The sequence below is a fragment of the Bos taurus genome, chromosome 13 (genome assembly GCF_002263795.3).
Source record: "Bos taurus isolate L1 Dominette 01449 registration number 42190680 breed Hereford chromosome 13, ARS-UCD2.0, whole genome shotgun sequence".
NCBI classification, from domain to species: Eukaryota; Metazoa; Chordata; class Mammalia; order Artiodactyla; family Bovidae; genus Bos; species Bos taurus.
Window position 1 is genome coordinate 62,810,564 of NC_037340.1, and position 109,494 is coordinate 62,920,057.

The following is a 109,494-nucleotide window of genomic DNA, read 5'->3' on the forward strand; positions in this document are numbered from 1 at the left end:
AAGAAGAGAGGGACCACAGGAGACAGATGTTTGGGAGGCCCTGAGCAGAGAGGGAAGCAGGCAGACCCCCACGCAAGTGAGTGCTTGTGAGACAGCCACACCTCAGAGCTCCCCTGGCCTCAAAGGTGTAGTGAGCAGCAGAGTGATTTTCATGTGCCCAAGAGCAGGGCCTTCAAGGGAGAGATCCAGAAGCATCGTCACCACCAACCTGCCAGCCCCATATGGCCCAGGCAGAGCAAAGCAGCGAGCAGAGAAAAGCCAGGCACCAGAGGGCTTTGCAGTCTGAACTGTAAATAGCACCATAGTTGCCAAGGATGGAGGGATGGCCAAGCAGAGGGACGCCCCCTCCCACACCTGGGCACCTGTCTAAGCCCACAGCAGGTTGGGCCCTGCCCCAGAAAAAGGCAGATGGGGGGAAACTTCAGACTCATAGAGACTCATAGCAGGCTCTGTCTTGGAATGAATAGGTAGTCAGCTGCCCAGGAACCCCAGCTGGCCTGTGAAACTGGAGAAATTGCTGGGGAGGCCGTCCTAGGGGCTGATTCTCTACCATACAGCCCAAATTATGGGAGGAACTCACCAGTCTGCTGCAGGGTCCCTGATGGTAGGAAGAGGTGGGAGCCCAGAGCAGACCACTTGTGAGTTCTTTACCTGACTCCTCAACCTGTTTTACAAGCCTCACCTTGAAGGAAAAAAGTCCCCCACAGGAGCCCCCAGTGCAGGAGCCATCAAGAGGACTTCAGGCAGGAGGGCAGGACCGTCCTGGTCTTGGACCTCACCCTTGATGTGTATATGACACACCTAAGATAAGGTGGAGGCTGGAACACGCTTTCCCAGAGGAGACGCGCATCTTTACCCCCAGCCCAGAATTTTCCCACCTGTGTGTGATCACATCGCCCGGCGCAAGGTAGATACTAAGTGCAAAATGATTGAATGGAGACTTCCTCAGGACCCTGGCTTGCTCGTCAGCAGGAATGACCTGTCCAAGTAGGAGAGAGCCTCTCCCTCGAGCCTTAGAAGATCCTCATTCCTCTCCTATGGCTTTACCAGATGCATGTCACTCTGCAGTCTGCAGACACTGTTATCCCATTAAACCTCGTGATAACACTGGGTGCTCCCTGATAGACTGTGAGATCACTCCCATCTGCCAGCAGGGCAACACCACTTCTGATGCTAGAAGTCAAGACAGGGGCTCCAAAGACCACCCTCCTGCTCCCTCCACCCCTATGGTCCCTCCCGCTGCCACCACCATCCCAGGCCTCGAAGCTCAGCTAAGGAGCAAATAGCCCAAAACACCTCCTCTGCTCACCTGCTCTGGTGACCTAAGATCTTCCCCAAAAAGATCCCCCCTGAAGGTCTTCTTAAGAAATACATCTTTTTAAGAAGTGATTTTCAAGGCTCATGATCCATGTCTTCAAAGAAAAGCTTAAAAGAAATCTGATACATAAAACAGATGACAAGGGACCTCCTCTGATAGAATGAGACAGGGGGCTGGATCTCTGCCCTCTCTCGTTCCACTTTCTAATCCCCAAAGTGGGCACCTCTGAGAAGCCTCTATGCTCCATGGAGTGAAGTCACTGAGTCACCCAGGAGGGAGGCCATCGAGAACCAAGAGTGTTGAGGGACATGACACAGGATGGACGTGTTTTGACCAACTGGGATAGTAGCCTAAAGAATGGGGAGAGATTTATTGGAAGAAAGAAAGGGGCCCAGAAGGAAGAACACGGAAGGCACTGACTCTTCCCCACCCCGACCACAACTCCCCAGGTAAGGGCTCTGATTCCTCCACACCCAGTCCAATGCCTGGTCCAATCCTGTGGTCCTATTTTCTAAATAGTTCTCAGATCCATCAACAGTACCACACTGAACAAGGCTTCCACCATCTCTCACCTGGATTATTCCAGCTGCCTTCCCCCTGGACTCCAAGTAGCAGCCAGAATAGACTTTTCAAAACATAAACTGAATCATGTCACTTCCTGGTTAAAACCCTCTAATGGTTTCCAACTCAGAAGAAAATCCATGGTCTTCACCACGGCCCACGAGGCTCCTCCTGACTGGCCCCAGGTCAGCCCTCCATCCTCCTCAGTTTCACTGGCCTGTGAGCTGCTCAAACACACCAGATCTTCCCTATAGCAGGCTGACCCAAGCTGTTCCCTCTCCCTCAGCCCCTCACCCTGTCTTGGGTGGTTTCTTCTCATCCTTTAAATCAACTTAGGACCCATCTCCTCTGAGAGGTCCTCAACTACTGCCATCACAGGCTTCATTTCTTTCAAAACTCTTAACACAACTTCTCCTTTATTTCACTGAATTTTATTGGTCTGTTTACTTGGCCTGTGTCTGTCTCTCTGACTATAAGTAATGAGGGGAGAGACCATGGCTCATTAATGCATTCATGGTGCCTGGTACATAGCTAGTGCTTAATAAATGTCTGAGGAATACATAAATTGATGAACTGATGGATGGATGGATGGCTGAACTCTCCTTGCCTCACATAAGGTTGTCACTTTACACACTCAGAGCCACCGTGTCATCTGACTCCCATAATGCCCCATAAGAGAAGCAGGCAAGGAACTGGTAGCTGATTTGACAGTCAGGGAGAGAAAGTGAGGCTCTGAGAAGTCGATCCATTCATTCATTCGACCATTACTTCGTTTGTTCCATGTTTACTGCACACCGAGTGGAGACAGGGATGTACAAGGTGAGTGAGACATGCCCCAGCCCCCAAGAATCTCACAGACCAGGGGCACGAGAAGACAAACGGCACATCCTAGGTCAAGGCTTTGGTTTCAGGCACATCTGTGCTTGAATCCCAGCCCTGCCACTTTTGTAGAGGAATAGCAGCTTCTCTGAGCCCCGGTCTCTTCATCTCTAAATGGGGATGTGGGTGATGGTAATGTGCTGCCGCTGCTGCTGAATGCAGGTTGTTGTAAGGATGGAAAGCATTTTTTGAGTGCTTATTAACAGGGGTTTGGTGGTTGTGGTTGCAATCTTGTATCTTTTCAGTGTGATTTCCATGACATGATCCTCTCTCCATCTCAGGCAAAGCTAGATCCATCTACCCACCCCAACCCCTACACCCGTAAAACCCAAGCTGGCTGATACGTAAAATGCCATTAGAGAAACACCTATAGCTATATAGGGAGCCAACTTGTTGCACTTTCAAGCAGCAAAATGTAGCCCATGGATGGTAAAGTCACTCAGAGAGAAAGCAGCAAAAACAATGTGTAGCCCCTCAGGGAATGAATGAAAAACTCCTCTAGGCATAGACACATTCAGCTTTGACCTATTAACAAAGCAGAGACCATAGGCCTAACACATTGACATCTGTGGGGCAATTGGGTGGAAAAGAAACAGAGTCAAAACAAAGACATCTGCAAACATGTCTTAAATATTTAACCTTTTGAAACCACTCATGCATCTGTGACAAGATATATTCACATGTATCATTGTGGTAGGATGTGTCAACAGAACTCTGTCCTCCCATTGAAAGCAAAAACTCTAGTGACATTAAAATGTCTCTATGCCTGCCTTAATTCTGGTAAAAGCATTATAAAGAATCCAATATTTCAGTTAAAAAAAAAACCCAAATCCATATTTTCTTATAGCAAATAAACTATAAATAGTTCCCAAAGGCTAGGAAAACGGTATAAAATCTAAGAGAAAGGTAGACCAAAAAAAAAAAAAATTCTGAAAAAAACGATGCAAAATTATATGATGATGATGACGGTAGTAAATTATGGAATACTTATATATGCCAAGGGGCTTCCCTGGTAGCTCAGATGGTAAAGAATCCACCTGCAATGCAGGAGACTCATGTTCCATCCCTAGGTCGGGAAGATCCCCTGGAGAAGGGCATAGCAACCCACTTCAGTATTCATGCCTGGGAAACCCCATGGACAGAGGAGCCTGGTGGGCTACGGTCCATAGGGTCGCAGAGTCAGACACGACTGAAGTGATTTAGCACGCCCACACGCACATATGCCAAGCATGGTGCTAACTGTTTGACTTATTCACCTCATTTGATCCACAAGGCACCCCTATGAAAGGGACAATATTATCCCTACTTTATGGATGAGGAAACGAAGGCACAAAAAAAGTTGGATGACAGCCCAAGGCCACAGAAGAGTAAGTAGCTGAACCAGGATTCACAGACAGGCCTGTCTGGCCCCAGAGCCTGTGCACAGAAATTTTGCCTCTTCCTAAAACACTAACCTTTCACCTTTGATAAATCACAAAGCTCACTGAAAATCTCATGAAAGATATGTACCCTACAAATGAAAATTAACCCAAATTTTACAAGCAACCGAAGAGTTCAGGGAGGTAAGTTCCCTACAGGAGGCCTCTGTGAATTCCCATTGCTGGCAAAGATCTGAGAGCAAGTGCACAAGAGAAGGAAACTGGGGAAGGAAAGCCACACATGACTGACAAGTCCAGGGGACTAGATGACACAGACAAGCATATATTCAGACAAACATACAAGCATGCACACGGCTCTATGCAGGTCACTAAAAAACACCTATGGGACTTCAGTGGTTAAGAATCTGCCTGCCATCGCAGGGGACATGGGTTCAATCCCTGGTCCAGGAAAATACCACACGCTACAAGGTAATTAAGCCAGTGCACAACTACTGAGCCCGCAAGCCACAACCACGGGAAGCCCATGTGCCCTAGTGCCCCTGCTGTGCAACAAGACACACCGCAATGAGACGCCCAGACATCGCAACTAGAGAGCACCCGCGCTTGCCACAACTAGAGAAAAACCACGCACAGCAATGAAGACACAGCACAGCCATAAGAAATGAACACATTAAAAAAAAATACCTCTGAAAGGTCAAAACTCTGATGCCAACCATGGCTCAGCCAGTCCTATTAAGACATCTTCACACAAAGGTCATTAAGAATCGGTCTCTGCCTTATCTTCTGGAACTGTGATCCAGCCAAGACTTGGCCGGACTTGAAAGGGCCCTGCTCTTCAAGAATCAGCAGGTCAAATCACTTAGAGCTTGGGAACAAACATGTCCTTGTGTGAAGCCTGATAAACCATACCTGCCTGAAACACTTTCCCATGAATCCTGGATTAGCAGAATTCAAAGGCTGCCCCACCTCCGAAAGTTCAAGGAGGGAGCGAGACAAAGACCTGGGAGGCCCCCAGGGCCTTCAGAGACTGCATTCCGGATATGCCCCTTCCAGACCATGGAGTTGGATTCATTCCTTGGCACCAAAGAATCAATGGAAGCACCGATATCAAAGTTCACACCCACCAACAGGCATGACAAATTTCACCGAAAAGATGATTCCGTTTCCCTCAAAGGTCCAAGAAAAATAAGAGCCAGGACAGTCGGCTTTGTCTTCTGCTATCACCAGCTACACGTTCTGCCCTCTGAGAAAAGGTCAGCTGTCACTTGTTCAAGGCATCCGACATTTCAGCAAAGACGAAAACGGGACCTTTGGCAACTGGAACTGGAGCTGAGGTTCACAGTATGAGAACAGGAAGGTTGGAGGGCCCTGCAGCAAAATGCTGAGCCTGCCTGAAATCAGGGCCCAGCCCAACCCCCACCCCAGCTCCCACTCCCCACTTAAGACATTAACCACCCCATGAGTCCAAATCACCCCCTCTCCCCGACTCTTACATTGTAAAGCTGTGGGAACACCACAGCATGATCATGCCAGGACGGCACCCCATCACAGAACATGGAGTGCTAGGAACCTAACAGATGACTGGGGCTTCTCTAAAATACAGAAAAAGCCTGAGGCCCACAGGATAGGCTTTAGAATTGAGGGAGCCATTAAATGAGATAATAAGTGAGAAGTCTGGGCTAGAGACTGGAAAATCCTGAATACAGATGAGCTCTACAGCAATCTCCTGATACCCTTTAAGCCTCATTCCTGCATGCTAAGTCACTCAGTTGTGTCTGACTCTTTGCCACCTCCAGGCTCCTCTGTCCATGGGATTCTCCAGACAAGAATTCTGGAGTGGGTTGCCATGCACTCCTCCAGGGGATCTTCCCAACCCAGTGATCAAACCCACATCTCTTAGGTCTCTTGCATTGGCAGGCGGATTCTTTACCACTAGCGCCACCTGGGAAGCCCTCAAGCCTCATTCTGGGGCAATTAGGGAAAGAAAAGGGGGCTGAGCAAATCATGTAACAAGCATGTTTAAAGCCCCCAGGCCTGCTTTCATGCTCTTGCTCACTTAAGACACAGTGTACTTTCATCCTGCACCCATCCTTCTCTCCCAAATCTCTGCATGTTTGGATCCTTCATGTCACACATTTCTGATACAATAATGTCAACTGACGTGGAGGCCATCCCTGAACGCCTTGCCTAAAGGGACCCCACACCCTCTCCCTCAGATCCCCCACTGTAGTGAAGGTCACTCAATGCTGAGTGCCAACTATGACCAAGGCATGGCACTGGCACCATGGAGTGACTCTCCCAGACTTCAGCCGTAACACCTAAAAGCCTGCCAGGGCTCGATAATGTATTCATTTCCATTAAGTCTAATGTACAATCCCTGTGAGGCATTATGGCAATGCCATTTCCTGACCAGTAGGACATGCCCAGCACATGTCCAGACACTCAACAGACAATACCTAGGAAAACAAAAGTGCTGACTCATCCCCCACCCGTCTCAACCAGCAGGGAATGCAAACCTAGACCATGAGGGGCACTGAAGAGAGGCGAGGTTTTGGGCCCACTTCTGAGAATCCGTCTGTCCTAATCATCCTAAGAATAGATATATTAAAGCACGCGATGAAATACAGATACTAATGAAGTGGAAAGAAAAAAAAATACTAGAAAAAAATAAAAAGGAAATATTCGAGCCAAGTATGAGATCATTAGGGGTTTCCCCAGTGGCTCAGTGGTAAAGAATCTATCTGCAATACAGGAGACTCGGATTCAATCCCTGGGTTGGGAAGATCCCCTGGAGGAGGGCATGGCAACCCACTCCAATATTCTTGCCTGGAGAATCCTATGGACAGAGGAGCCTGACAGGCTACAGTCCAAGGGGTCACAACAAATCAAACACGACTGAAGCAACTTGGCACACGCACTCGTGAGATCATTAGAAAGTTTTCCAAAATTGTAACGATATACAAAAAATGCTTTTGATGGTACTGCTAATTTTTCAAAAGCAAAATAAAAATTATATTCGGTATGCAAAAAAAAGAAATACCAATGCTGTCACTCAGAATCTCTTTTCCCTTCTTCATATTTCTCTGAACTTTCAAATTTCCTGCCATGTGCTATTTGCATCTTATAAGTAGAGAACACAATGCATATGATAGGAAGAGAAGTTATTCAATGGAGGCCAGAATAGATAACTAGTGGGAAGTTGCTATAATAGCCCTGTGCTCTGTGATAATCTAGAGGAGTGGGATGGGGGTGAAAGGGAGGGAGGCTTAAGAGGGAGGGGATATATATAGTTATGACTGATTCACGTTGTTATATGGCAGTAACCAACACAACAGTGTAAAGCAATTATCCTCCAATTAAACGTAAATAAAATGTTTTTTTAAACTTTAATGTTGAGATCCTGGAGAGAACATCACAGGGTTGTGATGTTGAATTTTGAGAGTTCTTTACATGTCCTGGACACAAGCCCAACTTCAGATTTTCTCCCAATCTGTGCCCACCCCCACCCCATGTGGCCCTGTTTTTCATTCTTTTGCCAAATAAAACTTTGTTCTTCTTTTTCAGAATTGTTCTGGTTATTCTAGTGCTTTGGGTTTTCAATATTAATGATAGAATCAGACTGTCAATTTCTAAGAAAAAGTCTACTGGAATTTTTCTTGGGATTGCAATTTGTAAGGAATGCATTTCTTAACAATATTGCACCTTCCAACCCATGAACACGTGTCTCTCCATTTTTTTTTTAAGGTCTGCTTTGATTTATGTCATCAACTCTGTAGTTTTTGACACAAAGACTATTCAGGAACAGGTTTTGAGGGATTTATACCTAAGTAGCTTATTTTTTGTGCTACTGTAAAATATAGTCTTCATTTTAATATACAGCTCTTAATTGTCAATATACAAATGCAATTGATGTTTGTAGTTTCACCTTCTATCCTATTGTCGACTTAAAAAAAATGCACAACATGAGAGTTGCAAGTTAAGTTTTATTTGGGGCAATATGAGAACTGCAGCCCAGGAGACAGCACCTCAGATAACTCTGAGAGACTGTTCCAAACAGGGTAGAGGGGAAGGACAATATATATGTGATTTTGGTAAAGGGGGACTACATGAAATCAAGCACGTCTATTTCTTAGAAAGCTTCTTGTGGCCACCTGTTGCAAAGAGCCAACTCTTTGGAGAAGACCCTGATGCTGGGAAAGACTGAGGGCAGGTGGAGAAGGGGGCGACAGAGGATGAGATGGTTGGATGGCATCACCTACTCAATGGACATGAGTTTGAGCAAATTCTGGTAGATAGTGAAGGACAAGGCAGCCTGGCGTGCTGCAGTCCACGGGGCCACAAAGAGTTGGACACGACTTAGCAACTGAACAACAACAGTAATCAAAGAATATACTTTGATTTTTTTAAGTTTGTTTTATGGACCAGAATATAGTCTGTTGGTGAATGCTTCATACAATCTTGGAAACACTGCATTCTACTGTTGCTGGGTAGATTGTCCTGTACAGGTCAGTTGGTTCAAATCAGTTGGAAGTGTTGTTCAGCTTCTCTATGTGTTTGATTTTTCTGTGTACTTTTTCCATCAACTGAAAGAAGAATGTTGGTTAATCATTGGTTAACTTGTTAGTTAATCAAAGAAATCTCCAAATGTAATTGTGGGTTTCTCTATTTCTCTTTTCATTTCTGTCAGATTTTCCTTCATGTGATCTGTTGTTAGATATAGACATGTTTAGGATTACTATGGCTTCTAGGTAAACTGACTCTTCTATTATTATATAATGTCTCTCTTGATCCCTGATACAATATCTTGTTCTAAAATTTACATTGGTTTGATATTAAGATAGCCCCTATAGCCATACATATATATTTCCTAATCTTTCAAATTTTTCTTTTTAATCACACTTATACATGCCCACAGTTTAATGTCCTTCAGACACTGGTTGCATCCCCAAGCTGTTATCTGTGCTTCTGACCAACCAGCTACAAACTGAAGGTTCCCATGACCCCCTTCCTTAGGTTTGATTAACCGGCTAGCACAGCTCACTGAATTTAAAGTAACTCAGTTCATAAACTCAGTTTACAAAAGGATATGATAAAGGATACAGATGAACAGCCAGATGAAGAGATGCAGGGCAAAGTCTGGGATGGTCCCAAGCCCAGGAGCTTCTGTTCCTGTGGATCTGGGGTGCATCAGCCTCCTGATGTAAATCTGTTCACCAACCTAGAAGCTCTCCAAATCCTGTACTTCTGGGATTGTATAGGAGGCTCCTCAATTTGGCATGATCAATCATTAACTTCATTTCCAGTCCATCTCCCTTCTCTCGAGGATGGAAGGTGAGGCTGAAATTTCCAACCTTCTAATCACGGCTTGGTCTTTCTGGTGGCCAACTCCTATCCAGAAACCACCCAGGAGCCACCATCCAGTGTCACTTCATTAGAACAAAAGACGCTCTTATCGCATTTATCACTTAGGAATTTACAAGGGTTTTAGGAGCTCTGTGCCAGGAATTGGAGGCAGAGACCAATATACCTATTTTATATTATCTCATGAGCTCAAATGAAGCCCATTTATCCAGTCCTCTAGCCAGAATAATGGAGAAGGGAATGGCCACCCACTTCAGTATTCTTGCCTGAAGAATCTCATGGACTGAGGAGCCTGATGGGCTACAATCCATGGGGTCACAAAGAGTTGGACACGACTGAGTGACTAACCCTTTCACTTTCACATGACTTGGCTTCCATGGTGGCTCAGACAGTAAAGTATCTGCCTGCAATGTGGGCGACTAGGTTTGATCCCTGGGTTGGGAAGATCCCCTAGAGAAGGAAATGGCAACCCACTCTAGTATTCTTGCCTGGAGAATTCTATGGACAGTACAGTCCATGGGGTCGCAAAGAGTCAAACACAACTGGGCAACTAACACTTTCACTTTCAGCCAGAATATAGAGGAAATCTTACGGAGATTTTGTAGTCCAATGTGCTGCACACTTTCAGCACAGGGGCTCCCCAGGAATCAAAGAAGAAAACCTAAGGGAAAAAAGGAAGTTTATGCCTGAAAAACTTTACCTCCTTCCCTTACCTATTATTATTTACTCTCAGAGCTTTGGGGTATTTTCCTTTTATATTCTGTTCAGAGATTTAAATTGTGATTAGTGGGCAATATAGCAGGTGGTTGGCTTACATCATCTTGGCTCATGCATAGCCAAAGAGCTCATGAGTTCTTCGTCAAGACAGACCACATGCTGTGACATAAAACAATACTCAATGAATGCAAAAAGTTTAAATACATAACCACAATATCATTAGTTAAAAATCAGTAACAGATCGATACATTAGGAGACATGAGGATGATTCTAAATTAGACTACAAACCTCTAAGTAACTCAAGGGACAATGAAAGCAAAAGGAGAATTGGAAATGTTTAATTTTTTAATTGTTTTATTAATTTATTTTTGGCTGCACTGGGTCTTCGTTGCAGCATCCACGGGCTTCTCTTGTTGCAATGCACAGGCTCAGTAGTTGCAGCACACAGGCTTAGCTGTCCCGAGGCATGTGGGATCTCAGTTTTCTGACCATTGGAAGGTGGATTCTTAACACTGGACCACCAGGGAAATCCCTGGAAATTTTTATAACAGAGTAGTAATGAAAAGACAACATACCAAGAATCAAAGGTAACACTTGCCAATATAGTCCTCCCTTACAGTCATTCTACCCCTCTTCTCTCCTCTAGGACTAGGACTTCTGGGATCCAATAGAGAAAACAGAGGGAGGTGGCAGCATTTGCATCAGAACTGGGGTCTAAAAAACATTAAATCCAGTGTCATAAGTGAAAACCCCAGAAAAAATAACTCATACAAAAATGAATTTAGAGAGAGAGAGAGACAATTGGAAACAGGATGCCCCCAAGTTGACCTGGTTCATTGTGACATCATCATATAGAAGCCGTCAAGGGCTGGCACTTACCCAGCCTCCTGTGGGGCTAAGTCTCAGCCAGACTGGAAAGGGCCTACCCTCCAAGAGTCAGCAGGTCAAATCACTGAGAGCTTGAGAACAACCGCATCCTTGTGTCCCGCCTGATAAACCTCATCTGAGTGAAACACCTCCCATGGATCCTGGATTAGCAGAATTCAAAGACTGCCACATCTCCTAAAGTTCAAGGAGAGAGAGACAAGGAGCAGGAGGCCCCATCAGAGGTTGCATTCCGGATATGCCCCTTCCAGAACATGGGGTTGGGTTCATTCTTTGGCTCCAAAGAATCACTGGAAACACTGAAATCAAAGTTCACACCCACCAACAGATGTCACAGATTTTCACGTAAAAGGTGGTTCCATTTCCCTCAAAGGTCCAAGAAAAATAAGAGCCAGGACAGTCGGTTCTGTCTTCTGCTATCATCGGGTACACCTTCTGCCCTCTGAGAAAAGGTCAGCTGTCATTTGTTCTAGGCATCGACATTTCAGCGAAGACGAAAATGGGATCTTTGGCAACTGGAACTGGAGCTGAGGTTCACAGTTCGAGAACATACTATGGAGGTTGGAGGGGCCCTGCAGCAAAATGCTGAGCCTGCCTGAAAGCAGGGCCCCAGCCCAATCCCCACCCCAGCCCCCACTCTCCACTTCAGGCATTGAGTCCAAATCAGCCCCCATCCCATGAGTCCAAATCACCCCCTCTCCCCGACTCTTACATTGTAAAGCTGTGGGAACACCATGGCATGATCATGTCAGGATGCACTCAATCAATCACAGAACATGGAGTGCTAGGAACCTAACAGATGACTGGGGCTTCTCTAAAATACAGAAGAAGCCTGACACCCACGGCATAGGCATAGAATTGAGGGAGCCATTAAATGAGATAATAAGTGAGAAGAAGTCTGGGCTGCTGCTGCTGCTGCTGCTGCTAGAGACTGGAAAATCCTGAATACAGACGAGCACTAGAGCAGGCTCTTGACACCCTTCAAGCCTCATTCCTGGGGTAATTAGGGAAAGGAAAGGGAGCTGAGCAAATCAGGTAATGACCCTGCTTGAAGTTCTCCTGAAAAAGCAGTTCTAGCTCAGGGTAGCACGGAGCACGCCTCTGGGCCGAGGCTCATATTTGTTTCCCTTCACTGGTGTCCAGCGCAGGAGTAAAACCTATACTTGTCTCCCGGGGCAGTTTTCTCTGCCTTCAGCCAGGAATCTTTCCTCCCACCTCTTGAACTAGTCAAGTTCTTACCCATGTCAGGTTCTTTGTACTTTTCCAAGCCCCAGACCTCTGCAGGCCTGGACCCCTCATATTTCCCCCATCAGGGATAAAATGTCACTCATCACCTGACACCCTGTCCAAAGAGAACTCACTCCCTCTCTCCATCTTTTTTTTTTTTAATATCACTATCAGAAGTCAACCTATTAACAGTGTCCCCCACTAAGGTGTGAGCTCCGTGAAGGAGAACCTGTGTGTCTGGCCCACGACCTAGTCCCCACAGCCTACCGCAGTACATGGCAAAGAGAAAGTACTCAGTGATATCCACCGAATGAACGCAGGCATGAACACAGGCCAAGGGTCACTGAGAGCATCACACTTTTCTTCAGGGACAGGAAAGAACTCACTGACGATCCCATCTCCCTGGCTCACAGCAGAAAGTAACAGTGGGTTTGGGGGGAGATTTGATATCTATTAATAGCAAGAAGATTTGAGTTCAGATCCTAAATCAGCTGGACTTCTTGGTGTCCTGAGGCACATACATAACCTCCTCTCTAGAACTCAGTGTTCCATCTGCAAAAAAAAAAAACAAAAAACAAGGGCATGGAATGGGCTAGACCAGTGGTTCTCAAACCTGGGCCACTCGCCTGGACCATTTGTGGAGGCTTTTTCAACAAATTTCTTCAACTCAACCCTGACTTATTAAAGTATTTAAGAGTTAGGGAAGGGAGGATCCAAGAATTAAAACTTTTAACAATGACCCCCACCCCCAGATGATAATGATCCCTGCAGGGACAGCCGGTTTTCTCCACTAGGAAAAGAGGGCAGGGCCAGGCCCACACCTGCCCTGAAGACTCCCAGAGAACCTTCCAGATGCTCTGCCCAATGCAATCCCAACTAGTGAAGCTTCCAGAACCAGCTTCATTTGCTTCAGACCCTGATCCATGATCATCCACTCATCTGTGGGTAGGTTGGCGAGTGTCAGTCTCTCTCACTTGGACCATCAGCTCCATTAGGGCTGGGACCCTGTGAGTTGTACACCCTTCTACCGCCTCCAGGAAGAGTGTATATGTGTTAGTCGCTCAGTCGTGTTTGATTCTTTGCAACCCCATGGACTGTAACAGCCTTCCAGGCTCCTCTGACCATGGAATTCTCCAGGCAAGAATACTGGAATGGGTAGCCATTCCCTTCTCCAGGATCTTCCTGACCCAGGGATCGAACCCAGATCTCCCGCATTGCAGACAGACTCTTTACTGTCTGAGCCACCAGGGAAGCCCCCAGGAACAGTGCCTGGTACAATATATATTTGTGGCAATATAGGAATGAGTGAGCACACAGGTCCTTTATGGTAGACAGCTGAGAGGCCTAGAGAGGCAAATATACTCAGAGAATCTCCAGGAGAGGGCTCACCATGATGTTACTACCCAGCTCAGTTGGACTCAGAGCCCTTTATCATGAAGCAGCAGATAATTAGCATGTTACAGGGGACAAAGACTGCCCAGTGAGGGGCACGTAAGAGGCAGACAATACTAGATGAGTGCAGGGGAATTTCATGTGGCTGGAGAGCTGCTTAAACCCAAGAGAGAGGGACCGTCTAATCCCTTTGAACTGAATTCTTAACCCAGACTCTTTTTTTTTTAATTAAAAAATTTTTTATTTATTTCTTGGTTGTGCTGGGTCTTCACTGCTGCATGTGGGCTTTCAATAGTTGTGGTGAGCAGGGGCCACTCCCTACTTGTGGCGCACAGCCTTCTCTGAGGGGGCTCTCTTGTTGAGGAGCACAGGCTCTAGAGTGCAGGCTCAGTAGCTGTGGCCCACGGGCGGGGTTGCGCCGAGGCATGTGATACCTTCTGGGACCAGGGATCAAACCCAAGCTCCCTAGAGCCCCTGCTCCGCAGCAAGAGATGCTACAGCAATGAGCATCCCATGCACTGCCACTAAAGAGTAGCTCCCACTTGCTGCAACCAGAGAAAAGCCCAGACAAAAAAAGATAATTAAATGTAAAAAAATTTTTAAAGCTAACAGGCCTGTGAAGATTAAAAAGAAGGGAACAGTTACTTGGCCTGCAGAACATCTCAGAAAGACACAGACATCAAAACCATTAGCAGGTGCTGATCTTGGAAGTCAGCCTGTATCACATCACCCTTATCAGTAGGCTTGGATGGTGTCCCTACATGTCCAAAGACTTTTCCGAGAGACACTGGTCTATAAAAATGGGATGGCGCTTTTCCTCTGACAGATCGGAGGCAGAAGCAGGAGTAAGGCACCTCCTGAAAACTTGTGCCCACCAACACCAACCGATCGGCACCGGACGAGGTAAGAACTCTCAATAAACAATACACAAGAGAAAAGGTCAAAACTCCAGGAGGGAAACAAGCATAGGCCAGCTCGTCAAAGGATAGATGACTTGGGTTCTGTGTTTTGAATCTCTTTCGCCATACCACTTTCCGGCTAAAACGTACATTACTCTGCCTAGCGCAGTAGGTGTTAACAGGGGCCTGTTAGGCAACTGCTTTTAAAAAAATGGGAGATTTATTACTAGAATTATCAGCAGGCTCCTCTCAAGACAATGTCTAACAATACTGCCATCAACTCAGTCACAGGCACAGAATTTCTTATTTTTCCCTCACAAGACACTTACATGTTTCCTGAGACACTAATTCTAACTCCTCACTGATGAGGATAAAATTAAAAAATAATGAAGAGGTGAGTTTTTTCAAAAGCCAAACTTATCCAATGTGAAAGATTGTCAGTGGATTCCGAAATGTCCTTCCCAACATTTCTGCAATAGCAGTTCTTCCTATGGTGTTAGTAAATAACAGGCAGCTTGACTTGGGCAATGCCAGCACATGGCGAAAATTGACAAGCCCAATTTTACAAAACTTGACTGATTAGGAAATCCAAACAGAGAGGAGCTCAGAGTCTACTTGCTTCACTGAGGGGAAAGGCCCCAAGACACAAACCTCCATGTTACCTAAAACATGAGCAAAGGAAAAGACAATAGACTCCTGGGAACAGAGGAATCTGACCAGCAGGGGAGGGAAGTAATCTCCACTGGGTCACACAGCTGAGCTCAGAGTCAAAAAGGGCTCTCCTGCCTGGGTCTAGACCCTGCCTTCTCATTAGCACTGAGGCTCCTCCGCTGCAGAGGATGATAATAATATTGTCTGGTGCCAGATTCGCTGGGAGAATTGTTGCAGATGAAGGGCTTAACACAACTGACCAGTATGAACATGAACCAATACTCACTAAGGAAATACCTATGGACACATCCCAAGAAGTAGAGTGGAGACTTACGCAGCTTACACATTCACAGTCACTAAGGCTGCTCAACGTCAGCCAAGAGGAAGATGCCCCACAGCCAATGGTCAGCGGGAACATCCAGTGCCCTGCCCACAGGAGGGCCCCAAGAAGTGGATGAATAGGTTAACTTAGTCATTCAATACACACAGGTGAGCTTCCTACATTATGGCTGCCACCAATATCATAGTGTGGACTGACCAGTGCCACCATCAGACAAAGCCAGCGGCTCTCCCAGAACAAGGGAATGGGCTTTAAAAAGAGAGAAGCCCCGAAATGGTCTCACTCATAGGGAGATGACTCCGGCCTTGGTACACTGAGCTAACACGCTAGGATAGCCCAGTGACCAAGTGAGTGGAGGCTGCCAAGCCGAGGGCTGATTCCTGGGGTGGTTTAGTCCTGATCAGGCAAAACTACCAGCTGGGGGCAGACAGTGGGTAAAGGTGAGCATACTGGCCACTCTGTAAACACGAGTTTCACCAAGTAAAAAATAAGAACACAGGCCTTCCATCTCAGCACTGTGCGGAGTTTAGAGCAACTGACATCCATTCACACTCCACAAAGGGACTGGCATGTGATAAGCTCACATCAACAAGGACACTGCTATACATTAGCTGCCTGAAAACAAGGAGAGACCTTGACTACCACAGGAGTGACAACACTCGCAGCTTGATCATTCAAAACACTTGAGTTCCCCAGCTGGTGACTCAGATCACTGAAAGGCTATTTGAATCCGGAAGACTGGTAGGAGAATGTGGGACCGTACAGTTAAGATCTGGGCAGGGCATGGCCTGTACTTAAAGGGTGCCACCAGCCCATAGACACCTCTGCGCAAAGTTAAATAAGCTGTAGAAAAAGGGGCCCTTCCTCAAGATACTGACTGTCATGGGCTAAAACGCCATCCCTCGAATACGGTATACTGATCAGAATATTGACAATGTGAGTGGCACCTTCCTATAAGAGCTAGGACCCTGGCATGTGCACAACCAATACAAATATACTGGCAGCCCTGTGGTCCACTGGGAATGTGGTGTCTGACTAAGCCTTCCTTTGCAGGTATCGGCCACAAGATGCTGACCCTGTGGGCCTTGGCCATCATGCTAGCCATCCAGGCAGGAGCGCTTGACCTATCGACCTCACCTTCACAGGTGGGAGCCCCTCCTGACAAAATAACCTCTAGGCTTCCCGTTCATTTCCCGATCAGTGTGCCTGACCCACAAGTCCCCAGAATTTCCTCAATCAGAAAAGGCTCTCTACCTCCAAGACGTGCAGCTGGGACCTCAGGAGCCAGATGTTCACCCGTGGCCAAATACCTTGTGTCTAGCAGCAAACTCAATGACTGTAAGTAAGATTCGTTTTACCTGCACAGCTTTGACTTTCTACCCCTTCACACATGCTTTTCATCTCCAAGCCCAAAGGCTAGTTACACCTTCTGGACAGGTGATTCTGAAATAAGAGGTGATAGCCGTATCACCTTTGGGGCTTATTACCAATCAGCTGCCTGGACCCCACTCACAGACATTCTGGTGCAGCAGTACCGCCGCGGGCCGGAGGGCAGTTCAGACAGTGCTACACGTGACAGTTGTAACCCATCAAACAGCGACTTGGTGGTAGAGGCTGTTAATTTCACTGTCAGACATAAAAAAAAAAACCTTAAAAGATATGAATATAGAATTAACACCCTTGTGGGGGCTTCCCTGGTAGCTCAGTGGTAAAGAATCTGCCAGCCAATGCAGGAGATGTGGGTTGGATTCCTGGGTCAGGAAGATCCCCTGGAGAAGGAAACAGCAACCCACTCCAGTATTCTTGAGTCGGAAATCCCATGGACAGAGAAGCCTGCCAGGGTTACATTCCAAGGGGCCTCAAAAGAGTCAGAGAAGACTTAGTGACTAAACAACAGCAACACGCTTGTACCCACCACTGAGACGGAGGAATAAAACGGGCCATAGGACTGAAGACCCCTAGGCTCCTACTGGGGCTGCACTGCTCCACCCTCCATCTCCTCTCCTGAGAAGGCCTCTGGCCTGATTCTTTTCCTCCTGCCATTTCTTTATATTTTATGACGTGGATATTCCTTCTCAAGATAAATACTTGCACTAAGTGCTATAAAGTTTTCTAAAGGTGACCTGCTTGCACTGTCTCTCAAACCTAAACGTTTCTGAGGTAGTTCATTCGTGCTGTAATGAGAAATTCTGGTCCGTTCACTTTTGCTGCAGTATTGTACCCAGTGAATCCTCCATGATTCATGCAGCTAGTCGATTTCCTTTTAAAAACAAAATTGCAGTATAGTTGATACAATGTTTTAGGTGTACAGAAAAATGATTCAGTTTCTTATATATATATTTTTCATATTCTTTGCTATTATGGTTTATCATAAGGTTTATCATAAGATATTGGCTTCCCTGGTGGCTCAGATGGTAAAGACTCTGTCCGCAATGCAGGAGACCTGGGTTCAATCCCTGGGTTGGAAAGATCCCCCGGAGAAGGAAACAGCTACCCACTCCAGTATTCTGGCCTGGAGAATTCCATGGTCTGTACAGTGCATGCGGTCGCGAAGAATTGGACACAACTGAGCCACGATCATTTTCACTTTCATAAGACACTGAATATAGTTCCCTGTTGTATACAACAAGCCCATGTTGTCTGTCCTTTCCCCCACCCACTTGGTAACCATAGGTTTGTTTTCTAAGCCTGTAAGTCCAGTTCTTTTTTGTAAATATTAAGTATGTTCACTTGTATCATTTTTTTAGATTCCACATATAAGTGATATCATGCATTTGTCTTTGTCTTACTTCAGTTAGTTTGATAATCTCTAGATCCATCTGTGTTGCTGCAAGTGGCATTATTTCATTCTTTTTTATGGCTAAGATTCCATTGTGTGTGTGTGTGTGTGTGTGCATGTGTGTACCACATCTTCTTTATTCATCTGTCAATGGACATTAGGGTCACTTCCATGTCTTAGCTATTATAAATATTGCTGCTATGAACATTGGGGTGCCATGTGTCTTTTTGGTTTTTTGTTCGCTTGCTTGTTTTAATTTCCATTTCTTATTTATTTGGTTGTGCCAGGCCTTAGCTGTGGCACACGGGATCTTCAGTCTTCACTGCACCATGCACAATCTTTAGTTGCAGCGTGTGACCTCTTAGACACAGCATGTGGGATTTAGTTCCCCAACCAAGGATCAAACCTGGGCCCCCTGCATTGGGACTGGGGAGTCTTAGCCACTGGACCACAGGGAAGTCCCAGCATGTATCTTTTTCTTTTTTCTTTTTTCTTCTTTCTCCCAAATCTTCCCACCCTCTCCCTCTCCCACAGAGTCCATAAGCCTGTTCTATACATCAGTGTCTCTTTTGCTGTCTCGTATACAGGGTTATCGTTACCATCTTTCTAAATTCCATATATATGCATTAGTATACTGTATTGGTGTTTTTCCTTCTGGCTTACTTCACTCTGTATAATAGGCTCCAGTTTCATCCACCTCATCAGAACTGATTCAAATGTATTCTTTTTAATGGCTGAGTAATACTCCATTGTGTATATGTACCACAGCTTTCTTATCCATTCATCTGCTGATGGACATCTAGGTTGCTTCCATGTCCTGGCTATTATAAACAGTGCTGCGATGAACACTGGGGTACACGTGTCTCTTTCCCTTCTGGTTTCCTCAGTGTGTATGCCCAGCAGTGGGATTGCTGGATCATAAGGCAGTTCTCTTTCCAGTTTTTTAAGGAATCTCCACACTGTTCTCCATAGTGGCTGTACTAGTTTGCATTCCCACCAACAGTGTAAGAGGGTTCCCTTTTCTCCACACCCTCTCCAGCATTTATTGCTTGTAGACTTTTGGATCGCAGCCATTCTGACTGGTGTGAAATGGTATCTCATAGTGGTTTTGATTTGCATTTCTCTGATAATGAGTGATGTTGAGCATCTTTTCATGTGTTTGTTAGCCATCTGTATGTCTTCTTTGGAGAAATGTCTATTTAGATCTTTGGCCCATTTTTTGATTGGGTCATTTATTTTTCTGGAGTTGAGCTGTAGGAGTTGCTTGTATATTTTTGAGATTAGTTGTTTGTCAGTTGCTTCATTTGCTATTATTTTCTCCCATTCTGAAGGCTGTCTTTTCACCTTGCTAATAGTTTCCTTTGATGTGCAGAAGCTTTTAAGTTTAATTAGGTCCCATTTGTTTATTTTTGCTTTTATTTCAGCATGTATCTTTTTTAATTAGTGTTTCTGTCTTTTCTGGATATATGCCCAGGAGTAGAACCGATGGGTGAAATGGTAACTCTATTTTTAGTTTCTTAAAGAAACTCCATACTGCTCTCCACAGTGGCTGCATCAATTTACATTCCCACCAACAGTGGAGGAGGATTCCCTTTTCTCTACACCCTCTCCAGCATTTATTATTAAATGTAAAAGTCTACATTTATAAATGTAGACTTTTTGATGCTGGCCATTCTGATTGGTGTGAGGTGCAGAACCACACGGATGGAGAACAGGAGATCCAGATCAGCGAGCTCCATTACCTCCCTAGCCACCTCCTGCCCTACACAGCACTTAAAATCAGTGCTCGCTCACTTGGCCTGCCCCCAGGGAATCGTGCTGCAGGTTCCATCATATACCCCTGGTACCCCTGAGGCAAAACTGGGCCTCAGAAAAGAGAAGAGCCTGCCCCAGGCCACTTGGCCTTCAAGGGGCAGAACCTAGACTATATGTATATACTCTGGACTGCTAGGCTCAAAAGCTAAACTAGGTCCTTTCATGCCATGCTCAAATTGCTTTAGAGTAACATACTCAATACCAGGTTGGTCTCAGGTAGGTGCTGCTGCTGCTGCTAAGTCGCTTCAGTCGTGTCTGACTCTGTGTGACCCCATAGATGGCAGCCCACCAGGCTTCCCCATCCCTGGGATTCTCCAGGAAGAAACACTGGAGTGGGTTGCCATTTCCTTCTCCAATGCATGAAAGTGAAAAGTGAAAGTGAGGCCACTCAGTCATGTCTGACTCGTAGCGACCCCATGGACTGCAACCCACCAGGCTCCTCCATCCATGGGATTTTTCAGGCAAGAGTACTGGAGTGTGCTGCCATTGCCTTCTCTGCAGGTAGGTGCTAGTAGAGGCTAACTCCTAAGAGGGGACAGGTATGTTTCTGGAACACCAGGCTGTCCTTGTGGGGAGCAGTGGCAGGAATTGATATTTCGGGGAGGCATGATATTAAATGCCTATGGGTCCCACAACTCAATGGTGCTGGCTCTCCAGCTGGAAAGCTTCCTCTGGCTGAACCGGCTGGGCAGCTAGCAGCAGGATCATTTCTCTCGACCCTTTTCAGATCTGAATGCCACCCTGACCCCGAAGATAGAGAACATGCTGAAGTGCGAGGAGATAAATCTGGCCGGTGTGTTGGGAGAAGTGATATCCACAGTGTCCAACTCTGGCCTGCTGTCTGTGTTAGATCTTACTTCATCCCTTGATATCCTTGGAGGTGGTGGCCTTGGTGGTATTCTGGGAAGGGGGAGCAGCAACAAGTCCCCAAAGCATCCCCAGTCATTGCTCTCAGAAGCCACTGGTGCTGTCAGTGACCTCGGCCAGGGGGCTCTGGGCAGTCTGCCACTCCTTGGTGGAGAGAATGCTGTCAAAGAACTTGTTGACAGCACTGGTCTCTTGACTGGTGACAAACTCAAAGAAACCACTGAGGGCATACTGAACAGTGTGGTGCCAAAAGACATCAACAGTGCGCTCACTGGCCTGCTGGGAAATATCGACTTGGAAGATCTCTTGTTAGGGTAAGTGCTTCCTTGACCCTAATGTCTGGCACAAGACAAAAGCTACTGTTTGGAGATACCAATGTTCAGCCCCCAAAAGGGCAACCACGTTTTCATGAAGCAATATTTTAACTCGGTGCTGAAAGGCTATCCTTTTGGGGGGAAATATGATCAAGATTTGTTGACCTTAAAGAACTGGGCCACCTTTTTTTTGAGAGTGGCAGTGATGTCTGTGGAACTGCCCCCAAGAGCCAGAGCTATTATGTTTAAAAAAAAAAAAAAAAGGAAGGAGGAAAGAACCAAGTGGGTAAGGGGGCTGGGGAGTCCCAGAGATAGATGGGTGGGTAGGTTGTTAACTGCCTGCTTCAAAGGTGTTTCTCTTGTTACCCAGACTGATTCCTTGAGCCAGGACTGACACTTATACTTGATGCTGTCACTTTACAGATTAGAGGTTGAAAAAGTGACTGTGGAGAACATGACGTCAACCATGACAGGCAATGGGATCCTTGTCCACGCCGTGACTACTGCCTTCATAGGTGGAAACGGGTGAGCCTATTTCCAAATCAGTCAGCTGGGACAGGCTGGACTAGTGACTTAAGATCTAGTGTCCAAGAGCCAAGCAGAGACAACAACGAGTAAGGCAGGATGGTTGAGGATGGAGCGAAAGGGGCACCAGGCCCAGCTGCCTCTCTCCTCCGGCCCCGAGGAGCAAGGTGGCAACATAACACCACAGCACCCCACTCTCAAATAGTACTAAAATAAAAGCCAGAAATCCAGATCTCCATGTGAAATCTGCATAATTTGATAGATGAGCAATGAAGACAGAAACCATGGAGAACTCATTTCATATCAACATGTACACTGGTCTTAGGGGAAATTCAGTTCAGTTCAGTCGCTCAGTCGTGTCCAACTCCTTGTGACGCCATGAACTGCAGCACGCCAGGCCTCCCTGTCCATCACCAACTCCCAGAGTTCACTCAAACTCACGTCCATCGAGTCGGTGATGCCATCCAGCCATCTCATTCTCTGTCGTCCCCTTCTCCTCCTGCCCCCAATCCCTCCCAGCATCAGAGTCTTTTCCAATGAGTCAACTCTTCACATGAAGTAGCCAAAGTACTGGAGTTTCAGCTTTAGCATCACTCCTTCCAAAGAACACCCAGGACTGATCTCCTTTAGAATGGACTGGTTGGATCTCCAAATATGCCTTCCAAATAACCTTGACCCTCCAAGGAGAGTCAACTCACTCTACAAACACTTTGCTAGGAAGCTGAGAGGAAACAGAGATGGTTAAAATGCCCTCAGGAAACTAGAGATTTAAACACGCATGCGTATACACATTCGCTCATCCACCTAATGGGTAGTTAATAACCGCTGCTCTGTACCAGATGCTGTGTTGGGAGAGGGAAGACTAAAGGCAGGCGGTCCCTGCCTTCAGTGGATGTCAACATTTGGGGGAGGGACAGGTTAACAGAGGAGGCCCAGGGCACCCAGGAAGATGTGAGAGGGGCAAGGGAATCCACACTGGGAAGGAGATTTCTTGGACTAATATATTCATATCCCTGATACTTATCACTGATTAAGCTCCAGCCAGGCCCTTAACTGAGGTAGTCTGAACTCATGAAGCCTCTTGACAACCTCATCAGGAAAGCAGTCCTGTTTCTAAACTAGAAAACCAGTTTAAACTAGGAAAACCAGTTATAAACCTTGCTCAAAGTCCCTCAACCAAACGACGGCAGTGACAGGATTTGAGCCCAGGTGTTCAGCTTCCAGAGTCCATATCTGTGACCACTACAGTTAACAGTGTCAGGGAGAACCATCTATCTTCTCCAAAATATCTGACTCAAAGAAGACCAGGCTCTGGAAAACTGTGGGTTTTTCCTGTCCGTTGTCACCCACACAACAGACAAGTGGGAGTGCTGGGCACAAAAGTGAACTTGTAATGGGCATCTTGTTACCAGTCAGCCTGGTGCCACCCAACAAAAAAAGACCCTTGAAGCCTGGTTAGGAGGGTGATTTTGACAATGTTTATTGAATACCTTTGAACCAAGCTCTGAATTCTATGCACAGGAGATTGGTCAACGATGGGGCATACTTATTGGAAAGCACCGAACTTACCCTCACTCAAATAACCTGGTGATTCCCAAAATGCCTATCGCTTGGCTGAGTGACATCTTGCAATGGGACCTGGGTTCACCTGCGTCTTGTTCTCCACAGCCTAGCAGGACCTGTAGTCAGCATACTGGGATTTCAAGTGCATGCAGATGTAACTCTGGAAATTGGAATTTCCAGCAACAACACACAATGTGTCAGCCTCCTAGTCCAGGAGAAGAACATCGAAGTCAAGAACGTCAACCTGCAGATAGCAGAGGTGTATGTGAGACCATTTTTTCTCATTTTCTGGATCAAGTGGTCTGTATGTCAGGATATCCTTGCTTGTACCACACCTAGAGACCAGCTCAGCCAACCCAGTGGTTTGAACCATCAATAAAGGAGGCCCAGAGAAGGGCCTCTGCTTGCAAATGGCCCACTGGGCCTGAGCACAGCCTTCTCTCACTCTGCCTGTGTTCTCTTTGCTAAGCATGCTTTTGTACTCAGTTCTATTTTCCTGCATAAGCAATCCATTCACCTAGATCAAAATTCAAATGACTCAAAAGCCATGCAGTACACGTCTCCCTCTCACCCATATACACCGGCTAATTATCCTTCCTGGAAGCAACCAATGGATCCAATTTTTCCATTGGCTTTCAGAGATATTATTTGCTATGCAACAAACGTGCATGTGTATACACACACAGAAATGGGCTGGTTTATTATATACAATTTTCTGGCCTCTGCTGATATTTTTTAAAATTGCTTGGAATTGGTCATCAGAATATAAATAGCTTCTTGATATTTTATGGCTGTCTAGTACTCCATTATGAAGATACACTATCCCTTACTTAACAGATCCTTATCAAGGAATAATTGGTTTTTTTTCCAGCTACTAACTTTTGTACTCAACCGGTGAATAAGTTCCCAGACAAGTCTGTTTACCACTGTCATGGTATCTGAAGGATAAATTCCTCCCTGTGAGATTGCTGGGTCAGCCCTCTGGCTTTGGTAGTTTTCTTAGGTATTCTTCCATCTTCCTTAGTGACTAAAACTGAAGGCAAAAGAGCTTAGGGAACAAAGTAAATAGCAGGACATCACTGCCATTGGTTCGTCAATGGATGTTGGGCAAATGTTAAGGATCACACAGGTATACATGCGTGATACATGTTCTCCACGTGTATCTTCCCCAGGGTCACAGGTGTCTTGCCTCTGCCTCTGCCCTTGGATGATACCATCTCTCAATTGCTGACAGTAACTATGAACGAGAATGTAAGTCGTGGGACGGGGAGGGCACTGCCTCGGAGGTCTATGTTGCTGGGGGACACAGGAAGAGGCCCTTACCTCAGATACAGTCTGGTGCTAGAGGGACATCAGGCCTCAAGAGGCCTGTTTCTACGGAAGCATCCCCTGCCCCACCCCCAGCCCCAAATACCCCAGTAGCAGGATAGGATAATGCTCCAGGTTGGGGCAGGAGTAGGGGAGGATGAGCTCTGGCAAAAAGGAAACCAGGAAGTAGGACAGGGAGAAGAGGAGGACAGACGGAAGGGGACAGGAGGACAGGACTGCTGCTCTCCCTTGGCAAAGCTAACGATGAGCCCTTTAACAGATTGAAGGATCAAAATCATGTGGCATTGAGCTCAGTGACATCAACGAATGCAAGAACTGTGAGTACAAACACCAGACCCCCGCCCTCCCCAGCGGGGCTGCCCAGGTCAATGGAGGGAGGTGGCCCAGGCTCCTTTGGATCCTATGGTGATAGGAAAGGACGGAGCTGTAAGCTGCATCCCCAAGCACCCAGGCTGGGAATGTGGCAACTTAGCAGCTTCGCTGAACCACAGTGACTCATTCTCCAGGACACAGAGCCCCTCTGGAGTCTCTGGTAGCTCCTCAGTCCCAGTGGTGTGCAAAGTACACAGTGTGGAGCTTGAGCAAGGAGCACCCTCACACCAAGGAAGCTGGGAAGCAGAAATTCCCTCTCACGTCTCCTAACATCCAGGAGACCAAGATAACAGGACGCAGTAGGATGGCAGTTGCCAAGACAGTTCAGGCAGGAACCTGTCGACATTTCCCAGGACCCAGAGCAGATGAAATATGGGGCCTGGGCAGCGAGGCTCTTTTAGTTGTCACATCACCTTCCTCTCCATAGTCTCCTCCTAGACACATGTGAAAAGCTAGTGAGGCAGCAGGTTTCTGCCTGGGACCAAGGGAGAGGGAGGCGCCCAGGGCACAGCCTCCAGGGGACTGCGGCGCCTCCACAGGCTCTCTTTCCCTCTCACCTGCAGCTACTGGCTTGTTCAACTACCAAGTCAAAAGTCCCAGGACTTCTGCAGAAGGTCTTTCAATCCTCTACTGTGTAAGTGTTCTTTGTGGTTATGAATGGGTTCTGTAAGAGGGCTGGAGACATCCCTGAACTCACCAAATAAACTCCAAATCATGACAAACCAGTCTTCCTCCCTTCTCTGATCCCCAGACCTCCACCTGGGGCGATCTCCAGGCTTCTACCGTAACAGCTGAGTGCCTGCTACAGGGGCCAGCCGTGTTTTCCCTTCCAGTTACGTCTAATGCACAGTGCCTGAGATGCATACCCAACAACGACAACTTTTTCTTGACCAGTAGGATGTACCCAGCAGCGGTTAGATATTCAACAGACTATATTTAAGGAAAGAAGTGCAGACTCTCCCACCCACCCTCTCAACCACTGAAGGAATGGAAAACTAGGCCATGAGGAGTACTGAAGACAGGCAAGGTTTTGGGCCCACTTACTCTACTCGTGGGATCCATCTGCACAGACATCCCAAGTACAGATATATTTAAGCACAAAGAAATACAAGTATTAATGACAAGGGGGGAAAAAACTGGAAATGAACTAGAAGGAAATAACTAAGCTAACTACGAGATTATTAGAAATGTTTACAAAGTATGAAGGTACGGTTAATTTTTTAAAGCAAAATACAAGTGATATTATGTACAGGCAAAGAAAGACAATAAGGTGAAATATTAGTGATATCCACTTAAAATCTTTTCCCTTCTTCGTACTTCTCTGGACTTGTCAAACTTCCTGCCATGTGCAATCTGCATTTTATAAACAGGGCACAATGTATACAAAAGGAAGAGGAATCATTCAAAGGAGGCAGAATTCCATAGATAAGATGAGCCTTGAGTGTGCTTGACAAGACAGTCATTGTAAGCTTGGGAGAACTGTGAGTTAGGTACAAACACGCATATACACACACATATTACCTGAGGCAACATTTAAATGGAGGAATTCGCTGGAAAATGAAGACATGTAGCTTCTCTTGGAAAATCGGAGGTCTGGGGGACCGAGGGGCACTGTTTCAGGGCTAATCGGCTGGAGACGGCAGTGCTTCCTCCTCTGTAAGGGGCTCCTCTCTCCCACGACTCCCCTACAGTCCCGCAACAAGGGGGCAGGGAGGTCACCTGTGCTTTGTCTTCATGCTCGTCCACTGTGGGGTTCACACGGGGCCACCTCACTCCTCAGCATCACAGACGGGCCTTCAAAGACCCTGAAATTGATGGCAGTCTCACACGATAACAGGGATGTTTCTCTTGTTCTCTCTCTAGGCCTACTTTAACCAAAATAAATCCCCTGTGCCTGGAAGCCATCTTCCTCCAGATCCTAAAAATGTCAACACTGCCGTGATTTTGTCCCAAATGATGCTCAGGGAGATTGTCACTAAAAGCGCCAAGGAGAGCTCTGTCAAGGTGAGCCTCATCCACATGGCCCTTCGACCTTCCTGTTTGCTTAAGTCTAGCCTATCAACCTCTAAGTGTGAAAAGGTAGAAATGCCAAGTGGGTTCTGGAATGCTCTTCCAGAGATAAAGACGAGGAACGCTATGGTATACAGATTTTCCCTTAATGATCGTCTAGTTGGGTCTTGTATATAATGCACTAGGGGAGAGGAGAGAGCAGGGCACAGGGGGAGCAGGAGCTCTGGGAGGCAGAGCTGCTTCTCTCCATTTTACAGGCAACCAAAGTGAGGGAAGCAACTTAACCAACACTCACAGCATGTGCAAGGGAGTGGGTTTATCTACATAGGAGGTATTCACTTGCTTCCTACCCAGAAAGTGGTAGAAGGTAGGTAGTTATAACAAAATCATAATCTTCAGTACTCTCTATGTGCCAGGCTCTATTTCAATGCTTCCTTAACACAGTCTCCCAAAATCATCAAGTGCAGAGCTATCTGCTACAAGAGCACAGAAAGAAATGGGCTCTAAAATGGATGAGGAGTAATAGAAACACGCTTCTGTGTCATGGGCCCCACTGTCTTTTCGAGAAAGGAAATAAAATAAAGGGAGATGTCTGGAATGAGATGGTGTCTGTGTGCTCATATCAGCTGTGGCAGCACCCAGCAAGGTGACCAATGCATACCACAGGATCCATAAACATCTGAATGATGGAATCGAGCAATGCATGGATATCTCACCATACAACATCCTGCAGCCCTCTCCCTCTCCATACTCTATAAACGATGACTTCTTTACCACAGATAAACAACCTGGAAGCGGCGATCACCAAAATCGTTTACCACCACCTGCCAAACAACAAAATCAATGCTGCCTACGGGGTCACTATAGTGAAGGATGGTGAGAACATAGCCACTGGGCAGACGGTGAGTGCTGAGTAACAAATCGGGAATGGCTGTGAGGAGGAACAAATAGGAGCAGAGGTCCCATGGAAAGAAGAGTGCTCTGGGGGGGAACTACTACCAAAACTCTGGGGGTCAGAGTGCCTGGGTGTCCCTAGGAGGAGGAGGCCAACCAGGCTGGTGGGCTGTCTCCTAAGACCTGGTCGCCTCCACGCCAGGCCTCACTTGTCACCTTGCTGGTCATATCACACCATGACACGTTTGCTGAGTAGCCTGGTGAAGGTATTTTCAACTCATGTTTGTTTTATATTCATGTAGGAAGTCACCATCTCCCATGCAAGTGAGATTTCAAACAACAAAATCAAAACAACCATCAAGACCGACAGGTACGGTCTATAACTACAAACTCCTCTTGCCATTCATCAGCATAGGATGCAATATCAAGAAACCAATTCAGAAACTACTGTATAGGCACAGGGAGCTCAAGCCGGTGCTCCGTGACAACCCAGAGGGGTGGGATGGGGCGAGGGTGGGGGTGGCTCAAGAGGGAGGGGACATACGTATACTTATGACTCATTCATGTTGTTGTACGGCAGAAGCCAACACAATATTGTAAAGCAATTATCCTCCAATTAAGAAAAAAGGAAGAACCCAATTCAAATCACATGCAAAGAATAATGGACAAGGCCTTTGAGAAATACTTGGATTATTACAGGGAAATCAGAAAGTTTTACTCACATGCTGTTATGCACCTTAAATCTGCTCTTTCTCCTCTGTATTTATTACAACATTTTATAAGTGACTTCAAGAAGGAACTGAGCTAATACCTAAACTCTACTTTAGAATTGGTTAATAATTGTTATTTGGAAATAATTTTTCCTTGTCTTTCCTGACAGTGCTAAACACAGTGTGATACCCCCTGAGGCTGTAAGTCAATCTGATTTTTCAAAATATTTATCTATGATAGGTGAGAAATTATTTTCAAGCCAGGCACTCAGTAAAACAGGACTCTACAAAAAAAAAAAAAGTCACGCAGATTGGATCACAGACGCAATGTGGAGCAGGACTGCAGGTTCCAAACCTAGGTTCTCTCTGGGAAGCTCTTAAAACCCGGTTCCCCAAGCTCATTCAGTGACCTCAGTCAATGACCTAAAGGCAGGCCTAGAATCTGTGCTCTTTGTGTTGGGTGATTCGGATACACCAGGAAGTCTTGAGGGTCCACAGAAAGGAAGAAAAGATGATGTGGATTCTAATTACGCCTTGGCTCACCAGAGCATCTCACTACCCCCACCTTTATGACACTTGATCTTCCACACACATAATTATACTTTCATTCAACAAACATTTAGTGAGCGTCACTACATGCTGCTGCTGCTGCTGCTGCTAAGTCGCTTCAGTCGTATCCGACTCTGTGCGACCCCATAGACAGCAGCCCACCAGGCTCCCCGTCCCTGGGATTCTCCAGGCAAGAACACTGGAGTGGGTTGCCATTTCCTTCTCCAATGCATGAAAGTGAAAAGTGAAAGTGAAGTCGCTCAGTCGTGTCCGACTCCTAGCGACCCCATGGACTGCAGCCCACCAGGCTCCTCCATCCATGGGATTTTCCAGGCAAGAGTACTGGAGTGGGGTGCCAACATGTGTGACCCTAAATCTGTAACATGAAACAATGGTGAGGTCCCAGATTCCGGGAGTGATGCTCTAGTTTAAGCAGGAGGACAGGGACAGATTAAAACCATATATAAATCAAGCCCCATCATTAAGAGTCTGGTAACCACACACTGGCTGGAGGCACACAATATGCACTCAGAGGCGAACAGCCTTATGCCTGTGTCCCAGGTGTCAGCCCTGAGACAGGGGGATGTCAGCTGAGAGGTAGACTTTGGGAGTCAGCGTAAGCCTGGGTTGCTTCACCTTATCTGTACTGGGCCAAGCTCTGTGCAGGGGAAGGATCACAGAAGGCATGAACCCTGACCTCACGTAACTACCCACCTAACAGGGAACAGAGACTGATGCAATAGCTATCAACTGACCATGAAAAAGACAGAGGGCAGAAAGCATGAACTGGTAGGCAGACCGTGGGTTCACTGAGAAAATGATGCCTGGACTCAGCCCTGAAGAAGGAGCAGGGGTTTACCAGGGAGCAAAGGTGTAAACCAGATAGAGGAAACAGGACGTTCAAAGGGTAGGCAGCGTGGACTCCTAGGCCTGTTGAGGGGAATGCAAAAGAAGGGAGGTAAACAGAGCACCAGATCCAAGGGGACTCAGAACGGATCCCGAAGAGTACAGTCCATCCTCCGAAATACTCAAACGGCATTTGGCCTGAGGGCACACAGCTGCATCTCAGTGCCTACAGCAATGTCTGGAACATGACAGGAACCCAAGAAACACTGGCCAAGGAGCCACCCAAGGCATCAAAAACCTACTTGAAAGGCCTTTGAAAATCCCCAAAGAATTAGAGGCCTGAGGGATAGATTGAGATCCACCTCCCCACATAGCCTTGTCGAGTACCAGGAAAAAAAAGAGCCCACATGTCCAGAGGAACCCAAGACCACTTTCCACTATGTGAGGACGAGCTGGGAGGCTAGCAGATGTACTAACAAAAACACTCCACCCATCTCTTTCAGGAGGAGGAAGAAAGAGATGTGCTACGTGAAGTTCTGAAGAAACTTCTATTTGCTGTTACCAGTACGTGGAACTAGTAACATGAACACCAGAAAAGTCAGTGTCACTGAAAGGCAGGGACGGGACAGCACCCTGCAGCCTGTGCCGCAGCAGCGAGCAGAGTATCATCTGGTCATTGCGGGACTGAAGAGCACGTTTTTATTTTCAGATAGGGACCGCAGCATCTTGAGATGGCAAAACGTGAAAACCAAATCAAAATGTTTCTTCTCCCGGTCCAAATGAAATCCAGCCCACTGGGTGTCTTCAGAACAGCATTATGCCACTTAGAGGAAAGAAACATGGGCCTCGTCACCTAGTCACATAGATAACAGAGTTTGAGAAATTTAGGAGTATGAGTTCATAACCCTGATGATCATCAAGAGATAGAGCACAAAATGCCATCTAAGCATATTAATGATGAACTCTAGAGGGGTTGATGTATTGCAAATGAAATCAAAAGAGCAAGGATTAATTCTTCTGGTTTCTTAAGAGAAAGAGGGCAGACATGCCAGCATCTCTCTTGGTATCGATTATACCCATCAGATTTCCAGTTAGCTCTAGGGTCCTTGAGAACTCACCGTCACACACACACAAGACTGGGAGAAACTGTGTCTTAACTCAGATCCCTCTGCTGAAGGGACGGGGGAGAGATTTCCCCTAGAGCCACACTCTGCCCAGAGATATTCTCCAGTTGACTGTGGCTAAAACAACCCACCCTAGCCATTGTTTCTTTCAACTCACATCATAAGATGTGCCTTCTTTTTTTCAGGAAATGTAAATCAATGGAATATTCCACTAGGAGTAATCCCAAATTCTATAAACAGTGCCAAGCTTCAAGTGCTTAAATCGGTAAGAGAAAGAAATACAAACATTTTCCTTTCACATTAAAGTCCACTCTGCACCTCAGTCTTCAGAGTAATGAATAAGGCCAGTGGGCCCTGGCATCAACGTCTGTCTGGGCTGCCTTACCAGCTCCATCCAGTCTCCCTAGTCTCTCCTAAGCAGATTCATTGCCTACTGTCCCTTTCGTTATCATGTAAGTTCTAACCCTGAGACTGGAAACACGTGCACACATGCCCAGTCATGTCCAACTCTTTGCAACCCCATGGACTGTAGCCCACCAAGCTCCTCCGTCCATGGGATTTTCCAGGCAAGAGTACTGGAATGTGTTGTCATTTCCTCCTCCAACGGATCTTTCCAAGCCAGGTATCGAACCCATGTCTTCTGCATCGGGAGGCAGATTCTTTACCACTGGGCCATCGGGGAAGCCCTGCATCCCCACTACACATTCCCGATTCCTCCACACCGCCGCCTTGTGACTGTAAAGCCTCTTGTTCTTTACCACCCTGACTCAGACTTCCCCTTCTTCCCATCTATCTAACCTCACACTTAGGGAAAAGTGAAAAGAGAACTTGCTTTCTGAAAAATAGTTAAAAGGATGGAAACTTTATGTAAATTTGCCACCAGGAAAACAGTGAAAGAGGGATGGAACTAGAGAAGATATACCAGAGAGTAAAGAAGTTTAGAATCTCCATCACCCTTACAATGTTCCATTCTTGATTAACATGTCTAATGAGTATGCCATCTGACTGGGAAAACATTAATTTCTTTCATGTTGGCTCAAATTTCAGAAGCCTTACATTCCAATTTTTACTCAATCCCCCAAAGTCCATGAATCTGTGACCAAATCAATTACTACAGTGTAGAGGCTGGTAAAATCAGCACTTGCCTCAATGTTAGCTTTCTACCTCCTACTCTTATGCTCCATAACTATGAGGGGCCCGCGTGTGTCACTTTGCCTCCCGCATTCCGCCTGAGTTAAGGGACTGGATCAGATGAATGCCAACTGTGTTTCAGCTGCAAGTGACAGGAAGCTCAACCAAAACTGGTTCAAGCAACAACACAGAGTTATTGGTCCTAACATCCAAGGATGGTGCCAACTTCAGAGGTGGCCCAAATGTGACACCAGAATCCATCTCTGGACTCTAAGTGCTTTGGGGTGGGCTCTATTTTGGCTCCGCGCTGGGGGTCCCTCACTATCAGGAACTTCACCCTATTTCTGGAATAACAAATGAAAGTCATCCAGAAGTAACATCTGGGGCTCCCATTGGCCTGAACTGTTCCACGTCCCCATCCTTAAAGCCAGTGCTGTGGTCAGGGAGATGGAGTCCACTGGCTGGCTCAGCCTGTGCCTGCACCAGCTTATGTATTTAAGAGTATAACTAGCTGTCTTTTGTCTCCCCACAGAATGATTTTCAAGCCACAAACTAAACCCAGCACCGGAAGCCAGGGAATGTTTCAGAATGAAAGCAAAGACACTCTGTAATCCCTCTCTATGAAACACTGTGGAAAAGACATCCTTTGGACTAAGGAATTAAGTAGAATTAGTGTTCTCAACATGTCCAGCTATGCTTTGGAATTTCACCAACAATACCCTGAATTAACAAGTGTAAGAAAGGCAGGAATCCAGGGATAGGGGGGGACTTTTCTAATTATCTCACCAATAAATAACCTGTTTTCATGCAGAAAAAAAAAAAGTGACATGTCTTTAATTCTTACAAACAGGAGTTCCATTGTGTGTTTATGACTAGTAAAAGCACTTCTTATTGGGGACAAAAAATTAGTAATATGAGTGATGAGGCCACAAAACTCAGGATTACTTTACAGAGTGCTCTAGGGAACAATCCTGACAATGATTAAGACTTTTCTTCCCATAGCTCAGGCCTCCCCTCCCCAAACACCAAACGTTCTCTTCTGCCCATTGGCCCAAGATGAAAATCACACAGGGGCTAGGCTACAACTTCCCCATCGTCAAGTTAAAAACTGAAGGGCACAGTCCAAATGCTAAAAGCTGGGTGGAACAGAGCAGATAAGAGTCCGATAATACCATAAACAGGGCAGCAAAGGATCTAGATCCCAGCTCAGGGACTACAGGCCAGGCCAAGTGGCTGAGAGGAAAGCCAATCAATGTTAGGTCAGTAAATGCAGAGAAACCCAGAAAAATACACAACAGGGATAATGAGAAACACAACTCTGAACTCTATACCAGGCAGAGACTCTCTGCCCTATGCCAGTGTCTTGCACAACTGTGTGCTCCAGAACCAAAACAGCTCAGGTTGTAGACACAAAAGATCAGAAAGCGAAGCAAGGCCAGAGACTGGGCGTGCCTTACAGCAAGGACAGCACCGCACAAGACAAAGACCCAATCACACTCTTAATGGGTATGGGGTTCTATTCTGGAGTGATGGTTTGGAACCAGACAGAGGTTGTAGTTGAACACTGTGCCACTAAACTATCTCCTTTACCTTAGTTAATTTTATGTTATGTGAATTCCACTTCCATTTAAAAACAAAAATGGGACTTCCCTTAGAAGGTGAGGGTTTGATCCCTGGTCAAAGAGCTAAGCTCCCACATGCCACACCAAAAAACCAAAACATGAAACAGAAGCAATACTGTAACGATTTCAATAAAGACTTAAAAAAAAAGGTACACATAAAAAAAATTTTAATAAATAAAAAACAAGAAGCCTTCCAAATCACATTAGCAACGAGTATATCAAGTACCCAGATGTTGATTTCTATACCATTCTTTATCAAAGGAACCTAATCAGTCCCCTTGGAGAAATGGCTAATTCTAAGACTAGAAACAAAATATGAAAAATGACCCAGAACAGCTCAGATGCAAGGAAGAAGGCACTCATACAAAGGCGGAAGTGTGTCAAAGGGATAGAGGGCCAAAAGAAAGAGCTTCCAGAGCTGAAACAATTTGGCCAATGAAATATATAAAGGAGTATTGGATTATTGATCCTGAATATTCATTAGAAAGGATGCGGAAGCTGAAGCTCTGATACTTTGGCCATCTGATGTGAAGAGCCAACTCACTGGAAAAGACCCTGATGCTAGGAAAGACTGAAAGCAAAAGGAGAAGGGGGAGGCAGAGGATAAGATGGTTAGAGAGCATTACCAACTCAATGGACATGAATCTGAGCAAACTCTGGGAGATAGTGGAGGACAGAGGAGCCTGACATGCTGCAGTCCATGGGGTCACAGAGAATCACATGACTGAACAACTGGATTATAACCCATAGAATAAAAAAAATATCTAGCAGCCTATACTAATATAAATAAATGATTCAGTAAATATACAGGTGAGAACAGGCAAATCTCCTGTGCAGAAGAAGCCAAAATGATTTACACAGCTACTGCACCCTTGAGGAGGGAGGGCATAGCTTCCATTCACTAAGCTTCAGCTGCACATGGCGACTTTTCTGCAAAGTATAGAAAGGGGCAAAAAGAGCAACTGTACAATGAAAAAATCTGACAAACACTACCTGAAGCCAGGTGATCAAGGTTAGTATAAACAGTGATAAATCATATTACTAGTATGTACCCTTATGGTGGAATGAGAATGGTATTTTACCGTTGTGGTCTTCCTTCCCAAAACACGTAATTCCAATCTAAACATGAGAAAAACATAACAAATCCCAACAAAGGGACACTGCAAAATATCTGACCAGTTCTCCTCAAAACTATCAATGTCATCAAAATTACAAGTCTGAGTCAAGAGGAACCTAAAGAGACATGATTGTAATGTGGCCTCCCAGATGGGATTCCGGAAAAATAAAAAGAGATTAGGGAAAAACTGAAGCTGTCTGAATACGGTATGGCCTTCAGTAAATAATGCATCACTACTGATTTATTAATTGTTAACAAATGAACCATAATAAAGTATTAGAATAGGGAAAACTGGGTACAGTGTATAGAGAAACTCTGCACCATTTCTGCAATAATTCTATAAAACTATTTAAAAATTTAAAGTTTATTTAAAAACATGAAACAAAACATTAACAAAAACTAAGAAAAATCAAAGGGCACAGGAGCAACCTGAAAGAGCTCCCAATGCCCAAACTGGGATCAATTTGAGCAAAATTAAATATCAGAGTACAAACCAAAATATAAACACCCATGAGTCCATTCTGACATAAACGATGGAATAAATACATAAATAGGGGGAAAGAGGCATTTTTCCTATAGAATTCCAAATAATACATATAAATAACCCCCCACTTTGGAGTTTGGGCTTAATCCCCACCATCTAGTAGGTGACAAAAGATTAACTTCAACAATGATGTTATATCATGTACACTCTGGTATGATTTGATAATAAAGGCACTAATCATAAGAAAATAGCAGAAAAATCCAAACAGAACTTGTGACTAGTACTTTCAGAAGCGTCAGTGACGAAAAACAAGGGAAGACTGAGTAACTTTCCCAAATCACAAGAGACTAAGGAGACATGACAACTAAATGCAATGTGGTATCTTGAATTGGATACTGGAATAAAAAGGTACATTCATCAGAGGAAAAGCTGGTGAAATCTCAATGAAGTTTTGCTCTTAGTGAATAGCAATGTGCCAATATTAATTTCCTAGCTCTGACAAATGAACACTATGCTGTGTGATGACTTAGGAGAATGCTCTATGAACTCACTTTGCAACTTCTCTGAAAGTCAAAAATACTTAAAAATTAAAAACATTAAAAACCATCCAATGCCTCCCCACTGTATTTAAATAAAACCCATCAGGCCTCAAAGGTTCTGGACAATGCACCTCAAGCCAACCATTCCCATCTCATCTCATACTAGACCAGTCTGTCCCTCCCTGACAATATTTCATCAGCACTAAGCTCCCAGTTTTTTTCAACTCTCCCAACTCACCACCAAACTCTTAAAGATGACACCAAGACCTGCCATCCCACATACTCTTCAGGAACCCAGCCACTTCCTATTAAGAGGAGGAACCTAATTTTCCTTTATTTAAATCTGAGTGCAAATGTGAGTTTCTGAAAATCAATAGTAACTCCTCTTTCTTTACCCTGTAAGATTCAGAAGTGAATTAAGTAAAACAAGAATTATAAATCTATGTTAAGGGGTACACAGTGCATTAAGATGTATTTTAGAACAATAACAACAAAAAGGGATGGGATGGTACCCTTCAATGTTTTTGAATCCTACTGAAACTAAATTAATATTAATTGGGCTATTAATAAATTAAGATTTATTTATATATATATATATATATATATTATATATAATTTATTTATATAATAAATAAATTATAATCCTCAAAGCAACCATTAAGGGCTTCCCAGGTGACACAGTGGTAAAGAATTCGCCGCAGGAGATGCAAGAGATGCAGGTTCAATCCTTGGGTAAGGAAGATACCCTGGAGCAGGAAAGGGCAACCCACTCCAGTATTCTTGCCTGCAAAACTGCAGGGACAGAGGAGCCTGGTGGGCTACAGTCCATGGGGTCCCAGAGAGTTGGACACGACTGAGTAATTAGCACTTTCACTTCTCACTTTCACCTACTATACATTAGGCACCATTCTTTTTTCAATGATTGTCTGTTTATTTATTATTTATTTTGGCTGTACTGGGTTTTAGTTGTGACATGGGAGACTTCTTAGTTACAGCAGGCATGCAGGATCTAGTTCCCCAACCAGGGATCCAATCCAGGCCCTCTGCATTGTGACTGCAGAGTCTTACCCACTGGACCAGAGAAGTCCCAAATGCTGGCCTTTTCCGATCCAGGAAAAAAGTAAAATACAGATACCTGTTGTATTGTTTGAATTATTTACCACATGTATGACTTACTTTTTCATAAAAAGTAAAATAAAATTTCCAAAAGTTTTTCATGTCTTCTGAATAAAGACTGAGGTGAAGAGCCATAACAAATATTTCTTGAGTAGAAGACGGATTTTTTTTTTATATTTATTTATTTTTATTTGGCTGCGACAAATCTTAGTTGCAGCATGCAGGATCTTCAACCTTCACTGTGGCATGTGGGATCTAGTTCCCTGACCAGGGATCGAACCTGGGCCCCCTGCATTGGGAGCTCAGAGTCTTAGCCACTGGACCACCAGGGAAGTCCCAGAAGATGGATCTTGAGGACAGAAATCAACTCCCTCAACCATGCCAACAGATACGGAACAGGTTCCCAGCCTGGGATTCCCAAAGGTTGCCATGCAGGTCAGTGGGAAGGTGTAAAAAGGAGATCATAGCCAGACACACAATAAAAGCCTCAGCATATCCTAATATACACAGTGTGTTTTAGAAGCAAAATCTTTCAATGATCACTCTTCATCTGTTAAGATTTTACTGTGTTCCACAGACAGTGCTAAGCTCCTCCCAAGTACAATCTCACTGAACTCCAGATGAGATAAGCATTGTATTATTATCCCCATGTCACATGAGAAAATCAAGGCACAGATAAATAATAAAATAACTACTCAAGTTCACACAACTCTGAAGCAATGGAGCGGGAACTTAGACCAAAGTCCTTCTGACTCCAAATATTCTATACCACCATCTTTTGGATTTTTTTACATGATCCCCACAGAATGACATAATCTTGGCAGATTAAGGAGCCAAGAATGACTCCTCAGAGCCTACTAGAAGGTAATGATGTTTTCTAAACTCCAAATGCTGTCAGACCTGAAGGCAAAGAATACTCTGACAAGCTTTAAAAAAAAAAAAAAAGGGTCCATGAGGGAATTTCTCAGGTAAAATAGTGAGGAGATAGGTAGCTGAGTCAATGTTATCAGACCAAAATGTTAGAAAGATCTAGAGCAGGTTTTCCTAAGCAAATGGTTCTCTCCACCTTCCCTGCCCCTTTTGTCTCCAATTCCTAGGGTACATGAGAGAAAACCAGAGAAGTGTTACAGTCCACAATAGAAACTGGGTTGGAAAACTAGGGAATATCTCAGAGACACTCACCAAGGCAAAAATGAAGTAAAAGTAGATAAAAATGAACTACTTTAGGTAAATTTAATGACTGTAAAAGCTGTTCACAAAGCAGCAAAGAAATGCATTTTCCATTTCATAGAAAGTTACTTCACCACTTGAGGCTTGGCTCCAAAGCTTCGTCTTTCATTAGTGACCACTCATATTTCTCTTCCTGCCAGAAAGGACTGACATCAACCACTCAGGTCAGCAATATGCTGTAGAGTCCTTCAGAGTGGTCTTGCAGAGAACATGTCCTTTAAGTGTCTGAGAACTGGCTGAGGTGATCTGAAAGAAAACCAATCAGAAGAAGGCAAGGTAACTGGGACTGAACTACAGGGACTTAATGTGAATGGTCTAAAGGAGAGGTCACCAAATGGAATCTAATGGGAGATGACAGGCCAGCATCTCGAGACTGCACAGTTCCTCTCTGCCCCCAGAGACGTCTGATACAATACTAATGTATATAATTTAAGACACAGCATGGTTCCTCTCTGCCCCCAGAGACGACTGATACAACACTAATGTATATAATTTAAGAAGTCCAAAATAGGTCAGTCCCAAACAGCCACTACTCCCTTTTCTCTTGGGAGATGGTCTTCCCCGGAGGCAACCATAAGGTTCATATACGAGCTGCCTAACACAGACATGCATGCATGGTAAGTCACTTCAGTCATGTCTGACTCTGCGACCCTATGGACTGCCAAAGTCCTCTGTCCATGGGATCCTCCAGGCAAGAATACTGGAGTGGATTCTCATGTACTCCTCCAGGGAATCTTCCAGACCCAGGGATCAAACCCGAGTCTCTTGCATGTCCTGCATTGGCAGGCAGGTTCTTTACCACTAGTGCCACCTAGGAAGCCTACCACAGACGCTGCCCTCCCAACCCAAGGCAGCTGTGATCCAGGCTGTATCAATCAAACACCTTCCTAAGACATTTATTGTGTCAAGATGCATTACTACGAACAAAGTTAGTGTACATGATGGAATTCCAGTTGAGCTATTTCAAATCCTAAAAGATGATGCTGTTAAAAAGTGCTGCACTCAATATGCCAGCAAATTTGGAAAACTCAGTAACGGCCACAGAACTGGAAAAGGTCAGTTTTCATTCCAATCCCAAAGACGTGCAATGCCAAAGAATGTTCAAACTACTGTACAATTGCACTCATTTCACATGCTAGCAAGGTAATGCTTAAAATTCCTCAAGCTAGGCTTCAGTAGTATATGAACCGTGAACTTCCAGAAGTTCAAGCTAGATTTAGAAAAGGAACCAGAGGAAGAGGGATCCAGAGATCAAATTGCCAACATCTGCTGGATCACTGAAAAAGCAAGGGAGTTCCAGAAAAACATCTATTTCTGCTTTATTGACTATGCCAAAGCCTTTGTGTGGATCACAATAAACTGGAAAATTCTGAAAGAGATGGGAATACCAGACCACCTGACCTACCTCCTGAGAAATCTGTACAAAGGTCAGGAAGCAACAGTTAGAACTGGACATGAAACAACAGACTGGTTCCAAATAGAGAAAGGAGTATGTCAAGACTATATATTGTCACCCTGCTTATTTAACTTATATGCAGAGTACATCATGAGAAATGCTGGGCTGGATGAAGCACAGCTAGAATCAAGATTGCCGGGAATAACCTCAGATATGCAGATGACACCACCTATATGGCAGAAAGTGAAGAAGAACTAAAGAGCCTCTTGATGAAAGTGAAAGAGGAAAGTGAAAAAGTTGGCTTAACGCTCAACATTCAGAAAACAAAGATCATGGCTTCCAGTCCCATCACTTCATGGCAAACAGAAGGGGAAACCATGGAAACAGTGACAGACTTCTTTTTTTTGGTCTCCAAAATCACTGCAGATGGTGACTGCAGCCATGAAATTAAAAGATGCTTATTCCTTGGGAGAAAAGTTATGACCAACCTAGACAGCATATTAAAAAGCAGAGATGTTACTTTGCCAACAAAGGTCTGTCTAGTCAAGGCTACGGTTTTTCCAGTAGTCATGTATGGATGTGAGAGTTGGACTATGAAGAAAGCTGAATGCCAAAGAACTGATGCTTTTGAACTGTGGTGTTGGGAGAAGACTCTTGAGAGTCATGGACTTCAAGGAGATCCAACCAGTCCATCCTAAAGGAAATCAGTCCTGAATATTCATTGGAAGGACTGATGTTGAAGCGGAAACTCCAATACTTTGGGCACCTGATGCAAAGAACTGACTCATTTGAAATGACCCTGATGCTGGGAAAGATTGAAGGTGGGAGGAGAAGGGGAAGACAGAGGGCCAGATGGTTGGATGCCGTCACTGACTCAATGGACATGAGTTTGAGTAAACTCCTGGAGTTGGTGATGGACAAGGAGGCCTCGTGTGCTGCAGTCCATGGGGTCACAAAGAGTCGGACACAACTGAGTGACTGAACTGAATTGATGAAGATAAAATGGTTAAGGCCCAAACAGTGACAAGAGCAAGGCCGAGGGAAGTTGCTTTCAGCACTAGTGAGCTTTTCAAGGAGGTGACCTTTAAGAGAACTTGGAAGGTTTAAAAGAAGGCAGCCAGGCAAAAATCAAGACCCTCCTAAGTGACACAGCATTTTCAAAGTCCCTAACACTAGAACTAAGTCTGAGAGGCAAAAAAAGAGGCCACCAAGACTAGAGGAAAGAGAATAAAAAGAGGACAGAGGACATGAGGTTGGAAAGGTAGCTGGGAAAGACCATAAAAGGCCCTGGATACCCTGTGGCTCCAATGAGAAACCACTGGAGGGCTTACGCAAATGAGTGAGTGATCTGATTTAGAAAGATCAAACTGACTGCTATGGGGCAGGAAGACTGGAGGAGGGCAAGAATGAAAGCAGGAATACGAAGCCTTTGAAATACTCAGGTACTGTTGGTGGGAGTGCAAAACGGTATAATCATTTTGGCTCTTTCTATTATATATACCCAGTTTCCCAGCAATTTCAAACCATATACCCTATAGAAATGCACTATAACGCATACATAGCAGCTCTATTCATAATAGCTCCAAACTGGAAAACAACCAAAATGGCCATCAAAAGTACAATATATAAATTGTGGTATACTCATATAATATGGATAAATACTATCATAGATGAACTGCACAATATCCGTGTTATCAAAAATCTACACTGTATGATTCAATTTTATATAAAAAATAAGCAAAACTGAACTATGGTATTAAAAATTAGGATGGAGGGAAGAAGAGTACGGTAGGAACATGAAGGGGGTTTGGAGGTTCTGAAAATATTGTTTTTTGATTCAGGAGCCAGTCACATGGATAGGGTCACTTTGTGATGATTCATCAAGTATTAAGTACACTTTGGAGTAATTTTCTACATTTATGATATGCTTCAATAAAATAATTCACTTTCAAAATACAGAAACAAGAAAACGTGTGAAAAGGCTGCTCTAATCTAAGCTAACCAAGAAGACAGCTTAGAGAAAGAAAGAGACCCAAGATACATTCCATAGGTAGAGCTGAAACAGATGAACTACTGAAGGGGAGTACAAGAAAATAAATATCTAGAATGATTCCTATATATTTGGTTTTAGCAACTGAGTGGTGCTATTTGCTGAGATGGAAGAGGCTTCAAAAGAAGAAAATTGCAGGAAAGTGGGAAGAATTCATTCTATTTTGGCCACATTAAGTTTAGGACACAAGAGAGAGAGAAGAAAAATGCAAATCTGGAGAGGATGTGAAGGCATGGAAGCAAAAAGCACAAGCAGCAGTGTGACAGAAGACGCAGACACTTCCTACACAGCCCACACGAGCAGACCGCAGGGACAGGCGGAGACGCGCCGGAGTGGGTGCAAACAGCAACGAGACGGTGAGACGTCACGCGACTGCATCTATTTTCTCTACACAAGATGAGACAAAGACATAGCTGCGACTAGGATTTAAAGACATGAGTGAAGACTTAGGGAGAATGAAGAGTTCAGATCAGTTCAGTTGCTCAGTCGTGTCCGACTCTTTGTGACCCCATGAACGTAGCACACAGGCCTCCCTGTCCATCACCAACTCCCAGAGTCCACCAAAACCCATGTCCATTGAGTCGGTGATGCCATCCAACCATCTCATCCTCTGTTGTCCCCTTCTCCTCCTACCCTCAATCTTTCCCAGCATCAGGGTCTTTTCAAATAAGTCAGCTCTTCGCATCAGGTGGCCAAAGTATTAGAGTTTCAGCTTCAAAATCAGTCCTAGCAATGAACACCCAATGATCTCCTTTAGAATGGACTGGTTGGATCTCCTTGCAGTCCAAGGGACTCTCAAGAGTCTTCTCCAACACCACAGTTGAAAAGCATCAATTCTTTGGCGCTCAGCTTTCTTCACAGTCCAACTCTCACATCCATACGTGACCCCTGGAAAAACCATAGCCTTGACTAGACGGACCTTTGTTGGCAAAGTATTGTCTCTGCTTTTTAATATGCTGTCTAAGTTGGTCACAACTTTCCTTCCAAGGAGTAAGCGTCTTTTAATTTCATGGCTACAATCACCATCTGCAGTGATTTACTGGGAAAATACTGTAAAATTAGGATTTCAGGGCCATGCTGAGCGTTCAACTAGAACTTCATGGCATAAATGTGAACTGAGTGCAGTTGGTTTCTGTGAAGAGACCGTTTCTTGTCCCCCAACAGTTCTCCTCTTCCTCCTCAGTAACAGAATTACCCATTTTTAACTGGGCATGAGGTCATTCAGAATGAAGACCATACTTCCCAACTTCTTTGCAGCCTTTTTGTGCAACTTCTGCAAAGTGTCTTGAAAGGAAGAGGGCAAGCCCTTCACCTCTCTTCTTCCTGCTTCCTACAAGCTAGGATATGGACATGGTTGCTCCAACAGCCATCTTGAATCCTAAGATGACCATGAGAATGGAGGCCACACAGAGAAGAGCAAAGGATAGAAGCAGTTGAGACCCTTGGTGATCATGGAGCCATCACAATCACCAGTCCTGGACCTTCATATATCTAGATTTTTATGAGAAAGAGAACTTCTGCTTATTTAAACCAGTGTATTCTGAGTTTTTCAGTCACCATCATCTGACTTAACCTATGTCATACAGATTAACTGGGTGCTCTTGCCCAGCAATATTCAGCTGTTTTCACGCAGATACAAAGTAAGCAGATAATCATTTTCACCAAGGTTGGAGACTAGCCAAATAAGCACCACAGAAGAAAGGGCAACAAGAAAACGGAATTTATGAGGAAATGGTTCTAGTACAGCCCAGAGACTTTCTCAGTGGAGAGAGATGAGAAGAGCAGACACGAGTGACAAAAACAGCCAACAGAGCCCTGGTTCCAGTTCCTCCTTTATCTTGCTCCCTCCACTAAATCTTACTTGTCGGGTTTATTATGTCACTTTGGAACAACAACAAGAGTCCCAAGTATCACCTTTCTGTCTTTCTTGACAAATGCAATTTTTCCATTTTACAGAAGAATATCATCATTCTAACATTATAACCCAACCCACTAATGTCATCCCTTTTATCAAGTAACCTTTATCTATAGTAGAAAGAGAATAGGAAGAGGCATGAAAAATCAACTTGAAAATCAAAGAAGCAAAATTCAGAAGATGAAGAAGAAAATAAGACACTGTCAAAAAGAAAGAAAGAACAAGTGGAAAAGCCTATGAGAGACTTTCCACATCAATCAGGTGGCTACCTAGTAGGAATTCCTCTCCTGAGGAAACCTCTAGGCAATGCTGAAAGTAAGACAATCCCCTGTCCGAACAAGGCCAGAAAGGAATGAGATCACAGAAGTCCCCCACCTACAAAATCACTGATTTTATCAGATGGACAGAACAGAAAAGTTCTGAGCGCTGGTAAAATTTCCAGGCCAATCTACAGAAGTTACACACCAAGGAAATGAGACTCCGTCTGCTGCATACCATGAGCCATGGCTCCTATGATGATTCAAGCGGGAGGTGAAGTAACAAGGACAGAAGAGTAGAGGGTGAGGCACCAAGGAACAGGGCAGAGAATATAACTCTGAATGACATCAGTAGAAGAATCACCCTCTTGCCACCTCTCTTTTGCAGATGCCTCAGAGATCAGTGTTGGAAAAGTACTTGTGCTCCTGCCCACTTCATCAGCACATGTCCTGCCAGCCTGGACACATCAGCCACATGTCCTGGCACTGGGGCAAAGTGGACATGAGGAAAACAAAGGAAGATGGCAGTGGCAGACCTGCGGTAGTAAGAGAAGGAAGAGAAGAGAGAAGAAACTCAGGAAGGGGTAATGTCTTCAGTGAAATGAGAGGAAAAAATCCCACAGCCATTCAACTAGACCTATAGTCCAGGGAAGGGAGGCAGGAAACTTGTAAGTTAGGAATGTCTGGGGCATCAGAGACCTCGAAGGGAATGCTCTTCTCTGCCAGAGAGAACTATCAACTCACATAAGAACTTACTCTTCCTGGCCTCTCTCCAGCAGAAAACTACTGGCTACTGTTATTCCAACCTCACTAAATTCCCAGAAATAATCCTTTCAGGGCAGGAGAGAAGAGAATAAAACAGAAGGCCTAGTCAGGAGTAGTCTAAAATTTAATTCAAGTGCCCTTGCATTGGTGGGGTTGAGAAGAGATTTTTATCTTACTAAAGAATTTCTCCAGAAAAAAAAAAACTTCATTCCCTCAAATTATCCAATCCAACTCCCATTTCAAAGTGCAAGTCAAAAGCACAAAAAGAACCCCTTACCTTCACTAGCACATAGTCCCCAGGTTGAGCTCGGACCCTGAGCCTAGAGTCAGTGGCATCCTCCATCTCTGCGTCAGCAAAGATCACCTTAAGGTTTCCATCATTCCGGCCACACAGGTCAGCAGCAGAGCGTTTACTGGGCTGCAAAAGGACAGAGGAGAGGTTACGAATTTGTCAGTCATCAGTTGTTGGTCTGTCTCAGATCCCCAAGGGTCTGAGCCATAGAGCACTTTTTAACCAAGGAACCACCTAAGACTAAGTGCTTCACCGCTGCTTTACCAACGAGGTCAGTAAATGGCACATGACAGAAACTCAATAAAGTTTTGCTGACAATATGTCCATTTAATAAATGACTCGATCAATGAGTCTTTGATTACAGAATTACCTTTCACAGGAATGAACCTCCAACAGGCTTGATGCCAATGGCTTTTGGGTGATATATTCGGTAAAATGACTCTCACGTCACAGAGTCTCATAGCAATCACTCGGGAATGTTCTCGGGTTGTCTGGCCTGGGTTACAGGTCTCAGTGAATAGAAGACTGGAAGCCAGAGCCTCCATTATAACATGTAAACGACTGGCCCAGGAAAATAATAAAATCAGTATACAGTATGCAGTTCTGGGTATTAATCCCCAGAACATACACAAGCCTTTCTCTTCCAGTCATGAGAAAGTGACAAGAACGAAATTCATCCTCAGGCCTTAAATAACCAGGAAATTGGACAAAATACATGAAGAACCTATTTTCTGATATTGGACAACAGACTGTGTAAAACTATGATCCCCAAGAGAAGGAAAACAAACGGAGAGAATCACCCCTGCGTTCTACCAGAAGACATGTGCCAGACCAGAGAACACAAAGCTAGGAGGGAGACCTCAGGCAGAACATGGTGGTTCTCTCTGAACTGAGGAAAAATGGATCAAAGTCCAGGGAACCTGCAATAGCTAGAAACTGCAGAGCAAGTTCTAGAGAAGAGGGGGTGAAAAGCCATGAAGTCAGACAAAGAATTGGTTGGCTGAGAACTGTTTAGCTCCCAGATCTCACACTGGGCTGGGAATCATTTGATCTAGCAACAGATAGTCCTCATTGATTCTTTGGGACATGCAGCAGGAACTCTAGAATCTACAGCCACATCTAGTACTAAGGCCAAACTTTTCCTAGAATAAAAAAACTTTTCTAGCAAAGATTAAAAACAAACCTTAAAAGGATCAGACAAAACCACGAGTAATGAAACTGCTTTTTCAAACAAAGCCCAACACAAATCCCAGACATTCAAAAATAATGTCCAACAATACACTGTCTAACATCCAATCAAAAGTCACTAGATACGCCCAGAAGCAGAAAAATGCGACTCATAATCAAGAAAAAAGTCAATGAAGCAGACCAAGAAATGATGGCAATGATGGGATTATCACAAAGATATTAAACCAGCTATTATAATTAAGTTCAAATACTAAGTTTCAAAAGAAAACAAGAACGCAGGAGAGAAATACTAGATGTTTTTAGAAAAACCAAATGTAACTTATACAGATGAAATATACATCTGAATGTATTAATTCAATACATAATAGCAAATGAGACACTGTCAAAGAATAACAAAACTGAAGACAGAGTAATAGAAACTGAATTATTCAAAGTGAAGCACAGATATTAAAAAAAAAAAAAAAAAGATAGGGAAAAAAAAACCTGAACAGCCTCAGTGACCTACGACACAATATCAAGTGGCTGGACACATGGGCGATTGGAGGAGAGAAGAAAGGGGAGGCGGTGGGAGAAAGCAGGAGGGGTACAGAAAAATATCTGAAGAGTAATAAACGAAAGTTTTCCAAATCTGATGAAAAGTATAAACCCACAAATTATGTAGCCTTGATATATTCCAAACAAAACACAAACAAAGCCATGCCAAAACACATTAAATTTCAACAAAGTGATACAATGACAACACATGTGATACTGAACTGAATCTTTTTCTTATAAATGACGGGTTCTTAGATACGTGGAGAAACTTAAGTGAGGTCTAAGGACTGGATGGTAATCATCTAACAAGCTTAATTTTCTGACTCTGATGGTTGTACTATAGTTATTTAGAAGAATGCTCCTGTTCGCACAAAACAAACACTTTAATGTTTGGGGAGTTGGGACCGTGGAGAAACTTAAGTGAGGTCTAAGGACTGGATGGTAATCATCTAACAAGCTTAATTTTCTGACTCTGATGGTTGTACTATAGTTATTTAGAAGAATGCTCCTGTTCGCACAAAACAAACACTTTAATGTTTGGGGAGTTGGGACCATCAGAGCAACTTATTCTCAAATGCTTCAAAGAAAAAAGTTCTTTGTACTATACTGCTACTTTTCTGCAATGTTTGTGACGGCTTTACAATAAATTTTTTTAAAGAGACAGCATTCATGTTCCATGATTTGAACAAACCAACCACGAACATTTATAAGACAAAGAGGGAAACTAGAACATTGACTAGATATTTGAAAATAATAAGAAACTACTGCTGGGACTTCCCTGGTGGTCCAGGAGCTAAGACTCTGCACTTACAATGCAGGGGGTCCAGCTTCAATCCCTGGCCAGGGAACTAGATCCCATACGCTGCAACTAAGAGTTCACATGTCACAACAAAGATCGAAGAGTCCTGTACTGCCACTAAAAATCCCGCATGCCACTAAAAAAAGACCCTGCATGCCAGAACAAAGACTGAAGATCCCAACTGAGTCTCCACACAGCCAAATTAATTAATTAAATAAAATTTAATTTAATTTAATTATAAATAAAATAAAGACCAAAAAAAAAAACTTGTTTTGATTGAAATAATTACCATGTGCTCTCCATGGGGCCAATGACGTCATGGACAAAGATTAGTAACCTGAGGACTTATTCATTCAATCAAATGGCAAGTACACTATTCTGTACCAGATCTTGTATGAGGAGAACTGGGGTTACAGTAAGACCTAATTCCTATTGGACAAAATGAGGACTGCTAATAGACACGTTCATGTACGGAGATCTTCAGAATCATAGCTGATACCCTAAATAGCAAAGCACTTATTAAGGCAAACACTTTGGGGATATTTCACCAGCTCAGTATCATCAACCAACAGCAACTGCTGGACCAGACCATAGGAAGATTCCTAGCCCAAGCTGAGCGGATGAGACTCCCTCTCCTGGAAATTTGAATTGGAGCTGAAAAACACAACGTTGGTCTGTGACTAGCTGGAACTATATACCATGAAACACAGAACTATAGGGCTGCTGTACTCTGCCACACAGATGAAGAATCAGGAAAAGCTGACCTGAGGAGAGAAGAAGTCTGAGCCTCGGGGCTTCCCAGATTGGGTACGGACGGTACCCTCCAGACACCTGGCAGTATTCTTGCCATTGGGCTCCACAATATCCTCCTGAAGTCTTACACAAAGCAGAATTACTTTTGGCTTGAACAAATTTTCCACAGTTACTCATTACTGGAGAGCCTTAACAAACACAAATAAGCAACTGGTGATTCTGAAGCTGCCATATCCTAAGGCATGGAGCAGGACTCGCTCAACTCAGGACTTGTGAGGAGTCACAGAAAGGGCGCTGCCTCTCTCCTTCCCCTTCTCTTCAAGAGCTGAAACATGCAGCTTCACAGAAGGTCAGGTTCTCTAACACCCCTTCTTATCCTAACTGTTTAGTGCACCAAATGATGGCTAGATTCCCAAGCTTGACCATGGAAGACTACAGAAGCCCAAACTTTCTGAAACGCAGTATATTTCTAAGACAGTGTGATTTTTTTAAAGGACTGAAAACAGACAATAAAATTGGTTCTCAAAATACACACAATACTGCTTCCAGAAAGATGCAGCAGAAAAACTTTTCCCCAATCCTTCCACTAAATACAAAAATATCCTTCAGGAATGAAGAAGAAATCAACATTCTAAGATGAAGGAAAACACAGAGAATCTACTACCAGAATGTCTAAAGGAAGTTCTCTAAGCAAAAGGAAACAATAAAAGAAGGAACCTGGAACAACAGGAAGAAACAAAAAACAAATAATAATATGATAACTTGCTAAGAAAATCCCAAGGAACCTACCCAAAAAACTCCTAGGACTATTGAGTTCAGCAAGATCATGGGCTACAATATAAAAATTATTTTTAAAAAATCAATTATTTCTACATACTAACAGTGAATACATAGTCACCCAAAATGAAAAATACAATAGCAATTACAATAGCTAAAAAAAAAAATGTATAAATCTAACAAAACATGTACAGGACCTATATGCTGAAAACTTCAAAAACTGATAAGATAAATCAAAGATCTAAATAAAGGCAGATATACTGTGCTCTAAAAAACAAAAAGACAAACAAACAAAAAATATACATATACACATAGCCTCACCCCCTCCACCAGCACCAGCTGCGTACAACCCACAAAGGATTTGTTGGCTTTTGTTGCTTCTTCTCTGAAGACAGTGATAAGTTCCTCCAAACGCCTTAATTTTACCTCTTCTGGAATATCATCCTTCAACCTGTGATACGCCCGTGTTTTCTATTTGAAAAAAGAGAGATGGAGGTCACCAAGGACTTGTAGAGTCCATTTTTAAGGCAGACATGCTCATCCAATCTGCAATTTACAGACACATCTACAGGAACTCAAGCCACACCATGACGGTTCTCTAGTTCAGAGGCCTTCTAAGAGAAAAAGGTAACAGTGCAATAGTCATATTTTTATAAGGGTTAAACTCTAAATTTAGCATATGAAAACCATAGACTCAAAAATTGTTCTTGATACTTTTATAGCACACATATATTAAATAATTCATGTACCAGGTTTCTGAGCAGCAGTTTTATAAAGACACAAGATGCAAAGCAAGTAAATGTTTATCAATAAGTAACCTGTGAAATAAATTATGGTTTATCTACACAATGGAATATTACACAGCTGTGAAAAAGAATGAGATAGCTCTGTATATATAGTTATGATTGCTCTCCAAAATATACTCTGAACAGAAATAAGCAAGGTACAGATCATCATGTATAGCGAGTTTGCTGTAGAAACAATACATATAAATATACTTATAAATACACGAAATATCTCCAGAAGGTTACACAGTAAGTTGCTAAGAGCAGTTGCCTTCAGAGAAGGAACTGAAAAACCAGGCAATCTAGGAAGAAAAAACAACTACTTTGCGCTGCACACTACTTTGATGTTTTGAATTCTATACCATGCACATGTATTACCTAGTCAAAAGATAAAAGAAAAGTTATCCTTGAAAAACTTTTAAATCATCCAAAATCATAGTGTACATACATCTTTATATATAAATATATACATACACACGTTTACACGTATCTTTATTAACACAAGCTCATAATAGAGCTGGAGAACCACAGAACTAAACAAGAGGGAAGTCTATACACCAGAGTCTGGACATTCAAACCAATCTGCCTAACTCTAATGCTCTAAGAGAACTACCAAATCCAGAGGGAAATGCAGAACTGGTAGACAATTCTAAAACAGAATTATTTCACAGAGCTTACTCTAATTCTGTCTTATTATTAACAATAATAATTTACCTCTGTTGTGCACTCAACTACTATATAGCACTATTTTAAGTGCTTTATATATATTTAATTGAGCTAATATATTGCTTCAAAATAATCTGATCAGGTTGGTATTAACATTATTCCCTTTCACAGATGAAGAAAGCAAAGACTTTTTCCAAGGTCACATAGCCATTAAATGGTAGAGGCACAATTTGACTGTTTGTTCTTACCCACTATGCTACTTGATGAAGTCTCTATGACTTTCACTCTAATCTAGGAATTATTAAACAGATTCCTAAATCAACATTTATAAGCAATGCCTGTAGGACATGCTTCTACCACACACTGAAAACTCATCTCCAACTCTAGAGTTAAAGAGAAATCTCTCTTGCATATTTGTGACTTCTGATATGAAGCAAATTGGAAGCCAACAGCTCCTCTGATGCTTTATCCTGAAACAATCTGTAAGAGGCATCAATACACACACTGGCCCACGTACACTGTCTATAGAAACCTTGGCAGTGGGCTTTAAAAGACATGAATTCGCTTGGCTGATGAGAGACAGCTGAGTGACATTCACAGCTCAATCATTCATCAGACAGCTTTTCCCTGGCCATGGAAGTCCGTCAGTCTCCAGCCCGAACACAAATCAAGTGACCCCTGAGGTGACTGGGAAGATGATAAGAGACCCAAGCAATTCATTCCTGCTATCAAGAAAATAGCAGGCAACCAAGACTACTCCTCTCTGCAAGAAATACACATTACTCGCCCCTTTCTTTCTCATCTCCTTCTGCTTTGTTTTCCTGGGAATTGTTTTATAAGAGAAACTCTGAAGCAGATATCAGTGGGTTCACTTGGCCTAGAAAAATGGAAATTAAAAATGGCTGAGGATGAGACTTCCCTGGTGGTCCAGTGGTTAAGAATCCTCCCTGCAATGCAAGGGACATAGGTTCAATTCCTGGTCAGAGAACTAAGATCCCACACGCCGAAGAGCAACTAAGCCTGAGTGCCACAACTACTGAGCATGTGAGCCACAACGAGAGAGTTCATGTTCCGCAACAAAGATCCCATGTGCCACAACCAAGACCTAACGCAACCAAGTATATAAACACTAATAAATATCTTTTTTAATGGTTGAGTATGGCTGGGAGGGCAACACGGAGCTTCCATAAAACAAATCACATCTGTAGGCCAAAAAAGTTCTGCATGTTAGTAAAGGATTTGCAGTTTCTTTTAAAGAGAACAGTGTCCCTCCTTGCACTTTCAAATTCTAAACAATACTTCTAAATATTCTAATAAAGGGTGGACTCAGTGATAAAAAATTGCCTGCCAATAAAACAGACACAGGTTCAATCCCTGATCCAAAAGATCCCACATGACACGAGACAACTAAGCCCATGTGTCACAACTACTGAGCCTGTGCTCTGGAACCCGGGGTCTGCAACTCCAGACACTCTAAGAGTCCATGCTATACAGTGAGAAGCCTGTGCAAGTCAACCAGGGGGTAGACTCTGCTCACCACAACTACAGAAAAGCCCGTGCAGCAACAAAGACCCAGCACAGCCAAAAGTTAATTAACCAATTAATTTTTTTAAATATTCTAATAAAGAGGAATACTAGCAGAAGAAGTTGTTTTTCATCTCAAATTGCTGAACTGTGTAAAAGAGTAAATAGGTTTATTAGAAAAAAAATAATGAATGTAAGATCCCTGTGGTTTCTCAAGCAAAGCCTTGCTGTCACTTTCTTTTCTTCCAGCAGTTCACAATCAATCAGAAACTGGTCAGGAATGATGTCTCATAATTAGAATGAGCTCTTCCCCCAAGTCCAGGACTCACCTGTCTCATGCTATAGGCAAAGAGGAAGCCTATGTTGTACTGAACTTCCCGAAGCAAGGACACTGTCTGAAGGTGATCTTCCTCCGTCTCACCACAAAAGCCAGCAATGAAATCACTGCTGAGGCTCACACCTGTGACACACGACAAATGACAGCATGTCACTGTCACAGCTTACCTTCGAGAGAGGCCGTGGCACTCGGAGATTTCAGAGGGAGGGCTAGTGACTATACAGCCTTCCCGGAGCTATTTAACCCACGTGGCAAGTGAAACAGAACAATCAATACAGAGCCAGGAGGGACATGACTGCTCATCGACAAGATTCCCAAGCCAAAGCCTGGCTTCTCAGTCTACATTCCCCTCAGCTTCATATCAGAAAAGGTATTTTTCACTTCAAACATTGGATTGAGGGACAGAGACACAGTAGGAGTCCATATTTTCAAATCTGTCCTGCTTTTACTTTTTTTAATCTTTTATATTGGGGTATAGCTGATTTACAATGTTGTCAGCTTTAGGTGTAGAGCAAAGTGATTCAGTTATGCACATACATATTTCTACTCTTGTTCAGACTGTTTTCCAATATGGGTTATTACACAATATTGAGATCACTGTGCTATAGAGTGGGTCCTTGTTGCTATCTGTTTTATATACAGTAGTGTGTATATGTTAATCCCAAACTCAGTATAACTCTCCCCACCACTTTTCCTCTTTGGTAAACGTACGTTTGTTTTCAAAGCCTGTGAATCTGTTTCTGTTTCATGAGTTCATCTGTGTCACCTTTTTAGATTCCGTATATAAGTGATACCATATATTTGTCTTTGTCTCTCTGACTTACTTTAGCATGGTAATCTCTCAGACTATCCACGTTGCTGCAAATGGCATTATTTCATTATTTTTATGGCAGAGTAATATTCCAGTATGTGTGTGTGTGCGTTTGTGTGTGTGTGTGTATACACACCACATCTTCAGCCATTCCTCCATCAAGGAATGAGACATTTAGGGTGCTTCCATGTCTTGACTATTATAAATAGTGCTGCAATGAACACTGGGATGCACTTATCTTTTTGGATTATGTTTTTTTTTCCAGATACATGCCCACAAGTAGGATTGCTGGATCATATGATAGTTCTATTGGAGAAGGCAATGGCACCCCACTCCAGTACTCTTGCCTGGAAAACCCCATGGGCGGAGGAGCCTGGTAGGCCGCAGTCCATGGGGTCACAAAGAGTCGGACACGACTGAGCGACTTCACTTTCACTTTTCATTTTCATGCATTGGAGAAGGAAATGGCAACCCACTCCAGTGTTCTTGCCTGGAGAATCCCAGGGATGGGGGAGCCTGGTAGGCTGCCGTCATGGGATCACACAGAGTCGGACACAACTGAAGCAACTTAATACCTAGTTTTTTAAGGAACCTCCATACTGTTCTCCATAGTAGTTACACCAATTTCCATTCCCATCAACAGTTCAGGAGGGTTCCCTATTCTCCACACTCTCTTGAAGATTCACTGTTTGAAGACTTTTTGATGATGGCCATTCTGACTAGTGTAAGGAGATACCTCATTGTAGTTTCCCTCTGCATTTCTCTAATAATTAGCGATGTTTGAGCACCTTTTTATATGCTTTCTGGCCATTTGTATGTCCTCTTTGGAGAAATGTCTATTTATGTATTCTGCCCATTTTCTGACTAGGCTGTTTGTTTTTTGATACTGAGCTGCACAAGCTGTTTGTCCATTTTGGAGATTAATCCCCTCTTGGCCACTTCATTTGCAAATATTTTCTTCCATCCTGTGGGTTGCCTTTTTGTTTTGTTTATGGTTTCCTTTGCTGTGCAAAGGCTTTTAAGTTTAACTAGGTCTCATCTGTTTATTTTTTATTTTCATTACTCTAGGAGGTAGATCCAAAAAGTAATGCTGTGGGAATTCCCTGGCAGTCCAGTGGTTAGAACTTGGTGCTTTCACTGCAACAGCCCAGGTTCAACCCCTGACTGAGAAACTAAGATCCTGCAGGCCAAGCAGTATGCAAAAAAATATATATATATTGCTATAATTTATATCACAGAGTGTTCTGCCTATGTTTCCCTCTACAAGTTTTATAGTATCTGGTCTTACATTTAGATCTTTAATCCATTTTTGGTTTATTTTTATGGATGGTGTCAGAGAATGTTCTAATTTCATTTTTTTATATTAGTTGGTACAAAAGTAACTGCAGTTTTTGAATTTGCTGTCTGACATGAATACATTCTATATAAATGTGGACGTTACAAATAATTCTAATGTGCATTTCTTGCTTTATGTTTTTTGGGCTAATGACTTATTACTTTATATTTTTTATTTTTATTTTTTTTTAGACTTAAAAAAGTTTATATTTATATAAAAGTTTATATATAAAAATTTTATATTTTAAAAATATAAAAATATATTTTAAAATAAATTTTTAAATTTAAATAAATTTTAAATAAATTTAATTTTTTAATATATTTTTATTTTAAATTTTTATATTATATAAAAATTTTATTTATATAAAAGTTTATATTTATTTTAGACTATGGAAATGATGTTAGACCAAAAAACAAATTCAAGCAATTTTCTTATTTGAGTTCAAAATGGCTCATAAAGCAGCAGAGGCAACTCACAACATCAACAACACATTTGGCACAGGAACTGCTACCAAATGTACAAAGGAGTGGTGGTTATGAAGTTCTGCAGAGGAGACGAGAGCCTTGAAGATGAGAAGCATGGTGGATGGCTATCAGAAGTTGACAACGACAACTTAGAGTAATCATCGAAGCTGATCCTCTTACAACTTCATGAGAAGTTGCTGAGGAACTCAACACTGACCAGTCTATGGTTATTCAGGATTTGAAGCAAATTGGAAAGGTGAAAAAGTTCGACAGGTGGGTGCTTCATGAGCTGACCTGAAATTAAAAAACCATTGTTCTGAAGTGTTGTCTTCTCTTATTCTACACAACAATGCCGAACCATTTCTTGATCAGACTGTGATATGTGACAAAAAGTGGATCGTATACAAAAGATGACCAGCTCAGTGGCTGGATCAAAAGGAAGCTCCAAAGCACTTCCCCAAGCCAAACTTGTACCCAAAAAAGTCATGGTCACTGTTTGGTGGTCTGCTGCCAGTCTGATTCACTACAACTTTCTGAAGCCCAGCAAAATCATTACATCTGAGAAGTATGCTCAGCAAACTGATGAGATGCACCAAAAACTGCAATGCCTACAGCCAGTATTGGTCAACAGAATGGGCCTGATTCTTCTCCACAAGAAAACCTAACTGCATATGAGACAACTAACACTTCAAAAGTTGTGCTACAAAGTTTTGCCTAATCTGCCATATTCATGTGACCTCTCGCCAACCAACTACCACTTCTTCAAGCATCTTGACAACTTTGCAGAGAAAACATTTCCAAAACCAACAGGAGGCAGAAAATGCTTTCCAAGAGTTCATCGAATCCTAAAGCATGGATTTTTATGCTATAGGAACAAAGAAACACCTTGTTGGCAAGAATGTGTTGACTGTAATGGTTCCTAATAAATATGTGTCTGAGCGTAGCTATGATTTAAAATTCAGTTTATATACTAACTTAACATATAGTTGTCCAATATTCCCAGAACCATTTATTGAAGAAATTGTCTTTTCTCCACTGTATATTCTTGCCTCCTTTGTCATACATTAACTGACGAAAGGTGTGTGGGTCTATTTTGGAGTTTTCTGTTCTGTTCCATTGATCTATTATTTCTGTTTCTGTGCCAGAACCATACTGTTTTGGTGACTATAGCTTTGTAGTATGGTCTAAAGCCAGGGAGCCTGATTCCTCCAGCTCTGTTTTTCTTTCTCAGGATTGCTTTGGCTATTCGGGGTCTTTCTGTTTCCAAATAAATTTAAAACTATTTGTTCTGGTTCTGTGAAAAATGTCATTGGTAATTTGATAGATTGCACTTTTGATAAGGATTGCACTGAATCGGTAGATCGCCTTGGGTAGTACAGTTGTTTTGACAATACTATTCTTCCAATCTAAGAACATGGTGTATCTTTCCAACTGTTAGTATCACTTCAACTTCTTTCATCAATGTTTTATGCTTTTCAGAGTACAGGTCTTTTGCCTCCTTATGTAGGAGTATTTTCCTGGGTATTTTCCTCTTTTCAATACAGTGATAAATGAAATTGTTTCATTTCTCTTTCTGATCTTTTTGTTCTTAGTGTATAGAAATGCAAGAGATTTCTGTATATTAATTCTGTATCCTGAAACTTCACTGAATTCATTGATAAGCTCTAGTAGTTTTCTGGTAGCATCTTTAGGATTTTTATATATAGTATCATGTCATCTGCAAACAGTGACAGTTTTACTTCTTCTTTTCCAATCTGGATTTCTTCTTTTTCCATCTCTGATTGCCACAGCTAGGACTTTCAAAACTATGTCGAATAAAAGTGTTTTGTTCCTGATCTTAGAGGAAATGCTTTCAGCTTTTCACTCTTGAGTATGTTAGTTCTGGGTTTGTCATATAGGCCTTTGTTATGTTGAGGAAGGTTCTCTCTATGCCCACTTTCTGGAGAGTTTTTATAGTAATAGTTGTTTCAGTTTTGTCAAAAGCTTTTTTTCCACATCTATTGACATAATATGGTTTTTACTCTTCAATTTGTGTGGTGTTTCACACTGATTTGCAGATACTGAAAAATCCTTGCATCCCTGGGATAAATCCGATTTGATCATGGTATATGATCCTTTCGATGTATTACTGGATTCAGTTTGCTCTTATTTTATTGATGATTTCTGCATCTATGTTTGTCAGTGATACTGGCCTATAATTTTCTTTTCTGGTGGTGTCTTTTCTTCTCTGGTTTTGATATCAGGGTGATGGTGCCTCATAGAATGAGTTTGGGCACATTCCTTCCTCTGCAATTTTTGTACTAGTTTCAGGATAGGTGTTAATTCTTCTCTTAAATGTGTGATAAAATTCATCTGTGGAGCCATCTGGTCCTGGACTTTAGTTGGAAGTTTTTTAATCTCAGTTCAATTTCACTACTTATGACTGGTCTGTTTATATTTTCTTTCTTTCTGGTTCAGTCTTGGAAGATTTTACCTTTCTAAGAATGTGTCCATTTCTTCTAGGCTGTCCATTTTACTGGTATACAGTTGCTTAAAGAAATCTCATGATCCTTTCTATCTCTGTGGTGTCAGCTGTAACTTCTCCTTTTCATTTCTAATTTTTTTTAATGAGCTCTTTCCCTTTTTTCTTTGATAAGTCTGGTTAAAGGTTTATTTTTGTTTATCTTTTCAAAGAATCAGCTTTTAGTTTCGTTGGTCCTTTCTATTGCTTTCTTTGTCTCTATTTATTTCTGCTCTGATCTTTATGATTTCTTTCTTTCTAACTTTGGGTTTTGTTTGTTCTTCTTTTTCTAGCTGCTTTTGATATAAGGTTAGGTTATTTCATTGAGATTTTTCTTATTTCTTGAGATAAGATTGTATTGCTACAAACTCCCCTCTTAGAATTGCTTTCACTGCGTCCCACAGATTTTGGATCATCATGTTTTCATTTTCATTTGTCTCTAGGAATTTTCTGATTTCCTCTTTGATTTCTTTGGTGATCCACTGGTTGTTTAGTAACATTGTTTAGCCTCCACATGTTTGGGTTTTTTACAATTTTTTTCTTGTAGCTGATTTCTAATTTCATAGAGTTGTGGCTGAAAAAGATGCTTGATATGATTTAAATTTTCTTAAATTTACTGAGGTTTGCTTTGTGGCCCAGCATGTGATCTATCATGCAGAATGTTTTGAGTACCTCATACAAACATAAACTTTTGAAATGAAACACAACATTCCAACACACTTTAATTATCCTAATAATCCAATAAGGTGAGTACTATTAGTTCCACATTATAGAAGAGGAAACTACAGCCCAGAGAACGTCCACACTATCCTGTCCCATCCAAATGGAAGTTTTAGTGAAGAACACATTACAGTAATTAGAAATTTGTAAAACAATGTAGACACCGTCAACAGATCTAAAAAACTACAGAGTAAAGGGGTATCCAACAAGGACCTACTGTAGAGCACATAGAACTCTGTTCAATGTCCTTGGCAGCCTAGATGGGATGGGTTCGAGGGAGAACACATATATATATACACATACGGCTGAATCCTTCACTGTTCACCAGAAACTACCACAACACTGTTAACTGGCCCCAGTACAAAACAGAAGTTTAAAAAAAAAGATATCAATTGTTCCAAAATCAGAACTAATTTAGACCATAACTTTGCTGCTAACGAGCAGAAACAAGGTCTCTCTCATGTTCAGAAACATAAAAACTCTAGAAAAGGAATCTCTTTAGATTGAGGCCACAAGCTAATTCATATCTCTGAGTATTTCTAGCAAGACCAAGATATTTGGTCAGAAAGAAGTAAGAGAAAGAGAGAAATGAAGAACAGTAAAAGAAGTGTTGAAGGCGACACCATGTACTTCCATAAGTGTTGCCTGTATCCAACCAAAAAGACTGGGGGTCACTGGTGAAGTAACATGCCCAGCAAAATATGTTTCTTAAATGTACCTGGGATAGATTCTCTGATATGATGAATTAATTCCACATAAGCTTCTCTTGAATACCTGCAATAAAAAAACAAAAAGAAAAAGCTCAAATGAACCAATCTTCTTTAAATGAATGCTATAAGAAGATAATACTATGAATTACTTCACATAATCACTTTACATTCACACAGGACAGTACAAGAATAAGTTAAAATATTCTAAAGAGCCCTTCAGATCCAAATCCTGTACTGTAACCTAATCCAGAGCCTATAAAATTTTAATTCAAGAATGTAATTTTAAATAGCTATTTTTATGTAACTAAGAAATGAAGACAAATTAATACTTAATATTTCTAAGATTCTTTGCCAATGTGGAATATAAGTGGAATATAAGGTAAATCACTAGTTCTATACAGTGTCATCTGTCACTTTCTCCTTTCAGTCTTATCTTTGCTATACTATTTCCAGAGTAAGTAAACACACAGAAGCTATAAAGATTAAAAGTCTCAGTGTGCCACACAGTAGGTGCTTAATGAGACACATGCTAAACAAATGAGTGATCCAATCCTCAGTCTATACTTATAGAATGAACAAAGCAAGTTATAAAGTCCATCAGTTTACTCATGTGATAAATCTTTACTGATCAGCTACCATGTGCCACACACTATCCTAGGTTCTTAGACATTGCTTGGTCCTTAAACATGGATTGGTATGGAACGCCCCTCCCCAAGCAAATCTGACCCCCTCCGCATGGCCTCCAATACACGGCTGCTTCCACTCTGGGCTGGTAGGTGGATCTGTTTACAGATGTTGTCCCTCTCACGAATCAGTTGCAGAACCTGGTCAAATATAACACATTAAAGGTCATCAAAATCTCACCAAAGAATCACAGAAAGGAATACCACTCCCACTGTTTCTCCACCAAGGTTAATTTTTAAGAATTAAGAGGCTGACAAAACCAAATATATAAACCACCCAAATTCTTTACTTTAGCTCAAGCCATGTTCCGTCTGTCCCAGACATTTCACCTGATGGTATCTCTCTACTTTTACTACTTTTAAAGAGTGAAGAAAGCAAGCAGAGGTCAGATTCAGGTCACGAGGCTATACAAGGACAGTGCCAACACAGACCAGAAAGGAAAAGCAGCATTTGTCTCACCTAGCTTATAAACTAATTAGCCCCTTTAAAAGATACAATCAAGAAACTAAAACTAGGAGAAAATACTTGAAAAAATGTATTGACAAATGATTCTTACCAAGAGTACATAAAGAATGTTCACAACTCAATAAGACAAATATTTCAGAGGGGAAAAAGTAGGGGTGGGGCCAAAAGACAGACATTTCCCCAAAACAAAAAACTTTCCCAACAATGCAAAGCAGGCAGTGATTATTAACTATTTTACAAATGAAGATGACAAGTTGAAAAGGTCATCTCTACTGGTAAAGAGTTAGTGACAGACAGGGAAGCCTGGCGTGCTGCCGTCCATGGGGCTGCAAAGACTCGGACAAGACTGAGCAACTGAACTGAACTGGTAAAGCAGTGGAAGAGCCAGGACTGAACTCAGCTCTGTCTGAGGCCAAAGTCTAAACTGTTTGCTGCTGCATCACATTGCCTCCCTACCTGCCCTCCCCATACCATCTTGTAATAAAACCTCTCTGCACAGCCCTCACGGTCCACTGATGGCCTCACTATCAATCCTACACCTTCCTCCACCTTGGTGGACTTCAAATCTTTCCATAAGGGGGTAGATTCAGAGGGCAATACAGTAACACACCTCAGGATCCCCCGACTTCTGAGGACAGATGCCTCTGCCACACCCTACTGGCTCCAACCTTTGGCATTCTTAGGGACACTGATGTCAATCTGGCACAGTAAACTATCAATACTCACCTCATCAGGGAAGTCCTTAGGGTGGGGAGAGGTGAAACGAATCCTCATTTCGGGATCTATTCTGGACACCTGATCCAGAAGGTGAGCAAAACGAAGGCCTCCCTGCTTGGCTTTATAGTTGGTGGAAAAGCCACGGCTGAGGTTGGTGGACACTGCATTGTTGAACTGGACCTCTGAATTGTCCCTAAAACTATTAACATTCTGACCAAGGAGTGTCACTTCTTTCAGCCCCTGAAAAAGAAAATATAAATATATTGGAAGCAATTTTAAAACTTGTTTGGCAGCGTTATGCCAAATCTCCAACTAAAATTAGCTAAACCTGCCAAGAGTCATCCATAAATATACTCCCTCTTTAACTCAATAATTTCATCTTGGGCATCATGTCCAAAGAACTGAACTTCAGGATAAAACCATATGTAAAAATCTTCAAAGCATTTTTAAAAATAGCAAAAAAGCTGGATGCAAACCCAATATTCAAAAATAACAGCTAATTTAAAACACCAAAAATCAAATTATGATACCATTCTGTCCTTTGAATGTTATATAATCATTATCTATGCAGTATTGTTGCCAAAAATATTTAGTCTAAATCCAATCAAGCTTTTACACCTAACTTTCAGTTTACCACAATTCAGGGGAATATTTTAAATAACAACATGAGGAAACAAACAAATGGAGATATGTCTAATGCATCGTTTAAGACAAAAAACAAAAAAGTGAAAGGACTGTTTTAGGTTAAGAGAGATTGAAGAAATATTATATACAATCAAATGAAACTATATAAATCTTAATGGGATTTTGGCTTAAAAATAGAACAGTAATAAAACATTTTTGGATAATTAAGATATTCTGAATATGGGCTACATGTTAGAATATACTAGTTAACTGTTTCCTACTTATGATAATGGTATTATGGTTATGAAGGGAAAAATTCTTCCTTCTGAGAAGATGCATACTGACAGATGCAGGGCAAAAGGGCCTGATGACTACTACTTACTCTCAAATGGTTCAGAAAAAAGTATATTTATATATCTGCAGAGATAGGCAGATAAAAAACATACGACAAAATGTCAATAATCATGTTTATTAATCTTTCAACTTGTCTGTGTTTGAAAATCTACACTGTAAAATTTCAGAAAGTAAAAGAAAAATGGTGGCTATAAAGACTATTTTTTATTATTTTATTTTGACATAATTTCAAACTTACAGAAAAACTGAGATGGTATAAAAAACTCCCATAAACTACTTGCCCAGACTCAGTAATTGTTAACACTGTGCCTCATTTCTTTATCATTCACATTCACACATCTGTTCTCTCTACACACACATCAAGCCAGAGAATGGTGGAGCCCGAATTCAAAATCACTTCATTCATGCTCTCTCCATTCTACTGTACTCCCTCCTAAGGAAACCTCTCTGTGGATCTGCCTAAACTTTGTGGGCAGCAACCCAAGATGTACACCCAGGAATTTCTTTCTGGTCAGGTATGGTTCTAAACATGTACAGCTGAGAGACAGCACAGGCTGTAAAACTACAGAAAAGTTGTCCTCATCCTCCAACAAACACACTCACAGCCAGAAGGGCTGGAAGACTTCTCACCTGCTCAGAAAGCTTCCTCACTTCCTCCAGAATGGAGGCAACAGGCCGACTCCTCTCCCGGCCACGTGTGAAAGGAACGATGCAGTAGCTGCACATGTTGTCACAGCCTCGCATGATCGACCTGGGGAGGAAAGCGCCAGAACTCAGTAAAGGAGCAGGACGATCTGGTCCAACCCAAAGAGAAGGTCACAGCTCCCTTGGCATTTATCCTTTAGCTCTGAATTCTCTTGGCAACATGCTCACACAGGACCAATCTGAGATCTAAGAAGCAACAAAGCAGACATTTTTATCTTTAAAAACTATTAGTTGGGAGTTCCCTGGTGGCCTAGTGGTTAGGATTACAGGCTTTCACTGCCATGGCCTGGGTTCAATCCCTGCTCAGGGAACTGAGATCCCACAAGAAACATGACATGGCCAAAAAAAAAATTATTATCTGATAATCACAGGATGTAAACCAAACTGTAACTGTACTGTGGTTACCCCAGGGAAGCACAGCAGTGGAGGAGGGGTACAGAGCTTGCACATTTGGACTTTCTACTGTTCATATTTACATATTTTTGAATTCCTTAAATCCAGATCAGAAAAAATAAATATTACCAAAGAGTACATAACGAGTAGAGACCTGGATTTAAAATGTAAGGTTCTGCATCTCTCACTCATTCCTGATCCAAATGCCAAGTATCTAAGCTACATCACTCTCTTTCATTTGTGTCCTATATATGAAAGCCTCAACTTATCTTAGGGAAACAATTATGGATAGCTATGTATTGAAGATGTTCACTGAAGAACTCGAATAAATATTAGCTATTAATTTTTTTATTAAGCATTCCAACAACAGAGTATTGGATAGCCATTAAAATGAGAGGTTGCAAACTTTTTCTGTAAAAAATCCAGATAGTTAATATTTTAGGTTTTATAAACCATACTAATACTGTAGTGGCAAAAGCAGTCACAGGCAATACGTAAACAAATGAGCATGACTGTATTACAATAAAACTTTATTTACAAGAACAGGCTATAAGCCTATTCGCCAATCTGTTACAAAAAATTTCCTAACAAATGTTCATCATTTTAAATAAGAAAACGTATAAAACCAAGTATATCAAGAGCCAATTTTTATGAATAAATACATACAAAGCATACACACGCAAACACAGAGGAAAGAATAGAATGATATACACCAAAATGATAATAGTGTTTATCATTAGGTGGTAAAACGTGTAAATAATTCTTACTCACTTCTCTATGTTTTTCTATCTTTCCACATATTCTTCAACAAATATGAACTATTTTGTCATCAGATCTTTTAAGTTAAAAGATTAAGGGATGGACAAAAGGATCAGTTAAGCCCAAAACATTTTCTTAAGTAGAAAAAGTAAGAGACGGGAGGGTAGAAAAGAGTCCATATAATATATATGAATGCATGTGCAAAGAATACTTCTGAAAGGATTATATAAGGAACTGCAAACACGGCTGCCTCAGAGTTAGTCTAGAAGACTGAGGATGAGAGTTCTGAGGAGTCTTACTATACCATTTTTTGTCTTTAGTTTTACTATGTGCATTATTTTTTAATGTAATAAAGGTAAGATGTTACTTTAAAAGTAAGGAAAGAGAAGCTGACTCCCCATCTCCTGGTCAGTGACTCACACGAAGGCAGAGGTAGCACTGGGGCTCGTCTGGACTGGCATGACGTCAGCATAGGTCTCATCCAGAGACAGCAGCACATTGGCAGCTTGCTGGCCTGACTCAGCAACAGCCAGCAATTGAGGAAGGTCCCTGTAGGCATCTGGGCCAGCCAAAATATCTACCATTTTCTCCCTGTTGAGGATCTCCTCCTTCAGTCTCTCAGCCATGCAGCCTGGGAGGGAAAACAAATACGCTGAGACCTGTTCCCAAATTCATCTGGTCTCACAACTTCTTTCCAGTACACATTCTCTCCAGGTGGATCAAAGGTGAAAGCATAGAAACTTCTCCAGGAATTTAGCATCACTCCTTAAATTTGCCCAACACTCTATACCTCTGGAACCTGCGTATTTCTATATAAGAAAACCAGGAAAAGGGCTCTACAGCAATTCAATTACGTGCCCGACAAAAATTAAACCACCATCCAAAAACATTTCTGGACATGAACCATCTCTTTTTTCAATTGAAAATTACTTGGTACTATAAATAAAAACTATTTTGTGTCCAAAACTTATTTTTTTAAATAAAATTCACCTATATACAACTGCCCTTACACTCTTTTTCTTTCTTGTTGCCCATGTGTACGTGTGTGCTCAGTCGCTCAGTCGTGTTCAACTCAGTGACTCCATGGACTGTAGCCCACCAAGCTCCTCTGTCCATGGGGTTCTCCAGGCAAGAATACTAGAGTGGGTTGTGATGCCCTCCTTCAGGGAATCCTCCCAACCCAGGGATCAAACCCACACCTCTTGTATCTCCTACATTGGTAGGTGAGTGCTTTACCCACCTGGGAACTCCTCCTATCACCCATAATACTTATCAAAACCTGTAAAAAATGAGTTATCATCTATGCTGGCATCTTCCATAACCAAGAAAACCATCGCCATTAGTAAAAAAATAGAATTTGAAAGTCCATTTTCTTAATAATACCCTTTAAAAACATTTAAGAACAATTCTTGATTGTATAATCATGTTTATAGCAGCATCATTCACAATAGCCAAAGAGTGAAAGCAACCTATGTCCATAAACAGATGTCATACATACAATGGAATATTACTCAGCCTTAAAAAGGAAGGAAATTCTGATACATACTACCACCTGGATGAACTTTGAGGACATTGTGCTAAGCCAGTTACAAAAATACCGTATGATTCCATTTCTATGAAGTACCCAGAGCACTAAAATTCATCAAGGCAGAGAGCAGAATGGCAGCTGCCAGCAACTGAACTGAGGGAGGAACGGGAGAGTCATTACCTAATTGGTATGGAGTTTCAGCTTGGGAAGAAGAAAAAGTTCTGGAAAGGGATGGTGGTAATGTGTGCACAACCATGTGACTATACTGTATACCACTGAACTAACTGTGCCTCTGGAAGAGGTTCAAAAGGTAAACCTTTTTATGTTACATATACTTTACTACAATTTAAAAAACAAACTATTTTGGAGATTTCTAACACTCCAAACAGATATATGTAAGTCCTATGATGAAGGAATTGAAATGGAACAAAACATCCTAGCTAATCCGTCCATCTTTCTGCTTCACTTAGTACATTAATCTGTGTAAAAGAATAAGCTCCAACCTTTGTTTTGATCCATCATCAAGAGGACTTAACTATTCCACAATGGACACAATCTATTTTTAAGGTTAAATACATTGACTAAATTCTGGGACCACAAAGGTACCGAATATTTATTTTTGAAATATGCCTCCCAGCTCTCTAGATCAGAGCTGCCCAATAGAACTGTCTAAAGATGAAGGAAATGTGCTTTATCTATGCTGTTCAAACTGGCAGCTACTAGTCAAGTGTGACTAATAAGCAGTCAATATGTGGCTAGTGAGACTGAAGAAATGCATTTTTAATATTATTTAAGTGTAATTAAATTTAAATGACCACATGTGACTAGTGGCTATCATATTGGTCAGTGCATAGCTGGATCTTCACTTGGGCATGTTTTAGGAGTCAAGATGAAAGAGATCTACCTGATAAATTCAAACTGTCCCTTCAGACTCCAAACTCTCTCCTATCCATTACTCTGTGCTACCACAAGCCACATTAGACTAGGAAGGACAGATCACTTGCTGAGTACCTGTTATTTTCCAGGCACTAAGAAAAGCCCTTTTATGAGCTTCATCTCATTTAATTCTATAGCTTCTGACATTAAGTACAAGGGCTGAATGGGATGTATAAGACTGAGAATCTAGCATCTAAGGGAAACTCTAGCGTATGAAGCTACACAGTGCCCAAGTCTCAAAAAGCTCACAAAACCTGCAAATTACCAGATACCTAGAATCCCAATCCTCAGAGGCACTCGGGAGCGGAGACGTTTGGACTTCAGGGATTTGAGTTGATGTAAACGATTCCAGATGGTCTGTTCAGCCTTCTCCCTACAAAGATCAAAAAAGGTAGACCTGAACCTGAAAATCAACTACAGAGCAACCTAAAACAGCATGACAACGGGGGGAATGGGAATTCCCTGGTGGTCCAGGGGCCAGGACTCCAAGCTTTCACTGCCGAGGGCACAGGTTTGATCCCTGGTCAGGAGCTAACATTTCACAAACAGTGCAGCCAAATCCATTCCTAAGATGAGTCCTCCCTACACATCTGCAAATCCTGACGAGCCTTTAAGCCAAACTTAAAAACAACCTATTTCACAAAGACTTCCCGAACTCTCCTTGGTTGGAGAGTTTGTTCTCCTATCACTTTAACTATTCTTTTCCCTGTACTCAGCAATTTCTCCTTTTTACTGTTTTTTTTAACTAGTGCTTTCTGCCAGATGTTAGAGCTATTTGCGTATGTCTTAGTTCCCATATCAGACTAAGTTCCGTAAAGTCGGGCTCCATGGAGGAAAGGTTCATTTCTGAATCTCCCAAAGCGCCTAGTTCAATGTCCTGCAAGACCCTCAGAACAAAAATGCTGGATTGACTGATAATACAGCCAGCTGAGGAAACAACACTAACATGCCATGTACACAGGAACAAAGTAATAAGCAGGGTATGTTCACTTGTGATGGATGCCACCCATCTCTGTCAGAAGAACTCTGTCCCTAGCCACTGACTGGACCTAGCCCTTATGATGTGAGGTACAGCATAAACATGTGCAAGAAAAACCCCAGGAAATGTTGGGCGACTCAGCACACTCTCGGTTTCCTCATCGATAAAATGAGTTCAATAACAGCACCTACCTCAGAGGGTTGTCATGAGAATCAGTCAGTGCACATACAGTGCTCAGCACAGGACCTGACGCAAGGTATATGCTCAGCAAATGCTGACATTCTATCAGTACTATATTTACTTGGAAAACTGCAAACCTGCTGCCTCATCTCCACGGGTTGGGTCACCCTGGCACTGCTGGCTCTGGCATTTTACACAAAATTTATTCACTCTCTAGGTAAAGAATAAATTCCCACCTGATCGAACATGTGACGAGGAGAATCACATCAGCCTGGGTAGAGAGCAAGGAAAAAAGGAAAATTATGATCTTTAAAATCAGCCTTGTAGAATCACTGCCCACAGTCCATTATTTTCCCCCAGATTATGGTGAAACACACATAACATAAAATTCACCATTTTAACCATTTTTAAGTATACAGTTCAGTAGCATTATGTACACTCACACTGTTGTTCAACCATCACTACCATCAACCTCCAGAACTATTTCACCTTCCCCAACTAAAACCAATAGGCATTAAACACTAACTCCCCATTTGCCTTCTCCTCGCAGCCCATTTTCAACCTAGTTCCTTGCCTGAGGTGAGCACCACCATAAAAGTTTCAAAAATAACTGCAACAGAAGTACACCTCAGTCCCATACTCCTCACTTCCCTCAAAGGAACTCATTCTCACAAGGCCACAGCCTGTTCCTGAAACTCCACCTAAGAACCAGCACAAATGCAGAATCTCGCCCAGGCCCAGGAAACAGGGAAAGAGGGAAATGTGTATACCTCCTGAAGGTTACTGGTCCGCAGGTAGCCACTCTTCTGTAAGATGGACCAGGCTATCTCTGTGTCGTTCACATTCATCTGGCAGCCATAGGTCTCAAGGTAGACTGCAACGAGAGGGCAATTCCACAGGTAAGAAGACAAAAAGGGACCACATGTCTCAAAAGGTTGCCTCCCCAAACACCCCAGAAACACCTGAGGCACCTGGTTAGTCGCTTAAGTCCCCTGATGCCTCAATTCAGAGATACCATTAATTGCCAGATGTACCCCCAAACTATTAATAATGAAGCCTTTCAGAACAAAAGAAATACTTCATTATATACACACACCAACTATAAGTCAGATCATTTAAAAGTGGGGAAAACATGCTCCTAAGACTCAGGAAATATAGTTATACAGAATGAGGTTCTCTAGCCTCTAGAGATAACAGCTGTGGCTAGAGGGTCAATAAAGCCACAAAATAAAAATGAGGCAACTTCCTAAAGTAACTCCAAACATATCAAAGGAAAGTAAGTATGGCTAACATGACATAAAACACATCTGCACAAAGTTTTAAGAACATCAATTTCACACCCAAGCAAACCCTTTCAAACTAAATCCCTCTATCAATCCCTATCCCACCAACACACTTAATCCACAAACCCAAATAAATTCTAAATGGAGCTAAGAGCTGAAGGACAATCACATGAAAACCAATAGAAAATAGCAGTAATTTTTTAAAAAATAAACAATCAGGAAATTTTCTAAACATTCCTTGGCTTCCTTTCTTTGTCTAAAAAGAGAAAACACCAAACTTATGTCAGCGAGAGACAGAAGGGAATAACAAATTTTAAAGGACTACAAAAATCTGAGAAGTCGTGAGGTATACAGGCTCCTCGATTTACCAATTCAATGCCTAGACATTTACTCTAGAAAAAAAATTTTGAAGAAGCAAAACTATCTCTATACGTGTGAATATGTGTATCTGTGTGTGTATACATACAAAAGCACTTTTAATCGTGTTATTTATAATAGAAAAATTTGTGAAACAACCCAATGTCCCAACAATTGGAAAACATCATGGTACAGCATGTGGTATTTTGCAACAACTTTTTAATTTAATTATGAAGACTGGTATTTGGAGGAATATTAAATGAAAATAGCATATTACAAATAATTTGCACCATATGAATGCAACCAAATCATTAAGAGTTATAAACGGAAGCTTTTTTTTGAAACAGTGCAAAAGGGGAGAGGTCTGGTTGTCTCTTGATGTCTTTTCAAATTTTAACACATTTTAACTGAGTGCATTATGTTTTCTAAGAAAACCTCTGCATAAGCATAATGATTTTCTATAGTACCAATTGCAAAACCTGCCTTGTAACTTAGGATGATCTAAAACTCAGAACAGAGATTGCAGGGTTTCCAAAGGTAACCAAAGAGAGGACTCCCCAGGACTTCCACCAGCAATTTGCGTGTATCAGAACTGTTAAGTTTCTTTATATTATTGCTGCTTGGTAGAGGCTGATGATTCCATAACTTAGCAGCCTTTCTACTCTGTTAACCCAACCTTCTACTGAGTTAACCCCGTTAACTCCAAAGCCAGGTCTATAAAAGATCGGTTAAGAATCAGGCCATGAGCACTGAAAGGGAGTAAAGCAGGAAGTCCAAAGAGAAGTAAAGTTAAACCAACCTCTTCTCTGCCTCCCTAAAAGTTCATCCACGGTGAGATACGGGGGTGGGTCCTCCACTTCTGAAGAGGACGGTTGCTCTGGAGGAACTGAAGCACTTCTTAAAAAATCCTGAAAAGTCGGTCCAGTGGCCAGCCTGGAGCTGAAATCCTTCCAAACTCCATCCTCCTGCTGCCTCTGTGGACTGGGACATGCAGAGCTGGGGACACTGCTGTGTGCCCTGCAGGTCCTGAGCAGCAGCCAGGACACAGAGGCCAAGGGCCCCCGCCTCAGACACCTCCGGGCTCGGAGAACACACTGAAAAGGATGCATGGCACTGAAGGAGCCCACAGTCTGCAAGAGGATGACAGACATCACTAAAATTATTGAGCACTATTCACAGGGCACTGCTCTAAGCATTTGACACATATTAATACATTTAATCTCATAAAAACCCAAGAACATACTCTTAATAATACTGTCCTCTTAATAATATTTTAAAGGTGGAAAAACTGAAGCAACTTGACAAATATCATAAAAAGTGCTAGAGATGAGATGCAAATTCAGGCGGTCTATTTTCAAAAATAGACTCACTCAATACTCTGTAATGATCTATATGGGAAAAGAATTTTAAAAAGAGAGCATATATGTACATGTATAACTGATTCACTTTGCTCTATACCTGAAACTAACACAACATTGTAAATCAACTATATTCTAATAAAAATTAAGAGGAGTGACAGAGATGAAATGAGAAGCCTTGACAAAATAACAAAGTAGCACCTTGAGCCAGGAACAGTTCCAAGGACTTGAAGTGATTAATTCTTTAAATCCTTACAGCAATCTTGAGTAACACAGGCAACAGACACTATTATTATCCCCATTCAGAGAGGAGGAAATAGACACAGAGAGGGTGAAGGACTTACCTAAGCTCCCACAGCCAATAAGCAGCAGGGTGGGGATCCAAATAAAGGTCTGAATTAACATAAAGCTGAAGCTGAAGCTCCAGTATTTTGGTCATCTGATGAGAACAGACAACTCATTGCAAAAAGTCTCTGATGCTGGGAAGGACCAAGGGAAGAAGGAGAAAAGGGTGTCAGAGGATGAGATGGCTGGATGGCACCACCAATCCAATGAACATGAACTTGGGCAAACTCCAGGAGCTGGTGAGGGACAGGGAGGCCTGGCATGCTGTAGTCCGTGTGGTCGCAAAGAGTCTGACATAAATGCCACTGAACAACGACAATTACTACAAAGACTGTGCCCCTAACCACCCTGATACACTGCCTCCCCACACTGTGAAAACTACTTAGCATCTTCCTGTCTTCCTTCAAAAGGAAAGTATCTGACATGGGGGCACCATAGGCCTGATCAGTGATTCCTTCTACCCTCCAAGAGTTTCACATTACTGCCTTCAAACTTCCCACCCAGACCCTCTCACACATGGCTGGGAGGCATAGAAGATGGCACAACCTTTACAGTGACCATTTTGCCACGTTCCATCAAAATCACAAACATAACAATTCCTAGATAATTAATAAGGACCTACTGTATAGCACAGGGAACTCCACTCAATACTCTGTAATGATCTATATGGGAAAAGAAATTTAAAAAGAGAGCATATATGTACATGTATAACTGATTCACTTTGCTCTATACCTGAAACTAACACAACATTGTAAATCAACTATATTCCAGTAAAAATTAAGAAAACACACACACAAACCTTTGACCAAGCAGTTCCATTCCTAGGTATTTATCCTACAGATAGACTCTTGCGTATACAAAATAACCTATGCCTAAGGATACTTGATGCAGCAGTGTTTCTAACAGCAAAGAAGTGGAAAAGATCTAAACGTCATCAACAGGGGACTGTTATATAAGTCATACCACATCCATACAATGGAATAAGATGCAACTGTTAGAAAGCGAGGTTGAATGACAAAAGCAGGGAAGTAAAGTGCTATACTAGATACAGTAGGCCATCCACAGATCCGTGTAGGAAAGAAAGCATGAAAATTCAGGTACATATTTGTAATGCACACAGTATTTCGAGAAAGAGTGAGAAACAGTGGGTGCCTGATCTTCACTAGCTTCTAAGCTTTTACACGTGCTGTCTTCTCTGGATGTTACATCTTATCTCGACTGACTTAATCAACTCCTACACTACTTTTAGTTTACTTCCTCTTGGACGCCTTTTCAGGCCATCACAGCCAAAGTCTAGAGGTCCTCCTCTGGGTTCCCAAACACTTCTCACTATCACAAGACTCATCACACCTTGCTGTTAATTGCTGCTTATCCCTTATAAGCCAGAGGTCCCTGAAAGCAGGAAACAAATCTCATTCATTTCTACATCCTTGGTATCTCCCATTCTAGTAACATGGCAGGTGCTGTACATGTAAAATGAGACAGATGGGGCTTGTTAATTCTCCAATCTGATCACCTAATGTACATGCTACCAGCACTTAGGAGCAATGCCAACCTACTTTCAAGTGACAGAGAACAGCAGACTTTCAGTGTGAGCTTTAAAGTTACCTGTTTCTGCCCCTTACTTGTGTGACCCTGGGCAAGTCAAATACCTATCTGAGTCACCAATTCCACTCTGTTGAGAATTAATGGTATCAAAACCTAACTTTGCATACAGTAAGTCTTCAGTAACCACACCTTTTGCTGCCCACACCTCCTTTGTTGGTGATATTGTTGTTGTTTTTCAGTGTCTGACTCTTTGAGATACCATGGACTGCAGCAAGGCCACTTCCCTGATGGCGGATACAGAACATTGTGATTAAGGTCTTAAGAGTAAGCGTCTGACCCAACTGCTTCACCAGGTAACTTCGGGCACCTGGAATCAAAGTTTTGGGACCTTCCATTTCCTCATATGTAAATGGGAATAATAGTACCTATTACAGCATCTATCTCCATGTCTTTTGTGAGGATGCAATGTGGTGATACAAATAAAATGCTTACATAGCACAATGTAGGCGCCTCTGTGCGGCGCTACATTAATTTGTAGTTGACAAAAACGATGTCGACGATTTCGATAGCCTCTTGTCAACATAAGCTAACAATCAAGCATCCCAAACCTTTTACTGGGTGATTACAACGTGATAGGCGGTGCTAGGCGCTTTCCACGGATTACCGTATTCGATCTTCACAGCAAATGTGAGGCAGGTTCTATCACCCCCACTTTTTCACAGGTGACAAAGCTAAGGTTCAAGGGGAAGAGAGGTGACTTGTCCAAGGTCACAAACGAATAGGCAGCGAAGCTAGGGTGAGAATACTCAGAGTCTGACTCTAGGATCCGCGCCATAACCACCGCCCCATTCTCCCCTTGGACACTGCGCATTCCCGGGGCACCGTGGTCCCTCTAGCCCCAATCATGGGCCACAGCCGAGGGCGCAGGCCACCTTATACGCACGCCGCTCACCTTCCGCAGCCCAACAACCCAGCTTCCAGCCGCGGATTGTCCTCTTGATCAGCAAGCTCCCGGCTCGTCCGTCTGCGGCTGCGCGCGCATACACGCAACTTCCGTTCCGCCGCAATTTCGGTCCAGAGTGTTCCGTCCGGCAGAAGTGCGTCGTCTACAGCGTCCGGGTTGGGCCTTTTCTGGCTTTGAAAATCCTCCGCTGCTTCCCTGAACCAAGTGGTAACCCCTAACCGGCATATGGCAACGGAGCGCTTGAAACGTAGCGAGTGCGAGTTAGCTATGCTCTAAGTGTAAAACACACTGAATGTCGAAGAAAGAAGGCCAACTGTCTAATCGATAATTTTTATTTTGATTCAATTCAGTTCAGTCGCTCAGTCATACCCGACTCTTTGCGACCCCATGAATTGCGTGCTGAGATAATATTTAGGACCTATTGGGCTAAGTAAGTATATTATTTAAGTTAGTTTCAACTGTTTATTTTTCCTTTTTTTTTTTTTTTAACTGTGGCTACTGAGAAATTTTTAATTATTTACGTGGCTCACTTTTTTTTTCTGTTGGACAGTGCTGCGCTAAAGACTTCGCAATTCACGTTTCCAGCATAGACCACCCCCTCTTGCCGCCCCTGCTGGAGTCACAGACCCAGAGTTCCACTGTCTATGGGGCACCTCCCCTTTGGGTACGTATCGACCGCCTCTAACTTAATAGAATTCGTCATTTCTACACACACATCCTCACCCAAAACCTGTGTCTTCCCAGTCTTGCCCATCTCAGACCCAAGCATCCTCCCAGTTGCACTAAGAGAAACTCATTTTTGTTTCTTCCCCCTCAGTCTCTACAGAAAGTTCTGTCAGCTCTAACTCCAAAATGTCTCAAATCTGTCACTTTCTATTCTCCCGTTCTACCCCTGTTGCAACTTGTCTCAGGCAACCATTATCTCATCAGAACCGGCTGTAATAGCCTAACTGGTCTCCTTGCTTCTGCCTTTAACCTAGTCTCCTACTGACTTCCCTGGTGGCTCAGATGGTAAAGCGTCTGTCTACAATGAGGGAGACCTGGGTTTGGTCCCTGGGTCGGGAAGATTTCCTGGAGAAGGAAATGGCAACCCACTCCAGTACTCTTGCCTAGAAAACCCCATGGACGGAGGAGCCTGGTGCAGGCTACTGCCCATGGGGTCACAAAGAGTCGGACACGACTGAGCAACTTCACTTTCTTTCTTTCCTACTGACTTATCTCCCACACAGGGCCTAAGGGAATGTATTTGTTTTTATCCTGAGGTCACAGGAATTCGCTGGCAAAAAAAAAAAAAAAGGAATTCGCTGGCAGTCCAGTGATTAGGGCTCTGCCCTTTCACTGCAATGGGCTAGAGTTTGATCTGGATCCCTGGTAGGGAACTAAGATCCCGAAAGCTGCCCAGCCCCACAGGAAAAAAAAAAAGAAAAGTCAGATCACATCACTCCTCTGCTGAAAATTCCCGGTGGCTTGTCATTGCCTTTGCAATAAAATCCAAATTTCCTACTGTGTCCTAGGACCTGCAAGATCCAGCTACTGCTTTCTTTTACTTCTCCAACCCATTTATTTCTTTCTTTTCCTAGCATGATCTCTCTAGTTGAATATACTTCAACTACATAATTTTATTTTGCTGCTTCAATACCCCAAGCACCTATTTATCTCAGAGCCTTTGTATTTAACTAGCTTCTTTCTGGAATGTTCCCCCAGAATGTTTCAAGGTTGGTGCCTTCTCGTCCTTCATGTCTCAGCTTAAATGCCAGCTCTCCAGAGAGACCCTTTCTGACCATCCCATTTAAAATGCTCCCATTATTATCACATCATTTTCTTTTTTTTTTAATCACATCATTTTCTTCACAATACTTGTCACTATCCATAATGATAGCATTATTTGCTTACTCAGCATTGCCTAGTTCCTAGACGTTCAGCTCCCTGAGAGCAGAAACACAATCTGTCTTGTTCATTGCAATATCCCCAGGATCTAGCACAAATCCTGACTCATTGTATGGCTTAATAAGTATGCGTTGAATGAATAAATGACTGCTTTATGTATTAGTTTGAGTTCCCCAGAAGCAGACCTTGTGTATTTGAGTGCATGCAGGTGATCTCAGAAGACACTGATAAGGTAGTCAGAAAATGAGACAGAGAAGGGGAGACATCCAATAAAGAATGTGTTACCAAGCCAGTTACTGAAGTGGGCATCTGGGTCTTAATTCTGTTGCAGAGATCTAGGAAACAGTAAAACACAGATCTCAGAATTATTTCACCCAAAGGGGTAGTTATATACTAGCAGCCATGGTGGAAGTATACTCCTACATATGTTAATGGGGAGGCTGTGGTTTGGGAGAAAGCCCTCTGACTATAAGATGCAGACAATGGCTCCAGCCACTCTGAATTACTGAGACTCTGGGGGCCCTGACAACCCCTGTTACAACTAATCTCTTTGATACCTGATTAGAAGTCTATGAGACTTGTTGGTCCATTTTTAAGGTGAGAAAACTGAAAAGACAAACAGTCATGTGCTGAAGCTCACACAACTAGTATATGGTGGACTGGAATCCACCCACAGGCCAGTCTGATCCAAAAGCACTGTCATCAGCTGACTAGTTCCAAGTCAGACGGCTGAGTTCATATTAAGGCTCCAATGCTTATGATAGCCATGGCCAAGTGAGTCATCCCTGCTGACTTTCACTTTCTTTGCATATAAAGTGGCTGCTGTGTGGGAAATATGCTGCACTGCAGGAAGGAGGGTTCGGAAACAAATAAGTAGATCATTTAGGAGCTGTGGCAGCTGTCCAGGGATTGTGGAGTCCTGGGCCAGTGTGGTGTCTGGGGGCAGTGAGGAAAAAACAAACCCGGATTTTAGAAGTTTGAAACATACCATAATAAATTTCAGGGGCTTCCCAGGTGGCATTAGTAATAAAGAACCCTCCTGCCAATGCAGGAGATGTAAGAGATGCAGGTTTGATCCCTGGGTTGGGAAGATCCCCAGGAGAAGGGTATGGCAACCCACTCCAGTATTCTGGCCTGGAGAATCCCATGGACAGAGAAGCCTGGCAGGCTACAGTCCATAGGATCACAAAGAGTTTGAAACAACTGAAGTGACTACGCACGCACGCATGCATAACAAATTTCATACTGTCTCATACTGCCCTGGGAGTTGATGCTCATTCATCCTGGGGTCCAAAAGGAAAAACATAGAGTAGACCTGAGCCCAACCCACAGTCCGGACCAAAGCCATCCAGCCAAGCCCAGCTTTGAATAGTCAAACTGCAGTCAACATGCAGCCCCAGAAGTGTGAAAATAAATGCTTGTTTCTGGGGCAACAGAGATTGGGGTTGTCTGATTTTTAGCATGCTCCTTCAGATGCACATCAGCTTCAGGTCTCCTCCTTAGAGAAACCTGCCCTCACCCTCAGAGATCAGGTCCCCTCTGGCCTTTCTGATATTTCCATATGTCTACCCAATCAGAGTCACACATTTGATTGTGAGAGCTTCTGCTGAATTTCTTTCCCCTGCACATGGGGACCTGTCAGGCTTGCTCCCAGCAAAGCAGCTCCTGGCCCCAAGGATTAGCACAGACTAGGTGTGCACTATATATTTCTTGAATAAACAGTGCATTGACAGTGGGCAGATTGAGGTGGGCAAAGCTGGAATATCTCTGCTTACCTGCATTTCCCCAGGGAAATAATTTCAGTTATGGGAAAACTTTAGTATATTTGGAAATAACTTGATTATGTGAATCTAATTTTTTCAACTGTAAATTTTATGAAAATACCAATCGAAGGTTTCTAATGAAAATTTGACCTCTGAATAGAGATGTAGGTATAAAATACACAGATTTCAAAGGCTTACTAAGACAGAAAGAATGTAAAACATTTCATTAATGAATTTGTACATTATGTACTGAAGTTCTAACAGTTTGGCTCTATTAGGTTAAATAAAACATATTATTAAAATTGTTTTCACCTATTTTTTCTTACTTTTTAAAAGGTGGCTACTGGAAAATTAGTAATTACTTACGTGGCTTGCATTATATTTCTAGTGGATAGTGCAGGACCAGAAAGTCTCTAAGGTGAACAAGAGGTCAGAAGTCGGAAAGACATCATTTGAATCCAAGCTCAGAATTTCATAACTGTGTGACTTTGGGCAAGTGTCTCTCCCCCTCTGAGCCTGTTTTCTTACCTGTGAAATGGAGATTGTTGTGCTTACCACATAGGTATGTGGTGAGGACCCCGTAAGGAAATGCATGCACAGTGCTGAGCAGATAGCACGCACTCTCCGAATGTACGCTACAATTACTGATGTCATGGTGGTTTTCTGTGGACAGTGCAAGCAATTAAGGCTCATATGTAGCCAGCTGCCTGGTACAGCTTCCAAAGAAACATTCCAAGAAGAACACGCCAAGCATCCTCTCTTCTGCAGGAAACAGGCCAGAGGCTCTCAATGATGGTTTTTAAATAGGTCCACAAATTCTTTGACATTCCTTTTTTCAAGAGGTAGAGCCTAATTCCTCTCCCCTTGAGAGTGGGCTGGGATTAGTGACTCACTTCTAATGAATAGAGCAAAAATGACAGTATGTGACATCCAAGACTAGGTGATAAGAGGCACAGTGGATTCCTCCTGGTTCTCTCGTCTGTGTCACTCACTCTGGGGGAAGCCAGCCACATTGTCATAATGAGGTGACTATGGTGAGGAACGAGGGCTTCCTGCCAACAACCATGAGTTAGAAATATTGAAAACAAATCCTCTGACCCCAGTCAAGCCTTCAGATGAGTACAACTGACACCTTGATGATAACCTCATGAAAGATCCTGAGACAGAAACAATCCAGCTTAGCCCCTCTCAAATTTCTAACTCCTCAAACTTGAAAGATAATAAATGTTCATTGTTTCAAGCTGCTAAATTTGGGGGTCATTTGTTCTGCAATAGTAGATAACCAATAGACTGTTTTTCCACCCTACGGTTAAAGGTCTGCTCTTCTCTAAGGAAAGGGACTCCAGTCTTCAGTCTGGTCCATCTTGGGACTACAAGGGCCACCACAGGACCCACAGGCCAAGGCACAAACCACAGACACTGGGCCAGGCTGCCTGTGTGCTCACAGGCTGTTTATTTATCCAAGAGTAAGGAGGAGAGAGAGGATGAAGAGAACCTGATGCCCCAAGGTGGTGGAGCTGAGGGGAGAAATGAATGAAAGGCTTCTCTGTCTCTTGCCATGGGCCCCAGGGAGCTCCAGCTTCAGGTGGGGCCTCTGGGGACAGTTTAGGGGCCTCTAGGAAGGCCAGCAGTTGTTAGCTGGGGTCAGGATCCCCAAAGGGGCACATACTAGGCTCGGAATGGTTTCTGTGTACACAAAATATCTCTCCACGAAAGGCACTGGTGGGGGTGGGGGGAGCTGCAGGGACACTCCCCCATCACTGGTGAGATCCGCTGTGTCCTGAGCTGGGTCTCCGCCTTCTTGCTCTTCTCCTCTCCCTTCCCTCAGCCCAGCGACAAGCAGGCAATCAGCGGAGGGCCAGGTCAGGCCATGTGGTGGACACTCCCTCTTCAGGGCTAATGCATCTGACCACCTCTAGGCTAAGAGCCCCAGACGGGTGACCTTGGCCGAGAGGAAGGAGTGGATGATGAACACCATGGTTTTGGGGCATGAATGCAGGTCCAGCTGCTACGGGGTGAACAGAGAGAAGGGTCAGGAGCCCACCCAGCCTGACCTCCAGGAGAGCATCACCCCTCAACCCCTTCCACTCACAATCTCGCCTTCAGCGCCCCCGAAGTCCAGAAATAGGAGACTGGCACCATCGTCCGAGGACATCTGCAGCTTCTCAAAGGGCTGACGCAGCAGCACAGCTCGGGCCGCACCCGGCTCCGCCGCCCACAGCGTGAAGCCGTTGTCAATGTGCACGGAGAGGCTGCAGGCACGGCCGTTCCACGTACAGGCTGTGGGGAGGGCGTGGGCACGGGCACAGCGACACCTCAGAGATTGCAAGCCCTCCCTCCAGTCCCCACTGGCAGCTCCAAAAGTGGGGCTTGAATGCCACCGGGGGTGGGAAGCTCACTGTCTGTCATGCCATTTGTACACCCACCCTATAGAGAGTCACCCACACTCTAAAACACAGAAGGATGAGTGGACAGAAAACCTATACCCCACTTCCAGACCCACAGCCAGCAGCACCAGAGGAGGAAAGGGGAATCTGCAACTCTGCCTTGGACAGGAGGCCCACTCCTGTGAAGGTAGGCCCACCAAGCCTGGCCTTTGGAGACTTTAAACGCCTACAGACTTCTTGCCCAGTTAAATGTGAATTTCAGATAAGCAATGGGTAATTTGGATCTCCCTCAATTAAACAATTATTTGCTGTTCACCTGAAATTCAAATCCAAATGAGTGTCCTGTACTTTTTCTGCCAACCCTACCCCAAGTGCCACCTCTCATATCCTCACCAGTGGAGTCACAAAGCCAGGACAAGAAAACCCCTGGGAAGCGAGTCTCACTACCTTCCAGGACACCTGCACATCCGAAACAGAGGGCCCTCGGAGACCCCAAATCCCACTCTTGATCCCCCTCCTGAAGCATCCTAAAGAAGGAAACGAATGCCCCTGGGGACAAGCAACTCATTACCAGAAAGGCACTCCCATATCCACCCAGCCCACCTGTCGACACCTCCTGCACACCCTCAGCGGCCCGGTGACAGCCATCCACCAGCTGGCGGGTCCAGGCAGCCAGCTCCTGCGGTGACTCCACGCTGAACAGGTGAGTGTCCACACCGTGGCGCGTGCCCGTGCGCAGGGCAAAAGAGAGCTCTGCATCGTAGGGCACCGAGCCCTTGGAGGGGCCTGAGTGCACCAGCCTGGGGGCAGGGGGCAGAGGGCTAAGCATGAGGCCTCGCAGCAGGGAAGTAGTTCTGGGCCAAGGGGGCAGTGACCTGGGAAGGGACCCTGCGACTCCTTTTCCACCCAATGGGGGGACAGGACGTCCAGATGGTCACTGATGGAGTCACAGGAGACCATCTCCTGCCACCCTCCTCCTGGCCCCCCTCAGCTCCAGCCACTCTAGCGTCTTCAAACACTCCAAGCACACTCCTGCCTCAGCCCCTCTGCTGTTCCCTCTGCCCAGCAAACTTTTCCCTGATTATCTGCATTGCTTTCTCCCTTACCTCCTTCAGACCTTTGCTCAAATGCCAGCTCCTCTGAGAAGCCTTCCCTGACTTCTCTGCCTAAAATGACACCTCAGGACTTCCCTGGCGGTCCAGTGGTTAAGACTCTGCACTTCCACCTCAGGGGGCCCAGGTTTGATCCCTGGTTAGGAAACTAAGATCCCACATGCCACACAGCCAAAAAATAAAAATAAAACAGCGCTCTCCCCTATCACTAGCCGCACTTTTCCTTATGGTACCAGAAATTATACTTACTTTTTACTGTTTCAGTTGGCTTTTGATTGCCTTTTTCTCTAGAATATCATCAAGGGTACAAATGTTTGTCTAGCTTGTTCACTGCTATAGTCCCAGAAACTAAAACAATGCCTGGCACAAAGTAGGTGCTTAGTAAACATTTGTGGCCTGAATTAATGAATCACTTGATTAGGTAGAACGTTCATGACCTGCTCATCCCTAGTAGGCAGCAGGCTCCTGACCCGTGTGCCGGAACGCATTCTGGAGTGAGGAGACGTGAGCAGCAAGGGCCCACACCGCTCAGCTTGACTCCCACTTGCTGTCTAACCTTGGGCAGTTCACCACCCCTCTCTGGGCAGCAGACCCCAGAGTTCTATACCTTCGCCCTCTTTGGTCCTCACTCCACAAGCTTTCTCTTGTAGCTTCAGTTCCCCCTTGGAGCTGTTTCTGATGCCCAGTCTCCTACTTGGCAGCCCTAAGCAACAAACTCACAAGTTCCCCAGTTTCCTACCCAAGCTCCCTACCTACCCGCCCCCCACCAACACTGTGAACTCGACATCTTGATCCAACCTCCTCCCTTTGCACTCCCACCCCCACTCCTACTGCCCACCCAGACACCAGCTCCAAAACTCCCGTTCATCCATCCATCAGGACGCCTCCCTCACCCTCCCCATCTGGCAAGTATGAAGCCTGGTTAATTTTCCCACCATGTGTTTCCAATGCAAATGCGGCCTTTCTTCCCCATCTGCTGCCTCTACCCACCTCCACTGTCTCTCCAGCATAACTTCTCCCATCCCCCTCCTCCAGTATATTTTCCGCATGGCAGCCACACAGATCTTTTTTAAAACAGGACCCAATGAGACACCTCACTCCCAGGTTAAAGCTCTTCTCACTCTGTCTGCCACAGCTCTTAAGATAAAGCTAACAGCCCTTATCCAGGCAACAGAAGCTCTGCAAGATCGGGGCTGCCAACTCCCTGCCTTGTTTCTCTCCACTTCCCAGACAGAGTCTACACCCTGGTTACGGCACACTCAGAGAGCTCCATGAAGCTGCGACAGCTCTGCATGCTTCTGTCCCTCTGACTATATTGTTCCCTCTGTGTAAGATGCCTCTCCACCCTTCCTTAAATGGCAAATTTCTACCCACCTGCCAAAGTCCAGCTCAGATGTCATCTTCTACCTGAAGCCTTGCCCCACCCCCACCTGCAGGCCAGGTAGAGTTAAGTGGTTCCTACACTCTGCATTGTAAAGGCTGTTCCCAGGCCAGTCTCCTCACCAGGCTGGGCCCTCCCTGAGGACAGAGACCTCTGGGGACTGTCTTTCATCTGAACCAGGCAGCACCTGGACACTGCACCTGGACAGAGCAGGTGTCAATGGGTGAGTGACTGATAGGACCTCATATCCTTCTGTTCCAAGTCCCCATTTTACAGATGAGGAAACCAAGGCCCAGACTGGGCAGAGACTCGCTTCAAGCCACCTGGGGAATAACTCAGCACAGAATGGGGCTGGAGTCCCCAGCCTCTGAGGTCCATCTAGAGCATCGCCCCCCAAGCTCTGGGTGGGACACACAGTCCTGCCCTACCCACAGATACCTGGTGGTGATAAGAGGGGCAGTACGTGCCGGCCGGCTCAAGGCCTCACGGGTCTGGGGCAGACAGCTGTAGAGGAGCAGCTCCTTTTCGGTCAGCAGGGCCAAGGTGGGTGCCGTGCCCCCGCTGGGCAGCTGCAGGAGGCAAGGCAGCAGTGATGGGGGATGGGGAGGGGAGAAGAGAGGTGAGAGGGCCAGGGCGGGGTGAGGCAGTGAGGGGAAATGGGAGTGGGGTCGCCTCTGGGAGAGGGGAAGGGAGCGGAGGAGGGGTCCCCGGGCCCGGCAGGCACCTGCTCAGTCAGCCAGCCGATCCGCTTGATGTCCTGACTCCCGGCTGTGCTGGTGGCCGACAGCAGCGCCTGCAGCTCATCCTTGACCCGGGGCGTCAGCGTGTTGACCTGGGCTTGGATGGCAGCCGCCCAGGACTTGGCGCTAGCCTCATCCTTGGCCCTCAGGAAGAGGGTATCCCGGCCATCGGCCGAGCAGATCTCCAGATACCTGCAGGCACAAGTGAGGTAGAGGGGAGTCCCATCCACTGGACAGGTGCCCAACCCTGAAACCTGAGCCAAGGGACCCCCATCTACCCCAAAACCAGAGGAAACCACAGGGGATGTCCACGAGAGAATCAGGAGCGACTCCCACTGCAGGGCTCCGGCCACAGTTGGTGGGCTTCATGGGGTTTATGTATCTTATCTTATCTTGGGATAAGAGACTATATCTCTCTCTCCAACACACATACACATACAGGCATATATACACAAATACACACACTCCAAGTGTAGTAGTAGTAGTGTTAGTCGCTGGGTCATGTCTGACTCTTTGAGACCCCATGGACTGTAGCCAGCCAGGCTCCTCTGTCCATGTAATTTTCCAGGCAAGAATACTGGAGTGGGTTGCCATTTCCTACTCGAGGGGATCTTCCCAACCCAGAGATTGAACCTGTGTCTCCTGCGTCGGCAGGTCAATTCTTTACCACTGAGCCACCAGGGAAGCCCCGCTACAAGGCACACTGTATGGTTAAAAAAGAAAAAGCCAGGGTATGGCGAAGGGAAAGGGTGGGGAGACAAAAAGCCACACAGGCAAGTGTAAGGGGACGGTCTCAAGGAGTTCCAAGAAGAGTCAGTGTCAGGGAAAGGACCTTCAAATGTTCTGTGGGGCTTTAAAGAATCACTCCCCTTTGGTATTTCCGTAACCAGTGAAGTGGGGCAGAAACTGGAGAATGGCTCACACATATCCATTCCAGTGCCTTCACCTCTGCCTTCCTCCACCACAGATCTCCCCTGCTGCTAGCACTGGCCATCAACCCAATTCTGACTGATGAAATAGAAAGCGAAGTCTTTGAGGAAGGCGTCCCTTCCCAACTGAAGCGTTCCTAGCTGTGGCCGTTAGTTTCCAAAGATGGCCTCCACCAAACTCATCTCTCCCTATATGCACAGTGTACCTCCCTCACAAAGAGGTGAAGCTTATTTCTCCTCTCCTTGACCATCTGACTTGGTTTGACAGACAAAATGTGGCAGAAGTGCCTTTTTGGCATTCCTAAGTGATCACAAAATCCAACTACCCCAAGGTCACCTATGCTAAGAGGGAAAACAAGCTAGCCACGTGGAAAAGCCCTACAAAAAGAGGAATGCTTAGCCAGCTGCCAGCTGTTCCAACACCCCTGCTGAGGAAGCAGGCACATAGGTGAAGCAGCTATCCTGGATTTGTAGCCCCTGCAGATGGCACAAGGAACAGAAGAACTGCCTGGCTAAGCCAGCCCAGATTACAGAATTGTGAAAAATATTAAACTGCTATCTTCTAAGCCACTAAACTTTAGGATGGCTGTTCATGCAGCAATAGAACAAAATACCAGGGGAACAAGTCCTTTGTCTTTTGCCTTCTTCCTGTCTAGAATATGGACACATGCGTAGAGGTGCAGGCACCAAGCTATTTCCAAGAAGAAAATCCATACTAAAAACGGCAGGAGGGGAATTCCCTGCCATTAGGACTCCATGCTTTCACTGCCAAGAGCCTGGGTTCAATGCCTGGTCTGGGAACTAGGATACCATAAGCTTCATGGTGCAACCAAGAAAAAATTTTTTAATAAAAATTATAAAAGATGGCAGAAGAAGAAGCTGGAAGCCTGATGCCTTGAGGGTATTCTTGACCATCAATTGCAGCCTAAATAGCTGACTGCTGGATTTCTTTTTTACGTATGTGTGTATTTATTTTTGGCTGTACTGGGTCTTCATTACTTTGCACTGGTTTTCTTTCTAATTGCGGCAAGCAGGCGCTACTCTCCATTGTGGTGCTCAGGTTTCTCATGGCGGTGGCTTCTTGTTGCGGAGCACAGGCTCTAGGCACATGGGCTTCAGTAGCTGCAGCACCTGGACTCGCAAGTTGCAGTACACAGGCTTAGTTGCTCCACAGCATGTGGAATTCTCCCAGACCAGGGATGGAACCCAGGTCCCCAGGTCTCCTGCTTTGGCAGACATCTTCTTATCCACGGTGCCGCCAGGGAAGTCTTGGACTTCTTTTTAAACATGTGGAAAATTAACTCCTCATTTATTAAGCCATTGCTTGTTGGGGTTTCTGATGCCTGCACACCAATGTAATCTTAACACTAAGTAAAAGTTCAAAACATCTTTCATTATGCTTTAGTTAGCGAATGGTGCTCCTTTGACTGGGATATTGTGCTGATATGGGACCCCAGTTATATTCAAGTTACACATGTGTGCACAGGTCAAGCACACGTACATACATGCATATACACATATGGATATTAGCACAAAACATACAAACACATATGCACATCCCTGCCTGTGCAAATGCTCACATATACACACAAACACTTGCACTTACATGCCATCCACATGTACACACACATAGAAATACAGGTTCACACATGCTTCAGGTGATGTCTGGGATCAGGCTGGGAACCACAACTAACCTAAAGTTCTGTGAGTCGCAGGAAGGACTGACACCACCTCACCTTCACCCAACACAAAAGGTCCCTAAGTGGAGCACCTGTAAGTAACCTGTGAATCTCTAGTTCTTGCCTCATAGAGGAGGCTGGGGCTAGGGCATCAAGTAGGGATAGGAGGTCTGAATGCTGAACATTAATCAGACCCCCCTGGCCAATTTGGGCATTGACTGGGCATTAAACCTCAGCTGTAATTAGCACCCAGAGCACAGGCCTCTTACCCCCACCCCAATACTGCACACCTCATTTGATCAACATGGACTGCATTCACCACTGCCATCACTCAGGTAGCTTCTGAAGCTGAGAGGGCTACCTGGAATGAGGCAAGCTCCATTCTCTTCCTGGCTGTGTGATCTTGGGCAGGTTACTTCCTCCCTCTGTCCTCATCTATAATAGTGGGGTGAAACAATAGGACTTTGCTCATAGGGCTGCTGTGAGAGTTACATTCAATTGTGCATGATAAGTACTCAATAATGCTGGCTAGTATCAATCTTATCATCAATGTTAGGGCTGCTCAGCTGTGAGGGATGGTAACCTTCCATGGCCCTGAGTGAAAGTTACCAGGTATCTTGGAACCTCGGCAGAGTTAGAAGAGACTTGAGGGGATCACTAAGTCTGATATCCTTCTTTCGTACGGGAGAATCTAAAGGTTAGTGAGAAAAAGGGTCTAGTTCAAGGAGAACCAAGACTGGAATCCAGGACTCCTCTGCAGACCAAGTTCCTCCTCAGATGTGAACTACCCAGAGGAAGAAGAGAGAAGAAAAGCACACCATCATCCCCATAACTTCACTCCTGTCTCCATTCAACAAGCATTTCTTAAGCACCTACTACGTTCGGGCATTGTGCTTGTCACTTGCAACACAAGGGATCTTTCCTTTGGCCCCACCACCTAACACGAGGGCACGTCTGTCTGAGTCGCCCCCTATGCTAGGCTTACCTGGTTTCTGGGTCTGTAGGGGTGCACCTCCTTGACACATATGCCATCTTCAAGGACATGTGTTTGGCATCACGGAGGTCCCGGGGTGGGGGGCCAGGGGAGGAAGGCTGCCGCTGAAGGGGTGAGGCAGGAGGCGAGTCCCAGCCAACCGAGGTCCCGCTGGCAGAGTTCTTGAAATATGGTGAGACCTCTTTCATGTACTTGACTGGTTAGGGGAGAGGTCAGCAGTTACCACCATGGCGTGGGCTCCCATGTAGCACATGTAACAGCCGTCACTGATTCATTAAATTTTAATTTATGTCCACTTCCCTTCCCTGGGGGCTCAGATGATCCACCAGGAATCTGCCTGCAATGCAGGAGACCTAGGTTGGATCCTTGGGTCAGGAAGATCCTCTGGAGAAGGGAATGGCTATCAACTCCAGTATTCTTTTTTTTCAACTCCAATATTCTTGCCTGGAGAATTCTGTGGACAGAGGAGTCTGATGGGCTACAGTCCATGGGGTCACAAAGAGTCGGATACAACTAAGCAACCAACACACACACTTTCACATCACTATCCTCCTCTAGGCTAAAGTCTCTGACAGGGCTGCATGGTAGAAAATTCTGGATGCAGGCCAACATTCATCCTTTTGCCTTTGTTATTCATAGACCCATGGCCACCTGGTGGACTACATTTCACAGCCTCCTTTGCAGCTAGGTATGGCCACAGGACTAAGTTCTAACCCCGTAAGTTCAAGTGTTTAGAGTTTCAGAATGACCGCTTAAAGAGAATGGGCAGCAACTACAACAAGGCAGTGAGGAGCGCCAAGACAGGATGCAGGAGACAGAAGTGCCCCCGCTGTCCCCTGTTTGCCTCTCTCTCTTCAGTCTTCTCATCTGCTGAAGGAGGGGCTGCATGAGATAGTCCTGCGGTGGAGGCTGCCAATTTTCCTCCAAAACAGTGATAACCTTCCAACTTAAGACTTCAATTTGCAGGTTCCCTTGCAGCTGTAAGTGCCCATGTGACCAAGACTGGCCAACAGGATGAGAACAAAAGAGATGTGTTAGGCTACCAAGTCCTGCCCATTAAAAAAGGGGGCACGCCCTTCCTTTCCCTGCCTTTTCCCCTCACAGGGTTGAGCTGGCTGAAACACAGACCGGTAGAGCACCGTCTTGACCAGGAGAACATGAGCCACACTCCAAAAGGCTGACCGATAAAACAGAAGTAAATGGATGCTGAGACTTTGGAGATACCACATCAGACTTGAACTGCTACCTGAGAAAGCAAGGAGCTTCTGTTATATTTGTGCCTGTACTTAGTCCTTCAGCCTGACTCTTTGCAAACCCATGGACTGTAGCCCACCAGGCTCCTCTGTCCATGGTATTTCCCAGGCAAGAATCCTGGAGCAGGTTGCTATTTCCTTCTTCAGGGAATCCTTCCAACTCAGGGACCCAAGCTGCATCTCCTGCACCGGCAGGTGGATTCCTTACCCCTGAGCTACCTGGTAAGTCCATGGTAGCCATTACCAATCAATTAAAGCTGATTGATAATAAAATATTTTGGTCCCTCTTCCTCTATCAATTAGCTGGGTTTGGCTACAAATAATAGAATATATGATACTAGTGCCTTAAGCAAGAAAGATATTTATGATTTCATGTGACAAGAAGTCTAGAGGAAAGCAATGTCAGGGTTGGTTCAATGACTCAATGACACTGGATCCCGGATGGGCATCCCTACCATTCTCCCAGCCTTCCCCTCATGACCACAGGATAGCTGTAACACAGTCCAGCCAATGATCCCTTACCTGACCAAACCAGGAAGGAAGGAGATAGGCAGCAAAAGCTCTGTCAACTCATACCTCCCTCTTATCAGAGAGGTAAATACTTCCATGAAACCTTGTATTTCATTGGCACAATTGGACTGGCATGCCAACTTCTAGCACAATCATTAGTAAGAGGGAGTAGTCATGATTGATTTAGACCAATCACAAGTCAGCCTCTGGGGCTGACTGAACATTAAAGTGAAAGTCACTCAGTCGTGTTTAACACTTTGCAACCCCATGGACTGTAGCCTGCCAGGCTCCTCTGTCCACAGGCTTCTCCAGACCAGAATACTGGAGTGGGTAGCCGTTCCCTTCTCCAGGGGATCTTCACAAGCCAGGGATCGAACCCATATCTCCCACACTGCAGACAGATTCTTTACTGTCTGAGTCACCAGGGAAGCCCTGGGGCTGAGCAAATTAAAGCAGGCTCTGGTAGCATGGAAGAAGGGGAAATGGTTGAAAGGCAGGCAACCAAGGTGTCTACCACATCTGACCCAGCATCTGGACTGTCCCCAATTCTGATGAGCAGCAGTCTCCTTGTCTCTGAAATGAGCTACTAGGAGGACAATGTATATGTCAAGATGGTTGAAAGTCTTGCCCAAGGGACTTCCCTAATGGTCCAGTGGCTAAGACTCTGCACTCCTAATGCAGGGGGCCTGGGTTTGATCCTGGTCAGGGTACTAGATCCCACATGCTGCAAGTAAGACCTGGTGCAGCCAAATAAATAAATAATTTTTTTTTAATGTCTTGCCCAAGCACTGGTCTCTCTTCTCCCTGTCAGGCTGTCCCCTCGGCTGCCCTACTGAAGAATGCCTATGCCTGCTAGCCCTGGGACAGCCTCTCTTCCTCTCTTCTCAGCCACCTCTACCTCCACGGCCATCTGGTTTGTTGGCCATCTGATGCCTGCAGTCAAGGCCCAGTCGGTATGCTCTGGCTGTGAGTGGACAGACCAGGAAGTAGGGGGAATGAGTTCTTGGCTCAGCTCCCTGGAAGAACCAGATAAGAAGTTATTTCTGTCACAAGAGACTGCTCAGATAAGATCCAAGGCAAACAAGGGTGAAAGTGAGAGGGACGGTGTTGGAAAAGAAGTTATGCTGAAAATAAGAGCAGAGTTTTTTTGAAAGAACTAAGCCTAGGTCTAAAGACTGGGAACTTAGGCTAAAAATGACTCATCCTCACCATTACAGCAATGACTTTCCCTAAGACTATGTCTCAAGAGGTGATAGAGGTGGGACACATCACAGTCTCTCTGTCAGTTAAACCATTTTTTTTTTTAAATCCTACTTTTTTTTCCTCCTTGCTAACAGAACTCTAAGCCCTAAAGGCTGGGCTTCTCCCCAGCTCAAAGGGAAAATCTTAATTGGTTGAAGCTAATCATGATCATTCCATCCTTTTTAATTGTGATTGGCCTAGAAAGGGGCAGATAATACAATTCTGTCCAATGAGCTGTGAGGGAAAATATACTCCCTTCCCTTCCTCTCCTCTAGCCTTTAGAAGTTGCTGGAAAGCAGGGAGTTTGTTCTAAAGCAACGATAGTCACTTGGACCACAGGATTGGGGTCCACACATTGCAAAGCCGTAAGTTAATCTGGAACCATGCTGACTTTAGGTATTCTGGAAGAAAACCTATTTTCTTCAATGTTTAAACCTCTTTGAATGGGGTTCCTGTTCCTTGCAGACAAAAGCATCCTCACTAATGCAGCACCCACCCATCCCCCACCCCCACTCAGGGTGCAACTGATATATCTCCCTACTATATTTAGCTACTCCCCTCCCCTGCTCAAAGCCATGCTCTGGCTCCCTGCACTCTTCATCCAACTTCAAGGTTTTCCAGGACCTGGGCCCTGCCTACCTTGCTGGCTTCACCTCCAGCCACATCTAGCCCTCTAATCCAATCATACTGACCTGCTCAGAGCTCTCAGAAGGTGTAGGAGCTTCCAAATACCTTTGAAAATGCAGTTCCCCTGTACAGAATGACCTTAGTACATGGTTAGGGGACAGGTATTCTCAGACTTGAATTCCAGCTCTGTCTAGCTGTGTGGCCATTGTTGTTGTTGTTAAGTCACTGAGTAGAGTCCGATTCTTCTGCGACCCCATGGACTGTAGCCCACCAGGCTCCTCTGTCCATGGGATTTCCCAGGCAAGAATACTGGAGTGGATTGCCATTTCCTCCTCCAGGGGATCTTCCCAACCCAGGAACTGAACCCACGTCTCCTGCATTGGCAGGTGGATTCTTTACCACTGAGCCACCACGGAAGCCCCTGAACAAGGTAATTCACCTCCCTGTCCCTCAACCTGAATAACAATGTATACCTTAGAGAGACAGTGAATTAAATGAGATGATGTGAAACACGACACAGGTTCTGCCCACACTCCTTAGAACTCTGCAGTGCTTCTGTGTGTTGGGGCTTTCTTTCTCACCAAACTGGGAGCTCCTAGAGAACAGAAGGGGCTTCCCTGCTGGCTCAGATGCTAAACAATCTGCCTGCAGGAGACCCAGGTCCGATCCCTGGGTCAGGAAAATTCCCTGGAGGAGGGAATGGCAACCCACTCCAGGATTCTTGTCTGGAGAATTCCATGGACTGAGGAGTCTGGCAGCCTACAGTCCATGGGGTCACAAAGAGTCAGACAGAACTGAGCAACACACACACACACACACACACACAAACACACACAAAGACGACATAAATGGGGTTTGATTCGAACTCAGAGTCAGTGTTCTGGGAATGGAGAAATGAATGCCAGGACAGAAAAGATTCATTCAACGAGGAGAAGTTGTCACAGCCCAGGAGGTCCCAGCTCAGCCCAGACATTGCCCCTCAAGAAAACCTTCCCGGATGCCCACTAGATCCTGCACACCCACCACCTCTGCAGGTCCCTAGATCCCACTTCCCTATATGTCCATGTGGGAATCTGTGTCCTTCTCCAGGTTGAGAGCATGGGAGGGCAGGGACCTTGACTGACTGGTCTCTGTATCCCTAGAATTCAGCAGGGATCTCTGACGCTATGTACTCAGCAAATGGACATTTGTCAGTTTTGCAACCAAAGAAACTGCTAGAGGCCTTGCTCGCTCAGGCCATCCTGGAAGTGGGTCCTCCTTCTCCTTGCCCACAGGAACACACTATAAATGGACAGCACACCAGCTGATGTCTGAAACCGGGCTGGCATTTCACAAACCAACTGGCCCATCCCAGGGTGGGGGTGGGGTCCTGAGGGCCCCGGAGTGTGGCCGTAAATAGCCCAGCTCTGAGGTCTCCTCCCTGCCTCTGATTTCTGCCTGAGTCACCCAACCAAGCAGGGCGGGGCTGCCCAAAGGCAGTGGCCTGGAGAGCTGAGGGCAGGAACGTGGCCATGTGGCCAGGATTCTTTGAGCCTCCAAGTATAGACCCAGTTGGTGTCCATACCCTCTCCAGCCAAACTCTGGCCCAGGAACCTGGTAAACAGTGACACTTGGGCCCTTCCTCCTCAGGGAAGCAGAAGCAGACACACACAGGACACCCTGCCCTTTCCAGAGGCCCCGACTCCCAACTCTGCCAAGGAGAGAAGCCAGCACTGACCCCAAGGAGCCAGGAACAGATTCCACAAGAAACACAAGGAACTGGGAGTTCCCTGGTGGCCTAGTGGATAGGATTCTGGGCTTTCACTTCTGTGGCTCGGGTTCAATCCCTGGTCGGGGAACTGAGATCCCGCAAGACACATAACATGGCCAAAAAAAAAAAAGAAAGAAAGAAACACAAGGAAGAGAGACAGGGCAGGACCCTTTGCCTGGCCCAGGACAGTTGGGAGGGAACCTATGTGCTGCAGAGAGAATGGGATAAATCCGTTCTGGTTCAACACAGCACACCCAGTGCATATCCTGGTGCTCAATAAAGGTGTATGACTGAATGTCTTGGTTTTGAATCTTGGCTCAAGCCTGTCCTCTAAGCTCAAACTGTTCCTTGTCTGTTCAGTGGGTGGTCACTTACTTGCCCCTGCCTGAAAATACATGATCCATCCACTTGCTTACTGTCAACAGCCTCTCTCCTCAATACAAAATGTAGGTTCCACGAGGGCAGGGGCCTGTTTTCTTCATTTATTAGGATATCCCCAGCATCTAGAATAGTACCTGACATATCCAGGTAATCAGTAAATAAGAAATACATTAAATAAACGAATATTGACGATCCTGAGGCTTCCCAGGCTACAGACATTGAATTGGGCTCTCAAGTAATGCAGGCTTGTGTTTAACTTCCCTGTTCTGTGACTTTGAACAAGTGACTTGACTTCTGTAAGCCTCTATTTCTGCATCTTTAAAATGAGAGTAAAATATATCTACCTCCTAGCATACTGAGATCCAACACTTGTAAAGCACTTTGCCCTGCCTGGCACAGAACAGGTCTTCAGCAAATCGTAACGTGGCTGGTTATTATTTCTGCTGCTGTTCTTAGTACGACAGTATAAGGAGATGAACACAGATGACAGACAAAGATTTCAGTCCAGATCCTGTCACTTGCATCCTGGCCTTGGCAAGTTCTGATGTCTCTCTGAGCCTCAGTTTGCCTGCCTATATAATTGGCACTGATATGCCAGCTCTCTAAGTAGGGCATTGTGAGGATTCAAGTCCAGGCTGCCCACCTGTCCACTCAGGATATTGTGACATCCCTTGGGAAGGGATGGCCTTTGAGGTCCTGTTAGCCCAGCAAGGCTGGACTATAAATAGTCCCCAGTCATTGGCAGGCCTGCAGCAGAGCCGCCTGGGTTGTCTGGGGCAACACTCTGGGGAATAAAATCTCAACTTCCACACCCTTGTGCAGTCGTGTCCAACTCTTTGCGACCCTATAGGCTGTAGCCTAGCAGGCTCCTCTATCCATGGGATTCTCCAGGCAAGAATACTGGACTGGGTTGCCATGCCCTCCTCCAGGGGATCTTCCCACCCCAGGGATCAAACCCCCATCTCTTACGTCTCCTGCATTGGCAGGCAGATTCTTTACCACTAGCGCCACCTGGGAAGCCCTATATGTGCAGTTTAAGAGGCACTATCTATCAAGATCCTAAAGGCACACGAACACTTTGAACTTGCAATACCCTTTCCAGGAATCCTCTTCAGATAAACGTTCACAGGTGCATGAAGGGGACATGACACCATTGTCTATGGTGCAAGAAGCTAGAAACAACATGAATTCCTTGAATATGGTCTTCCTAAATACAAGAAGTGAGTTCTTTGGCAGATCACTCAGTCCTGTTCACAGCTCTGTCCCCAGTGCCTACATCGAGTCTTGGCATAGAACAGGGCCTCAGGCTATATTGGTTAAATGGACATCTGAATCCCAATAATGGGATATTGTGCAACCATTAAAGAGAATGAAACAGAGCTACATGAGCTGAGTTGGAAAGAGGTCCTCAACTTGCTCAATGATAAAAACAAATATGGAAACTTCTCTCTGGAAGTGTTTGAAAATATTAGCCATGGGTACCACTCCAGTGCTCTTGCCTGGGAAACCCCATGGACGGGGGAGCCTGATGGGCTGCAGTCCATGGGGTCGCTGAGAGTCGGACACGACTGAGCGACTTCACTTTCACTTTTCACTTTCATGCATTGGAGAAGGAAATGGCAACCCACTCCAGTATTCTTGCCTGGAGAATCCCAGGGACAGAGGAGCCTAGTGGGCTGCCGTCTATGGGGTCGCACAGAGTCGGACACGACTGAAGCGACTTAGCAGCAGCAGCAGCAGCAACATTAATCTATGAGAAGACAATTGCTTTGCACTTTCCTGAGGTTTTTTTATTTGTGCTTACTCACTCAGTCGTGTCCGACTCTTTGCGACCCCATGAACTGTAACCTGCCGGGCTCCTCAGTCCATGGAATTCACCAGGCAAGAATACTGGAGTGGGTTGCCATTTCCTTCTCCATTTTTTAATTTAGGTGTATATTATTTTTGACATTTTTAAAATTCTATTTTTCAAAAATATACCACATTCCAAACCATCTTAGCTAGGATTCAAAGACAAGGCCCTCATCAACTCAAGAAGCCTACTAGGATCTTAGTAGTGGGAGAAAGAAGCACTTATTAAGCATCTACTATATACCAAGCATGAAAGCTCAAATCTCACTAACACATCATCACTTAACCACACCAAGTCAATGAGACTGATCCATTGTTAAACTGTTCTATTTAACAGTTGAATAAATTGAGTAAACTGAGTCTCACATGGATGACATGGCTTGCAGTGCAGGATAAACACTGAAGAACATGGGCTTTGACATCTGACAGATCTTACTTCAAATTCCATCTCTGCCTCTGTGTAACTTTGGGCAAGTAGCTTCACCTCTACAAGTTTTAATATTCTTATTTGTACAATGAGATGAATAATGTACCTTGAATCATAGGGGTGGTTTTGAGGATTCAGTGAGAAAACATACAGAAGGCATTTAGCACAGTATCCAGGACATTGTAGGTGCTCAATAAAGAGCAGACATACCAACACTATTATTAACCTTCTTATCATTACTGTTAGAATTCCCTCCGCTACCATCAGCAACCAGCTCATATTGTAAATGGAGGCCAAAACCTGCCCCCAGAGTCCCACAAGCATTTTAATCAAAGATCCAAGGAACAGGCCAGAGCTGATTAAGCCAAGTTTTGTCTGTGGGGAATCATATGGCCCTAAGCCATGTATGTGCGCAGCCAAATTAACGTTTTCTTGAGAACAATGATTAGAACAACAGGTTTTTGCAGTCATGGAGGGGACTAGACAAGGGCTCCATTCACACCTCTGTTCCCAGGACAAGAGTCCCTCAGGCACCTCTCAGGCACAGCTACACTCACCTAAACTGAACAGGGTGACCTCGGATTAGCTGCATCAGTTAACAACATCCCACTTTTGACAGTGGTGATATATGGAGCCAATTTTCAGGCAGGATATCAGGCAGTACCCATCTGCCAGAGGACAGGCTGGCAGGGACCTGGTCTTGGAGTTCTGAGGACTCATAACGGAAACTCTCAGGAGTCAGTCAAATCCAGCATGAGCCTGGAACCCCCTTTTAAACATTTACGAAAGTCAACTGCAACTGAGCAGGTTAAAGGCAAAGTAGAAAGAGTCAGAGATGTCCCCTCCTAGGGATCACTTCCCCCAAACTCACCAGCATCTAGGCTTGGCGCCAGGTCTGGGGATCTGAGACAAACTACACATGATTCTGCCCTCAGAGACCTTCAAGTTTACTGGAGAAAACAAAAATTGCTGCTGCTGATACGATGATGACAAAGGTTGACATTGATCAAATGCTTACCATGTGGAAGATACCGTGCCATAAACTTCAAATGCACTGTCTCATCCTTATAAATAGCAAACAAAATAAACATAAATGAGTGCCTACTTATGCACACTGGCCTCAGCACATAACATGCCTTATTTCTTAATCTTGCAAACTACCATGAGAAGTGGGTATTATCCAAGGCAGGGTCAACAGCGGTCTCTGCAGTCAGAGAAACCTAGGTTTGAATTCTTTTTTGTTGTTGTACCGCAGAGCATGCAGGATCTTAGTTCCCTGATCAGAGATTGAACCCCTGCCCCTTGCAATGAAAGCACAGAGTCTTAACTATCAGAATGCCAGGGAAGTCCTTAGGTCTGAATTCTGAGTCTGCCAATTTATTAGTTGTATGACTTAAAGGAAGTTACTTATTTTTAACAAATTTGGTGACTTTGTCTGTAAAATGGGGATTATAGCAATTCCTACTATTCTTTGTATTTTTATGTACGTACTATTCTCTGCCTGTATCTTTTTAAAAGCCTGATCTTTATGTGAGGTGAAGCTTCTCTTCTTTGTACAAAGTACTAAAATTGACTTTATCCATTTTTGTCCTTTAGCATTATTTTTTAATGCATCAAAGGCTCCCTGTTGCCAGCCTTGCTGGGGGGCTGTGGAGGGAATGGAGGCATTTGACCATCCCTCCCTTTTCCCCCAGGCACAGTCTCCAAGGGCCTGGTTCCAGATCCGTGCACACAATGGGCCTCTCTAAGAAGCAGACAGATGAGTAACTAGCTGCCAGCTTGGGCCCAGACTGTGGTCACAAACACATCCCTGTAACTGAGAATAGGCTCAAGACACTTGTGCAAAATCCTGACCTCACAGAAGAAAAGGTCCAGAAGGCAGGCTGGGATTGCTGAGTCCCTTAGGCTGGGGGTATAGGGTTCTGGCTGGCAACAACAATTTGCCAGTAACAGTTTTCTTTCTAGGATGTTGTCAGACAGCTCTGTACTCACCAAGCCCCAGACCTCAGGAAAGATGCCCTACTACCCTGCCAAGTTCACATCCAAAGGATAGGCCATGGCTCCTTGGAAAGTCAAAGTGAAAGTTGCTCAGACGTGTCCAACTCTTTGCGACCCCATGGACTATACAGTCCATGGAATTCTCCAGGCCAGAATTCTGGAGTGGGTAGCCTATCCCTTCTCCAGGGGATCTTCCCAACCCAGGAATTGAACCTGGGTCCCCTGCATTGCAGGCGGATTCTTTACCAACTGAGCTATCAGGGAAGCCCTTGGCTCCTTGGAGGTGGCCTTAAGGAGTGGGATGAGGGCGGGGAAATTCTGAACAATGTGATCACTGATTGGGTGCTGGGGAGGAACCTAGGCCCAGAGAGGCTTCTAGGAGCTCTGGTTCCAGACTGGGGCAGCTGCCTGTTCTCCACAAACTCCCCCAAGTCTCAAGGACCAGCCACAACCCAGCATCTTAGCTTCCTCACATCTTCCAGGCTCTTCAGATCACCCATGCAATTCAAAGATTCTTGACCCCAGTTCTCAGCCCCAGCCCTTTGCTGCCTTGGGTGGAATTATCTCCTTCTATAAGCCTACTGGAGAGCAGCTGAGACAGACTTCAACTAAGAAAAAGCTGGAAAAAAAAAAACTAACAAGAAGGCCACAACATCAAGTGCATGTGTGCATGCTCAGTCATGTCCATCTCCTTGCGACCCTGTGGACTGCAGCCTGCCAGGCTCCTCTGTCCATGGGATTCTCCAGGCAAGAATACTGGAGTGGGTTGCCATGCCCTCATCCAGGGGATCTTCCCGACCCAAGGATCAAAGCCTCAGCCTCCTAAGGCTTCTGCATTCACAGGAGGTTTCTTTAATGCTGAGCCAGTTGGGAAGCCCCACAACCTCGAGACTCTTCTTTTATCCAAGCCTGCTTAGGTCAAACCATCATGATCTCCCTTCTGCTCACGGCCCCAGCCTCCTTGCTGCCATTCTTTTCTCTTTTAATATTTATTTATTTATGTGGCTGCCTCGGATCTTAGTTGGGGCCCACTGAATCTTCACCGCATCATGAGGGATCTTTCATTCGGTGCACGGACTCTTGTTGCAGCACGCAGGCTCAGTAGGTGCCGCTCACAGGTTTAGTTGCTCCGGGTATGTGGGATCTGAATTCCCCAACCAGGGATTGAACCCACATCCCCTGCACTGGAAGGTGGATTTTTAACCACTGGACTGCCAGGGAAGTCCCTCCTTTCTGCCATTCTGCACCTATTGTTGCCTCCTTCCAAACCGGGTTGATGCTGTAAAGCCCAAAGCTGACCATGTGAGCCCCTGCTGAAAAACCCTTGAAATAGCTCTCTGTTTCCCTCCAAATTCCTTTATTCTAGCACTCAAGGCCCTGCAGGATCTGTCAATCTGAATAGCCTCCTCTTTCTCCACCCACTTCCTCACACCTAAGCTCAGATAAAGCTGAATTACTTCCCAGGCAGTTCCCCAGGTAAGTCAAGTCATTTCACCCTTCCCTTTTGCTCAGACAACTTCCATTCCTGGAATGCCCTTTCTCTATCCCATTCACATCTCTGCTTATTGTTCATAAGGTGCCAGCATCCCTCCTCCAGGAAGTCGTTCCTGACCATTTAGAGAGAGGAGACCACTGCTTCCTCCCACCTCTAGGCAGACTCCATCTCAGCACCCATGACAAGATGGTGATCTGGTAGGTTTGCTTAGCTATCTGCTCCATGAGACAGAATCCCCTTGAAACCACTGAGTAAAGCAGTATAAAGGGAGGAGGAGAGAAAGAGAAATCAGGAGAGCGCTTTCATCCAAAAGGGAGGAAAAAATACGCGAAGATTATAAACAACTTTATGCCAAGAAATTTGGCAGCTTAAATGAAATGGACAAATTCCTTGTAAGACATAAACTACCAAAACACATTCAAGGAAAACATAGATCATCTAAATTGTCTTATTAAAGACATCATGACTTCCCTGGCGATCCAGTGGTTAGGACTCTGCACTTCCACTGCAGGGGGTCTGGGTTTGATCCTTGGCGGAGGAGCCTGGTGGGCTGCTGTCTATGGGGTCGCACAGAGTCGGATACGACTGAGTGACTTCACTTTCACTTTTCACTCTCATGCATTGGAGAAGGAAATGGCGACCCACTCCAGTGTTCTTGCCTGGAGAATCCCAGGGACAGGGGAACCTGGTGGGCTGCCGTCTATGGGGTCGCACAGAGTCGGACCCGACTGAGGCGACTTAGCAGCAGCAGCAGGGAACTAAGATCTTATATGTTGCAAAGTGTGGGGGGAAAAAAAAAAACTTTTCTATAAGGGTAACTTCCCTGGAGACTGCTGCTGCTGCTAAGTCCCTTCAGTCGTGTCTGACTCTTCGCAGCCCCATGGACTGCAGCCTACCAGGCTCCTCCGTCCATGGGATTTTCCAGGCAAGAGTACTGGAGTGGGATGCCATCGCCTTCTCCGCTGGAGACTGCTACCAAACATTTAAGCAGGAAATAATACCAATTCTATGTAAATGTAATGGGACAGGAGAGGAGTTACTAACAGAAAAAAGTGAAAATATTAGTCTGACTCTCTGCAACCCCATGGACTGTAGCCTGCCAGGCTCCTCTGTCCGTGGAATTCTCCAGGCAAGAAAACAGGAGTGGGTAGCCATCCCCTTCTCCAGCCTACTATGTGCCAAATCCTATGCTGGCAAGAGACAGGCCAGGCTCCACCCAACAGCCTGCAGCAGGGCTTGCCAAGGAAAGATCTTGCCCAGAGAAAAGTTTTAGAGAACACAAGTTCCAGAGACCCTCAGTCCTGGGACAGTATGTATACTATATCTCTCCCCTTCTCTATCTGCACTAAACATTGCAAATCAATTCTAGCTCCTTTCTGCTGAGTTCAGATAAGACCTCTCAGTGTTTCCAAATATGGAACTCCCAGGAGCCACCAAGGAAACTGACACTCAGAATGAAAGCTGTTGGGTATCTCTGATCTAGCTCAACCCCAGCAGATATGAGATCTGAGGCCCAGAGAAGATGAGGGTCTTGCCCAAGGCCAGATTAATTACAGAGCAGACAGGATTGTAGATGCTGATTTTTAAATGGCTTGTGTGGAATCAGTTCCGTCGTTCAGTCGTGTCCAACCCTTTGTGACCCCATGGACTGCAGCACACCAGGCTTCCCTGTCCATCACCAACTCCTGGAGCTTGCTCAAATTCATGTCCATCAAGTCGGTGGTGCCATCCAACCATCTCATCCTCTGTCATTCCATTTTTAGACAGTGTTCATGTTTTGTACCCCCATTCAATAGAGGGCTCTTTTAGGCAGGCCCTGGGTCCAGTTTACCTTCTACCCCAATGCTGTGCACATCGGGTACATAGTAGGTCTCTGGAAAGGCATCTTGGCTTTAATGAGGAAGGAATGGAATGAATGAGGTGTCAGAGGCTTGGGTATTAGCCCCAATACCAGGAAATGCTTCAAATGTCTAACACTCAAGAGACACTACCTTCTCAGAATGATCCACACTAAGAACCCAGAAAGAGACATTCTCTACCTAAAGATGAGGAGGGGAGGGGGACCTCAGTGTAGATTAGAGACGTATCTACAGTAGAAATTTTACCATCTATGAACTAAATTTTCAAACAGCAGAGACTAAAAGAGCTTTTCAAGTCAACCGAAATATGACATTTTGATGAATTTCAACTATTTCAAACTGCATTACTGGCTATAAATATCAAAGTGATGAGGCATGTGGAAAGAAAGTCTCCTATATCCATCTCCTTTATGTGTGATCTCGTTATTTAACTTTGCTGTTAAAATATGATTGATATCCTTAAGCTTTCAGGGATCAATCCCGCAGAGGCAGCTTTAAGTGTATATTTAAAAATGCAACAGCAGCATTTGAATAGACACACAGTACATTTAAATAAATAATAAAATGTAAAAATAAAATAAAACGAAATGAGAGAGAATCGAGGTCAGGGCCATAAGAATGCCAAAGATCACCCAGGCATCCAGAGCCTGTTGGTTTCTGTGGCCTCTTGGAGACATCTTTGGCAACCTATCAGGACCTGGGCCTGGGCCTCAGCGCAGCAGCTTCGTTGGCCATGGCATTCTCCATCAGCCCCCGCCACCTCCCTGTGCCTGTTCTGGGCCAGGAGCCAAAGACACATTCCTCGGGCCCCCATGGTTTCCGGAACTGACAGAGTAGAATTTGATGAATGGGGTGAGCAAAGCAGAAACCTCCTGACAGAGATGGCAAAAGGCAGAAGCGGGACCACCCCAGCAAGAGACTATAACAAGTGATGGGAAACCGAGGCCAGGAGAAAGCAAAGGTCTCATCTAAGACGACACAGTGAGGGGAGAGTGGCAGGGAGCCACCAAGTTTCCCTCCCCTCCAAAACACATTCCTCTTGGATCCTAGCTAGAAGTAGCCAATGTCCTGCTACATAAAGGCCAAGTACCCTCCCAAGGCAGGATGGGTCGCAGGGTTCTAGGGCCCCTGGGTGATAGGAGGATTTAGAGTTGAGAGCTCCCCTGGTTTCTCAGGCAAGATTCTAAGTCTCTCCTTCCCTAGTCCCCACCCGATTCTTCCCCTGTGTCACTCACCGAGTGGCAGTTCCTACCATGGACCTTTCATCCTAGTCCCACAACCCAGCAAGGCTGAAGTTATATCCCTGCCCTACAGATGAGAAAACTATGGCTCAGGGAAATGAAGTGACTCATCCAAGGTCAAACAGCTAGGGAGTGGGAGAGAGGAAATGAAGTCCAGATCTGCCTGGCTCTGAAGCAGCTCTATCCCCACCACACCAATATCTCAAGGCAGGTCTCCAAGTTCTGTTTCTGTTTTCAACCCTGCCCACCTCCCAGACCCCACTGGTTGAGGCCTGGGGGGGATGTAGGGAAGAACTGAACACCCCTGGGTCCCCAGTGCTTACCCTCCAGCACCACCTCTTTGCCTGTCTTCTTCAGGACTTGCACCGCCTCGTCATGGGTGGCAGAGGAAAGGTCCTCCCCATTTACGGACAGGATGGCATCCCCCACGAAGAGGGCCTCCGTCTGGTCAGCTGCCAGGCCCTTGAAGATCTTGGAGATGAGAATAGGCATCTTGTTCTCTCGGCCCCCTGGACAAGCACAGAAAGAGGAAGAAATTGAGGCAGACACTCCAACACTTGTGAGTCACGACAAGGCAAAATTATTTCTGAAGGTCTCCCACTGTGTCCAGCCCAGTACTGGGAAAGCGGCAGTGTGGGGCAAAGAGAATCTCAGAAAAGAGCCTTAGAAGTTTGGGGCACTAATGATACCTAAAAGACATTTTCTAAATTTATAGTGTTATAATGGATCTTTTGGGTAAGTGCTTTGGGTGGTCACCAGTGTTTGAAGAACTTACAAGATGCTTCAATAACTTCTTCTTATTTTTTATTTTAAGTGAGTTTCCCATAATGGGGAAACTCACTGATAACCTCTAATCGAGAATAAAAATAGAAGTCAGTTACTGCTATGGCCACAAAGCTGAAAGCTTCACAACCTAGGTCTCAGCATGGAAACCAGGGCTTTAAAGTCTAGAGATTTCAAAAGCCTATCTGAATTGCATCTCTGATGCAAAAAGACAAAAAAATCAAATAGTAATACATTTTACCATGTTGCTTTATTTATAAGCTCTTGAATGTCCTTTTAAAATAATAAACAGTGATAACAGTTCACATTAGTTCCACATACCAAGTGCCAAGCACCATGTTAAATGCTTTCAATCTTGTCTCATTGCATCTTCACAACACCCAATCACACAGGCATGCTCAGATTCCTATTGGGAAGGTTGAAGTGTGGAGAGAAACCCCTTGTCCAAGGTCACCCAGCTAATTAGTGGCAAAGACAATATCTGAACCTAGATCTCCAGGCTCCAGAATCAACACTCTTAACCCTCTGGTAGGCTGCAAGTCAGGCCTTCAGATACCACACTATTGCTCCATCCTCAAAGATGAGGAACAAGTGGCCCAGGGAGAGGCGGTCATAATTTCAGGGTCACTCAACAGACTGGTGGCAGAAGTAGGACTGGAATGCCTCTCTGGACCCCCACATAGGCCCAGCAGTTTGCTCACTGCAGTGCGCAGAGCTTGAAGCCTAGGAAAGGAAGGAGTTTCTATTTAAATTGAGTTGGCCAAAATGTTCATTCGAGTTTTTCTATAAGATGATATGGAAAAGCCCGAATGAACTTTTTGGCCAACCCAGTATCTATCTGCCCTCTTCCACCTGAAACTAAGGACTTCAAGTCAGTTTGAATCCATGGCCATTCCTCGATGCCTCGGGCTGGGCTGGACCCTAAAGGAGAGGTCAACACACCAACAGGAGTCCAGTCTCCATCCATAAAGAATTGAATGGAGCTGGTATTCCCCGACACCTCCTAAAAGTCCCTTTACCCCCACCTGGGAGTATGAAGCTAGGGAGTAACTTTATGTGACCTTGAAGAGTCCTCTTCCTCTCCAAGACTCAGTCTATCTACAAAATGGAACGCTATATGAACATTAAGTTCCTTCCTGCTTTAACACAGAGTGTACAATTTCTGCATTGATCTGTTGTCCTATCCCACGCTGGTGTTTGAGGGCAAAACAGGTATCCACTCCCTGGCTTTCTCATTACCCCGCTTTTAGATCCCTTTGGTTGGTTGCATGGAAGTTTGCCCTTTCCTGGGGAAAAATCAACTTCTCTGAACACTCTTTAGTGACTTGATAATTGAGGTTCAAATCCCAGCTCTGTCACTCACTGACTGTGTGATCCTAGGAAAATCATTTTCCTTTTCCTTTTCATTTTTTTTCCAGTTTTTTACTTTTCCTTTTCAGTTTTTTGTTTGTTTGTTTCCTTTTCATTTTACTTTTACTTTTCAGTTTCCTCACCTGCTAAATGAAGATTATACTTCCTATCTTTTAGTACTTGTTGCCAGGATGAAGTGGATCCTGAGCCTAGAGTACTGGGCATAGCACTCAGCACACGGTGGTAACCAAGTCACCACCATCCCCACCCCCTCAGGAAGGAATGGTGAACGCAGCAGCTGGGGTGTGCAGACTTTTCAGCACCAGGTTAGTTACTCTGGGAGTCTTTCCTGACCTTCATTTTTCCTCTCATCTAACAGCAGTAACTATCTAGGCACCTATTATGTGTTGGCAGAGTGAGTATTTTGGACACCTATTTTCATAGAAACATCCCAATTCTATCACTACTCTCATTATATAGTTGAGGAAACTCAGGGCCAGAGATGGGAAAGGGCTTCCCAGGTGGCACTAGCAGTAAAGGACCCGCTTGCCAATGCAGCAGACATGAGAGACGTGGGTTTTATCCCTGGTTTGGAAGATCCCCTGCAGGAGGAAATGGCAACCCAGTATCCTAGCCTGGAGAATCCCATGGACAGAGGAGCCTACCAAGCTACAGTCCATGGGATCTTACCACACAAGTTCACACAGGTGATTCTGGACTTCAGTCTGGGTTGCACCTTAAAGAAAGCTGTCAGTGCTGGGGCTGAAAGCCCATCTCAGTGCTGTGATGGTGGACACTTAGGACTGTTCACCCACACGTACAGGTTTCCTAGGTGCTCAGATTCCCAGGTCCTTTCCGGCCCCCGGTCTGTGAGCCCAGCCCAGTTGGCACCTCCACCTAGTCGCCATCCCAGCCATGCTTCCCACTCCAGACCTTACCCCTCCTTCCCTTCTACTTTGACCGTATCTTGAAGACTTCCTCTTCCTTTCCCTAGTAGCACCCCAGGCCTCAGTCTCCCTTCTCTGTCCTTTGCTCTCCTGGGGTCCCTCTTGTCCTTGATACCCATGCAACTCCTGAGAGGCAGTCTCAGACCTCTTTGCCTCGGCACACAACTCCCCACCCACTTGTCCTTGGCGTGCCCCTAAAGCCGTCCACACCTGTGCCTTCTGACTGAGACCTCAAAGCCCTCTCCGACCTTGGTGCTCTGGTGCCCTCGGTTCTGTCCTCCCAGACGCCGTTACCCCGGACAGAAGTCCACCAACTCCACGTCCTCAATACGCTGCCAGCACCCGCGATCCTTGCGCCTTAGCGGTCCCACAGACACCAAGATCCGTGCCCTCGGTGCCCCCGCGCCCACCTTTGATGCTGATACCCAGCCCGCCGGCGTCGGCCTTGCGCACCGTCACGCGGCGCGGCTGGAGCAGCAGCGCCTCCGGCAGCGGCGGGGACGCGGCGCCAGGTTCGGCGGCGCCGTTGAGCTGCGCGGGCTCCGGCTCCCGCTGGGCACCGGGCTCCGGTCCGGGCTCGCCGTCGGCGGGGCTCACGGTTAGCGCGTCCTCTTCTAGGCTGAGCACCGCCCGCTGCCACCGCTCGCCGCCAGCCCCCGAGCCTGCCCCGGCGCGCAGTTCCAGCAGCCCGGTGCGCGGGGCGCGTCTGCCTGACGCCATCTTCGCCTCCGAGCCCCCGGGCCGCCGCGCTTGCCCTGCCCGCGCAGTGCCCGGCCCGCTCCGGCCCAGCGCCCAGAGCTGAGGGCACCGGGGGCCCAGCTGGGCCAGCCGCCACCCTACCCCAGGCCGCGGGGGTGGAGCCTCGGTGGGCGGGGCTGTATGTGGGTGCGGTTAACAGCGAAGGGCGTGGTCACCGGCAAGCTAGAAGGGGCTGTGGCGGGTTCCAAGAGCCAGAGGATATTCTGTGAGACTGCATGACTTTGCCCACAAAGGTCCATTTAGTCAAAGCTATGGTTTTTCCAGTAATCACGTACAGATGTGAGAGTTGGACCATAAAGAAGGCTGAGCGCCGAAGAATTGATGCTTTCGAACTGTGATTCTGGAGAAGACTCTTGACAGTCCCTTGGATAGCAAGGAGATCAAACCAGTCAGTCCTAAAGGAAATCAACCCTGAATATTCATTGGAAGGACTGATACTGAAGCTGGAGCTCCAATACTTTGGCCACCCAATGCGAAGACCCGGCTCATTAGAAAAGACACTGATGCTGGGAAAGATTGAGGGCAGGATGAGAGGGGACGACAGATGATGACATGCTTGGATGGCATCACCGATTCGATGGACATGAGTCTGAGCAAAATCTGGGAGATGGTGATGGACGGTGAAGCCTGGCGTGCTGCAGTCCATGGGGTCACAAAGAGTCGGACACGACTGAGCGACTGAACGACAACAACATGGGCATGGGGACATAAGGGTGTCCGGACGGGACCCAAAGTTAAGGCAATGAGAGCGTGAAGTGGGGTGGTCAGGGCCCTGGGGGCCCGGCTTCGTGCCCGGGCTGGACCCTAAGATCCTGGGCAGGAGACAGCCCGGCGAAGCTGTCGAGGGCCGAGGCCGTAGCTCGCAGCCATGGGATCACGAGAAAAAGAGACAGAACCATGGATCGTGGTGCGAGGCTTTGGGCTTTAGAGTGGGGCTGCATATGGCGGAGCGCCGGACTGCAGGGACACGGCTTGAGTTTAAGAGGTAGACCTCGAGCTGCAAGGGACTTCTCAGGCGGGCGGCTAGTGCAGGAGATTTGCGGGTTTCCGACTGTGGGGCGGGAACTCTAGGCCTCAATTACCTCATCTGTGAAATGGGGGTCCTAATAACCCCTATAACCCTCACAGGGACTGTGTCAGGGTTATATCAGTGGGGAAATATATTTTACTCTGTGAATCTTATGCAATCAATATAATCACTTTTATTTGTTGAATCCTTACTTTTACTGAATCCACTTTTTTTATCTGTTGAATTGACCAGGCCTAGATCTGAGCATTTTCACGTGTTTTCTCAGCTTTACAGTAGCCTCGTGAAGTAGCTACAGTTAAGAATACTCCCATTATACCGAAAGGAAAATTTTGATTCAGAAGATCTAATTGGCCCAGTTCACACATTTGTGAGTAGGGCAGAGCTGGGATTCAAACCTAGTCTTGTCTCACACCAGTGCCTGGGCACTGATCCTGGGCACTAGACAGATGAGGTGTGATCATTACCAGAAAAAACACACTACCTCACAGACCTCAACCAGCCCTCATATCTGCTCCTTGTTTCCATCTTCCACTCCTACCTGGGATGCTGTTGGACAATAAATAGGGCCACATCCGTGTATAGATTCCCTGCAAGTAGAATCTTCCACATAAGATACTATCAAGGGGAAGAACAAAAAAGCTCACAAGAAAACAGGTGGAGTGGTACAGAGGAGCCTGTTTTCAGGGCAGGAATAGAGACCCAGACAGAGAGAAGAGACGTAAGGACACAAGGTATGAGGGGAAGGAGGGGGTGAGCTGAACTGGGAGCGCAGCGCTGACATGCATACACTACCATGTATAAAACAGAGCTCGTAGAAAGCAGCTGAATAGCACAGGGAGCTCAGCTCGGGGCTCTGTGATGGCCTACAGGGGTGGGATGGGGGAGAGGAGGGAGGTTCAAGAGGAAGAGGAGATATATATACACATACATACACATATCACTGGTTCACTTTATTGTACAGCAGAAACTAACACAGCATTGTAAAGCAATTATATGATTACTCCAATAAAGAAAGAAAACAGGTACATATACAAGTTGTCCTCATCAAACATCTGTTTGCAAATAACTAGGGATGAACCCAAGTATCCAACAATTTGGGAGTGGCTCTACACCACTGAAAACCTCCTAAGGCTACATGCATAATGCAGATGCATTATATGTGCATGTACATATAAAAATAGATGTCATTTGTGCAGTTTGCTATATACATAGGTACATGAGCTGGCTGATTAATATACACTGTCATTTAAACTTCACATGAATTCTGCTCAGTCTGTATATTATCCCCATTTTATAGGTGAGAAAACTGAGGCACAGCGCTAGTAAGAACAGTTCTCTGTGCAAACCTTGGGTCTGTCTGGCTTCCAAGCTCATATCCCCCCTACTCCTTTCTGCAACACACATAGCAGCAAAGAATGATTTCACAGTTCATTCGTTCAATCAGTAATGCCTATTGACTATCCACTATGCCAGACACAGTGGTCGGTGTATAAATAAGTAGTTGTAAACAAGATAACCAGTGTCTCACCTCGTAGGACATACAGTCCGCTGTGTGGAGGGGAGGATCTCATGGTGCTTAAGAGCAGGAGCTTTGGATTCTGATTTTCCGAGTTCAAATCCCTACTGTGCCTTTTCTTCCTATCTTTACTGAGATATAATTGACATGTAACACTGTACCAGTTTCCAGCTCTGTGGTCCTGGGTGACTTTTTTAACATATAAGCTTCCATTTCATAATCTATGATATAGGAATATTAAAATTTCTCTACCTTGGATTATTATGAGAAATACATAAAATAATATTCATAAACCACTTAACACAGTTCCTGTACTACATAATTAGCATTCAAAAATATGAGTTATCGGACTTCCCTGGTGGTCCTGTAGTGAAGACTCCATGCTCCCACAGCAGGGAACACAGGTTCAATCCTTGATCATGGAACTAAGATCCCACATTCCTCTAGGGGTAGCCAAAAAACAAAACAAAAAAACAAACAAAAAAATGAGTCATAATAATCTCGGAAAACAGGCACCAATCAAATAGCTTTAAGTTAGAGTGATAAGTACCAAAACACCATAGACACAAGTAAAACAAAGAAAACCTAGGGTCTGACATATACCCGATACTCAATAAATATTGGATAAAACCCAAATGAACTTTTTGGCCAAGCCAATATATAGAAGAAAGAGACAAAGTGAGAAAGAAAGGAAGGAAGAATGGGAGGAAGATAGAAAGAAATTTAACACTATATATACACACATATTTATAATCATGGAACTAAGATTCCACATTCCTGTGGGATCATATATATATATGTGTGTGTGTGTGTATGCATTGATATTTTTAAAATATGCTTTTGCTTCAAGATTGTAGAGGAACCTGAGAAAATTGAGGCTAAACAATGATAAAAGAGAACAGCATTTTATTTGGCTTTTGAAAGCTTCATTCTGAAGGAGGGGGGGTTGGGGGGGAGGGAGGTGGAATCAGGCAGGAGGCAAGAAACCAGAGGGAAGATGAGATTCCTTTCCCAGGACCAAATCCGAAAGCCAGATCCTTAAAAGTCACCCCACGTACTGCCCTGCTTAAAAAAGACTTAATGAGCCCCAGACAAACTTGGTGAGAAAGAGTTCCTCCCCTGGGGGACTGTTTTCTATGGTTATAAAGAGAAAGGAGGAAGGAGAGGGGTGATGTGTATAGAATAAAAGGAGGCTAGCAGAGAAGGAAGAAGGATGTAAAGACAGAGAAAACAGTGGTGTGTGTGCGCGTGTATATGCGTGTGTGTATAGATGTGTACATGTATTTTTTCTGTGTATCTGTCAGAGAGAAAGAATGTATGTATGTGTCTCCATGATCATGCAGTATGGGCAATGCCAATCAGCTGTGCCCCCGTCAGTCCACTCACAGCAGTGCTATAGCTGGAGGAATACACTACCCCTCCACTATGTCAGCTGGTGCCACTCTGCTGTGGTTCAGAAATTGACCTTCCAGACACACACAGGCAGGACTGGCTCCTCACCAAACCCCAGGGCAGAGCTCCCAAGAGAAACCAGTTCACTCTCAAGAGATAAGAGAGAGGGACAGGGAAAGGAAGGAGAGAGGAGCCGGTCAGTTCACCAGTCTCAAATTCCCATAGAAGGTTCTGCAGGCTCAGGCTTTTGGACCAAGAACCTCAGGCCCTCATCCAGACAAGGAGGCCTCTGTGCTTCGGCTCCTAGGCAAAGAGCAGAGATTCCTACACTCCTGGCCTCCCAGACCCAGTGAAGGCTGTAATAATGAGAGTTTACATAACCAGCATGCTTTTGTGGATCATCTCATTTAACCTTCAAGAAAATCATAGGTCCTGTTATTATCCCCATTAGGCAGATGAGGAAACTGAGGTTCAGCGACAGGAAGTACTAAGCCCAGCAAGTCTGGCACCAGAGCTCGCTGTGACACCATACTGCACCCAGGGAGACATTTGGATCTCTGGGATCCAAAGAGGGTGGGAGATTTCCAAAATCTAAAACTGTGGTATCTTGTGGGATAGGAATCAAACCAAGTGCTGCCCTTACACACCACGTCTTAATCTTCTTATACTTTGTGAGGCAGGCACTGTCATCTCCATTCTACAGGCCAAGGCTCAGAGACAGAAAGCAATTTGTCCAAGATCATATAGCTAATAAAACAGAGCCTGGGTATGAACCAAGTTATTTCTGATTCGAAAGTTTTGGCCATTTCTGAGCTACCCTAAGATCCAAGTTAAAATCAGACTCTCAGAATGTTTAGGGAATTCAAATTGTAGGCTTGTGGAATTTAGAATAAAGGAATGTTAGCATC

General features: G+C 44.6%; 2 protein-coding genes, 1 long non-coding RNA gene and 1 other non-coding gene across 6 annotated transcripts; 1 reads left to right on the plus strand and 3 right to left on the minus strand.

Annotated features, from left to right (window-relative positions):
* Positions 1-8,106: 8,106 nt before the first annotated feature.
* CDK5RAP1 (CDK5 regulatory subunit associated protein 1) lies at positions 8,107-73,381 on the minus strand. 3 transcript variants are annotated; one of them, XM_010811446.4, is made up of 15 exons: positions 73,292-73,381; positions 70,791-70,925; positions 69,888-70,218; positions 68,219-68,322; positions 67,685-67,719; positions 66,562-66,662; positions 64,246-64,456; positions 62,599-62,719; positions 61,000-61,230; positions 59,851-59,948; positions 59,133-59,188; positions 52,576-52,706; positions 49,593-49,742; positions 45,206-45,346; positions 8,107-11,277 (listed from the first exon to the last, which is right to left on the minus strand). In XM_010811446.4, the coding sequence occupies exons 3-15, from the start codon at positions 70,195-70,197 to the stop codon at positions 11,215-11,217; spliced, it is 1,752 nt and encodes a 583-aa protein (XP_010809748.1). In that variant the 5' UTR covers positions 70,198-70,218; positions 70,791-70,925; positions 73,292-73,381; the 3' UTR covers positions 8,107-11,214. The 3 variants fall into 3 exon arrangements, with proteins under 3 accessions (XP_010809748.1, XP_010809747.1, NP_001069114.1); NM_001075646.1 differs by lacking the exon at positions 8,107-11,277 and adding an exon at positions 38,535-38,791 and having other exon boundaries at positions 73,292-73,364; XM_010811445.4 differs by lacking the exons at positions 8,107-11,277; positions 70,791-70,925 and adding an exon at positions 38,530-38,791.
* On the minus strand, positions 37,575-37,647 carry TRNAG-CCC (transfer RNA glycine (anticodon CCC)). The gene has a single exon. It is a non-coding gene; the product is annotated as a tRNA-Gly (tRNA).
* A 68-nt stretch (positions 73,382-73,449) lies between the features above and the next one.
* On the plus strand, positions 73,450-79,944 carry LOC100848568 (uncharacterized). The gene is made up of 3 exons (XR_810817.4): positions 73,450-73,733; positions 73,854-73,967; positions 79,387-79,944. It is a non-coding gene; the product is annotated as an uncharacterized lncRNA (long non-coding RNA).
* On the minus strand, positions 78,378-104,619 carry SNTA1 (syntrophin alpha 1). Its single transcript, NM_001075898.2, has 8 exons — positions 104,300-104,619; positions 101,133-101,318; positions 86,167-86,371; positions 82,558-82,765; positions 82,272-82,402; positions 79,944-80,140; positions 79,046-79,233; positions 78,378-78,961 (listed from the first exon to the last, which is right to left on the minus strand). Exons 1-8 carry the CDS (start codon positions 104,607-104,609, stop codon positions 78,869-78,871), a joined length of 1,518 nt encoding a protein of 505 aa, NP_001069366.1. The 5' UTR covers positions 104,610-104,619; the 3' UTR covers positions 78,378-78,868.
* Between the last annotated feature and the right edge of the window lie 4,875 nt (positions 104,620-109,494).

What these genes read in the sequence shown, in the direction of transcription:
- CDK5RAP1 (XM_010811445.4), bottom strand. Translation starts at nt 70,197, where the DNA reads ATGCATCCTTTTCAGTGTGTTCTCCGAGCCCGGAGGTGTCTGAGGCGG. An exon ending in TTGGAGGCCATGCGGAGGGG is followed by an intron (nt 59,189 to 59,850) that starts GTCAGATTTGCT and finishes TTTTTATTGCAG; the next exon opens with GTATTCAAGAGAAGCTTATG. An exon ending in AGCTGGTGCTGGTGGAGGGG is followed by an intron (nt 45,347 to 49,592) that starts GTGAGGCTATGT and finishes GTCCTTTTGCAG; the next exon opens with CCCAGTAAACGCTCTGCTGC.
- SNTA1 (NM_001075898.2), bottom strand. Translation starts at nt 104,609, where the DNA reads ATGGCGTCAGGCAGACGCGCCCCGCGCACCGGGCTGCTGGAACTGCGC. An exon ending in CCTACAGACCCAGAAACCAG is followed by an intron (nt 82,766 to 86,166) that starts GTAAGCCTAGCA and finishes TTGTGCCTGCAG; the next exon opens with GTATCTGGAGATCTGCTCGG. An exon ending in TGTGCAGGAGGTGTCGACAG is followed by an intron (nt 79,234 to 79,943) that starts GTGGGCTGGGTG and finishes CCCTCCCCACAG; the next exon opens with CCTGTACGTGGAACGGCCGT.